Genomic DNA, 144,179 nt, shown 5'->3' with positions numbered 1-144,179 from the left:
ATTCAATTCATTTCGTGTTATATCTGAAAATTAAAAATTTGTAATACATTGACTAAAGGTTCTTACAGGTCTTATTCCCATTTCCTCCAGGAAAAAGATAATTGCTGTGTAAAATGCATAAATATTTTCACGAGACTTATAATAGTGGTATTAGAATTATTATAATGTTTATGTCATATAATGGATCTGTTAATTTCTTTTAAATAATTTTTATAATCACAAAATTTTATAAAAATAAGAAAGTAGCAAATTTTACAATTAAAATATGAATCCCACACTGCAGAAATATATACAAGAATGAAAACACTGTAATATTTGAAATGCATGATTTATTTTTTTAATAAATTAATAATTATATTTTGATTTTCTATGACAGCAGTCTGATTTGCAACTGATTGCTTATACAAGTCACATATTTCACACAGTACATTAATATATTCTTCTGCGGTTCAATTATTTCCTTTTCTGCAGCTGTAATATCATCTCTCTTCCTTTTTTCTCTTCGGTCTCCTGCTTCGAATAGTTGAGCTTCTATCTGAGGGAAAATTTTAAAATATTCATTCAAATTCAAATATTCTTAATTTTTATATTTCATAATGTGATTTTTATAATTAATTAAACAATGAAACTTCTCTAGAAAGGAACAATTCATAATATTGATTTCTTTAACTTTCAATTTTTTTCCCTTTATAATTTTTAAGACTGTTTATAGATCAAGAGGATTTAATGATTATTATTTTAAATTCTTAAAATCTTGTTCTTAATAAAAGACATACTCTGTATATAATGTTCTCAATAAAGAATTGATATAACTCTTTTGTATAAGAAATATTAATTTACATCTGTTATAATTAATTTATACCAGCGATTCTCAGCCGGTAGAACGCAAAGAAACAAAGTATTTTTAACTATTAAATTCAAAAATCTCATAAAGAAAAGAATAGTTAATAGAAATTTCCTTTGATCGAAATCGACTCGAAGATTTGGAAAATGACACACTTGTTAACTTTTGGCTGAACCGAAAAAAAGAATTTAAAGGCATTTCAAATAAAGCTATCAAATTTGTATTGTCCTTTTGCACAACCTGTTTGTGTGAAAAATGATTTTTTCCATGTTAAATTTGAAATATAAATACTCACCAAAATAAAAAGTGGATCCTAATTTACCATTAAATGAAATAAGAGCAGACATAAAGAAATTAAATATTAAAGTATTATAACTGAAATTTTGATAATCAAGTGAATAATTAATTTAATTAAATTTAATTTTGATAATTAAGTAACCATGAGTTTTTAATCTAATAGTTTTTATGTGTACATATTTAATACAAAGAGTGTGCAAATGGCAATATATATAATTTTAACAAACATGTATATACGTAAAAAAAATATATATAATATATATATATATATATTTAATATTTCTATTAAGGAATTGAAAAATAATCATTGTAAAATTAGTGGTGGTATTAATGTTTTTCAGTTTTTGCTTAGATGATACACTATAGTCAAAAGGTTGAAAACAGCTGATTTATACCATTAAAGTTTTTCTGTTGGGAGGAAAAGGAAAAGAAGAATCCAGAAAACATTAGATTTTATGTAATAGATACAAACTTGTCATTCCTAAATCCCATTGCAGATTTCCTCCTGATAAAGGTGTGGAATTTTCTAAAGTAAAAAAGAAAAAAGCATAAAATAAACACAATTTACTCAACAGTCTTGACTGAAATATACATGCTTTCAGAGATAGCATAAAATAAGAAAAGTTTACTCAACAATCTTGATTGAAATATACATGCTTTCAGAGATAGCATAAAAGAAGCACAATTAACCTCAACAATCTTGATTGAATATACATGCTTTCAGAAATAATATACAAAGTGAAGAATAAAATGACGTCTTCTATATACATGACAAACATTTATTTAAACTACTAGAAGACGTTGAACAGCAGAGTAGAAACATGATATTACACAGCGCTTTGCACTTCTCGCTTACATGCAATACTCACCATTGACTTTGGCTGACTACGTATTAACTAAGTATAAGTATTACGCAGTAGAGAACTTGCTTACCATGCGCATGCGCTAGAGGAATCAACGGCGGTTGCCAACACAAAGCATACTGCATAATCAAAGTTATGAGTTTATATACTATGAGATACTATACATGTTTATAATATACCACGTTCCTGTGCACCTAACACCTCATCCACAATTTTCTATACAATTCATTAAAGATAGTTCCTGAAACATAACTGATTTAAGAGAAACATGCATACTTCTAATTTATACACAATAATTTGACAAACATTGATTTCATGTAAAGAGCTACATGTATTATATCAAAGAAAGAATGAATAAGTGTAATTTGCCTTTATCCTACAAATACTTAAAAACATTTACATTAAAAAAATGAATTATACATAATGGTAGCAAATTTTTAATGAAAAACAAAACAAGAGTTGAAAACTTAATGCCGTTTTTATCAATATTTTACTCTCTTAAAATTTATATAAATGTATAGAAACTTGAAATGTATACCGCATTTGGCTGGAAAACTTGTGGTATTGTGCTGCACTCTAGGGAAAGGGAAAAAGAATACAATAAAGCAATCATAAGAATAAAAGGTATTTGCGTATTATTGCAACCACCTTAATAAAAGTTACCAAATTTTCAAAAATGTACCAAACTCTGGCAATGATTATGCATCAAAATTTTTCAGGTAACATGCTCATGACAATTTTTCATTCAAGCAATGTCACCATTTTCATATGTATTCCTTATGTTGTATTTCAAGTTCCAATGGTTTTTAAATACGAATAGTTGTTTTAGATTAATTTCAGATTTAAAATACTGCTTGTGGAGCTTACCATCAAAAGAAGAAGATTATGCAGGAATAGAATATTTTAGTACAAAATTTCTAATGGAAACAACTATGAGATGAATTTGGTACATAGACAAGGCATGCAGTATCAAGTTTATGTAATTCTCTGATTTTTTTTTTTTTTTTTTTTTTTTTTAAGTGAAAACAGATCACTTGGCACAAGCAGTGAAGAACAGTGCTAAAAAATTAGAAAAAAAAAAATTTGTGGAAAATGTTTTTTTAACTATTATATAATTTTTATTTAATAATTCAAATTAGTATTTTAAAATTTGTTAAATGTTTTTTCCTTTGATATGTTGATAACTTTTTGCCAACTTAGATAAATATTGATAGTTTGGTTATGCTAAAAGCAAGCTGCAAAAATAACGTACTTCTCCTGATAAGTATTTTTCTCTTTTCATTTATAAAGACCACCAAACTGATCCAGGTGTTTGTGTTAATACGTAAGTACCAAAAAATATTGAAGAATGCACAATGAAAGATGGCAACCAGTATGGTAAAAGATATAATTAATATATGCAATGAAAGAAATCTTATTAAAAGACGACTTTCATTATCAGCAGAGAAGCATGACACAGTTACAGTAAAGAAATTAAGCTTTTGTTTCTGCACTTGTAGCTTTTAATAGCTAAAAATTGTATTTTGAAATTTTATGAAATAAATAAATCTGAACGTAACTGATATCAAACGAGAATGGGTCCAAACTTCCACTTAAGAAGCAGAAAGTGTACTGTAAATGCACAATATAATGAGCAGAACACAAAGCATAATTTATAAACTAAACCTTTACTCTGGATGTATATATTACATTAATATCACATTAGAATTAGCAATTACTACATTTCAGGGTTTCATATAATTTTTATTTATTGTATTACATTGAAATACCTTTAATTTCATTTTTATATTTTCCCAACGATGTACAATATAAATCTTAAAATTGCTCTTAACTGTTTCATCACATAATGAATGTCTAAGGGAAGGAATGCCTGCATGGAAGACTAAGGAAAACTTAGTATTCATGTTATACATTAAAAAAATGAAGAAAACACTCATGCAGCTAGCTTTTTCACCTGGATTTAAAGAGAGCAGTGTTCAGCAGGCTTATCTGCTTGTACATAGATGGGCTTATTAACTACTATATAATTCAAGAACTAGTTAATTTTCATACGGTAAACATGCCTACTATCACTGAAGAATCATGCATCTGCATTGAACAATAAAAATATAACACAAATTTGAATTTTAAATTAAACTTACTATTAGAAGAATTAAAACCAAATGCTGTAATTTGAAAATGGGAAAAAAATTGTTTATATTAAAAAAAGCAAGTATTTTTGTCTGAAAAGTAAAATACATTTTACACACACCTGTTGCTCCAGATTACTTTGGAGGGAATTTTCTATAGGATAAAGTAAATAAAGTTGTACACATTACATTACATCTTTGTAAATTTCTTTCGTTTTCAAGACTGGAACACTTCGTTACACCACACTACAACGCAGTAAATACTTGAACATAAGCTCAGAGGAATCATGGGAACTGATGTTTTCTGTTTACATCGACACGCAGTCTCATTGGATATTGATGTAGTTTATCGGACAAGTTCTCCTGGCACGAGAGCAAACCAGCTCCCCATTGCAATTTTGACGTCATCAGTTACCAGAGCGGTAAAGCGTTACTTTGATACTTTTGATATGCCTGTTTCAGCAGGAATTATATCCCGCTATTACAGGCACCTCAAATAACCCCGGTTAGAGGAGACATAACATACAGTGCTTCGCAGGAATACCTTGATAAGGGACTGCAGGGAGATTGTGTAGATGTGGCCCAGGCCATTGTAAATGAAGAAGTCATACTTTGAAACTTCAAAAATTGGCTGGCAGAAGTTAGGAGTATTTATGGGGGATTCCGATAAATGTGGGTTGCATAGGGCTTTAAATTGATGTCAATTTCTAGGAGCTCGTACTTAAAATTGTCAGAATAATTTACCTCCGCGTTGGTGATGGCTTTCTTGAAAAAATTATTATTTAATTTATTGATGAATAACGCCAGATTTTGGAGTTTAAAGTCTCTGTGTAGCTGTTCATTGCGAACGAACCAGGGGGCGGTAAACTTGCGTTGCACTTGAATTCGACTTTAGCAGACGATAGTAGGAACGCCTCTTGCGAGCTAACATTTGCAATTTATCAGAGCGTTGCACTTGAATTCGCCCCCAAGTTATTTATTTTTGTGTCGCCTTTCGGGCAGAAAAACGAAATGTGTAAAACAACAACAAAAAAAAAGAAACAGCGAAACTTTGGGTCACGTTGTTAAACGGGACGTTAAATACAGACTTATTCCGTGCTTTCCCCCGTAATAACAGTTCAGCTGCGCATGTGCAAAAATCTAGGGTTACTTTAAATTTGTCGTATTTGGCGCTTTATCGAAAAAAAAAATTCCATTATTTTAGGAAAATAGCAAAGCATTGCCGAGAGAATGAATGATCCGTACTTAACGAAATCGTGACTTGTCGATATGGCTCGTACTAAGCAGACTCCTAAAAGCGAAGCAGTTCCTCCGGATAAAGTCACGGATCCGGCTTCGGACACCTCGAATACGGCGGCCACTGAAATGGACCAGGACAACAATCATGCTCTCACGGATGAAGAAATCGCTACGCTCAGGCAAGAAATCGCGATGTTAGAAGCTAGCATACGATCGAATGTGGATACACTCAAATTCCTATCTGCAGGACGACCTGTTACGGACAGAGATTACCACACTGACTGTATGAGAAAGATCCTTGAAAAACAGAAGAAGAACTTGGATATGCTGAGGGGTAAGCTGACTTTTGCTTTATCTCATGCAAGCACCACCCACCCAAACACTAATCGAAACGCAAACTTGACGATAACTCTGACAGTGAAAAGGACCCGGATGGATTTCAAAAACCACTCAAAGCAGCTAAAGTACCCAAAAATCTACCAACAACTGCAATTCCTACACAAAATAGTTTCAACGCATTATCTCAATCCAGAACATATTCAGACAATAGTAATGACACCACTCAACAACCACAAACAATTAATAGCACACAAACACCCAATGACAGACTTGCAAATTATAATAATCCTACACCAGTCATGGTTAAGCCGGAAGATGGCGCCACACACAACCAATACATCAAAAAGCTCTCTACACTCACAGAAGCCAATTTCTACGGAAAAATCAGCGGCGAATACATTAAATTACTCCCATGCACAACAGGTGATCACAGACAGCTAACTTTAGATTTACAAAAACACAGCATTGAACACTATGTCATAACACCCAAACACAAAAGACCAATCAAAGTCGTTATTAGAGGATTACCCATTACAACAGATACACAAGAAATTACTTCAGAACTCACACACTTAGGCTACACAGTATACAAAGTTGTACAATTAACACGATTCAAAACCAAACAACCTATGCCACTCTTCCAAGTACAACTCATGCAAACAGACAACATAGACAAAATCTACAGTGAAACACACCTAGGCATGTTTATCATCACAGTGGAAAGATACACTAACAAAAACATTACACCACAATGCCACAATTGTCAACGCTTCAACCACTCTTCAGACAATTGCTTCTTCATGCCTAGATGCGTCAAATGTGCCCAAAATCATAAAACAACAGATTGCCCCACACAAGGAAAAATAGATAACCCAGTTTGTGCTAATTTCTGCAAGAACCACCCAGCATCCTATCGCGGTTGCGAGAAATTCCCCCAAAAGACACCCAGAAATACTAACAGTTCACCAAACTACACTTTCACCCCAAAAAATACTACTTCGCAAACACACAAGGGTAAAACTTATGCCCAAGTTACATCCAATAACACTCAAAACACCAGAAACCAGAACAGCAACACTACACCCAGTCCCAACACTTTCACAGATATATTTTTTACATTAAAAGAATTAAACACTATTTTCGGCAACAGTAACATATTTAAATTTTTTACACTTCTCAAACCAAGGAAGTTAGAATAGGAGGGAGGGTTCGCAGTTTCCTCCACTACCGGGGAATGAAACACCGCCGAACAAGCGGCGTCCATGTTTGTGACCTCAAAACATTGCATTACGGCAGTGACATGTACGTCTTTCTAAGCTGTTCCTTGCATTTATTTTCCAGTAAAAATATGTTAAATTTATAATGAAATCAATCGCTATTGTTGAATTTTTGTTTTAAAGTAATAAAGATGATATCCATAATTTACTATGTTATAACGTTGCGCGCCTCCAACTTGCACGCAACCAAGAGGTGACTGTGAAAACTTGTATAAAAGATAGAAGCTTGTGAAGGGTTTAAGTCCCTTTTTATTCAACGTAATAAATTACAATTGCGTTCTCTTGACGCTTACAGACGGTGCCAACTTGGCAGTCAAATAAAAATAATAACCTGAAAAGAAAATAAAGACAAGATTCTAACTACGAGGCTCTCTAAAATAACTAACTCACCGCGTTTTACAATACCGCTGCTAATTCAGCAGACTTGAAGCTCACTGGAACGATGACCACTACTTCCCGCCAAGCACATAGGCCGCAACGCGGGGTTCTTCAATTCTCGCTAACTACCTCCGCGCTCGCTAAGTAAGAGAATCTCTCCGAACTTGTTTCCTTCCTATTTAAATCAGAATACTTCCGCTGATAATTTGAATGCTTGCGCGTTCTACTCAAATTTACATATTCTGGCATTGGCAGTTCCAGGGGAAAGTAAGGCTTGACAGGAAAGATAGTTTAAACTTAAAATAAATGTTAGTTAAAATAAATATAAACCCTACATTTGCCGCTGCCAGAATTTGGAAAACTTGGAAGCAGGTCCTACAAACGATCTGTTGTAAGTTTATCTAATTCTGAACTAACTGGCGAGAACCTCGTTTACACAAAAAAAAAAAAAATCTTATGTAACAATTATACTAAAATTCTGTTGCTCGTTACAAAGCTTTCTTCTTACAGCAACTTTTCCTGGACTTCATCAATCAATCTTGGTCTTTCCTTCCAGCATCTGGAAGGAATAAGTATCAGTATCTTTCTACATACATTATAATTTACACTTTCTTGACACAATAAATTTTTGTTTTTAAACAATTCGTTTTTCTTAGTTATTGCTTACTTCAACAACTATGCCACTCTTCCAAGTACAACTCATGCAAACAGACAACATAGACAAAATCTACAGTGAAACACACCTAGGCATGTTTATCATCACAGTGGAAAGATACACTAACAAAAACATTACACCACAATGCCACAATTGTCAACGCTTCAACCACTCTTCAGACAATTGCTTCTTCATGCCTAGATGCGTCAAATGTGCCCAAAATCATAAAACAACAGATTGCCCCACACAAGGAAAAATAGATAACCCAGTATCTTATGTTAATGAATGCTTGAAAAATTGAATGAATATGCTTACTTCATATTCATTCAATTTTTCAAGCATTAATTTAACTTTACCCTGGCTCTCCACCGTGTGTGGTGTCAAACGGGAATATTCGTGTTTTAGTCTTACAACACTTCCCCTAACCACCATGATTTGTTAGAATTCAACAACCAAATAGACACACCTTACTCGACATTCTACAACTCAATGAGCTACTTTAATAGTCTTAAAAATTCAAATGTAGGTGGAGAACCCTACAAAACACATTCATTCTAACTTCCCCCTCATTCATCTTTAAACATGCAGGCTTTCGCTCTAAAGCATGACTTTATCTACAATTTACTACTTAAATTTTGACTTCATTGCTTTTAAGCATTCACTTTTAGCATCTACAATTTTATGCTTCTAGACTAAATTCTACTTTTACATAACCTTCAAGTATTTACATACATTTACAAAATTTTATACATATGCTTTTTACAATTTACCATAAAATGAATAAGAGAAAATAAATTTTTACTTTACTCATTCTTCGCCAAGCTGGCGGCACTGAAACTAAAATTCTTATTAATACAAGAATACGAAGTTTTTTTTATCTTCGGCCAAATTTTGGCTTTAACATAACAGAATTAGTCTTTCGACCAACAGAAAATGCTTGTTTTTAGCTTTTACACTTAAAGAAAATAATACTTTTGCCTTAGCTAAATAAAGTAAAACAAAACTAAGTCTCAACCGAGACATATTGACTTTCGGCAAAACATAGAACTTCGTACTTATGCATAACATTTCGGAACAAAAGAGAAAAAAATTTATAGAAGGTTTTAACTTATCTTTGAGTTTTCGATGCTTGAAACTCCGTCATCCGTTTTTGGCAAAATTGATCCCAAGTTAGAGGTTTCATGGATGTCAATCTTCTCCTTATTGATCTCCGAGTGTCGTCCACGTTGCTCTTTCTTTTGCGTCCTCTACATGCTGGCCTCTTGACGGAGTAATCGTCTGGTTGTTGGCCTATGCGTTTCTGCCTGGGACGGCTGGTCTTGACGTCCTCCGGTCTGGAGTCCTTCTTGAATTTCTTCTGTTCCTCGTATTTTTGTGCCTCCTGCTGGCGTTTCAGGTTCCGGAACGGCGGCCTTGCTGGCACCTGACTCTGTGGCCGTGTGCGCGTTCTCCTTGATGTGTAATTTCTCCTGCCATCCTTTGTAGGTGGTGTTTTCGTCTTTACCACGGTTTCTTTACCCGGTTCATCTGTATTTTTGTTTTTCTTAAACGCCGGAGTTTGAAAATCATTTTTTCTTTTTGATACCGACGTCCGGGTTGTAGAAGTGCTAGGTCTCTCTTCAGTTCTCCGTTTCTTGGGTGGTGGAATAGTTGTTGCAGTCTCTGGCCCTTCTATTTCGTTTAGACTTGAGTCCTGCAAGAAACTTTTAAGGATTTCAAAATCATTTGGATTATAGTATTTTTTCAACTGGTCGGGACTTGCTTTACAGATTTCCCCTCTGTCGTTCTTAAGATATAATACTACCCCTTTGATTTCCTGAATTACATAGGGGCCTTCAAACTTTGGAGCTAGCTTTGACATAAAATTGTCTGGGGCACTTGATAAAGAAAATTTCCGCTTCAATACTTTATCCCCAAATTTAAAATCTGCTTCACGGCGTTTTCTATCATAATATAACTTTTGTCTATTTCTTGCCGTATCCGAGGTTTTAAGCGCCTGATCAATCAACTTTTGCACATCTTGTTGTTTAAACTCCTGCTCTCTTTGTTGCACAAAGAATAATTTATCTAAAGGCGTAATTAACTTTCTGCCTAAAAATAATTCTGCTGAAGTTTTTCCCGTAGTATCATGATGTGCCGTTCTTAAAGCATAAGCTAATTCATTTATGTAGCCATCCCAGCGCTTGTGATGGTGCTCACGTAACTGCGAATTATTTTTACTATGTTTTTATTAACTCTTTCTGCTATGTTAGCCTGTGGTCTATACGGAACCATTTTGATATGGCGTATGCCAAGTCCATTGCATATGTTTTCAAATATTTGACTAATGAATTGTTTTCCGTTATCGCTAATGACTTTTATCGGTGCACCGTATTTTAAAATGTATCTGTGTAAGAATGCATCTGCGACTGTTTTGGCTGACGCGCGTTTAAGAGGAACAATTTCTATCCATTTTGAAAAATGATCTACTATTACTAAAAGAAAACGATTTTTATTTAACTCGCTCTGGGGGAAGGGACCAAGGAGATCTATTCCTAAAATTTCATTCGGAAATGTAGCGCGAATGCTATTTAAGTACCCGGCCGGGCTGTAATTAATATCATTTATTAACTGACATTGATTGCAGGACCTGACATACGCCGTTACTATTTTGTATAATTGCGGGAAATATACCGCCTCGCGTACCCTTTTTATAGTCTTTCTGACCCCGAGTTGGCCCGCTGTTTTTTTTTTTTTTCGTGCAACTCCCTCAAAATGCTTAATCGAAGCGAGGCTGGGATGACTGGCTTATACTCAAGATTTTCGTTTGTTGTTTTCGTATAGAATAATAAATTATCTATTATTTCATAGTTTTTTGCTCTATTTCTTATCGCATCGATATCTGTGTGCTCAAAGCTTTCGGGGTCTTTCAAATAAGCATAGATATTTCCAAATTCAGGATCAGCTTTCAGTTCAGTAATAACCGTATCTCTATAATCTAAAATTTTTGAAGTCAACACAGCGCATTTAAGTTCATTTCCTTCGTCGTCCAGTTTTATACGAGAAAGTGCGTCAGCTACATTGTTTTCCTTACCCGGTTTATATTTTATTGTGATATTATATTCTTGGAGTTTTAAAGCCCATCTTATTAACCTGGGCGTTAGGTTTTTTTCCCGAGTAAAGTCTACCAACAGCCGCATGATCCGAAAAGACTGTTACTGGCGATTTGCCGAAATAAACTCGAAATTTGTGTACAGCCATTAATACGGCTAATGTTTCTCTTTCTGTAGCTGTATAATTCCTTTGTGTCTGATTCAATGTTTTACTAAAAAATGCCAGCGGATGGTTATTTTGCATAAGAACCGCACCCACCGCATAGTCTGACGCATCTGCCGCAATTTCCAGGTTTTCGTCCCCCTCAGGGAATTTTAAAACAGGGGCATTAATAAGCGCTTCTTTTAATCTTTCAAAAGCTGTGTTAGCTTCCGCTGTCCACGTAAATTTACTCTTTTTTCTTTTGATTACTAAGAGTGGTTCAACAATATTAGCGAAATCTTTTATGAAAGATCGATAGTAAGAACATAATCCAAGGAAAGACGAAAGTTTCTTGGCGGTGTTGGGCGGTGGGAAATTCTTAATAGCTTTTATTTTTGAATCTTGCGTTTCTATACCCTTTTGCGAAATTTTATAACCGAGGTATTTAAGTTCTTTAGTTGCGAACTTGCATTTTGAGGCGTTAATTGTAAGACCGGCCTCTTTTAATAATTTAAAAACTTGTTCGAGGTCATTAATGTGTTGTTCCAACGTACTACTCGTTATAATTATATCATCTAGATAAATTAAAGTTGATTTTCCTAGGACAGGCTTTAGAACAATGTCCATAGCTCTCTGGAATGTTGATGGGGCCCCACACAACCCAAAGGGCATGCGTAAAAATGCATAAGTGCCCGATTTTGTTATAAACGCGGTTTTATGTATATCTTCGGGTCTCATAGCTATTTGATAGTAGCCAGACGTTAAGTCCAAAGTAGACATATATCTTGTCGATTTGATCTGTCTAATGATCTCGTCTATAACCGGCAAAGGGTAAACTGGAAATTTGGTAATACTATTTAGTTTTCTGTAATCAATAGCAAACCTCCAAGCCCTTTTATCCGAAGGAGGAAACTCGTTCTTTTTCCTACATAGTACGACTGGACTCGCGTACTCACTATTTATGGGCGTTATTATTTTATTCTTTAACATCTCCTGAATATGTTCTTCGATGATTAAGTCTTTTTGTTTATCATAGCGATACGGTTTAGTCCTACAAGGTTTTTCGGCATTTAATTGAATCTTGTGAGTCACGATTTGACAGTTTCCTGGTTTTTCTGAAAACAAATGAGAAAAATTACTCACCACTTGCTGTATTGCTTTACTTTCCTGGTCATTCAAATGGCTAAGGTCCAATTCAGGTGTCTCCAGAGGTTCCACCACCCTCTGGTCCATCTCCAGCACCACGGAACTATCTTGAAAATTTAATTTGGCCCTCGCGGCCCTTAAAAAGTCCATACCTAAAATAAGAGAGTGTTGCAGGTGTTTCACCACAAAAATTAATACTTTGAGATTTTCCTCTTTTACCTGTACGTTTAATGATACTTTCCCGATGCAGTGACATGTTTTTCCTTGCGCCGCTATAATTTCCGTATTTCTGGTTTTAAATAGTCGTATCCTATAAAAATTCTTTATATGTGCTGATGTAGCTCATGAAATATCCTTCTGCTCCTGTATCGATGAGGGCTTCTACTGGTACATCGCCAACCAGGACTTGTATAATTGGTAGCTGTGAGTTTTTTACGATGACTGTATTTAAATGTCTATTTGAGGGTTTTTTTAAAACTTCCGGGGTCTGGACCCTCCCTTTCACAGGCCCCTCTAGTCGTTTAAAGCTTTCCTTTCAATCTGTGTCTTCTGGGTACGCGGATGCTTATTTTCAAATTTTCTTTTTGGGCCTTGACCTTCGAGTTTCGATGCGTTAGCTTGATAGTTCTTTCCCCCATATGAGCGATTTCCATTTCTGGTTTCCTCCTTCCTTCGGGTATGTTGAGAATGTTTCCCCTCTCGTTTTTTCCGCTATTCTGCGATTTTGAAACTTCATCGCCAATTCGAAAAGTTCCTGCAATGTGTTTGGGTTTCTAATTTCAAAGTAGTCTTGGACAGCGGGTAACAATCTTGGTAATATTATTTCAATAATCTCCGCATCGGGTTTTTTCCCATACAGCATATCCGTTAGCTTGATTTTTCGTAAAATAAAGTCCGTCAAATCTGCTGTATCCCGTTGATAGAAACTATATAGCTATGCTTCCAGCCGTGCGCGATCTTTCACTATGGGGAAGGCCTTTACTAACGATTTTTTGAAATTTTCAAATGTATACGTCGGGCTTCCAAATTCACCTAGAAGAAATTTGCCTATATTTTTCCACCATAGCGCGGCCTGTCCTCTTAGTGCTGATGTGGCGATGGCAACTTTTTGTCTTTCAGGCACAGGGTAGAGCTGAAAGTGGTTTTCTATACCTTCTAAAAATACGGACACCGAATTTTTTCCGTCGAAATAGACGTTTGGCTTGATTGATGCTCTCAAAGTCTGGACCAGGTATCCAAATCCTTCTAACTGCGTTGTCATTTCTTGGTGTTGTCCAGCGGCTTCCATCCAGTTTTCGGCCATTTCAGTTCGATAAGTGTTCGGGCGCCAATATAACGTTGCGCGCCTCCAACTTGCACGCAACCAAGAGGTGCCTGTGAAACCTTGTATAAAAGATAGAAGCTTGTGAAGGGTTTAAGTCCCTTTTTATTCAACGTAATAAATTACAATTGCGTTCTCTTGACGCTTACAGACGGTGCCAACTTGGCAGTCAAATAAAAATAATAACCTGAAAAGAAAATAAAGACAAGATTCTAACTACGAGGCTCTCTAAAATAACTAACTCACCGCGTTTTACAATACCGCTGCTAATTCAGCAGACTTGAAGCTCACTGGAACGATGACCACTACTTCCCGCCAAGCACATAGGCCACAACGCGGGGTTCTTCAATTCTCGCTAACTACATCCGCGCTCGCTAAGTAAGAGAATCTCTCCGAACTTGTTTCCTTCCTATTTAAATCAGAATACTTCCGCTGATAATTTGAATGCTTGCGCGTTCTACTCAAATTTACATATTCTGGCATTGGCAGTTCCAGGGGAAAGTAAGGCTTGACAGGAAAGATAGTTTAAACTTAAAATAAATGTTAGTTAAAATAAATATAAACCCTACAATGTACAGCAAATTATTAAGAAATAGTTCGAAATCTAAATGCATGCGCATAACATTAAAGCCTTTAAAAAATGATGTTTCTGCATATTTCACGGATTTGCTTAGGTTAGAAAATAAATCTTAATAAAATAAAACAGATTTATGTCAATTCATTGATTTCAGTTTATGCGCATTTCATATTTATTAATCTCAAAGAAACTGCCTTTAATTAAGTTGAATTACAGAAATACACCTATATAAGTTTTTGGATACATCTTTCCACATGTTCAATTGTGTAAATATTTTACTTAATTTTATCACTATACTGCCCAGAAATTTGTAAGTTTATATAAAAAATTTTTAACAACAGAACAGTTTATCTTAACTTAAAAAAATGAATAATAATTAATATATAAAGAAAAGCATTGCTTTATTTAAAACCTTTACAATTAATAAAAATAGTAACAATTGATTTTTTACTTTTCATGAAAGTTATAAAACGTTCAAATTATACAATTTAAATCCTACCATATAGCATTGTATCTTAAGGAACGAAGATACCAGCTATAAACAGAAACATTAAAATGTATTTAATATATTTTGATTATAGTTATATTAAATAACCTATTTTAAGTCCTTTTTTTTTCACATATGGAAAGAAAACCACGACATTGTGATATTTTTTGACATAATAGTCATATTACATAAAAAAAAAGAAAATTAATACTTACGTGTGAAAAATAATGCCCGGAATTTTTTTCGAGAATCTATTTGTGCATCCATATGCAATACAAGCTGACATGTTTCAAAAAGAAAAGAAAAAAAATGTTGCAATGACAGACTTCCTTGCACAAGTCACGGTGATAACAGGAAGATGGCCGCCAAGCTTCACCGTTTGAGTTGAACCTTCCCTCCTTCTATTCTAACCTCCTTGTCTCAAACACAACGTAGACCAGCTCAGAACAGTCGACACACCAATGGAAAAACTACTCATCTTATTCAATATATGTGAGGAAGCCAATATCTTTAATTAATTCATTGGATCATCTGAGATTATGCCTTAACACACTTAAGATCCCAACATTCGAAAGGTGATGCAAGTTCGACAGGGATAGGACACTTCAGTTCGGGCGCCCTTTGAAAGGAACGCAATGTTCACGGATGATACTAAATTTATATGTAGTTTATATAACTTTTTTAATTAATGTTATTTATCCTCATCTTTAGAGCCTTTAATCCAAAAAATTGTCTGAAAATTTCAGGCTGTTTATGTCATAGGACATAAAATTTTGTTTCGGAAAGAAAAATAGTTTAGAAAATTAACAAACATTTGAAGATGCTTATTAATTTATGCTTTTTTCCTCATTATGTGGTAAACTCATATGAGAATAAAGTGAATAATAATAATAAAAAAAAAAGAATCGTTTGCCTGAAAGAAAAAATTACTCACGTGTTTAGTAGTAAACTTGAGAAACCTTTTTTCAATCAAAATTTTGTGTCAGGATGTATGTAACAACAACAACAACAAACTCTTATAACCGCTCCTGCTACTGAAAGCAACTGCGGTGTTTTGTAACTATTCTAATTGTTACAAAACGATTGTTAAAGTGTAACGATTGGAATCCACGTTTCTAACCACTCCGTTATCTCACTCCGGATTAGGCAGGAGGAGACAGGTGCTAACTACCAAAGTCGGCAAAAGCCAATAGGCTAAAACTGGGCAAAGCAACTAAGCAAAAGAGCTTAAAAAAAAAAAAAAAAAAAAAAAAAAAAGCTGCCAAGCGGCTAATAGAGCAGGGGTACCTTTCGGCTAAAAGGAAAGAAACAAAAAGCCAAAAATTAGTCTAAGAAGGGGAGAGTTATTACGGCTAAAAAGAAGGGGAACAGGCGAAATGAAGCAAAGCCTATCGACTAAAAGGGGCTGAGAGGAAAGGCTAAACTTAGAAAAAGCTTTGTAAACTTAAAACAAAAAAAGGGGGAAGTCATGACGGCTAAAACAGGAAGTGAAGGGACAGCCAGTAAAGTTACAATGCTAGCGTAATATAGGAAAAAAAAAATTTACATAAATGAACAATTAATTAAAGCAGAGTAAAATTTAAAATAAACATATATACAAACAAAATAATAATCACAACAGAAAAATAATAAGCATAATCATAACAAATAAATAATAATAATAACAAAAATAAATAATAAATAACAATAATAACAAAATAATAGAAAAATTCAAAGAAACTTATAAACAGATATACAATTTCCTGCAGGTGTATACACTACACCACTACAGTAAACACTACAGTGACTAAATAAATAATAATAAATAGTGATAAATAAATAAATAATAAAGTGACTAAATAAATAAAATATAAACACTACAGTGACTAAATAAATGAGCATTACATTGAAGTGAATGGAAGAAAAATAACAATCAGAATGACATAAACATTGTAGGATTAACGATAAACAATAAAGTCTGAGTCATTTGCATGTATAAGTTGCATAATTGACTTCATGGCATTAAGAGTAGAATTGCATTTTGCCAAAATTTCCAGTGAAGGCAATGGCGATGGAAAAAGAGTTGTTCTTTCTTTTGCTGTTATTGGACAAGACGTGATGTAACGGAGAGCTCCTGCAAGCTCTCCACTTGTCCCGCAGCCACATCTTGCGTTCTTTTTATGAAATCTTTGCATATATTGCGGAAATTTACCATGATTTGTCAAGACTTGATTTAAAATGTGATCTGAATGTATACGAGAGAGAGAAATTTGTGGAAAAAAGGCATAAGTCGAACGTCCTGTAGAGTCCTCATCCCATCTTTGCTGCCATGTTTTAAGCGATTCTTGCAGGATTTGATGTTTCGCCGAAATCTCTGAAAGTGGCACTTCAACATCTATCTGATCTTGTTGTGTTGCTCTTTTTGCTTTGGAATCTGCTCTTTCGTTCCCTGCGATTCCAATGTGAGCTTTAATCCAATTAAGCTCTAGAGAATGGGAATCTAAAAGAGTTTTTATGATTTCCTTTAAGCTAAGAATGCTTCTTTTCGTAATTTTATCACTATTTAAACTTTGAAGGGAACTACGACTATCTGTAAAAATACGAATAGGAATGTTGTCGGTTATTGTGGAACCTATCCAGATGAGTGCCTTTTTTAAAGCAAGAACCTCTGCTTGGAACACGGAAGCCGTATCATTTAATCTATAAATTTCTGAATGAACTTCGTGCCCATTGTTGTACATAACGAAAGCCGCACCTACATGTTTACCAATCTTAGATCCATCTGTAAAGATTTCGATATTTTACTGTGTTGGATTATTTTTATACCAGGGAAGTATGTCTTGATGAGCAGGGTGCGTGTGGAAGTGCGGGACTCTTTCTTCTAAGGTATTGTACCATATAACAAGATTGCTTATTTCCAAGTTTTCCTTATAATGAATTAGTCTAAAGAATATTCTCTCCATCTCAGCTTTTATGTCTAAAGGCATAAGGCCCGAGACAACTTGCAGAGCTGATGTGGGAGATGTTGAATAACACTTGGTAATACATAAAAGAACTGACCTTTGTATTTGTGAAAGTTTTTGCTTTTGGCGTACGGTTCCCGTGAACCATACGGGACACCCATAAAGTAATAATCGCTCGATAGCTCTGAGATAAAGTATTTTAAGTAATTTTCCTTTCTTTCTCCAGTTTTGAGAAATGATCCGATTTAGTTTATGAATTAAATTTTGTGTTTTCTCCTTTAAATGTACTAAGTGTGAATCCATGTGAGTTTCTGATCAAGAATAAAACCCAAATATTTTAATGTAAAACTTCTTGAGATGGTAATGTTGTCCCACTTAATACGTGGAGGCGATCTATGTAATTTAGTGCCTTTAGGAAACAAAATTAATTTGGTTTTATCAATACTAAATTTAAGGTGATATTTATTGCTCCAGTGCTTAAGTTTTTCTAAAGCTCTATGAGCCTTTTCTTCAATTCGCAGTCTGTTGCTACCAGAAATGATGACTAAGAAATCATCAGCATATGCTTGAATTTTTACGCCTGTGTCAAATTCTAAATTTAAAGCTGTATCAGCCAAAATATTCCATAAAGTGGGCCCTAGGTTGGAACAGGATGTATGTAACAGTAAACCAAACAGAAAATATAAAATACATTCAGGAAGTAAATATGCATGATTTGTATGTATAGATTATAAATCAAAATATTTTGCATACATACATTTCTGAATGCAGTCCCAATAACAGGAGAGCACATCTCTGATTTCTATAAACACTGAAATATAGAACTCAAATTCAAAATTAACGTTTCTCAATAAGTTGAACTTTACATTATTTCAATTTTTTAAACACTCTGTTTAGTTTCAGTTCATGAAAAACTGTATTTTTCTGCACAATTAAGCTTTTGATTGCAGATAATTTTGTTTATATAATTTTGATATATGATAATTTTGTTTGTTGAAAATAAATTTTCAACTCAGAGGGTTTTTTTTTTTTTTTTTTTTTTTCCTACAGACAAATTAACAAATTAATATAAGTAGCCACACATATTTCCATAAGATTTTATTCTTTATATATATATGTATTGCATAACATCTGAAAGTACCAAGAATGAGCCCTGTAAAGCAGAGTACATTTTAAAAATTTATAGTTTAAATTAAGGATTCCCAGGCTTTTTCTTCATTAACCCTTTTATATTTTCTCTATAATGTATAGCATACAACGAAATAACAATACAAATAATTGTGCATACATACATAGCTTAAAGATTATAGAACTAGACTAAGAATATGCATAAAAGGTTTGGAAAAAAACAGCTTTTTAGGTTTATACTTTATTATTATTTATATTCTTATTATTTTGAATTTTAGAGATATAAACAAGATCCAAAATCACAGATTTTAATTGCCCCAGAATTTGATTTTAACGAATGTAATGGCTGCACTTGATGTATATTGAAATAATTTTTTAAATATTTGGCATAAAATTGCTTAATTCTTAAATCAACTTGTTTAGAAATATTCAGCATGTTTCTTGATTTCCGTAATAAGTTATTGACTTGACTAAAGCTTCTTTCCAGTGGATAAGAAGAAGAAAAATTCTATAATATTGGTTTGGTAACATCTTTAATTTTGGGATATTTCTCTCGGATCATTTATAAATTCCTAAACTTAGTGCACTCATATGTTAAAATATGACTTGATTTATTTGCATAATAGTGTTTTATATCAATATACAGTTTTTTTTTTTTTTTTTTTTTTTTTTTTTTTTTTTTTACAGTCAGTAGGATTTTGGTTGTGATGATCACTTGTCATTGCATATTTGAATATCGAATCGTTGACCATAGAGACCCTTTAAAAATTCATCAACCCAAATGAGAAACCCTGGTCTAAAGTCTAACTAATAATACTTTTAAACATTTTTAATATTAGAATTCATTTTAAATTGCTAAAAGTTTTGCCCAATATCTTTGCATAAACCATTTTTATAAAAACCTTTTTAGTAATTATTTTATGTAAGATCAGATTGGATTGGATTATGGTAAAGCACTTAAAATTTCTATTGAGAATAAAAGTATTTGTGGAAGACTTTTTAAGCAAAACGTAAAAAATACAAAATTGAGCCAACCCATTTATTTGCCATTTCAAAACTTTACCTATTCCACCATTTACATCAGAAAGTATTGCTAAAGATAAAAGCTTAAAATAATTGCCCATATACTTATCTCAGTATAAAATATGAAGAATGCATAATGAATTAAATTATTTACAGGTCTGGATGTTGTATTCATCAAAGAATGAAAACAGTCTATAGTGCTCATACGACAATACTAATTAATGCATATATTTTTAATTATGTCCAAAGAATACATTTTTTTCTATGGGATATCCATCAATGTTCTGAGGCAATATCAATATTGCATGGTACACTTAGATAAGGACTGAATTCAGTTTGGTCAATTCCTAGAATTAGATGGTGGTGTGGTGTATTTAATTATGGCAAAGCACACAAGGGCTATCTGCCTAAGGGGAGGGATGCCTTCGTGGAAGACTTTCTAAAGGAAACTGGCTCGTATACACATTACACATGGGGAAAACCACGAAAACGCTCAGGCAGCCAGCCCGTTCGCGGGATTCGAACCTCGGACCGAACTACCAGTATTCAGCGACTTTACCGCTCGGCCGTTGGTGGGCCTCCTAGAATTAGAATTTGTACCTTCTGGATTGATTTTCGTTCCTGAATTATGTCTGATTCTTATTCCTATAATTACTAAATGACCTCTGGCAAGGAAAATTCACAATCCTGCAGTTTTTCTGTCATTAAATTTTCTTTGAATCTTCAATCTTACCTTCAGTTCTAGTGTGGGTAGAGATCTGTTGCAGTTACAGGATTTCTTCAATTAACAAATGTTGTCAGATATTACTTACTTCATAGACTGCCTTAGAAAGCTAATTGTTATTATTTATTTGCTTTATTGAAATGTGTTAGAGATTTGAAGAAGTTAACAGATGTAGATTGAGGGAATATATGTTGCAACAATTTTCTTATACGTATATTATTTTTACTTCTTTGTATGAAGTAAAGAACGTATTGTAATCACAAAAAATGTCAGGTATCATATTTCAACAGAAATATCCATATCGACCAATCCATCATTTAGGTAGCAGGCCATCTCACTGTGTCAATACCACCCAGATGGGAAAATGGTTAGTGATGCTGACTGCTGTAACAAAGGATCCAGTTTCAAATCCTAGGAAAAGCATGAATGTTTGTAATCATTTCGAGTGCACCTGCACAGCAAAGGTGCACTCAAAAATACATGGTGAGCTGAACTCTTAGCGAGAGGTTGGTGTTGGAGACCCTCGAACCGCAGCCTAGGATGCTGTCCCTCCGAACTCTATCTGGGACGGAAGTAAGCAATAAGTAATTCTGAAAGAAGGCATGGATGTAGTGCATATAGTACATAAAGCATATAGTGCTTGTGTGGTAAGGAGACACTCAACACACACAAAAAGGATAAATTTTCTCAAGTAGTTTGTGGTAGGGAATGAGGAACGGAAGACCCTCAGAATTCCATTCATGGTGGAGTTCAGCAATTAGCAAGACCACACAACACCTAATATGCCTACTTGGATGCAAAGTGCCAGTCTTGCTTCAACCTGTGTTAAAAAGGTACTGCATTATCTTACTCGAATATGAATTTTCAATTATTTTTTATTTGAGGACACAGTCACAGTTATGATAAATAGTAAAATAAATTTTTCCACCTCAAATTGCTGTGAGAAGCCATCAAAATAAATTATTTGTCTAGACAATTGATTTTATAAGATTAAGAGTTGTAATCTTATGGTTTGGTTTGGTTTATTTAATTATGGCAAAGCACACTAGGGCTATCTGCCTAAGGGGAGGGATGCCTTCGTGGAGGACTTTCTAAGGGAAACTAGCTCGTATACACGTTACACATGGGGAAAACCACGAAAACGCCCATGCAGCCAGCCTGTTCGCAGGATTCGAACCTCGGACCAAGCTACCAGTGTTCAGCGACTTTACTGCTCGGCCGCTGGTGGGCCTTTGTAGTCTTATGTGATAAAATTAATGTATATATATTTTTGGTATGGCAAGAGTTAATCATTTTGTGTATGTATTTATTTATGATACAAGTCATGTATTTTGTGTATATATTTAGTTATGCATGTATTTATATAAGAGATATGTATTTTGTGAATATATTTAGTTACGTATGTATTTCTATGATAAGAGTTATGTATTTTGTGTATAAAATAAAATCTTTCACCTCAAGTTGCTGTGAGAAGCCATCAAAATACAGTACTAGTCCCGGAAGTTGATTTAATAAGATTAAGAACTATAGTTTAAGTGATAAAAGTACTGTATATATTTTTTATTAATACTACACATTAAGCTTTTGTGATAACAGTTATGTATACATTATCCTAGTAAATGAAGAAATCAAGACAAGTATCTCATATACATTTCGTACATTCAGTTTTTTTTATTTAATTAAATTTATAATATTATAAGCAGATTTATATTATTTTTTTAAGTTTCTGAAATTACTGCGAACCCAGAGAAAATTTTACAGTATATTTATTGATGTGCATATATGAAACTAAGCAGTTCAAAGGTTCACTTTTGGAATAATTTATTAATATTTCTTAAATGATTAAAATGTCTTATAGACGATAATATATGCAATAATATAATTAGATACTAATTATCATGATTAATGAAAACTGGCAAAGCGTTCTGAAGAAAATCGGTGTATAGACTTTTTCTTTATCAACCACTGGTCGAACCAGCATCAATAAAAAGAAAATGCATAAATTTATCATAAAGCAGCAGTTAATAGTCTGTTTTCAAATTCTATATTCATTTCATTTAGATGAATAGTAGCCGATTTATTGTAATTTCTAGCTTTGCAAATGCAAAAATACGGTTTACTAGCACGTATTTCTCGTATCAATCACGCTTCACATCACAGATTTTGTTTCATAACGTAATACCAAACTGGCGGGAAAATGAGACTCTTTTGGCGAAATCTACGGCGAAATTTCGTACAAGGGGAAAGCAAGGATCAAGTCTGTATTTAATGTGACCGCGTTGTTAACCGCTGCTCTTTTCGCTCCTCCTACTAAATGGCACCCTCTCATTGGTTATAATGAATGTCAATCACGTATGACGTTCGGATGAAGAGTTTTGGATCCGGGTTACTAGAAGAAGAACTTTATGTTTGTTATAGTAATGCAGAGCAACTCAAGTGTCGCCAATTTGTCGTGATTTTGGCATTTTCGCGCATTTCTTTGTTCTTATCTTTACTGAAATTTTTTGTTCCTTGTTTGTCGTAAATTTTCTATAAGCTAATCACTAATTTTAAGCTTTTACGTGTTAAACGCTATTTTATAAAGAGAAGCATTTATAGTATACTCTGAAATATTTTTTAATCACTTAATACTGTAACAATAATTCGTAGCACTGAAATAATTTTTCAATATTTCCTGAATTAAGTTTTTATCAGGACTATCAAAAGTCATACGATATGAAGCATGGTTTTTTGAACAAATGTAGTTTCAAAATATTAGTCCTAATTCTATTTTCTAACATAGTTAGATTGTTCTTTTATAATTTTGAACTTACGTTATCTTTTCTCAAAATTCGTAAATTGTGAATGATCAGAATAGCTATTACTCTACACCAATTTCAACAGATTTTTATAACACAAAACAAGTATAATAATAAATGTTTAATAATTTTAATTTATCTTAATTTAATCCTGTTTTTATATTGTAATAGGTATGCAACAGCAAAATATCCTTGATTCAACATACTTTGTAAACTTGTCAATTATAAATTCCAATTAATCTCAATTATAAATTGAAAATCTCAATTATAAATTATACTTTATAATTGAGATTTTCATCAAATTTCTATGCACCTCTTACAATTAGTTAATAATAAGTAAATGGGGTATCATGTTATATATGGTTAAACTTTCTAAAGAATTAAGAAATCATACTGCATGGTTTCAAATTTTAAATAAACTGTTTAAATCTCCTTTAATTAGCAAATTAAAATGTTTTGGATCAATTTATGTTACTTTCGTTTTGGATAATTATCGTTTCTTTTAGAATTTTCCGTTCAATAGCTCGTTTTAATAATTAAACATATGTTTGATTTGGATCCCATCAGTGGCCAAGCAGTAAAGTTACAGAATACTAGTAGTTTGACTTGAGTTGGATTCTAATCGAAAGGTTTGGCTACAAGAGCATTTTTGCAAATTTTCCAATGTGTAACTTGGATACCAGCCAGATTCCTTTAGAAAGTCCTCCACGAAAGCACTCCTCCCTTTTGACAAATAGCACTTGCATGCTTTGCTGAAGAATTTTCTGTTGAATCGCTAGCTTCATTTATAAAGCAAACTGAACTATGTTTGATTTGAGATTAATTAAAAAATGAAAGGCAACTAAAAGCTAATTATCATTTATTTTAATTTTTTAATTTTTCTCTTTAATTTAAACAGCAAAATACAACTAATAAGTTGACATAGTATAGAAACTAATACATAATTATCATACTGGATATTTTCTGTTCACTTGATATAAGAAATACAAAAATAAACTCTTGACTGACTCCATAAAAATAAACAGATTTAAAGATTTTATTCCAGTTATTGAAAAATTAGTATATATATTGATTAAATCTGTGCAAATTGAAGATTAAAACTTTAATGTGCAACTGATTTAATAGCAGAGTAGGTAACACTGTGATTTCTTGAATTTATGGGTTCCTGTGCTAGGCAAGGAAATGCTGACATCCTTAGCTATTTATAATTAATTCTAAGGAAGCATTAGATCTCTGTATAGTTAATTTTCTTTTTCAAAAATATACATTAAGATGCTAAATAATGATTTAATGTTTCTACTGGGTTACTAGAACTTGTATTTTAAGGTTATTTTATAATGAAGATCAACACAAATATTACCAGTTTATTCCTGATATATTCTTTGTAGATGTATTCTGTTCCTTTCAAAATGTTTGTCGATCATTTACTTATAAGATAGTTATAAAGTATTTTCTCCTGTCCTTCCACATGTCTTCATGGTGTAATTGAAAACATACTCGATGCATATTCGAGAGGTCCAGGGTTCCTGTGAGAACATTGCACATTTTTCACACCTCCTGCTTCAAAATAATCTAATGACGCCACATAGAACTTAATTTTTCAAAAGCTAGTCAATAATTTTAATGCTTTCGCCATTTTGTAGGGAGAAACATTTATATTATAATGTGAAGTATTTTTATAATCACTTTAAATTATTGAAAATTAGTAATTATATTTGTTATTTAATAACTGATTTAATAACAGAATTGTTAGTGCTGTGATGGTTTCGTTAATTTTGGTTCCATTTCCAGCTGAGGAGATGCTGATGTCCTTTATTATTTATAATTCATTCTAAAAAAGCATTAGATCTGTGTATAATCAAGTTTCTCATTCAAAAATGTACATTAAAATGCTAAATAATGATTTAATGTTTCTGAGTTACATTATAAAAATAATCCAATTTCTTTGTGATGATCTTGCATTTCATTTATTAGCTTAAAATGTATTAGTATGACATGGATATGTATTAGTTTACTACTCACACATTTAAAAAATAAATACCTTAAAACTTTCAAAGACTTTGATATAATTAAAAGTTCAAGATAGTGTGGTATCGTGATATTGTGGTTACATCAAAATTTTAACTAAGCTTTACATATTTGAGCAATATAATCACAAATTAGTTAACTGACCTAAATTTCTGTAACATAAGATTTAATGATTATGAAAAAGCACACGATGACTTAACTATCTAAAGATAAAAATTACCTTTATGGCTAGTATTCTATTTAGGATCCAGAAAAAGCACCTGTACGGCTAGCCCATTTCTAATGATTTCAATGTGTTTTGAACTATTAGTGTGTGGATGGAGAACCTCAACATACTGATTTTTTTTTTACTCAACTCCATATCTAAGAAATTAAAATTTTTCTAAAAGACATATATTTCATACATTAAATATCAATAAATGAAACATTTAAGTTATATATATATATATATATATATATATTAGATTTACCTAAAGCATTTTAATGAACACTATATTTTATATTTAGGTTCAAGTCATAGAATATCTAAATATTAATTCTGATTATTGATTTAGTTTCACATGTAGCCGAGTAGTTAAGACTGCTGAATGCTGGAAGTTTGATCATAGGTGAAGGTACTGGCTGTATGGTTTTTCCTGTGTGTAACGTAAATGTGAGCCATTTTTCCTTAGGGAGGCAGATAGCCCTTGTGTTCTTTGCTGTATTGAAATATCCTAATCTAAACTTTTATTCATTTTTTCCATTTAGTGAATATGGCAGAGATAGTCATAATTCTTATGTATTACAGTGCAAGGATAAATTGTTGGTAATTAAAATAAACTTTACAAATAAGTTTCATCTTCCCTCCCTCATGTGTGTGTGTGCATGCGTAAAATTTTGATTTTTCCATCTAAATTTGTTATTGCGTTTAATTATTAAACTTGAAATGTCAGTTTAATGCCACATATGTATTTCAAGTACACTTTTATCCAACCACAACTTTTTTTTTTTTTTTTTTTTTTTTTTTTTTTTTTTAAACTGCAGTGTATGTACAAAACTTATTTCATTTTACTTTGGATCCACTAAAATTTTTAATTCGATACTGCCATTTTACCTCTGAAAAATGGTTGTTTTCAGAGATAATCAAATCTTGAGCTTATGAGAAAACAAATCACTCGCAGAAGTTCTAAAATATTTTTAGCTTAAGTAACAATGTAATAAAAAACATGAGCATTTCTTAATCTTTGTTTTTCTTGAACCTTCATTCGGCTACATTTTGTTGTTCTATTGAAGTATTTATCATCCTTGCTGCATAATAATTGCCAGTTTTCAGAAGTTATAATTCAGTGTAGTGTAATATTTAATTTATCTTTCACATTAAAACTTCAAAAATAATGAGCATCCTTTTTTATTAAGACACAATAACACGCCGAATAAATACTAATTCAGAAGACAAACAACAAAAATCAGCGTTATATTTACAAAATTTCACAGGACTAGTTTCGATGGTTTTACCGAACCACCATCCTCAGCTGCAAAACCGCAAATGAACAAGATAGGAAAAAATGATTAGATAAGATAAGAAAGCCTGGACAAGAATAAGCAAGTGGCGCCATCTGTTGGTTAAACCAGAACTAAAACATAATTTCTTTAAAGGCCGAAGGCAAATTTGGATTGGAATTAGGATCGTTAACTAGAACAGAAAGATTTTTATGAACAGAAACATTTTTATGAATGTGTAATGCCTCTAGAAAATCCAGTTCTCCAATGGAAGATGTTTTTTGAATAATTTTGCCAGCAGAAAAGTTGAAAGTGTGATTTTCGGACCAACAATGTTGCGCAACAGAAGACTTCTGTGTTTCCTTTTTTCTAACATATGCCTCATGTTCCTTGACGCGAAATTTTAAGGCTCTCTTAGTTTGGCCAATGTAAATTAAACCACACTGGCAAGGAATCCTATAAATACCCAGGGAATTCATATCCGGAATGGGGTCCTGAAGTATGGAACTCGGAATTTTATTGATGGGAGAATAAACATCCCGAAAGTTAAATTTCTGCAAAATATGTGCAACTTTATAGCTAATTGATGGAAAGAAGGGAATGACAACAGAATTTTTATAATCTCCTAAAACAAGAGTGTGCCTTTTAGTGTGTTGAGATGAGAATTTTTTAACTGCTTGATTAATAATGTTGGGTGAAAAGCCCCTGTCGATAGCTATTGCTTTTAAATAATTTAGTTCTTCATCAAGGGCTAGTTTGGAGGGGCAAACTTGAAGAGCACGGGAAACATAGGAATAAAATGAAGCTAACTTTTGTTTAGTCGGATGACATGATTTAAAGTGTGGTGGAAGGCAAACCGATGAAGGTTTACGGTAAAGTGTAGTACTGAAGTTGGATGTGTTACGTGTGACCAGAATGTCGAGAAACGGAAGAGAATTGCAAGTCTCAAGCTCAAAAGTGAACTGAATAGCAGGATCAATAGAATTCATTGTTGAAAGAACTTTATTTAAATCATCTTTATAACCTTCAAACAGGGTAAAAGTATCGTCTACGTAGCGGAAATATGCCGGGAAGCTTAAAGTTTCAAACAATTTTGATTCATAATAATGCATGTAGATATCAGCCAGGATGGGACTGAGGGGGCTTCCCATGGCTAATCCCTCAGTTTGCTTGTAATATTTATTTTGGAAAACAAAATGTGTTTGTTTTAAACAGAGTTGAGTGAGAGAAATTAGCTCATCAATTTCGATGGAAGAGAAATGAAATTCGCGAAGTCTGGTTTCTAGACATCTTAATGCACCCTCCACCGAGCTAAATATTTGGTTTCTAGATTTTCCACTCTCTTAGACAATAACATTTACACCATAAAAATTCAATAGAGTTTGTAAAAAAGGTTAAAAACATTTCTCCTAGTAATTTACTCATGGTTTCTTTTGATGTAAAATCATTATTCACCAATGTCCCGGTGGAGGGTGCATTAAGATGTCTAGAAACCAGACTTCGCGAATTTCATTTCTCTTGCATCGAAATTGATGAGCTAATTTCTCTCACTCAACTCTGTTTGAAACAAACACATTTTGTTTTCCAAAATAAATATTACAAGCAAACTGAGGGATTAGCCATGGGAAGCCCCCTCAGTCCCATCCTGGCTGATATCTACATGCATTATTATGAATCAAAATTGTTTGAAACTTTAAGCTTCCCGGCATGGTTCCGCTACGTAGACGATACTTTTACCCTGTTTGAAGGTAATAAAGATGATTTAAATAAAGTTCTTTCAACAATGAATTCTATTGATCCTGCTATTCAGTTCACTTTTGAACTTGAGACTTGCAATTCTCTTCCGTTTCTCGACATTCTGGTCACACGTAACACATCCAACTTCAGTACTACACTTTACCGTAAACTTCATCGGTTTGCCTTCCACCACACTTTAAATCATGTCATCCAACTAAACAAAAGTTAGCTTCATTTTATTCCTATGTTTCCCGTGCTCTTCAAGTTTGCCCCTCCAAACTAGCTCTTGATGAAGAACTAAATTATTTAAAAGCAATAGCTATCGACAGGGGCTTTTCACCCAACATTATTAATCAAGCAGTTAAAAAATACCGACAGGGGCTTTTCACCCAACATTATTAATCAAGCAGTTAAAAAATTCTCATCTCAACACACTAAAAGGCACACTCTTGTTTTAGGAGATTATAAAAATTCTGTTGTCATTCCCTTCTTTCCATCAATTAGCTATAAAGTTGCACATATTTTGCAGAAATTTAACTTTCGGGTTGTTTATTCTCCCATCAATAAAATTCCGAGTTCCATACTTCAGGACCCCATTCCGGATATGAATTCCCGGGGTATTTATAGGATTCCTTGCCAGTGTGGTTTAATTTACATTGGCCAAACTAAGAGAGCCTTAAAATTTCGCGTCAAGGAACATGAGGCATATGTTAGAAAAAAGGAAACACAGAAGTCTTCTGTTGCGCAACATTGTTGGTCCGAAAATCACACTTTCAACTTTTCTGCTGGCAAAATTATTCAAAAAACATCTTCCATTGGAGAACTGGATTTTCTAGAGGCATTTCACATTCATAAAAATCTTTCTGTTCTAGTTAACGATCCTAATTCCAATCCAAATTTGCCTTCGGCCTTTAATAAAGAAATTATGTTTTAGTTCTGGTTTCACCAATACATGGCGCCACTTGCTTATTCTTGTCCAGGCTTTCTTATCTTATCTAATCATTTTTTCCTATCTTGTTCATTTGCGGTTTTGCAGCTGAGGATGGTGGTTCGGTAAAAACCATCGAAACTAGTCCTGTGAAATTTTGTAAATATAACTTTATTTCATTTTGATAATAATTAAGAGATAGAAGTCTTCAAATGAATATAACTGCAATTTGTTTTAAAATTTATTAAGATCCATAAAGAAGGCAATACAAGAACATGGCATATATGCATAGAAATTTTGGTCCTTGTTCAGTAGCAAGAGGTTTAAAAAAGGAAGAGAACATTTTGACTGACTTCAGTAGATAAAAATTGGGGGTTCTGCCACACGCGGTGTGCGGTGTGGGCGTGGCCAATGGCGTCACACAGAGGGCGGGACCAAAGGCAACGTCATCACACTAGGAGGCGTGGTCACGAGTGGAGTTGAGGTGTTGGTAGATTGCTGATTGAGTTGTAGACCTCCTGCTTTTCATTTAAAGTTAGTTTTTTTATATTGGCAACGGGAAATATTTTCTGCATCTTAATTTTGATGATATAGCGATGCTGCCCTCTCTTGACGAAAAAGTGAATTATATGTTTTAGAAATATATTTTTTAAATCTGGTGTTAAAATTATTCAATGCGCGACTCTGAAAACAATGTAAAAGAAACAAATATAAAAAAGACTTTCCTTTAATGATAGTTCATCATGTCATGAAAATGAAATTACAAGATAATTTGTTTTTATTACTCAATTTTATTCTGATACTTTTATCCTTTCTAGTTTTAAATGAAACTTTAACTTATTTCTTAGGTTTTCTTTTCATAATAACATATTCATTTACTGTCATATTTTTTTAATACTTAACACGTTTCTAATTTGTAATATTTATTTAATTTCCACATACTATTTTTTTTTCATACTTTTCATAAATTTCAGCATACCCTGATTTTTAACTTATATGTTATATTTCAGAAACGTTCCCGCACATGCTGTTTATTTGTTACATTACTTAATTTTAGATGCAATTTAACACTTTTTTTTAACGTTATAATGTTCAATATATTCTGAATTTTAACTTCATTTACTTTTTTTAAACCACTCTAGTATTCTATACACACTTTAATGGTATGAAATTGTATTTAAAAAGAAACGTTTATTTTTCGTGACCTTAGTTCTTTTACTAAATTTTCTACAGAATTTCTAATTTCTTTCACGTGTTTAACAATATCTTCCTTACATTACCGAATATTTTTTAAAAAAAAAACTTAAGTCTATAACTGTTAATTGCTTTTCTTACGTTCATGATTTCCCTTCTGTGTTTATATTTCTTAATTCTAGTTTAACTTATTTATTATAATGTTTTTATTTCTGTCTCATCACTCGTAATTTCAACATTTTATCCCTTTTTATTCATTTTAACGATATGGATTGTTTTCATTTACTCCATATTCAAATATTTCCTTACAATTTTTATAATACTTGTTTTATTCCTCGATCATAATAGATCATCTACAGGTTTTACTCAGAAATTTCCATTCACAACTTTACAATTTAATACCATTTATATCTAAATGTATTTCTTTCTCATATAGTTTTATGGTCTTCAAAGTGTCTAACATCATGTTCAGTTTTAAATCCCGGTTACCTTTAAGTGTGTTGAAAATTTTCATTTCTAATTTTACATCCACGTTCAGTGTTTCATCCACACATACCAAAATATTTCTTACATTTTCTGATTTAGTCTATGTCATATTTCAGTACTTCAAATGAATTTACACTGCTCATACTATTATTTTTTCATGTTTTAGAGACAATGACTATACTAATTTTACTATTTTTCCTACACTAATTGCATCTATGTCAGCACTCATGATAAACTAGCAATTGTTTTGCATCACATGCATAAAGAAATTCTTAAAACCAACTTTTTCAATTTCGTACTAAAATTACTGTTTTCCAGATGGGAAATACCAGTATTCTTTGGTTTTACTCTGTTACATCTTTTTAAATTTTAACATCTTACTTTTAATTCTAACATACATCTTTTGAACAGTTTTTTCTTTTAATGATAGCCTTACCTTATTTGTTCAAATTAATTCTTTCATTCACCTTCTTTACTACCTTTCAGTACCTTCATAATTCACTATGCAAACGCAATGTCTTTCACTGACATTCTGTTTAATAATACCACAATTTTCCTTAATTGACAAAAAGCGAATTATTTCTCATTTCAAAATAGAACTACTATATTTTTGCACAAACATTACCTTTATCCATTCAAGGCACCCCTTAACCTGTAACTGACGTAGCGATAGGAAAGGAGATTCTTATCATATGCTCTTTCGACATTTGAGGTTTCTAGAACTTCTTTGACAAGTATATCAATACCATCAGAAAATATACTTAACACTTTTACCCAGTTTAAAGGCAACATACTGTTATAAGAATGGTTTTAGTTAAATTTATAACACAAATAAACACATTTTGTGCTAAATAGGCATAAACATTTAGATTCAGAATATTTCTTTTTAATCCGATGTAAGACTTGAATTTCATTCATGATACGGATTGTCTCTTGATTTTTTTTGTTTACCTTACACTAATAGAAAATTTTTATTTTACAAGTTCAGCTTTTAACGAAATAGAAATAAAAACTACGATACACCTGGTGTTTTTAAGAAAAGGAACTTTGATATATTTCTGGAAATGTAAATGCTTTTAGAGTTTTTTTCTTTCAATAATGTTGATTTTCATTACTTTACTAATTTCAATAATTCTCTTATTAGCTAATATGAATGAAAGAAGATTGTCAAAAATGTGACACAGTATAATTCTTACGAACATACGTACCTTTACCAGCATACAGATATTACCGATTGAAATGAAGAAAGATACAGATATTTTACTCCAATCTACATTAAATTAAAAAAAAATATTTAATCTTTCATACATTCCAAAGAATAAACGAAAACTCAATAGATATTGTCATGTTTGTATATATGAGATAAAAGTTTTATGAATGGTATTTAAAGTAATGCTTAGAACTTCATAAAAGCAAACATTCACTATGTTAATACACATATCATCAGTTATTTACATAATTCAATGTAATATTAATCATTACATGTACTATATGCATATATATTTAAAGTTTAATTGTCTTACAATTGAATAATTAACTATTGAGAGAAAGAGGTTCATATTTTACACTATTTAATTCACATGGAACAAATTTTTCCATCAACCACATTGAACCGCGTTTATTAAATTCGCCAAAGCTCTTTTATTTCTGCATTTTCACACTCACGACACATTTTAAATGTAACTATTGATTACCATTTCAAACACCGATATCATAACTCAGTATAAAACTACATCATAACTCATTTTTTCCCTACTAACTACAATTTTATATATTCAAGAAGTACATCTAAGACATGATCATTTTCTATGTTCTAGCAAATCGATTCAATTGCGAACATACTATTAAGACTTGCGATTTTAGAAGACTTGCATGTATTAACGATGTCAACGTTTCTTCGTTTTTATAAGATTCACATCAAATCATGTCGCATTCGAATGTGGTGTAAGAGATCACTTTTTCTTTTAAACACTTGTAAACAATGGATGCAATTTATCAGAAGAGAAGTATCATGCTGTTTCAAAACATCATTATCAGCATATTTCTGTTTCTTTTGACACCGGCAACATTTAAAAAAAAAAGTTTCCTGAGATATTCTTCAAATTCTGTTTTACTTGAAAAAATGTCCGAACATCCAATACGATGTAAAGATTCATATTGTTTTAAATTCTTATGCTCACTAAATATTTTTTATCATGATTTACTCTTAAAAGTAACTTTATTAGTTTTCATATCCTTTTTACATGAAAAGAACTTGTGATTATTCACTACAAAATTCTAAGACGAGAAGCTTTGCGACTTTTCAAACTATAAACTTAATTTCTTAGGACATACACTACATCTGATGTTTCTTTCATGAGATTTCAAATATCTCTTCAGATTACTCGTATTCAAGAAACGTCGCAAATATATCACATAAGTTCAGCGAATAATCGCTTCATAAACTCTTAAAATTTCAACACGAGTGAATCACTTGAAGCATATACTGCACTGTAAACATACAATACTTAAAAAAATTGTTATAAAAAATAAAAATACATTCATTTCACCAAGAAGCTTTTCTATTTAAATACATTTATTTATTTCCAAAGAACAAGTTTCTGTATTATACATAAAATATACTTAGAATTTTCTTTCATTGGTTAATATCAAATTAACAACAATATCCATTTACTGATATTTGATATACATGTTTGCTTTAAAATTAAAACTAAAATTTCAATATATTTCTATTAAAAAAACATAAGGAAAAAAAAATACTCATAACATCAACCAAAGATAGAAATTTAAATAGAATAGCTGTACTTATATTAGTGCATTTTTATAATCTTCATAACATTTCGATTCAAAAAACCTACTACAAAATAAATGAAACATTTTTTTCTGCCTTAAAGAATCTCTTATATTTTTAAAATTAATACATAAAAATATATCTTCACCAATATATTTAATTCTATCCTCAACACTTATTATAATGCAATCATGTCTTGTTTGTGAAGGATGATTTACAATGCAACCTTCGCATTTATATAGCTTTTTTATCACTGAATTTAATTCAGTTTTGATAGAGTTTATGAGTTCTTCATCATCACTTACCATATCCGAACAATTGTTTTTACATTTGATTTGCAATGGTAAAATAATTTCAAAAATACTTTTATATAAAGTATTAGATACATCAGGAATAATTTCTTTCAATTTTTTTAAAATATCACAGTTTACTTTTAGGTATGTAGGTTTTAGTTTAAAAGAATTTTCATCTTGTTTAAAAATATGTTGAAAAATACACTCACCTTCTTTGTTGAAAACTACCAACTCATTATTGCAAATGATGCTGGCACTCGTATAGACAAGATTAAATTCATATATTTTTGAGGAAAATTCTTGCCATGTTGCAGGAGTTATAACAACACCGCGTGTAGTAGGGTATAATATTTTATTTTGTTCCACACATTCACGTAGATGAATGTTCATTCTGTTTTCAAACTGATTTATGGACACAAAATATCCCCAACCAAGAGTGCACTGTGCAATCAACTTCGAATTTTCTTTTTTCTTTCTCGATTATTCAAAGACGGATACTTCTGGGGGTCATATGTGGATATCGTACCGTAAGCTATGAGTCTGTTTATGCAATTTCTGGCTTTTCTCCAATTGACATTGCCATTCTTCATTCTATTGCTTATAAGGAAAATATTTCTGCTTCTACTGTCTCTCAGCATGACTGTATTTTACCTCTATCTGATCTCCCTCATCCTTCAGAAAGAAATGCTATTAATTTTATTCAGTTTAGCATTAAAATTGTGGGTGATTCGCCTGTAACTTGCTATACTGATGGCAAGGTTGGTCTCGCATTTGTTGTCTTCAAAAATGGTCTTGAATTTGAGCACTTTCAATTTAGAATCAGAGATGAATGTACCGTTTTCATAGCTGAACTTTTGTGCATAAACTTCGCCGTCAAATGGGTCTCTAAACAAAATAGTGCTGTTTCAGACTATCTCATTTGTACTGATTCCCTTTGATCCTTGGAGATCTTAAAATGTATTTCTTCTTCTAATAATATCATTATCGAGATTCAAAAAGAATTGAAGAATCTAAAGGATAAAAATATTTCGATTTCATTTTCATTTGTTCGTGGTCATACAGGTGTTGTTGGGAACGAACGAGCCGATTTCCTTGCTAAGACTGCGACTAAGCGTGAAATTGACACTTTTGTCAATATCCCTAATTCCTTCTATAAGAAGGTCATGTATGAAAGCATTGTGGAGTCGTGGAATCACGAATTCATTAATTCAAATAAAGGGAGTTTAACTAGGAGATATTTCCCTTCTATTAAAATGAGATTGTCATGTCATCATTTCTTTACAAATTACAAATTAACCCAGTTTCTTACTGGACATGGGAATTTTAAAAGTTATTTGAACAGATTTAAGTTGAGTCCTGAGTCTGTCTGTGACTGTGGCCTCGGCGGCGAGGAGAATGTAGAACATGTGCTTCTTCTATGTCCTAAATACGAGAGCGAAAGAAAAGTCTTGAAACTGGGACTGAAAAATTTTAATATTAACTGGCCTCCAGAGTTTTACCAATTTATTTCCGAGAGAAGTGCTTTTAACATTTTTTATCAATTCATTGTAAAACTTTGTAATCATCCTTGATTTTATTTCAATTTTCTCCTGTTTATTTTGTATTGTGTTTCATACTTACTTCTGTAAGCCCCATGTGATACTATGGGTACATGGGGAACTTGTTGAGTTTCTTTTAATAAAAAAAAATTAAATTAAAAAAAAAAAAAAAACTTGGAGATTTTTTGGCCACCAACTCTCCTACACCAACCCTCTATTTTTTTTCCCGCCTCCATTTTGTCTTCACGAAGTAAAGACATGTTTCTTTTCTTTTTATCTACTGAACACTCCTTCCAACAATCTACTAGCCGAATTACACTTATGCTAGAAATTTTATCTAACAAAACTGCTTAATCATGACAAATATTCACTGCAAAATTGGGAAAAAGTGCACAATACCATACTCCTTACGCGTTTTTCAAAATAACACATACACATAAACAATGTACACGTCGACTTATTTGTACTTAAAAAAACATCCCACAATTACACAAAAATGGCATTGCGCACACTCTTCACCATATCCATGTACACTGCTTTTTTCTCATAAATTAGAAAAATTTCACGAAAATACATGACAATTTTCTGAATCTTTAAACCCGGTAAAAAGAACATATATGAAATTACTTGATCGCGAAAAAGTATATACCCTTTCCAAGGATGAACATTTCCACATATAAAATAAATAAAATATCCAAAAACTTTTACCTCTAAATTATCTTATTATATTATAAACGTCACCAACGAATTCATACCGCAAACATTACAAATACTTAGTGTCAAATATTTAAATTATTTCCATGCACGTTTACTTCAACTAAAACGTATACCAAATTCCTACAAACATAAAATTCATAAATAAACAATAGTCAACTGGCAATCTATTCACCCAATAATAAGAAATCAATAAAATCTCACCCATACTCAAACGACTTTCAGCAAACCACGTACCTTTCCTTACACTCCGTTTCACAAAATGTCCATTTTCACCAGATTTCTTGCACAGCCATTCAAACTTATCAGTAATATCCTTCCTTTCACACAATCTCATTTCATTCCCACATTTCGGACATTCATACTTATCCGCAATTAAACCTACACTCATGCACCATTCAACCAATTATTTTGAATTATCACACAAACGCATTAAAAATCTAGAATTCACTTTAGACAGCGCCATACAATCCCAAAATTATTCAACCCTACTTCACACAACACACAATGAAGCTTAATACAAAATACTGTACAGCCACAGATATTTTTCCAAATTCCCCCTTTTCCGATTAAAGAACCGTAATTCGTCCATTAATATCACATGACATATCCCATGATCTCTCATTTCCCCTACACAAAATAATGCGTAATCGGAACTGAGTACTGCTCACATTATTACCAAAGTCCCAGGTAGTAATCTTTATCGCCTCCAAAATGTAGCCAAACTACCAGTTACCATATTCTAAAGATCAGCCAAGCCGCCATATATGTCATATATGTTTAAAACTATGTCAATGTAAAATTGTTTTTTGAGTAAAAATTCTCTCAGTTAACATGCAGATAAAGAAATGATTAGAAATAAACGTGCATTAAATAAAAAAACTTGCAAATAAAAATAAAAAAAACCCCACGGAACTTTGTTAAAAGAGTAGCACATTTTATCTATTATTTTAAAATTGAGTAAGTATTATTACATTTTTTTAATGGTTCAGTCTAAAATGCATAAAGCAGTAACATTGTCTCTTCCAAATTATAGCTATCTTTCACACACAGCTCATTTCAAACGCTGGTTCAAAAACGCTACTTTTCAAACTGTGAATTGCATCTGCGCGCTCAGTGTCATCATGGCTACGTCATCACTTCTCACTTTCTGCTTCAGGGAGAAAAGCTCTATGAGCTAGCCCTTCTTTTCTAAGTCCTGGCTTTTATATGTGTAAGAATTTTCGTCGTTACTTAAAAAAAAAAAAAAAAAAAAAAAAAAAAATGGAAACAGTAATCTCTACACAAGTCAAATGAAAATGCCGCATTTATCTAAAAACACGGTAATCGGCGAGGAATCTACCAGCACATAAAACAGAAAATGAACATGAAAAAAATACGCATGCAAAAATTACTTTTCATATTTAATAATAAATGAAAGATATAAAGCAAACACTTACCAGAGAAATAAAATACTTGGTTATTTGACGAACAACCTGAAATTTGGTATTGCGCACATCTAAAACAAACAACTTCAAATTAATCAAGCAAAATGTGTAAATTTGGAAAACAAGGTATTAAAAATTGGTAAAATCCTACTATACGGGCAGCCTTGGCGCGATTTTGAAACTTATCGCCAACACCAAAAATGACCCAAAGAACGTTTATGTATATACTATACACTATATACATAGTACTTTTGGAACTTTGGGGTTATACTGGCTTTCAGCAGGAAATTAAAGTCCTGCTCTTGCCAGTTCTTATGTGATCCCATGTGGGGCCTGACAGAGTAGAAACCTGAAAGAAATTTTCTCTCGTGGAGGTAGAAGTGTGCTGGAGAGAGAAAAAGAAGCACTTTGCTCCTGTACTGCTACATCTTGGATGGAATCCGCCAAGCAGGGGCCGGAGAAAGAAACTTCGGATGACCTGTGTAAGATAGCCCGAATACTAACTGTTCATTCGTCGGAGCCAGTCACGTGGGAGGTCACCCTCCCAGAAACTGATTCCGATCGATGCTGCTTGAAAACCAGAAAACTGGAACTTAGAATTCTGAACTCAAGAGGTGGGCGGAGGTTTTTGTCTTCAGCCAGGATTTCATAGATAAGAATGTCCGTGAAATTAGCGGGATTCACATTGATAATATTATTAAAAAAGTTGTTGTTTATTCTGCTGAGGTAGTCCTGAATAGTATCTATTTTCAAGTCGGAGTGGAGAGTCCTATTCCGAACATAGTAAGGAGCTTTTGTGATGATTCTTAGCACCTTATTTTGAAGCACTTGGAGTTTGTTAATTTCGTTTGCTTTGTAGTTTTCCCAGGCTGGGGAAGCATACGTGAGAATGGGTCGGATTACAGTTTCATAAATCCTCTTTTTCAGTCTGAGGGTGAGGTTTTCATTCTTTAGGAGAGGGAAAAACCTGAAAATGATCCCGTGTGCTTTTCCGCTTACTCTAAGCATATGATCCTTCCAATTGTAGTTCTTGTTAAGGGTAACTCCCAGGTAATTAGCTTTATCAACTGTAGGGATGATTTTGCCAAAAAGTTTAACATCAGATCTGACCCGTTTCCTCTGTCTGCGATTTCGAATGAGTAGAATCTTTTCTGGCTTTTCTGGCTGAATGCACGTTTTCCAGCGACTGCACCACCCCTCAATAGCAGGGATTTTGGCCTGAATTCTTGACAAGGCATACTCTGCGTTTAGAGACTTGGTGGCTATCGCTGTATCATCAGCGTAGCTGGCTGCGAGAACATTTGTATCCTCGGAAAAGCAAGGGAAATCGTTGGTATAGATGATGTAAAAAAGCGGGCCTAAAATTGACCCTTGAGGAATACCTGCGTAAATATTTTTGACACATGAAGTTGCATTTCCAACTCCAACGGTGTAAGTTCTATTTTCAAGGAAGGACTTGATAACGAGTATCAGATTTCTGGGGAAACCGAGGTGAATTAGCTTATAGATTAGCCCTGGATGCCAGACGCGGTCAAAAGCCTTTGCCACGTCTAGCATCAGGATAGCAACACTCATTCTGTTGTGCATAGCCGCGCCGATGAACTCCGTGAGCCTGACTAACTGCGTTGTGGTCGAAAGTCCTTTTCGGAAACCGTGCTGGTGATCAACGAGAAAGTCCAAGTTTCCTTGCATTCTATACATAGTACATACTATGTATAACTATATATACTCTTTGAAATAACCCGTTTCCTACTCATCGTATATGTCCCGTTTTTACTGGTCATCATAAAGCCGCCAAATCCCGTGTGCACCGGATACTAGGATTACGGATTCAAAAGACGCCATTCTTCAACCACACTTCCAGAAATAAGAATGAGCCGATGACGCCAAATTACTTGGCGAGAAAGTTATTAGTAGATCTTCATACAACCCAGAGAATCTCGTAACTCCTCCCAATTTTCCCCCTTTTCTCTCGTGAAGAGAACCTGTCAACAACGAATTCCCGAAACTTTTTATTTTGTTGCCGTGCAAATCTTTTTTAAAATGATTCCAAAAGAAGAGTTTTCAACGTATTTTGAAATTTCACGGGCTACTGAAGTTGAAGACTTGCCTGAAAATGCTTGGAAAGTAAGATAATATAGAGCTTTTATAAGTTAGGCTAGACTTGCTACACAATAAGGAAATTACAGTCAAACTTCGTAAAGGAACTGCTTACGATTTTAGCCGATGTGATCTTCTGTAGATGTGTTAAACGCATTGACTGGAATCATAAAAGCAGAGCGAGTTTAAGATTTTCGAACATTAAATTTTTCGGAACAGCTTTAGTATTGGTCCTTTTGGCGATTTTTTGATTTGGCGATAAACTTTGGTCGCTAAGGTAGACCCGGCTTTGAAAATCGGGAAAAAATGGCGGATTGTCAACAAAACCCCAACTAGACTAAATAACAATCTTAAAAAATTAGCTCTTAATTAGAATAAACAGTCTTTCTCAAATTTTCAACATTTCTAGTACTGCTATGATAAGTTCTTGAAACATTACCGTAAATGTATTTATGGCAGTGATTATGTTATGAATAATGAAAGTTACAAAAGGTTAATATTTTAAATTACAAAATATAATATTAATGTATTATATTATTAATTTTAAAGTAATTAGTTAATATTTATATTATATTAGTATATAGCTAATATTTTAAATTTACTAAAGGTTAATTTTTATGTTATGAATAATGAAATTTACAAAAGGTTAATAAATGCATTTCAAACTAGTATATGTTACTATAGTTTCTTAGATTCTGTTATTAAAAGAAAATAAAAAAAAATATTTCAAAGTGAAGGAAATCAAATTAAATTATAACGAGTAAATTTTGTACCAGTGTTAGAAATACTTAATGATTAAATTTTGTAAATGGTAAAAATATTAAGAAGTGTGTATTTTTTAATCACTCAATTTATTATAAGTAATTTATGATTATAATTTAAATGCTAAAATTAAATTATCATAATGAGTAAATTTTGTACCAATGGTAATCATACAAAACAACAATCATCATAACTGATGATTTCTGTGAAAGATTTGAACAGTCATTGGAATCCACTAGAGGTGAAGTGATAAGCCACTGAACAGTGGTAGTTCAGGCTGGCTATATGGGAGTTTTTGTGGTTTTCCTTACATGCAATGTGAATTAGCCAGTTTCTCTTAAAATGTCCTTTATGAAGGCACCCTTCTGCTAGCCAGCATATATATTTATTTTCTATTCATAAATACTGTTCTCTCTTCTTATTTTTAATTCGTACTTCTGAAGTGAAGAAGTGTTGCATCTATAGGTCGAAAAATATGGTCAATATGTTTGCAAAATCCTGTTCAGTTTTGGACAGCATTTAAATAAAATAAATAATTTGTATATGATGCAAACAAAAATGCATTACACTATTTCATGTAGTGAATAATTATCAGGGAACAAAGTATAATGTGACGTTCTTTTATATTGTAACCAGAGTTTTTTTATGTTTGGGATTTTTACTGTCAATTTCCCCATCCGTTCTCCCACCAAAATCCAAATGAAGTTTTTAGTTTGTAAAACAAACCGTGTTTTGAACCAACTTTGCATTAAATTGATTTGTGTAGCCTTTGGCTACAAATTTATTTGAATTTAAATTTTACATTTGAACTTAATTCTTATCATAAGTTATTTTGCCACAAGTGGTTGACTGAGTCGTAAGCACAAAGTGTGCCTTCTGTTCAGTACATTTAAATTTTTTAATAGAATAAGAGCATATCTTAACTTAATAAAAATATATCTAAACTTTATAATAATTAAATTTAAAGACATTGAAATCAGTATCTAATTGCTTGCCATGTAATCAAATGTTTATATGTAAATTGTACTCTTACTTTTATTATAGAATTTTTATTACAAAAAAATTCAGATTTCTGTTAGATTAAATGTTTAAGTAATGTAGAAAATTTGCATAAAATTTAAAATAAAAAGTCGAATGTGATGTCAACATACTATTAATAAAAGTAATAATACTCAGTGAAGGTTATTCATATATAGCTATTAGACTGTGAGATTTATAAAATTTGAGAACTGTAAATTATAAGCAATATATTCCATAATCTAAGCAACATTATACTTTTTATAGTCGGACAAATTATAAAAATGTTATAAAAGCAATAATGAAACCTAATTTTGGTCTATGAATTCATGCAATTACACATCCCTATAGTTCTAATTTAAGAAATGAGACAAAAAAGTATTTTTAGACCATGGTAATTTTGATCATTGCCCATTTTAAGAAACATCTAAAAGTCTAAATTTGCATGTGGTTCCTTAGCAAAGGAAACACCTCATGCTACTAAAAATGTGTTCTTTTTTTTTTGGGGGGGGGGGTGTTTGTGGAATTTATAATATGCAGAGTTGACATATCACATTCAGTTTTAACTATCAAATTTGGCTCTTTGTGCTTTACTAACATGAAAGTAACTAAGAAAAACATGCAATTTATCCCTCCTGCCATCAAAGCTCTGACCAAATTCGTTAAAGTTACGTGGACAGAAATGGCGGAATGTTTTTCAGCTCAGTATTTAGGATTACCATAAATAACAAAGTTATCATAATCTTTCATTTATCGTGACAAAATGTCGCCAAAAATATTTCTCCCCAAAAAGGTGGTGGTGTATTTAATTATGGCAAAGCACACTAGGGCTATCTGCCTAAGGGGAGGGATGCCTTTCGTGGAGGACTTTCTAAGGGAAACTGGCTCGTATACACGTTACACATGGGGAAAACCACGAAAACGCCCATGCAGCCAGCCCGTTCGCGGGATTCGAACCTCGGACCGAACTACCAGTGTTCAGCGTCTCCCCAAAAAGGACTAATACTAAAGCTGTGCCAATTTCTCCGGTTAAAAGATACTTATAAGGTGCCAATTGGCAGCTTTTTTCAGAAATGTCACTAAACAATCGATATTTATCGTAACTCAGCAATCATCATCAACATATCAAAAGAAAAATTTTAAAAATACAATTTAAAAATATAAAAAAAATGGTGAATGAAATACAATTTAAAATATAAAAATGGTGAATGAAATACAATTTGAAATATAAAAATGGTGAATGAAATACAATTAATACCGCAATAGAAATTAAACATGTAATTTAAAATACAAAAATAATACATTAAACGTCATACACACTATATTATAAGATACATTATAGTTGTTCTCCCCATGTACACAGCAATCTGTTTCCGTTAAAAAAAAACAGAAAAATGACAAAAATTCGGCATCACGTGCACATTAAATGTGAACTTTATAAATGTAATATATTATTTGAAGATTAAATGCTTTTTTTTTTCTCATATACACAGTGATTTGTTTTTACTTAAAAAGGAAAAAAAAAAAAAAAAAAAAAAATCAGAGACTTGCACAAACTTGGTATCACAAGCTATGATCAGTTATACTAAATTATTATTAAAAAAATTTACTTCTTTTGAGAAATTTATTTATCCAGGAAAGGATAAACCTTCTTCATGGCCTCTTCAAATGATGCAAAATTTTCTTCAGGATTAGATTTTGAATCTTATGCTATGTACACCCAGAAAGATAATTGATCAGCAAGATAAAAATTTTCTCCTTTTATTGCAAATTCTAAATTTCACCGTTTCACCATGATGCACTCTCAGAACATGGAAGGCAAACTGAATTTTGTTTTCACCATTTAAAAATGCAACATTTGAAAACAGACAACATGTGACTAAGATAGAAATATCCCACAATCCCTTTAATTCCAGTTATATAGAAAAATAAGGTTGTGAAATAAAATCATTGCAAAATGATGAAAAAAGTTAAGATTACTAGATTAAAATCTTTACCTAAAAATGAAATGGGCAAATTTAGTGTGTGTTCCATTTTACACAATTGTCAGATAAATCTGCCTGTTTTAGAATTTTCTGATTATTATTGTTATTTTTATTTATTTATTTTTGTATTTGTCTTCTGCAAAGGCTGTTGTGAGGGAAAATGGCATTAGGGAAATTTTATTGTAAGAAAGCGGGATTTATGATCATATATTATAAGTATGCATCAAAATGAAATTGACTATGGTTAGTAGTAATTTATCAACATCTATATTAAGTTATTTAATATACATTAATTAACATTAAGCTATTTAACACTTATATACAGAAGGAGTTTAACATACATTTCTATATATTATTAATTAAATTAAATAAATTGCAAAATTCTATTTTTTATTTTATTTATTAAAATTTTTTTAGCAACATACCAGGACAATATTTTTTTTTTTTCCTGGTGGCCACAGTTCAGCAACTGCTACTAATACTCTTAAACACATTATCTCAGGACTTGGTGCTTGAATATTGCATTGCCAAATGGTTTCTTTTCAACATATAATTGCATATTATGTTCTGCACATATAATTCAACATATAATTGCATATTAAATTCTGCACTTTACCGAGAAATTTTTCAAAGAAAAGGCATCATTCATTATAGAAAATTATGTTTGAACAACCAACGAGATAAAATTATGCTTTAGTGAACTCGGTAACAAAATAGCAATGCAGGCATCCATTCAGTTATGTTTAGCAATTTTTATATAAATTATAATAATGATCTGGAATAGTTATTTAATCTTATGCTTCCATTCAGTCATGTTTAACCTTTTTTATATAAATTATAATAATAAAAATGTATTATATGAAATTAACCTTTCATCTAAATTAAAACATCAATCTTAGATAGTTATTTACTATTATACTTCCTTTCTTGCATTAGGGTTGGCGCAATTATTTTTAGCAGCACTGGCATCAACAATAGTTTGGCGATTTTTTACAGCCCTCAAAACCGAATAGTACCCAATGGTTATATAAATATTTAAAGTTAATTTTCAGTGATATGAAATATTATCCTAACCTTGACTAACATCCTTTTATTATTTTTCTTTTCTTTCTCTTTGTGAGTGCATAAATTGCTAAGGAGCTTCTTTCCTGACAGGGAAGAGTCGAATAATTACTTTGTGAGAGGTGGAAATACTGTCTCCCTCTCTCACTGCCCATAGAGATGGTTTTGAGCTATGTAAGCAAGATCAAATGAAATTTGGGTGTCGTATGCTTCTTTTCGTCATTCAGCTTTTACGCTATAGTTTTATGAACAAAATATACATAAAATCTTTAAGGGAATTATTCAAATCCATTTTGTTAAAGCAGTTTTCTTTCTTTTTATATATGTGTCTGTAACCTAAACATTAGAGCAGTTTAAAATATTACCAGGAGTTGGAGGAAAGGAGAGAGAAGAGAATATGAGGTGCTACTTTTCTACAAATATAAGCAGGAGGTATCTCAGAAAACTTGTGTTCTAATTTTCAGAAAATGTTTTGTTTGTTTTAATCAAAAGAAGCACCGAAAAGGAGGGTATGTTTTTCTGTGTTTATAACAGAATAATATATGGTGTAAACTACAAAAATTATCAGAAATAGGAACTACTGTCATATATGGACTGGGTTGTCGAGAAACTCTACGAGTTTACTTATCTAAATTTTTTCTTTACATTTCAAACTTAAAGCCTAAAATGTCTGAAGAAACACAGTTATCACATGTATACAATTTACACTAAAAGTTCGAAATAAAAACAAAAAAATTAGATAAGCATGAAGTTTCTTATCAAAAATGTTTGACGACACATTAAAACAAAAATAGCAGTAAATTGCAAACAATTTCAATACAAATAAATAAAAAATAATAATAATAAAAAAAAAATACAAAATCAAAGTAATGCAACAATTAAAACAATAAAAAAGTAAATTCACTTACCATTCAAAATAGTTCCCAAAATATTAATTTCAAACAAAAACATGTAAGGGCAGACATATTACGTATATAATCCAATATACTTTCATTAATAAAAAACTACAGCAATCACACAAAGCATATGAACCAAAATGCCATGATATAGCTATGTCAGACATCTTTCTGTGATTCAAAATTTCAAACATTACAATAAAAATTTCTTCTAAACTCAACTTACTGCAGGAAAACCAGGATCCAAACCTCAAACTTCGTTGAGAACCACATTCTGTACCCTCAACAGTTTTCCTGCAAATCCACACAAAAACACAATTTTTCTTCTAAATCTTCATATCAGACCCACACTTCTCACATGTCAAGTTCGGCTTCAAAAATCCTGTTTTCCATAAAAACTGCAAAAATACACTTCTGCCAGCATGAAGACAACCATGAACAAATGCTTCATTAATATTTCCAAGAACATATATTCTCGAACTAAATGTAGCTTGAATACACTCTAAAACATGTGGCTGATATATCGATACAACTTCCTTCATGGAACTATATGCCATTATTCAACACGTAACCAAAAAACACTACGAGGAAATACAACCACATTCCTTACAAAACTTTCCACGTAGAAAGGGTTGCCATGCAAACAAAATCTCAATTAAACCATCCAACACAAAATATCACCACATTTGGCAATCACATGTATCCCATGCCATATATGACATTTGAGCCTTAGAAATATTTTGATGTTTTTATTATGCTTGTATTATGATGAATTTTCATAGAAAATCTGATGCAAAAATAATTTTGAATAGGAAACACACTCTTTTACAAAAAAATCGAAGCGCCATGAAGGAAGTGGTTGTTTTTGATGAAATCGAATATGTGTATAGCTCATATACAGATAATAAAATGATTAAAAAAATCAAGGTCATAGTACCTGTTCATGGCTCACAGTCAGCCATTGAGTGTTCAAATTAGTGAACCGTCCCTGGCAGCAATGCATGCTTGAATTCGTCGAGGCAAGGAGTGGTAGAGGTTCCTAATGTCATCTTGCAACACATTCTGCCAGGCATTCATCAGTTGTCGCTTTAGATCTGTGATATTTTGTGGTGCCCGAATCTGGCGGCCTACCATGCCCCAGACATGCTCGATTGGTGAAAAGTCTGGTGACCTTGCTGGCCAAGGAAGAGTATCAACCACACGGAGACAGTTCAGATTTATGCGAGCGGTATGTGACCTGGCATTATCTTGTTGGAAAATGGCCCCAGGATGACGTGCCATGAAGGGTAATGCAACCGGCCGTAGGATGGTCTCAACATATCGTTGAGCTGTTAAAGATGTACGGAAGGTGACTAAAGATGACCTGCTGTCATAAGAAATAGCACCCCACACCATCTCAGCAGGGATCTCAGTTGTATGCCTTTGTAAAAAAAAAAAAAGGCTGATTCGGACCACTGGCCCCATCCTCTCTAGACGAGCACAGTGGTCATCTGCTTCAAGAGGGAAGCAGGATTCATTGCTGAACACTGTACCATGCCAGTCTGATGACAGCCATGATTATCGGCTGCGACACCATTCCAGACGACTCTGCTAATGTTGTGGGGTCAAAGGCAAATGTCTTAAAAGCTTCTGTGAGCATAACTCCGTCTCAGACAAATGTCGTGAGATGGTAGACGGTACCACTGGAGGTATAGACGTGGCTGTAGTGCGTTGAATAGTCGACAATGATACTGTTGGGGCGCTTCAGGCCTGGTGAACAATCAAGCCATCTTGCCTCGCATTCGTGCTCCTTGGCCTTCCAGAGCCCAGATTGTTAGCAATTTCCTTGTAGCAACTATTGCTGCCAACATCTTTGCACAGCAGTGTGTGTGTACGTTGCAGGTGGCGGCCTAATGTTTGGTATGACCACCCAGCTTCACGCAACCCTACAATGTGACCATGTTCAAAGTCGTTTAGTTGTCTGTAAAGTCTTCAATATCATCGTAAAGGCATCTTTAGTTCCTTCTTTACAGAATTACAATGGTAGCAACAAAAAAAGATAAATTTTTCCGCCTCTGTTACTGGTTTTATACTTTACGAATTGCGCACTAGAAATGCACGCTATGATCGCAATTCCTGTTCATTTGCCTTGAAACTTTGACCATTTGCATGTTCGATTGAGATGTTTTTGCTAACTGAATTTCATAATACTTCTAGTTCTAGTAATACGTAGTTCTAGTTCTAGTACATAATACTTCTAGTTCTAGTAATAAATACTTTGAGTTCCCAGAAAGGGAGGTACACTCCCAAGACAACCAAAAATAACTTTGATTAATCATCGACTTTGAATTGTAAAAGAACTGTAATACCTAGGAATAGTATTTGATATCAAACTAAATTGGATACCACATATTACGGAACTGAAGAAGAAGACGCTGGGAATAGCTCAGCAACTCAAGTTCATGAAAGGCCACGAATGGGGCCTTAACCCGTATGTACAGAAGGTATTGTATAAAACAGTAATTGAAAAACTATCTAGTAACTAGTAATTGAACACTGTGACTATCTTTGTATAGTCACAGTGTTCAAACTATTACGAGGTGTGAGGTAACAGGCTGTGACACTGTAGAAGCAATAATTCATTTTCTTATGCATCTACGTGACATTACAATAATCATAATTTCATGGCCAGTATTAAGGGATTTTAACGATCTGCTTTGTGTCTGTCACCAAAGTCTCTCGATTTCAGGGAGGCTGGTGGACCAATGATCCTGTAGCTCCTCTGATATTTTTCCAACTATAGCAAATCAGGATTTAAAGTACAACAAAAATATAAAGAGGTTGTGAGTAATTCAGTCTGCAAACTGTTGTAGACAAGCAAAAACTGAGAATGCTTCTAAACTCTTGACTAGAGAGAGAGAGAGAGAGACTTACCGCTAACAAGATCCTCATGTAACGAGGACAATAACTTACAGCAATTTCTTCCTTGCCTTTAGTGTTGTTATGTATTGAGAACAGAACTCCTCTTAGATTTATATTAAATGTATTATAATTCTACATGCATTGAGTAATATACAATCTTAGCAAATGCAACCAACATCCGTTACCACATGGAGTTGCGCCATCAGAATAGCACATTGTAGTAACCCCAGTGGTGAGCGATGATTGATTTCTGTGTTAACAAACTAAATTATCAACAACTATTCCAACAACTAAATGACAGTTTGCTGCAAAACTTCAATAACTTCAGACTCACCTACATCATAAAATAATTGCTGAGTCACTTGAATCTTCAACTACATAGCGATAAAAACCCTTGCTACTCAGAAATGCCTTTAATACAGCCTGTTGTAAGGCAGTGGATAATAAAGGACGTCCAAAGTAGGGGTCAAATCCATCTTTTCCAACTAGCTCTTGGACGGACTCAGGACTAAAGAGAAGGGCTAGCTCATAGAGCGTTTCCCCCTGAAACATGCAGTGAGGAGTGATGACGTAGCAATGATGCCACCGAGCGCGGAAATGCAATTGACAACATAGAAATTAGCATTTTAAATTTGAAGAACCAGCGTTTAAAATGAGCTGTGTGTGAAAGATAGTTATAATTTGGAAGAGACAATGTTACTGCAGTATGCATTTTACACTGAACATTACAAAATTTAATAGTACTTACTCAATTTTAAAATAAGAGATAAAGTGCGCTACTCTTAACATAAAGTTCCTGTTTTTATTTGCAGGGATTTTTTTTCTTTAAATGCCTGTTTGTTTCTAATCATTTCTTTATCTGCATGTTAACTAAGAGAACTGTACTACTGCTTCTAAGATAACTATAATAACAGCTATTTAAAATTAATCAAAAAACAACCTTAAATTGGCATAGTTTTAAACATGTATGGTTATATATGGCAAAATTTCTGCTAATCTAAGTTTGAGTTTCAGCCTAATTGTAAATTTTACATTGGCATATTTTTATCCCGATTCAATATAATAACATATATTTTTTTAAAATAATTTTGTAACTTAGGCTTACATCAATATTTCATTTAAATAAATACATGTAAGATTCTTATCTTAATTTAGACAAAACAACTTTACTCACAGTACGTAAAATAATTATTTAATTTTTCAAAAGTGGGGGTTAGAGGGCAGGTCTTCTTAAGCCAATTACTTTAATATCATACTTTATATATATTTTATCTAGAATGCTAAGCTAACACAAAATCGAATCAATAATAACAGAGGATACAATAAAAGCTGGAGCGACTTTTTGTCTCTCGTTTCCCTTGACCATTAAATAATTTGGTTTTAGTTTGTGACACAATTTAATTTCTCCTGAATCTTTATTTAAAACCTCTTTAATAATATCAACATTTAAAACAGTTCCATCTTCTAAAACAAATCCTTTACTAAAAAGTGGTTTCTCAGAGTGATTTTGAATTTGAGGCAGTGCGCTAAATCTGCAAAAACCCATATTTTTTTCGTTTGGAATACTGGATTTGGAAAATGAGAACAATTAATCGAAATCTGTAACTCTTTCCACAAAGTAGTAGATCCTCCTAAATCAGACACTATTGCTTTCACTTCTACTCCAGATGATTGAATATGTCTTATGAGTGAAAAAAGAAGTTCTTTCTTCATTGGAGTGTTAAAATAAAAAAATACTGGTTGTTTCCACTGCGAAATGAGACCTCTGATTAAAACAAACTGCACTTTTTGAAAAGGACCGAGAATTTGGTCCAGTTTAGAGTCATGGCAGAGTTTAGAATCTATGTGCATTTCATCGAAACTGAGAACGCATATTTTTTCTACAGAATTCAAATATTGGCATCTTTCCTTCATTACAGCTAGAACATCACTCTGAATTCCTGGACTACATGAAAATTTAGTGCACCATCTCTTTAATGTGCTAGTGCTAGGTAAAGGAATTCCCATTTTTTTCTTTCCAAAAATCGTAGCTTTTAGATGACAGAGCTCTTATGACAATGCAATGTGAAATATCTTCACTAGTCCACTGATTTTTTCCTTCTTTTCTAGCAATGCGTTAATCTGCGTCTTTGTAAAAATATGCTTTAGACGTTTTTCCAAATTCTACGATCTGTTCTGTTTTTTCCTAAATTTCGCTGTTTGGGATTTTAATTTCTGAATTTCCGATACAAATTTCTTTCTAGATGTCGTCCACCTTCTTTGTTGCTGAGCAAACATTCTAAAATTTTTCTTTTCTCTATTTTTCAATATTTTATTACAATTTTCTAAGGATATTATTTTGTTCTTCAAATTATCAATACATTCTTGTTTACACTTAGGGCACTCAGGGATATTGTCACATAGGGCATTGTCACTTGTGAGTTTTATTTCAAAATCATTCACATTTGATTTATTATTGTCAGCTTCAATTTCGTTCTCGGCCTCAAAATAAATTTTCTTTGGGCTTAATTCGTGTAGTCTTTCAAAAGCACTCTGCATTAGTTTTCTTTTCAAATGTCTCCGATTTCTTTGTGTTATTTCGTTTACTGCACACGATAAATTTACTTTCGGCACAGCATTGCATTTCAACAGTTTCTTTTGCGGCAATCCAAGCAAGCGATTTCTCACGTCATCTTCATAATCACTGCACAGAAAATGTTCGCTGCAAATTCTTGCGTTTTTCACATTAATAGAATCTTGTCTTCGACATTTATGTATCCATTCTTTCGTCAAAAGCAAATTATCCTTTGGGAAAGAATGAAATACAATATCTCGTTCTTTCGTATTTCTATAAGTGTTACGGCACGTTGCTACAGCACAAGAAGCCATATTACATAAAGGATACTTTAAATATAGAATTTAAAAGGAAAACTGACTAAAACTATATATATATATATATGCACACACAAATTATTTTAAATATTTGCATTATTAGAAAACAAATATGTATGATTAACATTAATTTGGGATATGCGATCTCCAGAAAATCGTCTCGCAAATGAATGAAACTACAGTTTTAAAGGCGCGAAATCAGAGCAGGTGCAACAGAGGCACGTCAGATTACTTCTGGTTCCCCCCCTCCATGAGGCTCACGTCGGCGAGGAGTCGAACAAAGGAATGACCTAGCCCTTCTATTTATCCCTGGGACGGACTACTGAAAATCCTTCATGCTGAATCAACGTCACTTCAGTCTTCCCTAGATAAGCTGACAAAGGCATCCATTTTGCTAAAAGTGACCTACAATACAGCATCTTAATTCTCAAATGGCATTTAATTCTTACTCCTGGCAATGTTGCAGTTCTGTGACAACAGTGGGATTATGTTAACAGTAGTGAGTACTCAGTGCATACATTATTGTTTGCACTGAATGAAATACATACAGTTGTAAGAACTTTGTGCTTAACCTTGTGCTTTATATTCAACTGTGCAACTTTAAAAATTTTCTGCGAGTGTCCGCTGTTTAAAAGTTCGAAACAGATGACAAAAAGAACAAGGAGGTATATTTATTTCTTTGCTTCCCTTCATTTTGTCTTGATTATAAGTTAATGCTTTCATGCAGCTGATCGGTTGACTATTGACTATTTTCCCTCAAGGTTGAAATAAAACACTCTCGTGAATTTCTCTCCTTTTTTCTTTCGGAGGAAATTGGAATATAATGGAACTACAATGGGAAGAAATTGTGACACATCAGATTCGTAGAGTAACCTTCAAAATGCCTCCCATTTAGAAATCAAATATCGAATTATGGCTGATGTAATGTGAAATTCAGTTTGATCTAGTTAGCATTGCTAGTGATAAGACAAATCTTTTTCACAATGCTACAAATTTAGTACTTTAAAACATCAACTTTAACATGTCTCACATTATCTTAACACCGCCTGAAAATGACATGTAGATAACTTTAAAAAACAAATTAATCGTGTAGTTTCAGGATTTCCAAATACAGCAAATCTGTCAACTTTTATCGGATTTACAATTAGGTGACCAAAAAAAAAAAAAAAAAAAAAAATCTAGTTTCCTTTTGAAACAAATGAAAGAATTAGCATCAAACAAAGTACATGATGATTTCCTAAAAAACTTGTGGATACAATGACTTTCATCCAATATGCAAGCAATTTTATCAGCTTCTGGTGCAGATTTAACTCATGTAGCTCAAATAGTAGATAAAGTTTCAAAAGTTACCAATGACACACAACCATTTTTACAGCTTCAAATACTGAGCAAATTACGGTTATCTTCAACATCAAGCTTAATGAACAAACAAATAGAGAATCTCACTAAGCAAATTGAATGCTTGTCTCAAACAAATACAATAAAAATCTAAGATACCGTGATAACCGTAATCGTTCAAAAAGTAGGCAAATGTTTCCAACTTCAGTCAGAAAGCTAAATTTGGCTACTATTCCGAAACAAGTCATCGATACTGGAATAAGAGCAAACACTTCTAACAGATTGCACATATACAACAAACATGACATTTTTTGTTGACACAGGTAGTGACATTTCGTACATTTCTGTACCATGAGGAAAAGATATCAGTGCTACTGCTGTAAAGCTATTTGCTGCAGATAATACTAAAATTAAAACATATAATATTAAGCCACTAACTTTAACTTTTGACCTCAGGCAAAATTTTAAATGGGATTCCATAATAGCTGATGTTTCTATTCACATAATAGAGCTAATTTTATCACCTATTTTGGATTATTAGTTGATTTACCAAAAAAAAAAGGAATCTTTGACACATTAATGACTCTTGCTACTAGTGGCAAATTAGAGTACAGCACTCAAATTAATGTGAAGACTGATTCAGAATGCTCTCAATGTCACAAAATTCTTATGCAATTTCTTGAAATAACTAATCATTCTATACATAGCAAAATAATGAAACCTGACACAGTTCATTATTTCAAAACTAAAGTACAACCAATTTGCTCCAAAGCAAGATATCTTCAACCCAAAATTTATGATGTAGCAAAAAAGGAGTTCAGGTATGTCTTAGAACAGGGAATTTGTCAACTCTCTAAAAGTAATTGGTCATTACCTTTACACCTAATATATAAAAAGCTTACTGGCATTAGACCAGTTGAGATTGCAGAGTAGTTGCAGTTTTAGTTGCAGTTTTTGATTCATGTCCTGTTTCACATAATACAAGATTTTACTTAATCTCATCACAGAACAAAAGTGTTTTCTAAATTAAATATTGCATGGACTAATTATCATATACCTATCTATGAAAAGTACATATCTAAAACAGTGACAGTTAACCCTTTTGGTCTTTTTAGGTTTTCTTACTTAAATTTTGGACTAAAAGATGCTGCTCAAACCTTCCAGCATTTCATGCATGAAGTATTACAAGGGCTAGATTTTTATTACATGTATTTATATGACATTCTAGTATTCTCAGAAAGTAAAGCATTCCATAAACAGTACATTTCAAAAGTTTTATACAAACTAAGCGAATGGGGACTGTGCTTCCAAATATGTTTTCAGTGTTGCTAAAATAGAATTCTTAGGCCATTTAATAACACAGAATGGGAGTAAAACTTTACATGGAACTATTACCTTTCAAAAAACCGGAAACTGTTAAAAATTTTTAGTTTTTAGGGTTACTAGATTTTTTTCCATGGATATCTGCCACATGCAGCTCATAACCAAGCACCACTCAGCGGATATTTAAAAAGTTAAAAAAAGAACGGCAGATGCAGAGTTCACTGGTCTGTTCAAACAAGTGAAGCTTTTAAAAATGCTAAACAACAGTTAGCAAATGCTTCATTATCCTTAGCCAAATGCGTCTTAATTCTTTAAGTCTATACATCTGATTATGCTACTGGCTGATCTCTGAATCAAGCTACTAAGTGTGGACTCGAACCTTTAGCATTTTTTCTAGAAAGCTCACAACCACTGAGACAAAATATAGTGTATATGATGGGGAACTATTAGCAATCTTCACATCCATTTGGAAGTTTAGATGCATAGTAGAGGGCTACAAATTTATTGTGTTTACTGATCTTGAACCACTAATATTTGCTTTCAAACAAAACCTTGAAAAATGCTCCCCACATCAAAATTGTCATGTAGACTTTATTTCATAATTCATAACTCATATCCAATGCATAAAAGTAACCAATAATATTGTTGTTGATAAATTATTTTGCATGCATGAAATTAAAATTATTGGTCTTATTGATAATGAAGAAATTGCTAAGGGGCAACAACAACTGACGATGAGGTAAAAGAAATATTAAATACTAACAATTCTTTACAAAGAAAAAAAGTTAAGCTTCCAAATTCAGAAATAGAATTATAATGTGTTATATCTATTGGCACAGCAAGGTCTTATTATTTTCAGTGCATTCCGAAAATTGTTTTTTTAATTGCATACATTATTTAGCTCATCCAGCCATTGGAACAAGGTCAAAATTAGCTCATATCCAATATGTGTGGCCAGATATCAAGAATGATTTTCCGAACTGGACAAGATAGTGTATTCTGTGTCAAAATGCTAAAATATGCACACACACAATTCAGCTTCTTCACAATCTACATGATATCAACATATTCATTTAGATCTCATCAGCACACTTCCACCTTCTAATGAATTTGCATATTGTCTAACGGCTATCGATGAATTCACTTGATAGACAGAAACTATCCCCATCATCGATATTCAAGCTACAACAGTATCAGTGCCTTTTTATGCAATCTAGATCTCTCGGTTTGGTATTCCAGCTATTATTACAACCACTCAAGGGTGTCAATTCAAGTCTTTTTTTGTTTAAGGCTCTAACAAAACTCTTAAGCATACAACGGATACGCAGAACTGCTTATCATCCTCAAAGCGATGGCTTAATTGAGGAATTTCACCATCCCTTAAAATCTGTGTTAATGTGTCATGAAATTCTAAAGTGGTAGAAATTTTCCCATCTGTGCTACTTGAACTGAAAACAGCACTCAAAGAAAGCATCAGTTGCACTTCCTCAGAGCTTGTGTATGAAATTACAGTTAAACTTCTGGGTGATTTTTTTCGACCCATCGAATGCTGAAACTGATCCTATTGGAGACATTGAACAGCCTCAAAGCTGCATGCAGCAGCTTAAAGTAAAACCAACTACAGTCAAATGTCTTTAATCCGGACTCGTTGGGACTTCGGCGATTCTGGATTATCAGTTTTTCTGGATTATAGATCATCAATTTAAATCTGGTAAGATGGCATGCAGAAATTATAAAATTAAAAATATGAAACCGTAATTTATGAAATAAAGAGCAGTTATGATCTAAAGGGTATCAAAATTTACAAAAATATTTATTTGTTTACTTTATTAAACATTTCTTTCAACGCGTGCATGCGTAAAGCATACATTACGCATAGTCGAAATTAGAAAATTGCAACCAGAAAACGATTTGATGTGTATTCGTGATATTTATGATGACGAGGAATTTGATTTCAATCGTATCAAAGATGGAGTACATTGTGATGAAATACTACATTTAGTAAGGAAAGTGCTGATAGATCAACTTTCAGTACATTGCATGCTGCGACATCCCCCCCCCCCCGCAGAGCAGCGTGAAATTGATAAACAGATTTCGGAATGGTTAGAGAAACAAAGAATATGCCTTTATCCATTTTTTGCAGCAATTCCACTTTTTGTTTGATGGACATCAAAACATGCTTTCGCTTTGTAGATCCTTTGACAGCTCCAGAAATAGAAATTCTTTTTGACATAATTGAAAGTTCAAGCTTACTTTTATAAAATTGCTCTAACGGTCTGCAAAAAATAATAAGTTGGATCCAATTCGAAGATTAAGGCAATCAGCAACATTAACTGAAATAGATAAGTAGATAATTTTAGCTTAGCTTATACCATCCGTTATACATTAAACGTGCATGCGTAAAAGTATTACGTGCATGCGTAAATGCGTATGCACATGCGTAAACGCTATGCATGCACAGAAAGTTTGTAGCTTTAAGGTCCAGATTATAGATCATTCCGGATTATGGACGTCCGGATTAAAGACTTTTGACTGTAGATCACATGCAACAGAAGCAATGTTGAGTCACAAAGATTTAAAAACGTGTTCGCATGTGTTTGTGCAATGTCATGCAGTACAACAGACACTACAGCAACCTTATGACAACCCTTTTAAAGTGCTCAAATATAGTGCAAAAGTTTTCAAATCATCTGTGCACAGAAAAATAGTTTCAGTTTTACTTGGTCGTGTGAAACCAGTATTTATGTCTAATATGGACTTGGATACTTGCGTTCCTAATATTGTACAGCGTAGATCTGCAAATCATGCTAAAACAAATATTCATCAAGCTCATTCTGGGCAACATGTGCATTTCCCTGATTTTTATGCGTCATCATGTTGAGGAGTATGTGACAGACCACACAAAGCTAAGAAATTCATGTATGCAGTTTCCCACCGGTCGTAGTGGTCAAGCTGTTACTAAGTGTGAGACAGCAGGCTCCAGCATTGCAAAATCAACAATTCATTCAGTTATGACTTCACTTGACATTACAAGAATCGTAAGTTCACATCCAGTGTCAAGAGATTTTTAGTGATCTGTCACCTATTTCAGGGAGTCTGAGGGACAATTGATCCTGTTGCTCTTCAGATATTGTTCCAACTATACCAAATCAGGGGACATAAAATACAGCCAAAAAATTAAGGGTGTATGACTAATTCAGTCATCAAACTGTTGTAGACAAGGTAAGAACTTAGAATGCTTCTAAACTCTTGACTAGAGAAAGGCTTACCACTAGCAAGATCCTCACGTAAGGAGGACTATAATTTGCGATAATTGCTTCTTTGCTTTTAGTATTGTTATGTACTGGGAAGAGCTTCTCATAGATTTCCATTAAATGAATTTTATTTCTATATGCATTAAGTAATAAGTATCCTTAAGTGATAAGTATCACCACATGATGTTGTGCCATCTAAGTTGCATCCAGAACTGCCAAGCCTCTTAATAAAAATGGGTACTCCCACTTTTCCAGAAGTTCTGGGTTCCTGGTAAATCTTTAAATACTCCAGTTTATAATTTGTCTGAATCATCTCTTGGAAATGTTAAATGAGAAAAAAATTTATAATTAACTATCAAAGGAAGAGGAAATGTACAAAGAAAAGTTTGATAACAAATTAAAAAAAAAAAAAAAAAAAGGGCAGTCATATTTCCTTTTAATGAAACTGAAGTTATGCAAATTCCTCTTTTTCCAAGTGATTTTAGAATAATATTATATTTAACTGATTTGCAAAGCATTTTATGAAAATTTAATTAACATTTAATAAGTACAAATTTGTATTAAATCTTCATTAAAATTTTTAAATGGTATAATGCTAATTTTATTTGCAAGGTTATATGCACATTAGTTCATAATTTTATTTTTAAAAATATAATAGTAGAAAGAAAAATATAAAATTAAATAAAATTAGATGGAAACTGTAGTTTAATTAATTTATTCTAAATTTTATCAAAATTAACATTAAAATCATGTTGTAACTAGTTTAACAACCTAAATTATTTAACTTTTAGCAAATTTCCGTGTTTGGAATCTTTTTGAATTTGAGATATCACTTAGTATTTCAAAGTTGGGAGTTTTAGCATTTTGATAGAAGCAAATGAAGAAAAAGACAGCAAATGCATAGCTCTTAAAATGAAATGTCATATATGATTTTCTGTTAGTTTGCTATTTTTATAATTGTTAAAAAAGGAAATTTGTATCTTATCTTAATTTTCCTCTTTTTAATTTTGTTATCTCCCATAGAATTAGTCTTAATAATATTACATTATTCAGTTTTGATCTAAAGTGCTTTGATAATTATTTTCTGAGTACTGCATCTCCATAAAAGAATATTAATCATTGAAAATTTATGATATTCTTGTTCCCTGTGGAAAAGGAGTAGTTTTAGTAATTTTTAATCCAAGTTAAAATCGTATCTGCTAATTAATTTAGTGCTTAACATATTTACAGCTACAAGTATACTTGTAATTAGTATATGAGTCTCAAAAGTCAACTGTGAATGCACTCATACATTAATTTACCAATTTTTTATACTGAGCATGAATTAACAAGTAGCATATGCACCTTAATTTGCATTCTTAAATTATGAATAAAGCGGAGAGTACACCTGGGCTTGTAACAAGGAAAATAATTTAAGGGGAAAAAAGTATATTTTAAAAGATGTTGTGTAAATTGTATATACGTTGATAAGATGTTGTGTTAATCGTATATTACTGCAAGTAAAACAACTTTTTGTGTTTTATTAACATTTTAATAAATTTATATTTATATAGCATATATATCATGCACAAATAATTAAAAGCAATTCAAAGTTTTAGTGGAATACAGCACTAACTACTGATACATCACTGTACTCTAAAACATGAAAGCGGAAAGAGTCAACTTTCATATGAATCAAAATATGAATGATTCACTTTGAATCTATTTTACATGCACAGCGGTGGTTTTTGAACTTTTAATTTTCATAAATCTAGTCTTTAAATTTAACGGAGACTTAATTGAAAAACTCAAAAGAAATTAAGCCATCAACATAGTTTAATTAAATTTATACTTGAGAATTTATTGTAGATATTTTTGCTTCTTGCATTGGAACTTACTGTTCAAATATTGGTTTTGAAATTAAAAGACAGAGTTGCCTTTTAATTTTCCTTTTTCCATTTTGAGTTGCTTCTTCTATCAAAGGTTTTACTTGCTTGTTTTTTGTTTTCATTTGACCATATTAAGGCATATTTTCATAAACCAAGATATGAAAGCAAAATTTTTCTGGAAATGTGTATATGAAGAAATCAAGGTAGCTTACCATTCTAGCTATAATTTGTGTATAATGTTGTAGTTGTTATTTATTATTATCATTATCATTTGGTTAATTTAGTAGAGAAACTTGCTGGTTTCTCTTACAATCTGATACAGCAGATAGAATTCAAAAGCTCTAAAAGAATCCTTTGATGCAAAGTGTTTTCATGTTTTAAATAAAACTGCAACATTTAGTGAAATACATTTATTCTCTACCATACAATAACCAACATTTCACGTATGTATAGAAGAAAAGTACATTCACTTGTGGCTCTGTAATGGAATGTTGCAACTGCTTTATTGTAATATTTATTTCCCAGATATCTCGCTCATTTTGTAAAATTGTTTAGTCAGACTATTTTCGGAATAAAGTTTACATTAAATAAAACATGGTATGAGCTAGAATTTATCTTTATATGTTTCTTCTTTTTATGCCTTTTTAATAATAATAAGAAGTAAAAACTGCATTAAAAACAGCAAAATTGTACTTGTTTAATAACTGTTTTTCTTGTTTTTTTTTGTTTATTGATTATTATCTTCAATTTCCATTACTATTGTGAAAATGCAAGTAAGTATTACCATAAATATGTAATCATAAGTGAAGATTCAATTCAATGATCTAATAATTTGATATTGTAAAAATTATGAACTGTACTTCTTTATTAGGTTCGCCCTTGTGAATGGTATAAAGAAGAATTTAAAGATTGTAGGAGTAAGTAAATTTATTGCTAATGTATTGGCATTTTACAGATTCTAGCTATAACAATATTAATCTAGAAATTTTTTAATTAAATGACTTTTATTTTATGTATTTATTTTCTAAATTCTTGTTTCCATTTTTTTGGAGATTAAATGACACATGTAGGTTTGTAATAAAAAGGAATAAATAATTGGATTCATGCTGTATGACTGCATAGGAGTGTTCCATAAAATTTTGCTGATCTCCTTAAATATAGTTATATTGTATGAATTTATTTATTTAATCTGACTTGTATTTTTCATTTTAGTTACTCTAAATATATTGCCTGACTTTGTTCATAATGTATACATATCTATATCTATACAGATATGCACTCCACATTAGGAGTTTTAGTCCTAAACTGGGTTTTATTTGAAAGTGTTTATCTCTCATATAGCTGTTGGCTAGTTTTTCTAAACCTTTCCATATTTTTTGCTCATGTATTTGAAATCTAAAATTGTTTTTCTGTGTTATAAGGACTTTACCAAATTGAGAATTACTCACTTTGAAGTTTTGTTATATACTTTAAAAATTTTGGTACCATTTGAAATAACAGTGGAATTTAAAAAAAAATTAATTTTAATTAAATATAATGAAAGAGCTACGTTTAGTGCTTTATATTCATTTCTGAAAATTTGAGTGTTCTGTGTAAATTTTAGCATTACTAAATAAATGTTTCATAATTCTGTATTTGAATGGATCCAGGTTATGCTAATTCCCATAAAACAGTTAAAGATATAGGTCCTTTTCCTTAATCGTTAGAATTGGTTTTAATGATTGAGATTTGATTACAAAAATAGGAACTGAATTTATAAATTAGACTTAGCATTTTCGTAAAGGTACAATTTAAAAACAACTTGTTAGTAGAGCTACAAGATGACTTTGCTAAGCAATCCTGTTAATGGGTGGCAGTATACATTATATAACAAATTTAGTTTGTTTTTTTAAATATAAAAAAATATTATGAGCTTTATAAGGTTATTTTCTTCCTCCTTTCTGTATGCCTTTGTGGTGCAATTGGAAGCATGCTCGACATGGATTCAGGAGGTCCAGAATTTGACTCCTAGTGAGGGCATTGCGCATTTTTCACATCTCCTGCTTTTTTTTTTTTTTTTTTTTTTTAATTTTATTGTGTTAAACTCTTGATTGTTTTGTTGTAGAAATCAGTTGGTAAATACTTCATACATATATTTCCAATTACAAAGATTTTAAATTAAGATGCAATGTTTTAAAAAGTAATCTTTGTTTTATGAATAAGGAAGGCTCACCAAAAGCTGAATGGTAAAGTTGCTGAATATTGGTTCAAATGCTGGTGAACAGGCTGGCTGCATAGACATTTTCTTGGTTTCACCATATGTAAGGTGTACACAAGATAGTTTCCCTCAGAAAATCCTCCACGAAAGCATCCCTCCCCTCTGGCAGATAACCCTTGTGTTATTTGCTATAATCAACAAAATCAAGCAATGAATTAGGAAGTTTTCATAAAAATATTGACATTTTTCATGGTCTTGCAGAAGCATAGCACATCTTTTTTATTGGTGAAGAACTGTCTTAAACAAACAGTAAGATTTAGTTTTGTCATTTGATATTTTTACAATTCAAAACATGCAAAAGAAATGGTTAAGGAAATGTGCAAATGTGCAGCAGTAATCGTAGTTTTTCAACATTCCACTTCCATCCGTACTTTTGAAAAAAAAAAAAAAAAATTGTTTTTTAACATTCCCTGACACTGTCTTTTTCATGAGACTGGAAGTTGAATGTTGACCGACTGATCCTGAATTTAGCCCAAACAAGAAAGGAAAACTCCAAAGGAATCGTAAGAACTTATAATGGTCCCTCAAAAAAAAAAAAAAAAAAAAAAAAAAAAAAAAAAAAAAAAAAGTGCTTTTAGTCAGAAGTGTGTTATCTATGTTTTGTTCTCCACCTCTTCCTCAAGGAAAGAACTTTCCAGAGAGAAAAGTTCTGGATTATTTGATAGTGCATGAAATGAAACAAAAGTTTTTCTTTTACTCTTTAAAACGGCTAGCATTCACATTTTTTCCAAAGCAGAAAAATTAATTTTGAGAAGAAAAATAAAATTTAATTTTAAAATTTTAAGCATATATTTTTATATAACTATTAATTATAAAGGAAAATGATAAAGGCCAGATTAACATCATTTCAGCATATGCTAAATAACATTATAAAAAAATAAAAATAAAAAATAAAACAAATTAATACATTACTAGATTCTACTCAAATGTTCTACATTTTTGTGTAAGGATCCGTCATGATGAATCACGTTAACATTATAAGGATGTAATGTAAGTGCCCAGCACATCAATCTAGAATTACATCTGACATTAGACTGTAGCTAGATCAAAGGGTTACGATGAGTTTGGTTAAAAAATTCTTGCTAACCATCAAGATAAAAATGCCTTTTTTTAAAAATAGATTATGTCTGTGCACTTCTTTTATGTAGTGCAGTAGTTTTTTCAAATTTAGTAAATCTTTCACTTATGCAAAACAGGGTGCTGATTTTGATTATAATTTGATTAAAATAAAAATATTTTACATTTTGATAATGCAGATTATCCAAATGTAAAATTATTAAAACATGTAATATTCTACATTTTGATAGTAATTTGATTAAAATAATAATATGCCCATGCCATTGACTGAGGCAGCTGTTTATCTAATAAATTGTCTATTAAAGCAAGAACAGTTTTGTTACGTAATAATTTCTAAGCATTGCAGCTTCCTTTTTTTGTTACCCCATTCCAGAGTATTGGTTAGGGGTGAAGCAATTTTGGAAAATATTAGTATGTATTGATGATAATTCTCTACTATTCCTAAATAAGCAGATACTTTTATTTTGGTCTTATGTGCAGGATTATTCTTCATAGCCAAGAAATTTATTTTATTTGGAATTCATAGTCTATGTCCAAAAATATGACCTAGATATTTCACTTGCTTTTGAGAAAATTTACATTTGGATGGTTTCACTCTTAAATTTGCTTTCTGTATTCTGTCTAGAACAAATGTTAAGTTTTTAATGTGATTGTTCCAGTTTTTTGAGTAAATAGCAATGTGATCCAGGTATCTTGCTGCATATTCTGTGCATCCAACAAGAATTTTGTTCATGACTGTACTAAAAAAAAAAAAATATGGAGCATTTTTTAACTTGAAATGCATATGTAAATGCCTAAAATTTCCAAAAAATGTTTATTTAAAATAGATTCTAAGGCTGTTACCATGTTTCTCTATTTTCGATCGTAGCATGCTGTCATCAATGCACAGCTTTTGTTCTCTGCCTCAATTAAGACTGCATTTCATGGTTGGCTTTTATTGATGCACTTTTCATAAAGCAGAACACTCTAAACAGAAATGGAGCAGGGGGAAAAAAATTAGGCAACTCAAACCATCTCCTGCAGCTGTTGTTCCTGTGGTTAATGGTGCAAGTTGGGTGTCAGAAAATTACCTTTAAGTTCCTGTCATAAAGTAGCAGATTCTAATGCCAAATCTTGCTTATGTTTGGGGTTTTTTTTGTTAATGGAATTTGCCAGTAACCTCTAGAGAAGTCTAACAGCATATATATTTTGCTTTTGACATTTTTTCAATGTGTTGGTAAATATCAGGTAAAGTATTCAGTTGAGTAAAGACATTTAATATATGATAATGCATACAAAGACGAGAATATTTTAATGCAGTTTGTATTAACCATTTATGCCTAAAAATTGAAATTTTAAACAAGAAGTGAATATTTTATGTTTTATTGATATAAAATAATGCAAATAAATAAATAAAATAAAAATAAATGAGTAATTCCTGTTAAAATTTGAGAAGCAGATTCTGAGTACAAGCCGACCTATATGTAGGTCGCTAGTTGTTTAAGCTAGTATGGTTTTTTAAGTAGTTTATCAGGACTAGTGTTTCTTTTGACATGCTTTGGGAACATGACTGGTCCTGAATAAGAACAGGGAGCTTACTCAAGCTATGTTCAAGAATGTGTGAAGTAGACAATACAAGCAGGAAGTGTATACGAAACCCTTTATTTTCTATACTTTGCAGGAATTTCCAAAATTTCGAAATACAGATACCAACCACTTGTGGTCTGAACGTAAGAATATAAAAACTACTAACTAAAACTCTAACTAAAACTAACTTTGAATTAGTATACAAGTGCCTAACACTAAGATTGGCCTTTATTTAAAGAAAGGTACGTATGTAGTATGTTGAGCTGCTAAAACTACGATACGTCTGCAATTATCAAGAGGGCTAAACCTCTGGTCTTGAAGGCAACCAGCAACAGAGTGAAAACTCGTAAAGCTACAGTGGCAAGCTGCTTGCTTCCAATAACTCCTTCCTCTCTCTTGCTTGGCAAAAAGCCACAACTTAAGTACTTGGCATTAGCAAGACAATTTGCATAAATAAGTTAAGGCGTTTAATTCTGGCCGGAAGTAGAAAATAAGAAGTGATAGTACAGTTTTAAAATAAAATAAACGTTAGTAAAACTTAGGATCCTTACATACTTCCCACCAGAGTTAATTAGTTTGAAACTGAGGTCTAAAACGACCTTGTTGAAAACTTTTAGCTTTAGAATCTAATGCGAGGCCAATCTTTTATAAACATTTCTCACTAGAAACTATCTAATCTAGAAATTAAAAGTCATTTTTACATGATCAACTCCATGGACAATTACTTTTCATCTGTACTGCATCTAAAAACAGGAGTTTCTTAGTTGAATCTGGTTCCTTCCAGAGATCTGAAAGGAAAACTAGTTTAATGAACTGTTAAACTATTAAATGGCAAGTAACATGAATACTTATATTTCTTTTAAAATTCTTATTTCATTCATGCCATTATTTAATTATCTCCCTGTGGCGTTCCGACAGATACTTCAACTTCTATTCATGAGATGGCGCCACGTGTAAAATCCAGTTCTTAATCGGAGCAGCAAAGCGACATCTTTACTCTCTCAGACTTCTCGTCACACAACGGTACGCGAAGGTAGCATGAACTGTGTTCCGAGCTCTGTGTTGATCTCTGCAATGTAATTTAAATTGTAATTTAGTACTTAATATATTCTTTTGTTATAGGAGATTGTCTACTCTTATTTTCTTTAATTATATCATGCATTAAGCACACACGACCACCAAAAGTGGTGACCTTTTGACTGAGCACGCTACTGACAATGGATTTTCAACGACCCTAAGCCACGTGCATCCAAGGCATTCTGAAGAACTGACTAAAAATAGCAACGAATATGGACATTAAACGTATGCTACAACGTACCCCTTCAATTATTTCTAGATGTATTGATATATATTGCTTGTGTTTTTTTCAAAGTCGTGCATATCATCGCAAGGAGCTTCAGCAAATCATCAATGTGATCTGTTCCGTTCCGCTGACTTCGCCAGTCGTGCAATAATTCTTCGATCATTCAACGACAAATGTGCTACAACAGTGATTTTCGCTAAATGTGCTACATCAGTAATTTTTCTGCAACGTGCTACGGCAAAATTCTTCCCTCAGTGTTCGGAAGTAGTGAATTTTTTTCCCATGTGCTACAGGAGTGATTTCCTTTTTCCTTCGAAAGTGCCTTAGCAGTGTGAAGTGGTGATTTTGTGCGTGCGCAATACAAAATGAACGCATCATTTTTTTTTCTCAAATAAGGGTTTCTTTTCAAATGCATTTCGGTAAAATATTATTTGTGTGTGTAATTGCTGACCCTGTCTTATTTGTGTGTGTATCGTTACGTAAATTTTTTCTGCATGGTTAAAATATTTATTGTTATCATGGTAAAATATCAATAGTGTATCTTCATGCTACAATATTTGTGCTGTTAAGTGTTTATTATTTAAAGTGAAAATTATCTATCAGTATGCCCGACGATATTCCACCAGAGCCACAAATCACACGCGTTGCGGTGAAGCCACCGCCTTTCTGGAAAAATAATCCTTCATTGTGGTTCGCTCAGATCGAAGCACAATTTTCTATAGCTCGCATTAGTGAGGATTCTACAAAATTCAACCATGTAGTTCTCAAACCACCTGATTGTGATAAATACTCCAAACTGAAACAGCGGCTCATTGAAATCTATTCAGAAAGTGAATCTTCAAAAATACGTACTTTACTACAAGGACTTGAACTTGAAGATCAGCGACCTTCATACTTGCTGTCACGAATGCGTGATCTGGCAGGAAGCCATTTTAGTGACAACTTGTTGAAGTCACTATGGCTTTCGCGTCTCCCTAATAACATACAAATAATTCTTGCTGCTTCCAATGAAGATCTAACCCGTTTAGCAGCAATGGCTGACAAAATTAATGAACTTGTTACTCCAGCTTATGTCAGTGCTGCTAATGCTGCACCTTCCAGTTCATCCCTCGAACAACAAGTGGCTGAATTGACCAAAAAAGTATCTGAACTCTCTACAAGTCTTCATGCTTCACGGAGATACAATCGATCAAATCAGGGCCCACGTAATAAATTTCGTGCCCGAAGCAGGAGTCAATCTCGTCATAATACTCGAACGCAGTATGTTACGAAGAACACAGAAAATATATAAATCAAATATATTTAAAACAGTTCGTTCAGTTGCGGGCCTGCCTCTACCCGAGGCTGGGTGCATTATGAATAAAGACAAAAAAATTCTTAATAAATCATTCTTTATTTCCATCAAAACAGTATCACTCTTCCGAGCTCAGCTTTCGTTCGTCTACAAGCAAAACATTCGAAAACAAACTCAGCACGCAGGCTGACGTCACAAGCAGCAGCGCCTCGCGCCGGTTATTACTTCAGTTCATTTCACAACATCCTCCCCCCCCTTGAGACTCAGGTTGAGTCTCAAACTCATAACAAACATTATTTAAAAGATCAAGTCTTTTTGGAACTTTTACAAGTCGTCCAGAGGAGGAATATTGTTGCATCACCATTTTATCAGGTGCAATACTCTTTTTTAACGTACACCCAGCACTAGAATTAGATTCCTCTGCACCCAGTTTCTTATCAGGAATTATGTTTCTATCATTGGACTGTATCTCCAGAGGAAAGATGCGTTGTATTGGTCGTATAACTATTCCATGCCGGGTCTTAAGTTTAACCGTACGAATCTTTCCATCACGTCCAGGGATCAATTCTGTAATTCGGGCTAAAGGCCAAAATAAACGTTTTCTGTTATCATCCCCCATCAGTACTATTTCTCCTACAACAGGTTCCCGAGATCGCTTTTCATTATGCTTTTGAACCAGTTGACTAAGGTATTCTTTTCTAAATCGTTGTCTCAGATCATTTAACAATTTAGTTCTATACTTTAATCTCTTATTAAGACTTGACGAATTTAATTCATCAAGATCTTCAACATTGGAATTTCTGTTCTCGATAAGAAACATGGCGGGTGTCAGAGGTACTAATTCTTGCGGATCTTCAGAAACATAAGTTAAGGGTCTAGAATTAATTATAGTTTCACAATCACAAATAATAGTACAAAGTTCTTCAGATGATAACACTGTTTTACCTAAAGTACGTTTTAACAATTCTTTTACTGTACGAACCAACCTCTCCCACCAGCCACCCCACCAAGCTGCAGTAGGTGGAATAAATTTCCAGATTATACTTTCAGTTCCCGTTTCCTTTACTACTTTAGTCCAATTTAGTTTTGATAAATCATTAGACGCACCCCGAAAATTTGTCCCGTTATCACTATAGATTATTCTAGGGCGTCCGCGCCTAGCAACAAATCGTCGAAGCGCCAGGAGAAACGCATCAGTAGAAAGAGAATTTACGAGTTCAAGGTGAATGGCACGGTACACAGCGCAGGTGAACAGCGCGATCCACACCTTTCCTCCATTTTTTAAAAACAGCGGTCCGGCCAAATCAATCCCTATGATTTCAAATGGCGCACAATCCGTAACTCGGTCTGGCGGCAGAGGTGTCGGTTCGCTTGACATGGCCTTAGTTTTAAATCTTTTACAAACGATACAGTTAAAGAGGACATTTTTAATGGCCTTTCTAGCTCTGACTATCCAAAATCTTTCTCGTAATATGCATTGCATCATCTGAAGACCAGCATGACAGTTCTTATTATGCACATTTCTGATTAATAACTTAGTAAAATCACATTTTTCTGGTAACAGTATTGGATACAGAAAAGATTCATAGTCATCTCTATTTAGTATTCTCGTTTTAACTCTTAGAATACCATCATCATCAATGAGCGTTTCAATAAAATTATAAGATTTCTTATCAGTCAGATAATAATTTTGAACCAAACGAATTAAATTTTTCTCAGAATTTTCAATTTCATACTGTGAAAGTTCAATCTTTCCATTCTTTTCAGAACCACCTTTACAATTATTTACAAATCTAAATATCCATGCAAATACTCTAATCATTTTATCATAATTGGATACACTGATTCGATGCCAAGGGGGTGCGTCTTTTGATAGATCAATATTCACTCTTTTTATCTTTTTCCTCTCCAATTCTACTTCTTCATGCAAATAAATAATCTCACCAGTGGGCCAGTTTTCAGGGCTTTCTCGTAACCACAAGGGGCCTTCCCACCATCTAGACCGAAGCATTTGCTTCGCAAAACATCCGCGCGACAACAAGTCGGCAATATTTAGTTTCCCTGGGATATGTCTCCATGAATGACCTCGCGTCAACTCTCGAATCTCTTTAACCCTATTTTCGACGAAAACGGACCAATTTCCTTGCTCTGTTATCCACCAAAGGGCAGTGGTTGAATCAGACCAGAAGGTAACTTTTAAATCGGGCAAACTGAGAGCTTTGATAATAGAATTTGCAAGTCTAGAACCTATACAACAGGCCATTAATTCTAAGCGAGGAATGCTTAAAGATTTCAAAGGCGATACTCTAGACTTCGCCCGTACGAGATTTATTTTTACTTCAGAATTAAATATTGATCGAACAAAGACGCACGCTGCATACGCCCCCTTGCAAGCATCCACAAATACATGTAGTTCAGACGTGTCATTGATAAACAAGTATCGAGGCAAAGTAACATCTTTCAAAACATTAAGTTCTTTAAACCAGTTCAAAAATATATTTACATCATTCGGAGACAATTCATCATCCCATGCAATTTTCACTTTCCACAATTTTTGCAACAACAGTTTTGGAAGCAATGTAGTTGGCGTTATTAAACCAATAGGATCAAAAATTGTCTGCACAATTGCCAAAATTGTCCTCTTTGTGATTTTTGTATCACAGGTCAATGTATCTGTGTCTGTGCAGCACCTCAGCGTATCATTATCCAAATTCCAAATTACCCCCAAAACGGAAGTATCCCCTGAATGTTTGTCAACATTTGTACCAGCCACATTGCCTTCAAAACCGCGCAAGTTAAAACATCCATTTGACATGATTAATTTGGAATGTTCAATAAACATAAACTGTTCATCAATACTAAAAACACTAGATAAACAATTATCCACATAAAATGACGATTTCAATTTTTGAGCAACTTCACTATATTGACGTGGACAGTTTTCTAATAGATGCATTATAGATGCGTTCAACAAGTAGGGGCTCGAAGAAACTCCAAACACAACTCTGCAATGCCTATAAATTAATTTCTCTTCATTGCATGGGAAAAAAAATCTGAGAAAATCTCTATCTTTAGATGCGACGGATAACATTAAAAAAGCCTTTTCAATATCGGCACTAATACCAATCGGATACATTCTAAAACGATCTATAATATCAGGTATTAATTCAATAAGATTTATTCCTTTACACAAACATTCGTTCAAAGAGAGTCTCCCTTTCTCAGATGCAGAAGCGTCAAAAACAGGACGAATTTTCGTGGTTTCACTTCCTAATTTGATTACAGGCCTATGCGGCAAATAATGACATTCATTATTCAATTCGTTTTCTGGTACGCGTTCAATAATATTCAACCTTTCCCATTCTTTGAACACATTTTGATAATCATCGAAAAATTTACTACATCTGAGTTTATAGATCATCTTTTGATACCTTTTCCAGGATAATTCTTTATTATCGGTTAAATGTGTCGTATCACATTTCCACGGAAGTTCTACTTCATATCTTCCATTTGGAAGAATTTTCATTTTGTTCTCAAATTCAGATAAATTAAAACTTTCATTCATTTTAACAGTTTCGTTTGGAGCGCATATTCCTATTTTTTCAAGTTCCCATAACTCATTCAGAGGAATTCTCCTGACATGCATTGAAAATGTTTTCAAAATATTATCCTTTTCACCCGAATTTCGTTTGCCAAATACCGTCCACCCAAGTTTCGTTTCGACAGCCGTTACCCCGGACTGTAATTCAATAGAATTTCCCGTCAATAACTTTCCTATAACATCTGCTCCGATTAAAAGGTTAATTTCAATTTCCTTTCGCAATGGATCCGAAAATTCGATTTCTTTTTCTTTTAATTCATTCAAAATCTCTTTATCCTTAACCTTAGGAATAAAACCGCAAATCTTTTTTTCCGATAATGCCTCAAAACTACATGCGAATGTTCCTTTTAAATTGCTGACCTCGACCGAAAACACTTCATGTTGTTTAGGTTTCGTTTCGTCCCCCCCAAACAGTGCATGTATAACTGTCTCCTCCCGAAGTGGAGATGCTTTAAGCTGACTCATCATATTTTCACTAACGTAGCTACTTTGGCTTCCACTATCAATTATGCAGCGAATAATTTTCTCGCGACCTTGACACCGAATTCGAACGCAAAGCGTTTGCAAAAATACAGTTTCGCTTCTGCTACAGTTAGAAAGAGAACTCTCTTTTGAAACATTTATCTGATCATTATTTTTTAGCTTTTGATTACACATTACATCAAAATGATTACAACTTTTGCAAATAGAACAACTTAACTTACCTTTGAAAGGACAAAATTTACTAATATGACTCGCTCTTTTCAGACAAGAAAAACAAGCACCTTTTTTCAACAACAATTGTTGTTTTTCAGCTAAAGTCATTTTTTTTGCAGAGTAACATTTTTCACTAAAATGTTTCTTTTCACAAAAATTACAGTTCGGAACACTCTTACCTGAATTCTCAAGACTTACTAGAGCTGATGCTGTTACGGGATCATTTTGCTTTACCTGTTCGTGGTTATAATCTTTCTTTCGATGGTTCTGTTGGGAAGCGAAACCAGTTCTTGCGAGGAGAACCATCTCTTCCCCCTTAACTTCCTGTTTTAAGAAATTCATTAAATATTTCAAAGATCGATTCCCTTTAGTTTCAATGGAGTCGTGATTTCTGCTTCTTTCCCATGCCATCAGTACTTCTTCTGGTAAGCAACTTTCCACTAAGGGGGTCAAAAAATCCCCATATTTTTCTTGGGTTCTTCCCAAACTTTCCAACGCTCGCAATTTTCCTTCTAGTTCATCATACAGGGAGGGTAGATCCGTTTTTGCTCTTCCGGTTACAGCGTTCTTCATCACTAGGCTTAACAAGTCTCTCACATAGATTTGCACAAGTAAATCTTCGCGTCCAAAGCGCTCTTTTAGTTGTTCGATGGCTTTAGGATAATTAGCTGCCGTTGCCGGGAAGCTAAGGACTAGGCGTTCTGCTTTCGATTTGGGTTCCATGGCCTGCAATAAATACTGCATTTTATCTTCATCGGCGATACTTTTGTCATCGTGGATTTTCTGGAACTGACTCCAAAAAGTCAGGTAATCTTTAGCTTCACCACTGAATTTTTTAAGCTCAATTTTAGGCAATTTAAATTTCCTAGATTCGGAATTATTTGAAGGAGAAGAGGCTTGTATTTCCGCATCTATTTGAGCACACTGTTCTAGAAACTTGTCTCGATAATTCTCCGCTTCTTGAAAATCATCACTAAATAATTTTTCTCCATCTTCAGTCTGCAGAATTTGCTGCGATATAGCACTCTGGCATACGTCAAGTCTCTGGAATTTATCACAAAGTTGACACTTCAAAATCGAAAGTATTTTCAAATCTCTTACTTCTTTAGTTAATTCACTTTCGGTTTTCCTTGAGGTTTGCGAAAACGCAATTCTAAGTCCTTTTCTTTGAGCCTTTAAAGCGATCAAATCCATCTTCAAAGTATATTCAAAATCGAAATTCAATAACAAAAGTTCAATCGGAAAATTCTAATTCAAAGCACCCGGTCCCGCCGAGGGTACCACTATGTTACGAAGAACACAGAAAATATATAAATCAAATATATTTAAAACAGTTCGTTCAGTTGCGGGCCTGCCTCTACCCGAGGCTGGGTGCATTATGAATAAAGACAAAAAAATTCTTAATAAATCATTCTTTATTTCCATCAAAACAGTATCACTCTTCCGAGCTCAGCTTTCGTTCGTCTACAAGCAAAACATTCGAAAACAAACTCAGCACGCAGGCTGACGTCACAAGCAGCAGCGCCTCGCGCCGGTTATTACTTCAGTTCATTTCACAACACAGTACAAAGAACCCACAAGTGGCATATGTTTTTATCATATGCATTTTGGCTCTCAAGCTCGCAAGTGTGCCCCTCCATGCACTTTTGTACAAGCGGGAAACTAAATGGGCGGTCTTCTGCTGGCCAACAGAATGTCCGCCACATCGACAGAATAGTACTGGCTGATCGTTCAACTCAGTTATGTTTTCTAGTAGATACTGGAGCTGACATATCAGTGCTCCCGAGAACTAAAACAAATGCTCACCAACTTAATAAACTTGTACTGTATGCAGCCAATGGTACCCAAATTGCAATCTACGGCACCAAACTATTGACACTTGATTTAAACTTGCGCCGGACTTTCAACTGGCCTTTTATTATTGCGGATGTAACTCAAGCAATTATTGGTGTCGACTTCTTGACACATTTCCACCTTCTAGTGGATGTCAAGAATAATTGCTTAATTGATGCTACAACTCAGCTGACATCACAGGGCCAAGCTTCTCACGTATCAAACGTACCTACCAACATAAGTGTTTTATCGGGCAGCACACGGTTTCATCGGTTATTAGCAGAATTCCCTGACATTTTAAACCCATCCAAATCAGGGCAGCATACTCATCAGCCAGAAGTGTATCATCACATTGAAACACATGGCCCACCTGTATTTTCCAAGCCTCGTCGTCTTTCTCCAGAGATGCTAAAAGCTGCTCGCAAAGAATTTGAATTCATGCTAGCACAGGGAACCATTCGCCCATCTAAAAGTCCATGGGCCAGTCCACTTCACATGGTTAAAAAGTCTAATGGTGACTGGCGGCCTTGTGGAGATTATCGTCGACTTAATGCCATCACAGTCCCTGACAGATATCCAGTCCCACATATCCAAGACTGTACCCATCTTTTTCATGGAACAAATATTTTCTACCCTCGATCTTGCCAGAGCATATCATCAGATCCCAGTGCATGCTGAAGATGTGCCCAAGACCGCAGTGACTACACCATTTGGCCTCTTTGAGTACTTATATATGCCATTTGGCCTTCGCAATGCTGGCCAAACATTTCAGCGTTTCATACACCAAGTACTGTCTGGTCTCGATTTCTGCATCCCATATTTTGATGATATCCTGGTTGCATCTACAGATGCGGAAGAACATTTTAAACATCTGCGTCAGATTTTCACTCGCCTTAAAGATCATGGATTAAAACTAAATCCATCCAAATGTGTACTTGGTCAACCCTCAGTTTCCTTTCTTGGATGTCTTATTACCCAGAATGGAGTCAAACCTTTACCAGAAAGAGTCAAAGCAATTAACGACCTACCCCAGCCCAAAACCATCTCTGAACTGAAGCGTTTTCTAGCAATGTTAAATTTCTACCGACGCTTTCTGCCAAATGCCGCAAAAACACAAGCCTGCCTACATGAGTTTCTGAAGAATAGCAAAAAAAAAAAAAAAAATGATCAACGAGCTGTCCCTTGGACTGAATCTGCATCTGCAGCATTCGTGCAATGCAAACACGATCTGGCAAATGCAGCCACACTTTCTTATCACTCACCTAGTGATCAGCTCTCTATAATGGTAGATGCATCTGACACGGCCATAGGAGCAGTGCTTCAAGCCCATACCACTAAAGGACTTTCCCCAATGGCATTCTTTTCCAGAAAACTTACTACTGCAGAAAGGAAATACAGCACATATGACAGAGAGCTACTTGCTGTGTACTGTGCTGTTAAATACTTCCGGCACAACTTGGAAGGACACGACTTCATCATTTTCACCGATCATCGACCATTAACCTTCGCTTTTAGGAAAAACTCTGACTCATGTTCTCCTCGTCAGCTTCGACATCTGGATTTCATCGCCCAGTTTAGTACAGATATCAGATATGTCTCTGGTACTGATAATTGTGTCACTGATGCCTTGTCTCGGGTAAACAATATCAACCTCACTACCCCAGATTTCTCTGAAATTGCAAAAGCTCAATTGCATGATGAGGAACTCAAGAACCTAATCTCAAATCCACAAACCTCCCTTCAGTTACAACCGCTGCACATTGATCCAACGCTTAAAATTTACTGTGACATAGAGAACAATAGAATACGTCCCTATATTCCTGTCAATTTTAGACGTGAAGTGTTTAATGCCTTGCACAATTTGGCACATCTTGGAATCCGTGCCACCAAAAAGCTGATCGCAGACAGATTTGTCTGGCCAGCAATGAATCAAGACATCACAGAATGGACTCGTTCATGTATTAGATGTCAACGGTGTAAAGTATCCCATCACACTCACAGCCCCATTCAACAATTTAACCTTCCAGCAAGACGCTTTGATCATGTGCACTTAGACTTGGTTGGCCCATTGCCTCCTTCAAATGGTTACACTTACCTCCTCACTTGTATTGATCGGTACACAAGATGGCCTGAAGCCATTCCTATTGAAAATATATCCGCTGAAACTGTAGCTCGAGCATTCATCTCCCAGTGGCTTTCAAGATTTGGCATGCCTACCACCATCACTACTGACCAAGGCCGACAATTTCAATGTCACTTGTTCGCATCCCTCACCTCTCTTCCTGGCATTCGCCATATTCGCACAACACCATACCATCCATCTGGAAATGGGATGGTGGAACGCTTTCACCGATCTCTCAAACAAGGTCTGAAGTGCCACAGTAGCACACACTGGACAGAAGCCTTACCCCTAGTCTTGCTTGGTCTTCGCGCAGCATTCAAAGAAGACATTGGTAGCACTTGTGCTGAAATGTTATATGGTGCAACCCTCCGTCTGCCAGGTGAATTCTTTCACCCAGAATCTACTCCAGTTATCGACCCTCCAACATTCCTTCAACGTTTACGTGAGACCATGAGCAATATCTCGCCAACCCCAGCATCTTCGCATAACCAGCCAAGCTATTTTGTACATCCTGCGCTTGAGACATCTTCGCACGTATTCGTGCGCAACGATGCAATTAAGCCAACTTTAACACCTTCATATGATGGTCCATTCAAAGTTGTCAAACGAACACCGAAACATTTCACTATCATCTGCAATGGCAAACAATCAGTGATTGGAATCGATCGTCTCAAACCAGCATTTCTAATGCAAGATCCAACAACTTCCTCATCAACATCACTCCCGGAAGAAAGCTTACATCCCGTTAAAGAGCCACCTAAAACTACCAGATCTGGAAGAAAGGTTAAATTTAACCCAAAGTACTTATAACGTACCGATGGTACTTGGGGGGGGGAGTACTGTGGTGTTCCGACAGATACTTCAACTTCTCTTCATGAGATGGCGCCACGTGTAAAATCCAGTTCTTAATCGGAGCAGCAAAGCAACATCTTTACTCTCTCAGACTTCTCGTCACACAGTGGTACGCGAAGGAACACAGTAAGCATGAACTGTGTTCCGAGCTCTGTGTTGATCTCTGCAATGTAATTTAAATTGTAATTTAGTACTTAATATATTCTTTTGTTATAGGAGATTGTCTACTCTTATTTTCTTTAATTATATCATGCATTAAGCACATACGACCACCAAATCCCCATGCTCTCTGACATGTGTTGTAAAGAAAAACACCAAACATGTGCGTGTCTGTACAAGTGTTCAACACTACCGCCTGCAATCAAAACACTAACGTGTTACAATTTAACATAACCAGACCTCAGGACACACCTTATATTCATCTCTGAACCCTGAGGTACTATTCTCAAAAGTGGCTAACTCTGAAGTGTAGCGTCAGGGAGCCTAACTACATTCATTCAACCTTTAGCACATATTCACAATAATTTGCTCTTTTTACAGTCATACGAATAAGTTAAAATTTTGGCATTACTCTAACATTTTCACTTTTAACATATCACAGTATTTCTTAACTTTTAAGATAACAGTTCACATTGTACATAAGGACATATTAACATGCCGTTAATTTTACGCATTTTAAAACATACATTAGTAGTACAATGTTTGTTAACTTTTATTTCTTTCCAAGGAAGTGCTAATTCTTCTACATTGAAATACTATATTTCAAAAGTCCTTCAGACTAAAACTTTTTTTCCTTGACAGAATCTTTTAAATAAAATTTTATACAATAATTTTACAATTTTCTTAAAGTACCTTTCTCAAAGATTACCAATGCTTTTACAATATTCAAGTATTTACACATTCCTATTATACAATAATTTTAGTTTTACTCGCGAGTAATTGAAAAACATAATTCTCGCCTTTTTTGGCGATAAAGGTAGGCCTCATATGAGGTAAAACTTGTTAAATTCTGCCACTTGCAGTAAGAACGAAAAATTAACTTAAAGTTTCAAAGTAACATAAAGTTTTACTTATCTTTGTGATATTCAGACATTCTTTTTGCTGCCCAGTCCTGGAAGGTGGCAAAGACTACCGTCTGGTTTATCCTCCGTTTTGTGTGGGTTAGCCCTTCGGTTCCTTCCTCCGTGAGCTTTCTTTTTTTTCCAGTACGGTCACCCTTGAAGAACTTCTTTTTAACATCTGCTTGTACTCCCGGCCGTTTGATGGCAGCTGATCTTGGCGGAACCGGGACAACACTGTCTCGTTGTTACCTGGATCTCGTTGCTGGCTGTTCAAATTTTTTTGCTTCCTTGCATCTGCAGCTGGTTTTCCTTCGTCAGTTCGTTGACATTTGCTGTGTAGACTCCTTTCCGATGGGTAGATTTTCCGTTTTGGAGCCGTGTTATGGTTGCTGTCATTTCTCCTGGCTCTCTTTGCATTAGTCGAACTTTTCCCTTCTTCATTCTGGGGGTGGTCGTGCCCTCTCTTTTCTGGTTGGTGGAACGGCTTCTTTTTCTTGTTACCTTCAGTTTTCCAACAGGGAAACTTTCTTTTCAATTGCACCTGTCTACTCATCGCTTGCCCTTGTGATTGTCGTTGTGCCACCTCTGAAGATTGTGCCTGCGGTGCCAGTAACTCTGTTGCTCATGAAAGTAAGTGTGGTGATTTTCTAACCTAAGCAAGAGAAATCATAGAATCAGACTAAAATAATTACATTTTCTATTTGACATTCAATGAAGATGTCACTTTATTCATCAAACTGGATAATAGCAGGCAACCTGACAGTTCCAATCTAGGAATTGATAAGGATTTTATAGGTGCAACTCGTGACTTGCTACACAAAAGTCGAGCGGTTTGCAATCCCGAAATTGGTAAAGCTTGAACATAGATTGCAGCTCCGTATGCCAAAGAGGATGCATCTGCAAACCCATGGAGCACTATGTGAACTTCCTGGAACACAAATCTAGGAATCTTAAGATTACTTAGTTCAGAGAGTGTGGATACGAAATTAATCCACTCCTTGGCCATAGCATCTGGCAATGTGTCATTCCAATCAAGTTTAGCAAGCCAGAGCCTTTGTGACCACTGGTCCAATTAAGACAAGTGGATCGAACATTATCGAAATTAGTGACAGAACATCTCGTTTACTATAACTGTTAGAGAGAGGAATGGTCATTGTAAACAAAAAACAGCCAATCTGAGGATTCCATAGGACACCAAGAATTCTAACGGACAAAGATTCTTGTTGCTCTTCAAAAGTGTATTCTGAATGAGCGATAACCTTATTTTCAGACACAAGCGGATCTGGATGATTTGCATGCCATTTATGCAATTCCATTTTACCTAATTTCAACAGTTATATTAATTGGGACTGTAAAATTCTAGCCTTTTCGAGTGATGATTCTCAGGAAAGTATGTCTTTGACATAGAAATCAGTAAGAGCGACGGATGATGCTAGAGGCAAGGTTTGGCTTTCTGTTAAGCTAACTGTTTAAGAGCTCGAGTTGCTAGATACGGAGCGTTTGACATCCCATATGTTACGGTGTTGAACTTATAAGTTTGCACTGGTGCATCAACACTGTCCTTCCATAGAATTCTGAGGAAGCCTCTATGTGGAGGATTTACTAGAATCTGTCGATACATTTTTTGTACATCTGCTGTGAAGGTGTAGCGGTGTTTTCTAGATCTAACCATTATAGAAAATAATTCCTGCTGTCGAATTCTTCTTTTCAATAAAATATCATTTAATGACAATCCCGATGTCGTGGCAGTCAAGGCATTAAAAACCACTCTTAATAAATGTATACTACTTTTGTCTGCTCTGTAAACCCCATGGCGAGGCAGGTAGTATGAATCATTTATGGGTTCAGATCCCTCAGCTAGTTCCATATGCTTTAAATCCTTGTATTCTTGCATGAATTCTAGAGTACAATTGTTGCAAATTCGAGTCCCAACCAAATCGCTTCCAAACTTAATTCTTTTCTCTGCTAAATTTCTAAACTCGCCCAACAATTCAGAGTCCTTCATGGGCATGCATACGATGTACTGACCTTCAGAGGTTCGTTAATGAGTCTCATTAAAATGTTTTTTGAAATGTTTCTGTTCAGTATTAAGTGCTGAATCCCGAAAATTAATATTTTCTACCTTTCAAAATTTTTGCAATGTTTCTTCAATTTTTCATTTTGCATAAGTAGACCACAGTATTGTGATTCAAGTGGTGAATTATGCACAATACCACTAAGTACGAATCCAAAAACCGTTTCATGGAACAATAAGCCTTTTGTCGCACTGCGAATCCGACCCAATTTTAATAAGTCAAAGAAACATTCTGCACCCAATAATAAATCAATTTTCTCAGGTATGTTAAATCTGTAATCAGCTAAGGAAATATCCTTGGGGATGTCAATATTTTCAATAGATATGGGGGTAAGTGGAGTATTTTCTGTGTTTTTGGGAACAATAAAAAAATCAAGTTCTCTAGAGAATGTTTTTTCCCTATTGGCAATTGAAGTCCTCACTTTATAATTTAAACTAATATCAGTTCCATTTAATCCTGAAATCAGAGCGAAAATCTTTGTTTTTTTAATCCCTAATTGTTTTGCAAAATGATCAGACATGCAGTTAATCTGTGAGCAGCTGTCAAGAAAAGCTTTTCCTTTGATGAATGTCCCCTTCGAAGTTTTTATCATAACAGTCGCAGATGGCAGGATAACACTTTTATTCGTAGCTAATAAACAATCAATGGCATCATAACACTTTTATTCGTAGCTAATAAACAATCAATCGCCTTCCCATTAGGCACCAGAGGAATATTCTTCCTGACAGCTGCCTTCTGCTCTATCGTCTGTGGATGTTTATTTGAAACAGAATCCGAATTCGATGACTCATCCTTATGAAGCAATGTATATTGTTTTGAATGGCAAATATTGCAAAAATAATTCGATCTGTATTGCGAGGCAATGTGCTTTTTTCCCAAACAGTTCAGACACAAGTTATTTGTCTTTACTAGTGTAAATCTTACACCAAAATTCATATCAAGGAATTTTCTACATTTAAAAAGAGAATGTGGTGAATTACATATAACGCAATTTCTTTCCGAATTATTTGAATGAACAAGAAGGTGTTTTTTTGCTTTTATTGCATTCGTTTGTTTTGATTTTATTGTGTTTTTGTGGATATTTTCCAAAGTTTGACTTCTTCTTCCTAAGAACGTCATCAAGTTATCAAAATTAGGAACATCTGAAGCGTTTACAGATAATTAGAATTGTTTTCGAGTTTCCTTGTCTATTTTGTCTAAAATGTCAGTAGTAATTAAAATATCAGAGAATTTGTTTCGTTCGAAACTCAAATTATTTAAAGCTCTAATGTTTTTATTCACAGCATCTACTCGATGCCTTAATTCTTTCGATGATTCATGAATAATTTTTTCGAATTCTAAGATAGCTTTAATGTGAATATAAATGAGAATTCTCTTGTTTTCAAAGCAATTTTATAAAGCCCTAAATGATGATTCAAAAGTATCTTCTTGAGTTTGCAACAATTTTGCTTCTCCCTTAAGAGTGGCATGCAGATAATGTAGCTTTTGTGCATCTGTTAATTGAGTATTTGAGGTAACAATATTATTAAATTCAATTTTAAACATGCTCCATTCTTCATACTTTCCGCTAAATTGCGGAAGTGGAATTTCAGGTAACTTTATTTTACAACTACTCTTTGCGATATCAACCTTATTAATACTAGCAACATTATCAATTAACATTTGATTGAAACTTACCTCTAGATCGTCGATTCTTGCTTCTAGATCTAATAATTCCTCTTCTATTTCAGAAGTATCATCCTTTTCAGGCACAGCAATATAATACTCTGATCGAAGTGTATCCAATGCAACAGACATCTTTTTCAAGGCCTTGAGCTTGGCATCTAGTTTGGTTTTAGTCCATGTGCTTGAACTATCCGCTGTGACAGTCTCTATTCTGGTTAGCTGGGCTTTTAGAGATCCCTTCTTTCGATTTAAAGCAACTATAGTGGCCATTGTAAACTAATACGAACTCCATTAACACAAATCCGGGAGTGGACTAAATTTTTGTTAGGTAATAAATGCAAGCGATGAATTATGAAAGATAATGGCACTGGTTCCAAAATAAAATTTACTAAGTTAGGCCACAGAAATATTTAATTACTTACATAATCTACAAGGTTACAAGTTAAGTGCTCTATTAGCACAAAGTGGAACAAGCAAATGCACCATAGGTCCGCTGCATACATTCTTCAACAACCAACTAATTTAAATTTGGGTCCTCTCACAAGAGGGCGCTGATCCTGGAGGGCACTATATAAAACCGAACAAATGTGCTGTATTCATATTTCTTAGATTTAAACTTAAAAGTAAAAATTTGCCCTCCCTTGAAATTAAGTCTAGCTCTGATATTGACAAAGCAGTTTATCAATTAAAAAAACCGTTACTGATACCTTTAAAGAGGTATCCAAACCCACCCTTAGAGCATGAAAAGAACAAGATACGGAGACTTTGGCAAAGACATAGGAGTCCTGGCTTAAAATTACAACTTCGTGCCCTCCAGAATGAAGTCAACGTGTCTTGTGACCAATTATTCCAAACACAATATTCTGAATACATTCAGTCCTTAACGACCAATGATAACAGCCTTTGGCGTGCATGCCAGGCTACGTAAGCCTAAAACTCACATTCTGTCTTTTATCAAAAGACGCAGTGATGGCTCACACAGACATGGAGAAAGCAGAACTAATTGCTGATAGTCTCCAAATTCAATTTACACCACATAATGAAGGAATTTTTGCTAACACCGCAAATTCCTTCCAACAGGATGTTGAGCATTTCCTTTCCTCTCCCTTTCAGAGAAACATACAATACACAACCATGAGCGAAGTTAGCGAATATATCGCTAAGCTCAAACCTAAAAAGGCTCCAGGGTTGGATTCTATTTCTAATCGCATGATTAAATTTTTACCCACCAATTATCTATTTTTCTTAGTGATGCTTATAAATTATATGATCCTGCATTGCTATTTTCCTTAAAGCTGGAAGCGCACACTTATAGTGCCTATTCCAAAACCTGGCCAGGGCCACTCAAATCCTCAAAATTACAGACCTATGAGCCTCCTATCTTTATTATCTAAGATTTATGAATTTGTGCTGCTTAAACACCTGAATGATTTTCTCTGGAACCCAAAAGTCCTTATTGACGAACAATTTGGATTACGAGCAAAACACTGCTCTACGCACTAGCTGCTGAGGACAGTGGAGTTCATTCATGAAGGGTTTCATAGCAAAATGCTTATAGGCACCCTTTTTCTTGACATTGCCAAAGCATTTGATGCAATATTGGTATTATTATCAAGCTCATGCGACTTGATCTTTTTTTCTCATTTCATTCACATAATTAATTCGTCTTTAATAGATCTTTCTCTGTATGAGTTAATTATATCATTTCAACTCCCCATCCATTCCTTAGTGGTGTAGCCCAAGGTAGTCTTTTAGTACCAACTTTGTTCAATTTATTTATTAATGACATACCAAATCACCCAGTGTTACCCTAGCTCTCTATGCGGATGACACAGCCATCCTAGCAAGACACAAACACCTGGACAGATTGGCTCATAATATTCAGAGTTATCCCTCAAGACTTGAGCACTGGCTCATTACTTGGAAAATAAAAATTAATGTTGCTAAATGTGCTGCTATGATTTTTAAACGAGCTCCCCTCCCATACCCTACCATTAACTTAAAGTTCTTTAAAGATTATGTTCCCTGGACTAATTCTTACAAGTATCTTGGTGTTATACTTGATTCCAAATTAATCTAGCACCTTCAAATTGATAACCTGATCAAAAAAGCAATGGGAGTCGAATCCTAACTTTACCCACTTTTAGCTCGTAACAGCCAACTGTCAGTCAAAAACAAAACTCTTCTCTACACATCTATTTTAAGACCTATACACATGCACTATTTGGGGCACTGCGGCTAAGACTCACGCAAAAAAAAAAAAACTTTTCAAAGTAAATCCCCTACGTATGATTCTAAATGCACCCTGGTACGTCCGTTTGGGTGTGGTTCACTCGGATCTTAGAATTAAATCCATTCATGTTGAAATTAAAAAACTTAATCAAAATTTATTTCTCAAAATTGAACAGATTGATAATTGTGTACTTCAACAACTGCTTGCCTATGATCCTGCGATTCGCAGCTCACAGAAGCGTCCTCACTCTATTATTGACCGGGAATACAACATCTTTCCACCAGCTAAAAGGTAGTGGAAACTATGAAAAAAAATTAATTAATAAAAAAAAATCTTAAAATATAAAACTACAAAAAAGTTTAAAATTTTGAAAAATGATTATAAAAACTGAAATTTTATTTTATTAATTGTTTATATTGATCTCTATCCCTAACCTTTCTTGAGCATATGTGGCTCCCTTTAGCTTACATCAAGTAAACCAGCTTATGCAATTTTCTTATTTCTGCTCACTTTATTTAATTCTGATAAGGATGTAAATGGTTTTAAACCACTCCATAATTTGAACTCATTGGCATTGGTATTCATATTTGTAGATATCTGAAACTGATACAGCAAGTGTATCATTTGTTTAATAATGTCACTTGTATCTATTTATTAAATTTATTTAGTGAATATTATTTTACTTTTTATGTTAAGTTTTATGTTACTATTAGGTCATTTTAGTTATGCAAAAGATATTGATTTCTTATATTCTGTTTCTTGCTATGTAATTTTGTGTTCTCTTTAATAAGAATGCAATTGGGGAGTGCTGTGGAAAAAGTCATGGAGGGCATTGCGCTGCCTGTGTATAATTAATAAAACGTTTCAATTCTGAGTTCAACTAAGTATTAATGTGTTTATGTAAATATAAATTGTTTCATAAAGTATTAAAAGAAAAGTGTGTTTATTTGAGTTCAGTAGGATATGAGGAACCACTGATGTTATAGATTCAACAAATTCTCAGTCACAAAGTTTAAAGCAGTTCATCTTTAGCACATTTTACCAGTTTTAACTGAACATAACAATTATAACAGAAGAGTACCAAATTTCTAATTACTGCAATCTTGCTCTAATAAAACAGCACAGGGCTAATCTTATGCTCAAGTTTAGTGATTTTTGGCAAAATACTAATTTGGTTACAATATTAAATTAATGTTTAACTGAAAATGTTAACTAGATTCAATGTTGAATATTGAATCTGTTGCTTATGTTAGAAAATCCCCAAAATTTCAAACCTTAGTAAGGCATCTAAAAGGCTGCATGGCAGGTGATGATGGATTTTATGTTGATAAATTTTCAGTTTTGTGCTGTATTAGTTATTTAATTATTATGTTAGACGAACTGTGTAGGTACACTTTCATAATTTTGTTTTGGAACATTCTTCACAAGAATACTTGAGTATAAACTGCTTACAGTGCTTGTAATAAACATTTTTCTTTAAATTGAAATTTGTTCTGTAATTACATTTTTGCTCTTACTAATTTTTTTTTCATGTTAATGATGAAGCCTTACCAGCAGCATTTTTTCTCCACAAACTAGTTTCTTATTTACCAGTAGTTTTAATAAGTAACCAAATCAGCATATTTCTTTGTGTAGTCAGTCTGTCTGGGTTCAAGTGGCTAAATCTGCTGAACACTTGTAGTTCAACTTGACTTCTCTTCACAGGGACTAAAAATGTTGTATGGTATTTTCATAGTTTACTCAGATAAATATGAGCAAGTTTTCTTGAAAAATCTTAAAAAAAAAAAAAAAAAAAAAAAAAAAAAAAAAAATAACACCATGCTAGATTAGTTAATGAATTAAATAAAATATTATCTGTGAATTAAATAAACTTCTAAATTAGAGCTTAAGTGAAGTTATGTTCATTCAGTGTTTTTATGGCAAAATCATATATGTTCAGATTATACTTTTTAAACATTAATAGTACGTGCATTCATAGAACACAATCTGTTTCAGGCATTAGAGCTCGTATGCACCAGTATTTTGTTTATGGCGAAAGTATAGATTGTTCACAGTGGAAGACTGATTATCAAAACTGTATGTTGTTTAGGAATAAGAAAGACATAAAGGCCTTGGTAAGTGTATTTTTTATATTTCTGTCTTTTTTTTTTTCGCGCTTACATGTAATGGAGAGATAATAATAATTAAGTCACAAATTAAACCAAAAAAGCAATCATTCTTTCAGTCGGAAGTACACATATGAAAACCGAAATGAAAGCAATTCAATAAAATAGTAAAATACAATTAATACAATGCACAATAAAATAAAGAATGTTCAGAATTCTTCGTCTTTTCAAGGAACAACTGAAGAATTTTCAACACAGTCACACTTCAGAATTATATCTGGATGATTGTGAATTCATAAATTAAAAGAAAGTTGTAAAAAAAAATATTAAAGTTGTTCAAGAATACAATAAAGTGAAAATTAAAAAAAGTGAAAATGTGAAACTTCTTAAATGTAATTAAGCATCAAGATATAATCTGCTCTGATGTGCCCCTAAAATTGAATAAGAATTTTCAAGTAAGACACCAGAATAACTATTGGGTAAATTAAAAGCAAGATGTTAAACAAATATTAAATAAATTTCAAACCAAAGAAAAAGAATTACTAAAAAAATTTTTACAAATCAAATCAACTATTGTAAAACAAAAGTAAAAATATTTCAAGTCAAAATTTGAGGAAAAAGAATAAAAAAAGTATAAATTAAAAATAATAATTAATGCAGAAAAATTCCAAATTGAGGAAAATTGAAAAAAAAAAAAAAAAAAAAAAAAAAAAAAAAACTATATAAAAATGGAAGGCTTGTAGTCTAAGATGTAAAAGGAAATAAAATAAAAATTAGGAAGGCAATATAACTTGAAATGGGAAAACATAAATAAAATTAATTAATTCAATTATATTAATTTGAATTGAATAGGAAAAGGGAAAAAAAAGCTGAATGAAGCAAAAAATCCACATGGCTAGTTTCTGTGTAACCCTTGAAAAATTTTTTCAGAAAAAAGCTGTGTTGTTGGAGGGTAACTTGGTAAAATAAAAGAATGAAAAGTAAGAATGGAGTTAGGGTATAAATATGTAGCTCGTAAAATTGAAAGCAATGGAAATGGTAAACTAAATTTGAATTAATTACATAATATTAAAATTAATCACATAAAAATGATTAATTTAAAAAATATTTTTTAAAGTTCCATAAATTGTGGAAAAATAGTTTTTTAATTTAATTTTATAACTTCTTGTAATCTCGGGTAACATAAAATGTACGAAACATTTAAGACTTAGAAGTGAATTATCATTATGTAAGTACCACAGAGACAGGGAAAAGGGTTTGTAAGACTCTTTTATTTGATTCGAATAAAATTTAACAGATTTCGCTTGTGCTTGCAGAAGCCAGCAATTTAACTATAGGTAAATAAAAGGTAAATTAGCCTAACGGCTATGCAAATAAAGCAACACATAAGTTGGCTGTGACCTAAAGTCGGCATGAAAAGCCTAATGGCAAGAAATAAACCGTAAAGATCAATCAGTGTCTTTTGTGTAAGTTGGACAACTCTGCCACCTAACCCAGAATGTACATGTTAGAAATTTGGACTCACTAGACAAAAACACCTTACCTTCAAAACTGCAGCTAATATGTTAACTAACAAGAGTGTGTTTTAAACTTTAGTGTTGCCTTTAGAGCCTAACCTTAAATGCATGCATACAGCTAACTTGTTTTCATTTATTCAAAATTTTTCTTAAATTTGCTAACTTGCATTTAAATGTCTCATTCATATTAGACAAATTTAATTTCTACTACTATGCAAGTTTTAATTTGTTTTAACACATATATTTAAGAGTAATTTGAACATTTGCAACATAAAACAGTAGACATACTACATTAAATGAAATATTTACAATACATTAAATTAGAAAATTCAGCTTTCACTTTACATCATGGCACACAAGTTGCTTAGGATTTCTTTATATTTTAATATTTTCTTAGAATTTCATTAATATTTCCTCACATCAGTCTCTCAGACTAAAATAGAGTTCTTGTTTCTAAACTAAATTAGAGCAAGAATGAATAATTATGTATAAACTTCCTAAATTCTTGCTACTTAAACAACTGAAGTAACCTCAGTTGAAGCAAAATTCAAAAATAGTCTAGTAATTCCTATACTTTTAGGCATAAAACTGAATCTTAGTAAGTAGAAATTAAATTTCTACATATCCTTTTTTTTTGGCACTTCTCCATTTTTTTATTCATGAACTCCTGCCAAGTGAGGTAGATGCTTAATTGTCATATATGGAATCTTCGTGAAGGCTGAGTCTCCTTCTCCATTGAGGCTTTCCTTTTCTTTTCGTCATTTCAGACTCTAAGCACCTTTCCCTGATGTGTATATTCCATGTTTGCTAATCGCATCTTTGGCCTTGAATTTCCCACTAGGCTTTTCTGCAGCACTTTTGAGTAGACCAGAATGCTGGAATTTTTGTGGTCTTATCTGCATTGTTGAAGATTGCTGAGCTGGCCGTTTATTGCATAGAAACTTTGGTGTCAGTTCCTCAATGTACTTGGTCCCAGGTGGTGGGACTTTTTCGTGAACTCTAAGCTTGCACTGATCCTTTGGTTAATCAAAATCGCAATATCAACCTTGTATTTAGCGTACATATATTAAAACACTCAATTGATTTCGAGGGCAGCTAAAGGTCCCTCCTCATCAGGAGAACGAAATTACTAGAAAGGGAAAAAAAAGAAGAAAAATAAAGCATTGGCAAAGGAGTGTCAGAAACATGTGGTCGTTATTAGCACTGCACGTGGTCGTAACCGGATTTTGAATCAGAGTTACACTGACCGCCTACTTTTACTGAGCTAGGCTGTCTAATCAAACATATAACACATAGACTAAAATGCAAAAAAATTAGCGAAGTCAAAAATAGGGAGCGAGGGGCAACTGCACCTTCACGCACCAAGTCTGAACTAAGTTCCTAATTTCCCCATCTTTTCCTCCCCAGGACGTGTACTTTAGAAGTCAGTTGTCCTCTGCTAACATAGACATTCTTTGGTTAGGGTTTTTGTTTCTATGTATTCTGTTTTAACTTCCATGTATGGTACCCACGGGATTTGGTGACATTATGATGAGCAGTAAATGTGTTATTTTGGTATTGGCGACAATTTTCAAAATCGTGCAAAGGCCTTAGTGTATACTAGGATTTTATCACATAATCTTTTAAACCTTTTTTTTTTCTTTTCAATGTACGATTTGGCAATGTTACGATGAGCAGCAAACAGGTCGTTTTGGTGTTGGCGACAATTTTTCAAAATCGTGCCAAGGCCTTACCGTATATTAAGATTTTACCACAAAATCTTTTAAACTTTTTTTTCTTTTTAATAAATGCCTTATTTGTCATTTTGCAATAAAATAAAAAATACTAATCTAGGCTAACCATTAAATATAACTAACTATATTCGCTAAAATATCGTTGATTATTGTAATTCAATTTTTAATTATTTTTATGTTTTTCGTATCATTTGATGTTGCTTCTTCCCTCTAAATTTGTTTATTATTAGTAAATAATACTTTCAAATTTCAGGAAATTTTCTCTGGCATAATCCTGAAATTAATTCTAGCACTAGTAGCATACCATCACAAAATTTAATGCACATATTTTTTGCTTATGTATGCTGCTAAATAAATGTAAAATATCTGAATTTATTTAAAAATATCATCAAATATATTTCTTTCATTTAGTTGCAAAATGTCTGCAAAAAATTATTTATTTAAATCCAGATTGGGCAGATTCTAATTTCAATCTTCAGTGGAGAAAACAATTCCTTTTATAGTTAAAATAGTAATCCTTTGGGGATTAATTATAAGTCATATGTAATTGACGAATTTTTGTGTTTTCAAGTAATACCATAATTAATTTACCTCTTAGCACAGCCAAAATGCATTATGCAGATAAACTGGAATATTCTTAAAATACACCTGGAAAACCTGGAAAAGTCAGGGAATTTCAATCTCCTGTTTGAGTGGCAACCCTTTTTGAACTACTGTTCTTAATTCTTTAAATTTCCTGTGGTCTTGAAATTATGGACAAAATTTTACCTATCCTGTCTTTCTCATATGAGAATGAATGCTTTACCTAGAGCATTTGATCTCCCACCTTATAATTAATTTCTCGCCTTTTTCTGTCATAATACAGCTTCTGTTTTCCCCTTGCCATATCCATATTTTTTGCAGCTTCATTTAGTATTTTCTGTACGTCTGCCATTTTGAACTCTTGTGCCCTCTTCTGCCTAAAGAATGATTTATCCAGGTTTTTAATTAGCTTTGGGCCTAAGAATAGTTCTACTGGAGTGTTCCTCATGTGTCATGCTTAGCTGTTTTTAAGGCAAATGCTAACTTGTTGATCCTGCTATCCCAGCTCTGTGATAATTTTTCACATAGTAACACATAATTTTAACTGCACTGAAGTGCTATTGAATTAGGGAGAGCAAGTCAATAACAAGTTTGCCTCCTGTGGCCTTAATAATGTCTGATGTGCTACACAATGAGGCATAGATTCAATAATTTTGTGGAAGCATTCTATGGAAATGGCTTGCGAAGCATCGGATAGAGTTGTCCATACTTCAGGAAGGGTTGCTAGTGTTGTGTGATGTGGTTTCACACCTTTCTTTAAAACATCTGAAAGGTGTTCCATATCCAAAATTCACTGCCCTTGAACAAAAGTCTTGGTCTAGAACGGAGAATGCAGTTAACCGTCACAAAAACACCCTTGCAGTTAAATTCGAAAAACTTCTTTTACAGTCTTCCAGTTCAAGTAGTTCAAAAAATCTTCCCATTGTAAACATCAAGCCAATAGTTAATATTTCTAATGTTAGTCTTTCAGAAGAACAAGAGAGAATTCTAAAATATAATTTTAACTTCTCACAAACCTGTAAACCCTCGATTCCAAAGATTTTGGCTCCTATCGAAAAAGCTTTCAAGTTCAGTAAAGTTTCAGATTCACAGAAAGAAATGATTAGGCATCTTATCGCTCATAATGTGAAATTCAATAATAAACCTTTGAAACCAAATCTAACTGCGAGAGAAAGAGCTACAATGCGCGAAATTCATTCTAACCCGGATATTATCATTTCAAAGGCGGCCAGATAGTCGTCATGGATAAGAACACTTACATCGATGGTGTCACTAAACTCTTAAACGAAGGACCATATAATCCGATCCCTAAAGATCCTTCACCTTCGGACTTATCCAAAATAAAAACTGCGATCAAATCTTCGCAAATCATTTCAAGCAACTTAAAACATTCGCTTATCCCATCTGTTGCGAATTGTGCCAGATTATATGCTCTTCCCAAAATTCATAAAAGTGGTATTCCTTTCCGCCCTATTGTATCAAATTTAGGTACTGCCTCGTATCCTTTAGCTAAATATTTAGTTTCTAGATTTTCCACTCTATTAGACAATAACATTTACACCATAAAAAATTCAATAGAGTTTGTAAAAAAGGTTAAAAACATTTCTCCTAGTAATTTACTCATGGTTTCTTTTGATGTAAAATCTTTATTCACCAATGTCCCAGTGGAGGGTGCATTAAGATGTCTAGAAACCAGACTTCGCGAATTTCATTTCTCTTGCATCAAAATTGAGGAGCTAATTTCTCTCACTCAACTCTGTTTGAAACAAACACATTTTGTTTTCCAAAATAAATATTACAAACAAACTGAGGGATTAGCCATGGGAAGCCCCCTCAGTCCCATCCTGGCTGATATCTACATGCATTATTATGAATCAAAATTGTTTGAAACTTTAAACTTCCCGGCATGGTTCCGCTACGTAGACGATACTTTTACCCTGTTTGAAGGTAATAAAGATGATTTAAATAAAGTTCTTTCAACAATGAATTCTATTGATCCTGCTATTCAGTTCACTTTTGAACTAGAGACTTGCAATTCTCTTCCGTTTCTCGACATTCTGGTCACACGTAACACATCCAACTTCAGTACTACAGTTTACCGTAAACCTTCATCGGTTTGCCTTCCACCACACTTTAAATCATGTCATCCGACTAAACAAAAGTTAGCTTCATTTTATTCCTATGTTTTCCGTGCTCTTCAAGTTTGCTCCTCCAAATTAGCCCTTGATAAAGAACTAAATTATTTAAAAGCAATAGCTATTGACAGGGGCTTTTCACCCAACATTATTAATCAAGCAGTTAAAAAATTCTCATCTCAACACACTAAAAGGCACACTCTTGTTTTAGGAGATTATAAAAATTCTGTTGTCATTCCCTTCTTTCCATCAATTAGCTATAAAGTTGCACATATTTTGCAGAAATTTAACTTTCGGGTTGTTTATTCTCCCATCAATAAAATTCCGAGTTCCATACTTCAGGACCCCATTCCGGATATGAATTCCCTGGGTATTTATAGGATTCCTTGCCAGTGTGGTTGAATTTACATTGGCCAAACTAAGAGAGCCTTAAAATTTCACGTCAAGGAACATGAGGCATATGTTAGAAAAAAGGAAACACAGAAGTCTTCTGTTGCGCAACATTGTTGGTCCGAAAATCACACTTTCAATTTTTCTGCTGCCAAAATTATTCAAAAAACATCTTCCATTGGAGAACTGGATTTTCTAGAGGCATTTCACATTCATAAAAATCTTTCTGTTCTAGTTAACGATCCTAATTCCAATCCAAATTTGCCTTCGGCCTTTAATAAAGAAATTATGTTTTAGTTCTGGTTTCACCAATACATGACGCCACTTGCTTATTCTTGTCCAGGCTTTCTTATCTTATCTAATCATTATTTCCTATCTTGTTCATTTGCGGTTTTGCAGCTGAAGATGATGGTTCGGTAAAACCATCGAAACTAGTCCTGTGAAAATTTTGTAGGTATAACGCTGATTTTTGTTGTTTGACTTCTGAATTAGTATTTATTCGGCGTGTTATTGTGTCTTAATCTGAAAGGTGCTCAAGAGGATTTAAATCAGGGCTTCTAGGTAGCCAATTTGTGACAGAGAAGTAAGAGAAATGCTCATCCATTGAGGCAGTAGCCAATGAGACCTGTGAGAGGTGCTGTTATCGTGCTGGAATACTCCATTTCTATGTGAATGACAACACAATATAAATGGATGGAGATAATCGCAGCAGCTCTATGCACCGAATCATATCAAGAGAGGTTGGTACAAGTACCAAAGATCTCACACACTGCGCAGAGAAAACATCCCAGACCATGATTGAGTTCCCATAGCCTTGTACAACTCCTATTTGGCATGCAGGATCCATGGCTTCATAAGCCTGATTCCATATTCTCATCCTCCATTGATATTAAGCAGTTGGAATCGCGACTCATCAATCATCACTGTATGCTACCCATTTCCAGTCCTCTAGAGTCCATTCTTTGTATTCTCTTGCCCAAATAAGACATACAGCTCAATAGCATGCATTGAGCAATTGCACTCTTGTGGGTCTATGGCTGCCAAAGGCCATATGGTGAAGTGAATGCTGCATGAACTGTTTACTGACTATATGACTGGCACCCTGATTCAGGTGGGTGGCAATTTGAGTTTATATTTAGCTTTGCTGGAGAGGTACAATATGTTTGAGCAGTCACACACCACTCTGATTCAAGGCTAATTGTCCTTTTCAGTTTGCCTGATTTTATTCCACCCAACCATCCATGTATTCTTGCTATACTCTTGACACTATCAACCTTGAAAATTCTAGCCACCTGCCAATTTCAGAAATTGAATGGCCCATGCTTTGAGCACCTACTATCTGTCTGCTGTCAAAGATGTTTAAATCAGAAGTTTTATATATACTGGCAATTGCAGTGACTGATTAAAAACAACCGTACTACTAACTATATATGCAGCTACCACAATGTCCTCAGGTGAGCATAAATGCAACACAGGGCTACAAAATTTACATAGCCATGTATATGGTTAAGTGGCACTTCAGTGTAAGTTCTTATTAACCTGCTCCTCTATGTTTGACTGTGGCCTATAAGGAACCATTTTTAGATGTTCTATGCCAAGTCCTGTGCATAGTTCTTGAAATATTTGGGTAGTAATAATTGGCTTTTCCATTATCAGAGATTACTTTTAAAGGAGCTCACTATTTAAAAATATATTTATACCTGTATAAGAAAGAATCTGCAACTATTTTAGCCAAAGCCTTTCATAGGGAGACTATTTTTACCTACGTAGAGAAATGGTCCATAATAATGAACAAATATTGATTTGTATTGACTTCACTTCATGGGTATGGGCCTAATAAATCTATTCCAAATAATTCATTTGGAAGCATTGCTTTTATACTATTTCACTACCCAGCTGGGCTATAATTAACATCATTATGTGACTGACGAGTATGGCACTACCAGACATATGTAGTACAAACTTATGTGGCTGTGGAAAATTTTCTGCCTCTTGAACCCATTGTACTGTTTTTCTTATTCCCAGGTGGCCACAAATGGACAAGTTGTATAACTCACATAGAATGTCTTACGTTAAACTTGCTTGGATAACTGTCTAAGCTCCTAATTTTGATTTGTGCTTTTTGAGTAAAATAAAAGTTTATCAGTGAGTTCATAGTTCCTCGCCTCTCTTTCTGATGGTCTAATGGTGCTTTAATGACAGTCTTTATTGAAAGTTCTATAATATGAACACATGCCTGAGAATGAAGATAATTTCTTTGCTGTGTTTTATTAGACTGCATTATTAAATAGGCGTAAATGCTGACCTTTGTAATAAATGTGATTTTTGTGGAAATGTGGAAATATCCAGATGTTAGATTTAACATTGTCATGAATTATGTTGATTTAATTTTCTGAATAATCTCTTTAGTTATGGGGAGGGGATAGACAGGATACTTAGTTATATTATTAAGTCTTCAATAACCAATGGCGAAAAGTCATGCTTTAATTGGTAGGTGGGAGATCATTTTTCTTTTTAAACCAGCAGCACTGGACTACCATAAGGACTGCTAATTTGTGCTATAATTTAATTTATTAATATGTCCTTGATATGCTTCTCTATTATTTTCTTTATTTTATCATAGCAATAAGGTTTTGACTTCACAGGGTTTTGAATTCACTGACTTCAGTTATCTGTACCATTATTTATAATATGTGTGTAGCCTAGACAATCATCAGACAAATTTGAAAACTGACTGACCAGTTCTTTAAATTTTTCTTTTTCATCCGGCCTCGAGTGATTCAACTCAATCTCCAGTGGCTGCTTTCCTCCAGCTTATTATCTTCAGCTGTAAAATAGAATCTTGAAAATTTAATTGAACCCCTCCTGTTTTTAAAAAAAATTATCCCTAAAATTAGGGGATCTTGTAGATTTTTTGTGGCAAGAAAGACCACCTTTAGTTGTTCGTTTTTAATGTGTACATGCAATAATATTTTGCCTATGCATGTGTACTGATTGCCTTGGGTGGTAATAACTTATGCCATTCCTATATTAAAGAGTCTATATTTAAAAAAAAATGATTTTGAAATAAAGCTACATTGTGCTCCAGTGTTGATCAATGCGTCTGTAGGGATATTATTATTATTACGTAACACCTGCACAACTTGCAATGCCAAATTTTTAACTACTAGGCTATTTAATTGAAATTATGAGAGATTTTCTTGACTCCAAGGTAATTGTACCCTCTTATCTTCAGTACCCCTTCCTAGTTTAAATTTTTCATATTACTTTGCCCATTTTTTCTTTTGTCCTTCTTTTGGTGACTGCCACTCATGGTTGAATCCTTTTCTCTTTTAATCCAGCTCTTGTCTTTTCTGGCCAAACTGTGGCCTTTGCTAAGGTGCTGGCGTGAAACTTTGCCAATTCAGCCTCTGACTGTAACCCTGTCATGTGTGTTTTTCCACCAAGCATTGATTTTAAAACTTAGTTGTCAACTTGAATAGATTTTGTTGGATAGCAGAGCTTGCAATAATCTTGTATTTGTGGCAGTAACCTAGTCAAAATAATTTGAAAAATTTCTTCATCCGGCCTTTTGCCGTACAAAAAATAAAAAAATGTTAACTTTTCATAAAATAAAGGTCTGTTAAGTTGTGAACTTTAAACTGGAATTTGCTAAATATTTCTGACTTGACCTTGTCTTTTGCAATGGGGAACACTTAAATGAGAGCATTCTTAAACAACTGAAATGTGTAGGTATCGCTTGAAGGCTTACTCAGTACAAATTTTCCAATGCATTTGTGCCACGTGAAAGCCTGGCCTGTAAGTGCGTCAGCTGCAGTAGTAACTTTTTGTGCATCTGACACTGGATATAATAGGAAATGGGAATTTAACCACTTGAGAAAGTTAATTACTGATTTTTTCCAGTCAAAGGTGACTAAGTTTCGTGGCAGTCCTTATGGTATCAGTGATAAATTCAAGTCCCTCCATGAGATTAACTGTAGCTGGCAGAACTTTCTACATTGAGGGGGCCAAATTAAACATTGAAGTTTCTTGTAATGTGGTTCTATTCCAAGTTTGGGTGCCATTATAATGTCTCATTTTCTTGGGTAACATAAAATGTATGAAACATTTTTAGACTGAGAAGTGAATTATCACTGTGTCTTGTGAGTATCATAGAGACAGGAAAATGATGGAAAGGACCCTTTTATTTGTCTCAAATAAAATTTAACAGAAAGCACCAATTATGCTTACAGAAGCCGTCATTTATGACTTAAAGATAATGAATTTGACCAAGTAAAATATAAGTCAACCTAATGGTTATGCAAATAAAGTAATGCACAAGATCGGTGAGATCTAAAGTTAATGTGACAAATCAAGAGAAATAACACAATGCTGCAGAATACTAGCTTCACAAGAGAATCAAGTTAGCAATGTGGTCTTCAGCAGGCAGAACACTGTAATTCTACCCTCTAAAACCTTCCTTTGAATACTATATCCTTTCTACCCCATTTGAATATCATGTGAGCTAGAAACTTAACATTCTGGCAGAAAAATGGAAAATGAGAACAGAAAAGTGAATTAACATAAAATAACTGGCTAAAGAACTAAACAAGACCTTACAATTTAAATTCATGGAAGTGAATTTCTTAAAATGTAAGTAGAAAAGAACTTTGAGTAATATGGATAATAGAGAGTTGAAAAAGTTTGGAAAGGCAAAGGGTAGAAGAACTATTTACAAATTTTTTATGAGTATATTTATATATTTACTGTATACCTTTAATTATATACTACTATCAAATAGCCATTTCTAATCCAGTCATACTGTAGGCCAAATAGGTGAAGACTGTTACTCGCCTTTTATATAGGGAAAAAAAAAAAAAGTAATGTGTATCAAAGTAAAGCAGTAGTCTCCTAAACTATTTTAATTTGGGTTTTACCCTTTTCCGTTTTAAAAATAGTAACTCCTTGCAATCAGGCCCAACATATGTTATTATTCTTATGTGTGGGAAAAAGGTATGGTGTTTTCAGGGAAAGATATGTACACTGAAACACCAAAATGTTATGACCACCTACTCAATAACGTGTTGTGCACCCTTTGGTGTGCAAAACAGCTGCAACTCACCTTGGTGTGGATGTCACAAGTTCTTGGTAGATGAGCAAAGACAGGTTGTACCAAATGTCTAAGCAGCGGTCACGCAAAATCGAGATATTCCAACATGGTGGTGTTTGAGCCCTGAGCTGCTGCTCCATGACATCCCAAATGTGCTGTATCAGGTTAAGATCCGGAGAGTTAGGTGGCCAGAACATTAATTGGAATTCATCCTTATACTTCTCCAACCATTCCAATACAATGTGAGCCTTGTGACATGGGGTGTTGTCCTGCTGGAAGATTCTATTTCTACTTGGCAAGACAGATGCCATGTGAGGGTGCAAGTGATCTGCAGTTTAAGTTCAGATAGTTCACAGCCTTCATGGTATGGTCTACCACAACTAAGGGTCCCAGACCTAGCCATGAAAACACTCCCCAAAGCATAATACTGCCAGAACCTGTATGACTTTCTGTAGAGGGGGACAGACAACTGTTTGTCTGGAAGATGGTGTACTGAGATGACCATCGACGTGGTGAATGAGAAATCATGATTCACCTGACCAGGCAACTCTCTTCCACTTATCCATGTCCAGTTTCAATGTTCTTGGGCCCATTGTAGGCATAGTTGACAATGATGCTTTGTCAACAGAGACACACAAGTGCTGCTGCACAGTCCCATACCGAACAGGGTCCATTGAACTGGGTATTCTGAAACACTTGCATTTGGACCTGCACTGTATTGGGCTGTCAGCTGAGCCATTGTCTGTAAATGAGTTTGGTGTACCATGTGGAACAGTCTCTAATGTCCTTTTCCTTTGATGATACTTGGATGCCTATCGCCTTGCCATCTACTGCTGGTTTCACCTTTATGCACTTTGCATAAGCACTAACAATGGCAGATTGTGAACAACCTAGCAGTCATGCAGTTTCGAAGATACTTATTCTGAATTTTCACGCCATTACAATCTGTTATCTCTCAATTTTGCTTAGATCAGCAACCTTTCCTATCACTCACAAAAGTAAGTGCAAGAATTATTCCTTACTTTCTGCAGCAGCAGTTAAATACCAGTCCTACTTAATCACGGGCCCTTCCCATCATCCAGATGAGTTCATTAAAAAATGTGGGGATGGTTATAATGTTTTGGCTTGTCAGTTTATATGTTACTGTAAAAGCCCGAAGTCTAGTAAATCCTAGGTTTTACTGGCAAAACCTAGCTTTTACTAAAGTGGCTTGGTATGCTTTAATATGATTCCATTTTGGGCTTTGATCAAGCATTTGCGGTAAATCCTAGGAGTAACAAATGCCTTCTAGTGAAAAATCCGAAACGAGGGATTACTTATGATAGGATTGTCTATTCACAGGTATATTGCATACAGTATGTCATGAAAAGGTTAAAACACATTTTAATTTTTTAATTTATAATATGAATTGTAAATGCAATCAAAATAAGGTATGATTGAAGATTATGCAGATGGGATTGTCTTGCTGTTATTTTTCAAAGAGTTACAAGAAATAAAAATTAAAAAAAATGCGATACTTATGCCATTTCACAAATAAAAAAGATCCCGCTGAACTAATGCACAACTCTCTCGATAACTACTGAAGAGATTTCAATAATTTTTAAAAAAAAATTTTGACAGTAGTTAAAAAATTAAATTGATAGCTCAGAAAAAAATAAAACTATGAAATTTAAAAAATAAGAAAAATGTAGTAAATTTTCTTTAATACTTCTTACTACCTGTTACAACAAGGTTGACTGTTATGGCATTTTGAGTTACAAAGTAGATCAGCTGATTTGCACAAACACTTCTTCATAGTTCTCTTCCTTGTAAGTTGCATTTTTTGAGTCCTTGTCTCTCATTTAGAGAAAGTCCTTTTACTACTTCACATACACTTTTCTTCTGTATCAAATTCTTTGATGTTTAAAAATTTTTCTTTGGCAGAAGGTAAACTGGTTTCTTCTGTATAGCGACTTTAATTTTCCAACATTAGTACCAAGAACATAAAACTTGTTATCTTTGATATGTGTAATAACGGATATTACTGATTTTGGATCCATTTTTGAACTATCAATATCAGGTACTTTTATTTTAATATTTTGTCTGAGAGTAGGTTTCGAAAAGTTTTTAGTAGACACAGTCTTCATCTTCTTTGTTTGCTTCTCAAGTCCTTCCTTAGCTGTCTCCTGAAACACTTTCAAATTTTGAACTTTGTTGATAATTGCATCCATTGTGCCAGAGCATATATCAGGTTCTTTTTCAATTTTTTTTTTCAATTTGAACTTCAGTATCTACGGCCGTCATTATGCATGATTCATTTTCACATGTATTATTACTAACTTGCGATTCTAAATTGGCTGTTGATTCGAGATTAGTACCTTCATCTTATGTATTAACCATGCAATCATTATTAATATTTATAATTTCTTCTAAGTCCTCTTCAGTGTCCTCTTCAGTTACTAATCAAATTACATGGCAAAACCGAGTTAACAAGTCCCAGTTTCATAGGACAACCAAATCAAGCTTCTTAAGATGAACATTTAATTCTCTTGTGATATGCTTTGTTTTTCATTGCTTGAATGGATTTTAATCTTTACAACCACTTTTCTGTCTTGTTTCCATCCATGTTGCCAGCATATTCTCAATGTCCTGTTTCACCTGTTCAACAGAACCTTGCAACTGACTGTGTCTTGGTTTACCGTAAACTATTTTTATATCACTTCACATTTCCCATAAACTGTTTATGATTTGGTTGCAATATTCCATTCCATTGTCAGAATGGAGAATGGGCTCCAAAAGTTATGAAAATATCCAGAAGATGATAGGGTACTGTGTAAACTTCGATTAAGATGAATTTTGTAGATGATCTTGATACACTAAAATGAATTTTATATCATGATTAGGATTGAACTGCATATCTGTTAGGTTGATTTGGCATCGAGAATTCATTTTGCTATGCACAATGGGTTTAATTACAATATTCTTTTTCACAGTTTTTTTTCTGGCGGGGTTCACAAGTCTCAAGTATGTGATGATGGATTCTACTGTTATGTTCTTGTACTTGTGATTCAGTTCTTTAATCACATGGGTTCTTCCACTATGGCCAACTCCGAAATGAGTATCGTGTCTGATGTAGAAGATTTCATCAGTGCCGGTGCAAGGTTGTCCACAAAATAGCTAAAGTCACACCCCACCTTTTATTAAAATTTTATATAGGAGAATTAAGTTTTGAAGAAAGCATTTTTTAACAGTTTATCTATAATAATTTAGTAGTATTCTCAATATTATCTTAAAGTTCGGAAAGCATAAATTGTTTGACACAATTAAGTTCAGAGTATCGAATGGGTCATTCGTACCGGCTGTAAAAAAGCCTTTCAAAGCTGCTATTTCGTCATAAAGGTGTTCTGCGTTAATATCTTTTTGTCCTCCTACTGTAATAATTTTTATAATTTACTGCATTTTATTTTCAAATTTGCATTATCGATTTCTGATAACTTACTCAGGAAACTAAAATTATCGCAATGATTTTTCATTGCATCAAATCTTTCATTTAATGATGTCCAAGCAATATCCAAAATTCATTCATATTCAAAAAGACATTTGCCGTAAACTTCTCTTCTGGAGATTGAGGGGACTCGTCACCATGTTCGTAATTGAAGTGACATTTCTTTTCCCTTCGTCGGACTTCTTCAACAGTTTTAAATTGTAGTTCTCCATCAACTTCTTCACTAAGTTCTTTGGCCTTTCTCAAGAATACTTCTGTAATTGATGTCACTTCTATATTCTTCAATGAATGTTTTTTTAAGTTACTTATTGCCTTTAAGGTTAGTGTAACACTCAAACCCTTTTCTTGCAGTTTTTTTCTGAAGGATTAATTCTGTTAAGCAAATCATGCCGAAGTATCAAAGGACGAATAAATTTATAATCCTTGATTTTGGCACACAGACTTTGTGCTTCATGTTGCACTTCTTCTGAAAAGCATTCACCTTTGGATATTTCAAAAAGAACGTCTCCTAGTTGATATCTTAAAGGTCAAATGGCTTCAGTTTTGCTTTCCCATTGAAAATTTGAGAGGGGGTTAAACAGGAAATGTTTTTCAAAAGAACTGACCATCACTTAGGAGAAGAAGAAAATGCATTGTATAATTCTTGAATTGGGGGGGGGGAAGCAGTATCTGCATTCACCTTTGCTGCATCAATAATCATTACAGTATTTAAACTATGAGCGGCACAAGGAACGTAAAATGCGTGAGGATTTTTATTTTATGATATTATGATAATTTTTCTTCCCTTTCATATTTGTGTTGTTGTCGTATCTCTGTCCTCTCATATCATGAAGGGGAATGTTCTACATTTTCAACATTTCCGCTACTGTCTCCTGTTACTGTTACTGTTTAAGCTGTTACCTGCAGAATCACCAACTTTAATAAAGCCTAAAAAATGCTCGTTGATTTCTGCCATTCCATCATTGCAGAGGACAAAACGTATGAAGACATTCATCTGTTCAGTTTTGCTAATATCAGAAGTACAATCTAAAATTATAGAATAATACTTGACTTTTTGAAAAGCTAGTAAGATTTTTCTCTCTTACACTACTGCCAATAATTTGCATCATTTCATTTTGACTCTCTTTGCTTGGATAATGACTTTGCTGCTGCTACCTTTAGGTCTTAATACTCTTTTTATGCGAAATTCCATAACTGGGTTGAACTTTGCAAACATTTCCATTAAGTTTCTGTTGTATTTTTGGTACAGCTCATCAGGTGAGCTTTGAAAGATTAAATTCTGGCTGCCAAGAAATTTTGTGAGCTCAATCAGTCTTCCTAATACATTTGACCAATGTTTTTGTTTTATTTTAAAATCTCTTGTGTTTGTTAATCAATAGTTTTATTTTTCAAATTTTTTCAAACTCTTTCCATTTTAAGAAGCATTTCATATTTGCTCTACTAGTCTCATGCCTATGCAAGGCTTTAGATATATTTGTCCAAGCATTATAGCTTTTTACGAAGCTGCTACTGTCCGTTGGTAAAATATCTTGCAACAGAAGCAAAAAAACAGAATTTTTACTAATTAATATAATAGCCATGTACAGGGAACTAATTCTCCCTTTTCCTGTTGTAATATGTGTCACTAAATTTGTCTGTTATTACTTTTCGAATACATTAAACATTTCTTTTGAATAGGCCCCCATTTCAGACGAAGTCATTTTCACTTTGTGGCTAAGAGTTGGTCACTTTGCAGGATCATCAAAATCAATATGAAGAAAGAAATTTTCATTTATGCCAGTCTCTTCCATCGAATTATCTGGATAATCTTTAACTTCCGATTAATTCAATTCCATGCTTGGATCATCATTCCCTTCCTTTGGAGTTTCATCAATCTTTTCAATATCTTCATTGTAGCTGATATTCTCTGCCTGGATGATGTCTGTTCTTTTGTAATCGTTTCTGATGCTGATTCAATGTGAACATCATTTATGTCCAAAGTAGTCTTCATCTTCTTTATGAAATGAGACATTGTGTCTGCCTGCTTAAGGGCAACATCTTTCTCAGCTTTGCATTTATTATTCTGCGCACAGGATGGTTTCTTTTTTGTTTCCATATTATCAAAATTTCGCACTCAAATTTAAATTAAAAAATTCAAGTCTAAATATTAAATATCTAATCTTTCTTTTAAAATAAACCATGACATCTGCTAAATATAGCATAAAGATGAAATTTAAAAGAAAAAAAAATTAAAGCTAATGAACAACTAAAAAAATATAACCTTTATCATAACTTTTTCAAGCAGCTGGTGAAAAATTAGCATCTTTCTAACAAACAATAAGGAAATGTTTAACAGTGTGATGAGTCAAACTTAAATGCTTGCCAAAGGCTCTGTGTACTATGACCCCGAAATCTTTCTCTCCCCCAAAACCAGCTAAGTCTTACCTCAATCCATTTGTACACCACCACGACAGCACAGAAAATAAAACAAACACATACCAGCTCACGGCGAGCGTTAACCACATAATAATGCCCCTGCAAATATTCCCCAGCACATTCAACACTTTTACGGGAAGATGTTGTTCCCCTGTACCATATCTTTTTTTTTATCTCACTCTATATAGTATTGTATTACCTTTTGTAATTGAACTATTGTAAAATTCTAATGTTGATTTTTGTTTATTACTATCCTCAATCTTGTAAATGCTTTCAGCGTTTTATTGTATTGTTGTTATTTGTTTTAATATATTACTTGTCAACAAAAGCCAGATTTGTAAAAGGCATCACAGACAAAAACGCTGATGTTTGGATATGTAATTCATAGACAATATCTAAAAGTGATTGTTCACAATCAATCTTTACTTCTCCAAAATTCTCATCAAGATCAAATCAACAGATGTTGTCATGGAAGAGTGGCAACAAACGGTTTGATTTCCACGATGGAGGAATACAACCTCTAAAGCCTTAGCAACAGATTTTCTATGTAAATACCATTCATACATTTTGAAGAAACAACCATTAAAAATACCCCTAAAATTGAATTCAACATCTGAAATTCCTTCTAGTTGAGCGGATTCACATTTTCTCCAAAGAACGAGAAGGAGGGGGACAATGCATACCAGGCATGTAATCGGAAAATTTCAGAGGATGAAAGTACAAAATATTTTGCTAATATACAAAAAATATATGTTTACAACCGACATGAATTCTACTGTGTGTTGTAAACCCAAGCTTAACACGTTGACGCCGGCATGACCCACCAGTGGCCCATGCTTGTCTGTTCCATAAGGTGGCCTGATCCACCATGCTAGATTGTTCCATGGGGCGGCATGCATCACCAATGGGCCACATTTGTATATAAAAAAATATGTAGTTCAAAATGTAATTTTATTGATTTAACATTATACATTAACATTTCTACCTTATAATCAAGCATTTAACACAAAATACATAACTTATAATTTAATCAATACACCAAGTATAACAAAATATAAGTACTTATGTTACCGATGCAATTTTTTAAAACATTTTAAACAAAGTGCCGGCTTATCTGGACAACTGCTACAAAAGGTCATTACGTATGGTCATTAATCGGAGTTTATGTAACCGATCCTCAGTTCTAGCCGTTTCATTATCGGAAAAGTGCAAGTATTTCAATATTGCTAAGAATTGATCATGTTTCATTGCTTTCTCTATACGCGCATTCGCATACATCCCCTTTTTGGACCAATATAGTCGAATTTCGGGTACCTGCACTGCACCCATAATAAGCAAGATACCAATAAAGGTATTCAGTTCACTTTATGTAATGAAGTTCCATGCTTGTTGAAGTTTTCTCCTGCCATATGCCGCATTCACTCTGCACTGTTCAGCGAACCTATTCGTCTCATCAACGATGATCTCCAATATCTCGTCCATGAAGAATAATTTATATATTGCAACAGGATCGTCGCAGTCCGTCTCTTCGATCAGTAGCTCTTCTTCTTCCAAATACTCTTCCTCTGATGCATATTTTTCTAATATTTTCCGCCATTCCACATCATCATCTTGGTCAAATACATCAGACTCCCAAACTTCCTTCTCCATGGTATTTTTATCAGTTGCCTTGTCCAATGATGATGAAAGTATTCTATTTCTTCGTCTCTTTCGCATACTCTTTCAGACATAGATTCATCAGACGAATCACTGAATTCCATATCCATTGTATCTAATAGTATTTAGATGGGCAAAAATTAAAAATGAAAAATGCTAACCGCCTTTTTAGAAGGAAAGGAACTTTATACTACCGTTACACTTACCGGAACAAATGTGTGCTCAGATAATCCGTTATGTCAAAACTCTACTGACCTCGTACCTCACAGGCACTTCACACAGAATACTTGCACACTAACAGTACTCTTTCGCTCTTGCCGTCAACTCTAAACTTAGTAAAACTTACGTCGTCATGTAAAAGTTTGATAATGGTCTCTCATTACTAGGTCACCCACTATATATTCAAAAAGTGTCGACTGGAGCGTATTCATTTCCCAAAAAGCCAGAGATTTTCTCCACTATGTGTGGGTGGCCCTGTACTTCTAATTGCAGCAGGTCAATGTTCGCCCAACTAAAGCCCACTTCGAGGCCCGCGATTTTCCAAAGGAAAAACAAACTGATCTCTGGAAAACCATGCGATAGTCCTCAACCACTTAGCCCGGCAATATATATCTTTTGTCAGCAGCCCAGGAAACCAAACAGTATTGGGGGCCTTGAGTGCCTGGCCGCCTGGAAATCGTCAGTCGTAGGTTCGACGAAATCGCCGCTCGCACTCAACATAATTTATGACAAACGCACGACTATTTCTTTTTCCTAGCATGACATTGACCATATGCATCATTTGCCCGTCCACCGGGCTTATGACCATAAAAAACGAATTAGGGTTTTTCCCAATTTATGCAACTGGCCACTGTAGGTCCAGCAGGCCAGACTACGCACAGGCCACGTGAAAATTTTGGAAATTCGATCTATTCGAATCAGCTAGTGGGTATTAGCGTGAAAGCATTAAACAGTATAATTTGGTGCCACGCCGCCCCATGGGGTGGACCGCTAGTTGAAGCGCCACCACACGGAACGGACCGCAAATATCCGAGCCAGTGTCAATGTGTTAAATGACCAACATAGACAATTCTTAAGACACAATAACATGCCGTACAAATACTAATTCAGAAGTCAAACAACAAACATCAGCGTTATATTTTCAAATTATCACAGGACTAGTTTCGATGGTTTTACCGAACCACCATCTTCAGCTACAAAAGCGCAAATGAACGCGATAGGATATAATGATTAGATAAGATAAGAAAGCCGGGACAAAAATAAGCAAGTGGCGCCATCTGTTGATGAAACCAGAACTAAAACATAATTTCTTTAAAGGCCGAAGGCAAAGATGGATTGGAATTAGGATCGTTAACTAGAACAGAAAATTTCTTTGAATGTAAAATGCCTCTAGAAAATCCAGTTCTCCAATGGAAGATGTTTTTTGAATAATTTTGGCAGCAGAAAAATTGAAAGTGTGATTTTCGGACCAGCAATGTTGGGCAACAGAAGACTTCTGTGTTTCCTTTTTTCTAACATATGCCTCATGTTCCTTGACACGAAATTTTAAGGCTCTCGTAGTTTGGCCAATGTAAATTAAACCACACTGGCAAGGAATCCTATAAATACCCCAGGAATTCATATCCAGAATGGGGTCCTTGAGTATGGAACTCGGAATTTTATTGATGGGAGAATAAATGACCCATCAACAGATGGTGCCACTTGCTTATTCTTGTCCAGGCTGTCTTATCTTACCTAATCATTATATCCTATCTCGTTCATTTGCGCTTTTGCAGCCGAAGATGGTGGTTCGGTAAAACCATCGAAACTAGTCTCGTGAAAATTTGAAAATATAATGCTGATGTTTGTTGTTTGACTTCTGATTTAATAGACAATTCTGTTTTTAGCTCGAGGGAATTAATCAAATTTTGAAATTTCAACCGTTAACGAGAAGGACAGAATTTCCCAGCAGGGTACAGGCGAAGCTCCAAAAGCCAACTTGATATTAAAACTCTAATAAAGATTCTCAATGTTTTACGAAAATAGCTGAATATAAAACTTCAGTTCTTTACCTCAGACCCCCCACCTACATGCCTAATGGGTAAGCTCCTCAAGCAGCTTTTTATATCCCTTTTGTCTTTATGTACAAACACGCGCACGAACACACCAAGATGTTTAATTGGGGAGTCTTGTCATTAAATAAATTGTATAAACGTTGAGAATTGGGACTTGCAATCCGCTTCTCCACGAAAGAGGAAAATAAATCCTCTATGACTTTGAATTTTCATCCATGCAATTTTTGCCCCTTCTCCAACTCCAGTGAAGAAAATGAAAAGTTGGCACCTGTGTTCATTCTTACATATGGAAAAATGACAAATTTCCCCCATAGAAAGGTCTATTCAGTTCCCTTCCTTCCCATCCTCAGGAAAATTTTCTAGAACAAAAAAGCTGTATTTCACTGTACACCTTTTAAATAAAAATATAATAAAATCAATTAAATAAGGATAAATAGAAATTGTTTTAAATAAAATAAAAGCAGTACGTACTTCATCAAATAGATTTTTCTTATATAAAATGACTACTATATGGTACTAGGTGCTCAGAAGGGTTATTTTGAGTAGTGCACAACGTTTGCGGGTGTAGTCGGTGTACCTAGATTAAACTTGCTCACAGCTTGGATTCCCACGGCTTTTGGAATTTGAACTTCTTTGTGTGACACTATACCTAACAGCTGATAGATGGGTGGCAAGGTATTTGTGTGGGCTGAAGAGGAAAGGTGAGAGGCGCAAACGCCCATGGTAACTGTCCTGTGTAGCATTCAAGGTACAATTATTTTTCTTCCCTGGTAAGTGCACATTCTTTTGCATTAAAACAAAACAAAACAAAAAAAAAAAAAAAAAAAGAACTCTGTGTCATCGGCTGGTCGGCACCCACCTACGAAGAAGGCCTTGCAGGCCCGCTTCTGCTGGCCCTGGATTTCATCAGTTGTAACATAATACAGGATTTCTGCTTTCTCTACAGACAGTGGTGCTATAAGTTTGTCCTCTCCTCCAATATTTAGAATAACCACAGCATTTCAATCTTCTGTAAAGAACTGTTTGTTTTTCCTTCACACATTTTGCTTCTTTCACTTCATTTATTAATGAAGTGTATTTCTCATTTGTTAAATAAAAGCTGTTATCGTGCTTATTTTTTTATAGATTCAGACAAAATGTCGTAAAACGTTTACCGCATAATATCACTCATTTCCTTTTAGCAAAATAAAAAACTCAATTTGTTATAATGGAAATAAACTGCTTGTATTTTAGCCACTCACACTTGTTTGCGATTGCTCGAACCTAGACTGCAAATGGTGTGAATAGAGGGGTAGGAACAGGAAAGTATCGCCACAGAAATTGTGTGCGTAGACTTATTGAAGGTTGATTTAAATCCCTTGTCAGCCTTTTACTGGAGGGCATTGGCAACTCCTAGGATTTACCACAGAGGCTTGGTAAAAATCCAAAATAGTATCATATTAAAGCATACTTCGGACTTTTACCAAGCACTTTGGTAAAACCTAGAATTTACCAGACTTTCGGCTTTTACAGTAACATATATATGTATAATAGGAAAGGAAGTGGATATGAAAACTATATACAAATGAAAGTTTATTATTTTAAAGTTGCTTATTTGGAAGATATAAAACTAATACTACAGTGGAGCATCATTTATATGTCTTTCAAGGGACTGCTCACAAATGACATGTAAATGAGAAAGATATACAGGATGTTTTATAGATCATGGAACAAACTTGGAGGGGTGGTGGAATGTACTAAAACATGCATTTTTTGTACAGGAATGTAGTGTCTAAAGTGACGGATTAAGGCAGGAACGCAAAAAAAAAGACACGAGAGGAAAATGTGTTTATGTACAAAATCAATGCAAAGTGCTTCTTTGCAGCAATACAGTATTCACAATAAATGTTCAAAAAAGAGAACACTAACAGTAATAGGAACTACAGCTGTGATTGGCTGGCAGTGTAGCAGTAGAGGGCGGTAGTGAGCCAGACAAACCATGATCTGATGCATCAGAGGATCATTCGCAACTCTGATGTCGAGCATAATAGGTGAGTTTATGCACAGGGAAAAAGTTGACATGCATCTCATGTATGGTGCTGCTAATGGGAACGGCAGAGCAGCGCTACGGTTGTACCAGGAACAGTTTCCTAACAGGTGGATGTGAAGCATACAATGTTCGAGAGGTTGCATCGGTCTCTGTGTGAAAACGGGTCATTTGAAGCCACCTCTGACACTAGGAGTGGAAGAAGTGCACGACAACCTCACATTGAAGAATCCATCTTGAACATTGTGCATGAATCACCTCATCACAATTACAAGAGCTATTGCACCTCATCTGCATCTGAGTCATTCCACTGTTTGGAGAGTATTGCATGAAAATGGTTTGCACCTATACCATTTGCAGAGAGTCCAAGCCTTGCAAGAGACAGATTACCCTCTTCGAGTTCATTTCTGTCATTTAAGAAGTGTGTGGCGCAAGCGGATTTGCCATTGGATGTGCTATTCACGGACGAGGCAACTTTTTCACAGGACGGCATCTTAAATAGCCACAACATGCACGTGTGGGCAACTCATAATCCACACAGTACATGTCCACATGCATTCCAAACCCGCTTCTTCATGAATGTGTGGGTGAGTATTGTTAACGACTACCTCATATGCCCATACCTCTTACCTGCACGTACAAATGGCTTATGTTATCATATTTTTCTGCAAGAGGTGCTACTGGAATTGCTGCAGGATGTTCCGGCTGTCGTTTGGGATTGCATGTGGTTCCAGCATGATGGTGCACCAGCCTATAACCAGGTGCGGGTGTGCAATTACACTCTTAGACCCCCCCCAAAAAAAAGACACACCGAGAAGATATAAAGCAAATTGGACACAGATTGATATGCATACAGGTTTCGACGGAAAATGCAAAATTTTACATTTTGGCTGCCAATGAATGAACAGTTGTCGCTACAATGCATCTGATCTAAGAGGAAAAATTACAATTCCAGGTCATAAATTCTTCACGAATTTCATTCCGTGTACTCTGGTAGACCTCGCATACAGGTATGCCTCGCATACAGGTGCGCGAATGATATACGCAGATGTCAGAATTTGAGAGAGGTCGTGTAGTTGGCCTCAAAGAAGCCGGTTGGTCTTATCGGTGAATAGCTCGACATTTGAGCAGGAGCGATGTCACTATTAGAGGATGATGCAAAAGGATGCAAGAGGATGATGCAGAGCAAAAGTCTTGTCTGATGTATCTTTTGATTCTGAATCTTAAGCAACGTCTTATAAACCGAATTAAGTTCATCAATGTTTTCTTGCTTGTATTATGTATTATACGCAAAGAAATTTCTGTTTGTGTCAGTGCCGTAGCCAGTGTTTTGAAAAGATTATTATTGGGATTATTTTTTTCAATTTCTTCTTCATGCCCACTACTGAAATGTTCATTTGAATTGATTATGATGTCTGAATTTAGTAGTTTCCATTCTCCATTTATAATTACAATTTCATTATCATGTTCATTGTCAGCATTTTCAGCTGGCTCTGGGTTCAAAAATCTCCCTTTTACAAAGCGATTTTTAATTATTTATCGTTTTACTTGAGTCCAGGCAAGTGAAATCATATTCATAGTCTCAATAATGTTAAAATTTTTCTGTGCATTTCCTGTAATTATAATTTTAAGGGTTACTTGAAGGAAATTTGCCTGTAGAAAATTTTCAAATTCACAATGACACCTAGAATAAGGATTAAAAGAGGTGCTATAGGTGGTACTATACTACAGTACAAAGGTGGCGCTATACTACAGTACAAAGTCCAAAATCCAGACATCCATTATCCGGAATGATCTAAAATCCAGAGCTCAAAGCCACAAACTTTTTTTTTTTTTTTTGGTATGCTTTACACGTGCGCATTTGATTTTTCCTTCCATAATAAAAATGTCTGGAGATTTTTACTTAAAAATTCTGATTCTTAATTTCACTTAGGCACTAAATAAAATACACCATTATAAAAAAAATAATGTAAACATAAATTTATGAGATTACTAATTTGGCTCCATAGCTGAGTTTCTGCTTGGCATCACATCTCAAACCAAAACATTCGCCTATTATATATCCCTGGCGCCGACCTGGCGAGTTATTATTTATTATATTTTGCTTTCAATGCCGCATGTTTATGAATACATGACAGCTTCAATAATAATTCATGCAGTGATGTCTAAACTTTTTTTTTATATTAGTAATTGAATAACAAGAGTAAGGCAACCTTTTCTGCTAACATGACGCTTGGCGATGATTATAGATTTTTTTTTAAAATGCTCTAAGAAATGTTTATGAGGAAAAATTAAGCAAAAATGTCTTTTCATATGTAAAAATAAATTTTGTTAATGAAACTCAAAGGCTAAAAGATTACATTTAGTGCTATTTTAATTAAGAATAATGATATGTTATTCACCATAAATCCAGAAGCGGCAGCAGAATTTAGGGAAGACACAATTTTTGGAATTTGAGGAAGCACCAAGCGGCAAAGAGGTTTTTTATAATTTATGCGGGGAGGGGGGGAGCACTGGAATCCAAAGTTTAGGTGCGGCAAAAATTTAGAACTTAAAAAGGCGCTTTGTAGCAGAATTTAGAGATTTCATCAGGCGGTATCTAGCGCTGGCCCTAGATAAAGCCTTAAGTATATGTGGGAGTTTATTTATTCAGGACTCAGATTCATTTTAAGCATGTGCAAGAAATAAACGTAGGTATAGTAAATAACTAATACAATTCAGGCTTAATTCAGTACACAATAGGAGCAAGCCAAAATTTAGCGGAACAACTTGGCTTTCGTCGCCAATCTTGTAATACATAGCCAATGCTATAACGGACGCTATTAAGCTAGGCTAAAATTATCGTAACTGATTCTAAGGCATTTCAGTTAACCCTTTGACGCACGGTAGTCGAACCCTGAAACCACCATTTTCCAATTTTTTTTTCTCCTCTTTTTTCCGAAATTTTTGAGTGAAAATGAATTGATTACTGATCTTTTACATCTTAATAACACAAAATGACTGTAGAATCATATATGTTTTAGGTATCAATTTTCAAATCGGATGCCTTTTAAAACTCGTTTTCGATGAGACAAAATAACTTTTTTTTATTAATATAAACAACTTTAAATTTCAATAGTTAGTCATCGCACATCATGATTTCTATCATAAACAATAAAAAATTGCAGTAATTAAATTGCATATATAAAAAAAAAACCTCTACATCTATGGCATTTGCTATGTGGTTTCAGGACGCGACCACTGCGCCACTGCTTACAATCCTCTAGAGCAGTGGCGCGCAAACTTTTTTCGACTGCGACCCCTTTTGTAAAGAGAAAATTTTTGGCGACCCCTAGAGATAAATGTTCACAAATACGATGTATATTTCGCGCATTTCTTTCGTTTCATTGAATAAAAGCATTATCATATCCGACTCATATTAATTTTATTTATAATTTTAAGAAAATACTTTTTGTATAACACAAACATCAGTAAATTGCATATCATCTTCAGGGTTTAAACGGGAGCGGTATTTAAGTTTTATTGAAACTAGTTTGCTAAATCCAGTTTTACATAAATACGTTGATGCAAATTGTATTAACACTCTGATGGCATTTTTGCATAAAACGGGATATTGTTTTTCCACAGATAGCCAAAATGTTTGGCAAGGCTGAGTCTTAAATTGATTTCAAAGAGTATAATCACTAATTAGATCTATCAATTGCTCTTTCTCACTAATTTGAAGAGCTGAACTGCATATGTCAAAGGAAAATGGATCACGAATCCAACCAAGATCGTTTTCAGGAAAATTCTCGAATCTTCTCGAAAAATTTTTCTTTAACTTTTCAATGTGATTGGAAATGATGTTTTTAAATGTAAATATATCTATATTATTTTTCTTGATAAAATCGTTAAATCAAGGGAACATGTCATTGTTGTTTTTATTCAGTTTAGTTTGCCAGAGACTAAGCTTATTCTTAAAAGCTCGAATTTTACTGGCTGAAGTTATGACAGTTGAATTCTCACCCTGCAAGCTCAAGTCGTTAAGTTTTTCGAAAATATCAACTAAATAGCTCAGCTTCCCTAGCCAAACTTCATTGATATAATAACTTGCCAATCTATGTTTCTTTTCGATTAAAAACATGTACACTTCATTTCTCAAATCAAATATCCGTCGTAGTATTTTCCCACGTGAAAGCCATCTGACTGCGGTGTGTAACAGTAATCTCTCATACGTTGAGCCCATCTCATTACAAAGTATTGAAAAGAGACGGCTGTTGTGGCTGTTGCATTTAATGTAGTTAATTGAACTAACAGTGTCTTATAATATGTTGTGCAACTCTTCATCCCTATCTTTTGCAACAAGAGCTTGCCGATGAAACATACAGTGATTAAATACCATATGAGGCGCCACCTTCTGAATTAAGCCTCTGAGCCCTTTATTCGAACCTGTTAATGCTGCAGCACCATCAGTACAAACCGCAACACAGTTTGCCCAGGTAAAGGACTTTGTTTCAAAATATTCATTTATTACTTCGAATATTGTTTTTCCTTCCAAACTTTTGCAACATAAAAACGTTTCTGTTATATCTTCATTAAAAATAAACCTAATGTAAATAATTAGTTGTGACATTTTAGTAATATCGGTAGTCTCGTCCAGTTGTAAAGCAAATACAGATGAATTTTGTATGCGTTTTATGACTTCTGACTCGATATTTCGTGACATTTCGGAAATCCACCGAGACACGGTATCTCTTGATAATGGTATTGTTTTTAGTTCATTTCCATATTTATCGCCATGTATAATTGATGTCATCTTAGTTACTGCAGGAAGGATAAGGGATTCTCCAATTGTATGCGGTTTCATTTTCCTATTAGATAAGAAACTTCTAAAGAAGCTCGTAATGCTTTCTGAGGTATTGTTGTAAATTTCTTTAAATGTGCACTTTGAATTTTCAGATTTTCAGCTCGTCTTTGAAAAAATCGGCATGTTTATTTTGAAGTTCTTCATGTTTAATTTCCAGGTGCCTTTTTAATTTAGCTGGTTTCATGCTCTCATTTGCTAATTTTTCGTTGCAAGTGACACATATCGGGCATTCTTCATCATCAACAACACAAAATGTAAAACCATACTTAAATTAACCATTGTATTTTCTTATTTTTTTAGATCGGGCATTTAGTTCAGTGTTTTGCGACTCCTCATCAGTATTTGTTCGTTTGTTAGCTGAAGATGTACCTGGTGTACGTATTACCCATTTATCCATTTTGAAGATAGGGGTTAAATTATTTAAACTAAAATAAATAATATATAAACTTTTATAATTTTTTTTCGAGAAATTCAATAAAATTAACAGAGATCTTTCTCTAATGATAGTACATACCTGATAACAAAGAGTAGCAAACCCCGATAAAAATATAAAAAATCATAATTACACAATGTCACATGATAAAACTCGAGGATAAACTAAAACAATTGCAGGCCAACTGGCTACATGCTACAACTTCATGCGAACACTTCACGTCTTTACTCTATCAGATACACCGAGTACCTCGCCATCTGATTGGGTGATCACGGAAGCGAATTTTTCCCCTTTCCCTGCGGTTAACGTCTAGTCAAATAGGCGCTTTAGAGTAAAACTGGCAAATTACCGCAAAGAGGGCGCTATCTACTGGAGTGAAAATCTTGCATCTTCACACTTTACATACATTACGCATTACGGTCAAAGAAAGAGCGGACAGCATGAAATTGCAATTAAACAGTGAGTGACGGTGCTTCACTATTTATATGTGCACTGTATGGTATGCAGCATGCAGGCATAATGCATTTCATAAAAATTTGGCAACCCCAAAAAAACTTCTGGCGACCCCTAGTTTGCGCACCACTGCTCTAGAGCCTCGGTGGTCCCACCTTGAAACCACTGGCGTTTGCTTCTCAGTGGCATTCACTTGCTTTTCAAATAGGCATGTTTATTTTTACTCAAATATAGATAGAGGACTTTGAAACCACAGAGTTATTTTATTACTAAACAATACATGCACCTGCCTAGTAAAAAGGTCTTTTTTTTCCAAATACTTTTCTCTGATATCAACACACTTGCTCCCCAAGCTAGTATTATGATTTTATAAATTATTTCTTGTGGTTTAAATTTAATGTAAATATACTTTGCTATACTTAAAAATAGAAATTGTGTAAAAGTTTTATTTAAATTAAAAATATTTTCTGAATATTTTGGGACGAAATACGAATAAGTATGAATGGAAAACAAATGATCTGTACAAAGCCAAAAAGACCAAGCCCCCCCCCCCATTAACATAAAAAACCACAAATTTCATGTGCCAGATGAAAAGAAACTAAATAATGCTGGACATATACCAGTGAAATTTAATTCCAGGCAGTGTACATTTTGTAGCACAAGGAAGAAACCTCATAGAACAAGATGTATGTGCGAAACGTGCAATGTGGGTCTCTGCATGTACCAAAGAGACAAAACATGCTTTGAACAGTGTCACACACACACACACACACACAAAAAAAAAAAAAAAAAAAAAGTTCTTTGAAATAAAAAAAAAATATTGTTCTTTGAAATAAAAAAAAAACCACTGAGTTCTTTTTTATCCTTATTTTATTGAGTTTTTTAATCCATTTATCCAAATGTCCTTATCATGTAGGTACTTATATTTTCACTGCTGTAGAAAAATTACATAAATGTTTATTTTTTAATTTTTTCTGACGATTTACTTTGTAAAATAATGAAAAAAATTAATGTAATTCTTACATACATTTTTTTAAAATCCGTAAATTTCGTCATTTATTGGAAACGCACGCGGAAAATTGTAAGTTTTTTTCCTACTACTGTAAGTTTCAAAGTCCTAGACGTGCAGTGGTTTCACAGTGCGACCACCACCCACAGAACAGTGGGCAAGAGTAGATTTTTTTAAATTCATATTTGTCTCTAGGATCATAATATTCAATTTCTGGAGTTTTTAGTTAAAATTATAAAAATAATATCGTGCGCATCAAAGGTTAATGTAGCAGACTGCGCTGCTCCTTAATCTTCTAATTTGATCCATCTTATTATTTTTTGCAGACTGTTATTATTACAGCAATTTTATAAAAATTAAGCTTGAACTTTCGATTATATCGAAAAGAGTTTCCAGTTCTGGAGCTGCCAAAGGATCTATAAAGCAAAACCATGTTTCAATGTCCATTAAATAAAAAGTGGAATTGCTGCAAAAAATGGATAAAGGCATATCCATCTCAAAATTATGCGAGGAGTATGGCATTGGAAAGTCAACTGTATATGACTTAAAAAAAAGGAACTGTTAGAATTTTTTATGGAAGCAACTTAAACAACCTACATTGAAAGAAATGTTTAATAAAGCAAACAAATAAATATTAAGCTTTTTTTGTAAATTTTGATAATTTTTAGATAATTATTGTTCTCTATTTCATAAATTACGATTTCATATTTTTAATTGTATAATTTCTGCATGCCATCTTACCAGATTTAAATTGATGATCTATTCAGAAAAATCCCAAATCCGGAATCGCTAAAGTCCCGACGAGTCCAGATTTCGGACTTTGTACTGTATATAATTTGTTGTAAAGAAAGCAATTTTCATGTTTTGCTAGAAGTCTGTTGTTTGAGGATGGACAGTCGATTGACCCATAAAAAGTAAAATTTTGCAGTCTTGTCGCCTCATAATGTTGTCTATTTTCCCGAGCCCATTCTGTAAAAATGTCCATAGTCATCCCTGCTTTCTTGGTTGCTTTATATTCTAATGGAAAAGTTTTAACATGTTTGAAATACTTTGATTTTTGTAAATTTCCTGTAACTAAAGAATTACTTTTTTCCATACCATTATCATTTGCACAAAAGTGAAACAGTAAGATGTTTGTTATTTCATGATACTGGAAATACCTTCTTAAACAGAAGCCTCCCTTGAAGGCTGGAAATTTAGTGATGCCACAAACTGTTGGCTATCTCGATGAGGTGTGAAAGATATTATAGGAAAGATATCTCCTGTGGTCAAACCAAGTCCATCCTGATGACGTCATCCAGATGGCAGTAGCAAGTTAGGGGAATTTTGTCCTTGGTTATGACAGGACACACTAGTGATCCACAGTGTTGTTTTAGTAGGTTAAGTAATAGTGTGTCTGTATGTTTAATTTAACCTCTATTTTTTTTTGTCAATTTTCGTTATACCTTTAAAGTGATGTGTGCTGTTATGCCGAGAAAATTATAACGACGGCCCTAAAATGTTAGTAGTACAGATTTTGCTAAACAACCAGATTTATTGAAGAAATGGTTAAAATCGATGCTGCGAGAAAATTTTACCACTTTGAAGTATTCTAGGATAACTAAAGTCTAATTTGAAATTTAAATTTATTAAGGTATTTACTTTTGTATTTAAAAGAATGGATACATTAACCCTCTCAGTTATATGGATGTAAAATTCTATATTTAACAGTGGCTTTCATATTCATTACATATGAAAATTTCTGCCAGCATTTATTATATTCAGTTTCGGGTTGGATGTATATTGGAAGAAAAGGAATCAAGGTACAAAGTGAGAGAGGTGATTTTTGATTATAATCAAGAAAATACAATTTATTTATGACATTTTGAGGAACTTTGAAATTTCAGGTTAAACCCATAATGCTTGGAGGGTTAATATTATGGATTTTTATTTCTATAGTATGCATTATGTATAATATTATGTAGAGTAATCATGTATCAGTTAATATAGTTATGTATCTAATTGCATGATTGCTAATTATTTACTAGGTTTTTAAAGTCTCCCATATTTGCCTTTTTGATTAATTTTATAGCTTGAAACTTTTAAGTTTGTGTGTATATAGCAGAAAATAGAAGTATATAATATTTAATATATTTTTTTACTAGAAGTTTTTATAAAGAAACCATAAAGGCAATGAATGTGCTCATAGTGTTTTAAAATTGTAATATAAAGGGAATAGTTTTGCATTAAATAAGAAATAAATTCCTAATGAATGAAATTCATTCATTCATTTAAGTTTATTTTGTTAAAAGAAAGTAAAGTTTATTTTGTTAAAAGAAACACTTTAAAATTCTGGAACTTTCCACAGAAATACTCCTACAGGTAGAATAGAAGAGAAACACGCCAATGTGACAATTAAAATCGCAATAACAACCTTGTATTTAGTGTACATATATTAAAACACTCAATCGATTTCGAGGGCAGCTAAAGGTCTCTCCTCATCAGGAGAACGAAATTACTAGAAAGGGGAAAAAAAGAAGAAAAATGAAGCATTGGCAAAGGAGTGTCAGAAACATGTGGTCGTTATTAGCACTGCACGTCGTCGTAACCGGATTTTGAATCAGATTTACACTGGCCGCCTACTTTTACTGAGCCAGGCTATCTGATCAAACATATAAAACATAGACTAAAAAGCAAACAAATCAGGGAAGTCAAAAAATAGGGAGCGAGTGGCAACTGCACCTTCACACACCAAGTTGCGCACTCAAAGTTTGCTCCTCAGAATCTTTGCTTACCAATGAACTTAATTATTTGAGAGCAGTTGCTATTGATCGAGGATTTTCTCCCGTGATCATTGATAAAGCCGTTAAAAAATTTTCAGATTCCCATCAAAGAAGACATTCCACTGTTAGAAATAATATTAATGACCTTGTTGTGCTTCCATTTTATCTTTCTGTTAGTTATAAAGTTACACGGATTCTCCAGAAATTCAATTTTCAAGTCATATACTCCCCTATTAATAAAATTCACAGTTCGATTCTAAAAGATTGCGTTTCTGACTTTAATTCTTGGAGAATTTATAATATATCGTGTCAGTGTGACTTGAGATATATTGGCCAAACAAAAAGAGGGTTAAAGTTTCGTATCAAGGAACATGAATTTTATGTCCAAAAAGGTGAAATTAACAAGTCTTCAATAGCGTATCATAGTTGGAAATTTAATCATAATTTTGATTTTGGTTTTGCAAAAATTATCCAAAAGGCTTCTTCCGTTGGTGAATTGGATTTTCTTGAGGCACTTCATATTTACAAGAATTTAACATGTTTAGTGAATGATTTTAAGTCCAATCCAGTCCTTCCTAATGCCTTTAAAATTCTATTATCATAATTCTTTATTATTTTTGCCGATAGATGGCGTTGCCTCCTCATGTTTGGTACTACCGGAAGGTATAAAATGCCGTTACAGAGGTTGCTTTCCCTATAGAAAAAATTATCGTTCTTTTAATGAACGAGTGTTCGTCAATTCCAAAAGGTAAGCGTTATTTGTTGTACTTTTTGTGCATTCTGAGTAATAATATTAACGAAGTGCGAGAAAGTTCTTTTGATGTTTATTTGAGTTTCATAATATGAACGATAATATATTGATTGCTCTACTTTGGATCCGATCATCTTGAATTCTGGTGAGTATTCTGTCATCTAGCATTTGCTTGGTTTAATCTGTGGTTCCCAACATGGAGGAAAATGTCTCGGATTTATTCAAGACTCCTTTACCGTCCACTGAGGCCATTAGGAAAAGGATCTATGATTTAAAAATGGATCACTTCACTAAGTTCACAAGTGCATTTAGAACTAGGGATGATTCCGAAGAGAGTCTTCGTGAAAAAGCAAATCTCGAAAAAGAAATTGAATATTTTGAAATTTTACTAAAAGAACGTGAAAAGAAAAGTAAAAACATAAATGAATCTTCTAAATCCATCGCTGAAAATAGTAAGGATGAAAAAGATGATAAAAATATTCCCTCAACTTCAAAAACATCAAAAACTAAGAAAAAACGTCCAATTATGGACAACTCTCCAAAAGAAGCCCCTCAAGCTAACAAATTCTCCACTTTAAATAATGATGACCAAACGGAAGAAAAACTCCAGACACTCAGATTTTTCAAATTAAAAAACAACATGTTCCTCCTATTGTTCTCGATAATTTCACCGGGAACTGGGATAAGCTAAAAGCCAAAATCGGAAGTCACGGTATCACCCATTACTTAGGTGTGTGGTGTGTATTTAATTATGGCAAAGCACACTAGGGCTATCTGCCTAAGGGGAGGGGTGCCTTCGTGGAGGACTTTCTAAGGGAAACTGGCTCGTATACACGTTACACATGGGGAAAACCACGAAAACACCCATGCAGCCAGCCCGTTCGCGGGATTCGAACCTCGGACCGAACTACCAGTGTTCAGCGACTTTACCGCTCGGCCGCTGGTGGGCCTCCCATTACTTAGGAAATATGAAAGGAGAAACTTTAACTATTAGAGTCTATGACTCTGATCACTTTAGATTTATCACAAGCTTACTGCAACAGCATGGAATCCAATACCACAGTTTTAAACCAAATCATGAAAAACCATTAAAAGTGGTTATCAAAAAACTTCCCAAAAATTCAAATACTGAATTAATCAAGCAGGAACTGCATCAAAATGGAATTCCTGTCCTTAAAGTTCGACAACTCGCCACAGTAAAAGACAGCAATACATTGAAACTTCCACTTTTTCAAGTTGAATGCAAACGAAGTATTGAAGGCAAAAAAAGTCTATGATATTAAGAAATTAAGAGGATTAGACATTTTTATCGCCTCTTACAAATCAAAAAAGGGCCCCATACAATGTCATAAATGCCAACGTTATGGCCATACGAGCGAATTATGTCATTATACAGCGAGGTGCATGAAATGTGCAAAGCCTCACGAAACTTACACCTGTACTTAAAAGAAAGAGGACAACAAACCTGCATGCTGTGCCCTTTGTGGAGAAAACCATGTCTTGATTTATAAAGGTTGTGTAAAACACCCTAATAACATTCAAAAAGCCATTGCTGCAGCAAAAGCCAAAAAAGCAGCAGAAGAACACAATAGATTTCAATATAAAGCTACCCCACCCTTTCAAATGAACCAACTAAATCAGCTTGGACAACAAATAACTTAAGCACCAATAGTGAAAACGAAACTTCAGTCTTTTCATGGATTAAAACTCACATAAACGAGGCTAAAGAATTCATACAAAAATTCAAAACAGCAAAATCATTGATGAGTAAAATAGAAGTAGGCATAGCCACTTTTGACTATTTTACGAATATTGATTTGGAATTATAGTTTGATTAACTACAATTCCACAACTGCAACTTAATGGTTTCACTCATTTAATCATCATCTTGTATATAGTGCACTTCAACTTGTAGTTAGTACATACTTTATTTACTCGAGAATTTTCCACTCTGGTGGTTTTTCACTTCTGGTGTTTTTCTGTTTCGTACTCGTGAGTACCACATTGGTTCTCAGAAGCCACGCCTACAAGTTTAAGTTTTTCTTTTTTCATTTAAATATTATTGTGTAAAGTCATCTTGTCTCATTTGTGTCATTGTGTAAATAGTGTCAATCTCATCACTATGGACTATGTTTTAAAGGAATATACATAAATTTATTACATATTGTTTTTATCGTTAAATTAAGAACTTTTAATGAACTTTGCTGATTTCGATGTTGACCAAGCAGGTGCCTTCTCAAGCTCACAAGACTTCTCCTCTGACTGCCTCCACGCCAGCGTAGCACAAGACGAAGAACATCTTTCGTTCTTATTTTACATACTTATGAACTCTCATTTTGAACTTTCGCCTTGTGCGACGATGTACTAAAAGTACATCTTTGATTACTTTTAAAACCAAGCAAATGTTTAAATGGTTATAATTTTCAGGATACTGGTTAGAACTCTTTGTAGTTAATGCCAGCTGTAAAGATGAGATCCAAGATTTCCCTATATTCGAGCTTCAGCCTTGGTGTGTTAAGGTGCAGTTGCCCCTCGCTCCCTATATTTTGACTTCGCTGATTTGTTTTCTTTTTAATCTATGTTTTATATGTTTGATCAGATAGCCTGGCTCAGTAAAAGTAGGCGGTCAGTCTAAATCTGATTCAAAATCTGTTTACGACCACTTGTTTCTGAGATTCCTTTGCCAATGCTTTATTTTTCTCCTTTTTCCTTTTATAGTAATTTCATTCTCTTGATGAGGAGGGACCTTTAGCTGCCCTCGAAATCGATTGAGTGTTTTAATATATGTACGCTAAATACAAGGTTGTTATTGCGATTTTAACTCCACAGTATCACAGAGTACAGTCAGTAGTTACACTTCATACTAACAAGAATGTTAAACACAATGAAATGCAAAGTGCATCTAAAGAGAAAAGCTAATTCAGAGATATCTCAGTATTCTGAACTCACAGCTAACAATTCTCTGGTCTTATATAGTGTTCATCCGGCCACCAAGAAAAGACTAGTACAGTCAAGTACTAGACTAGTAGAGACTAGTACAGATTAAAGACTAGTAAGTCTTTAATCTGGACTCATCCGGACTTCGCCAATTCCGTATTATCGGTTTTTCTGGATTATAGATCATCAGTTTAAATCTGGTAAGATGGCGTGCAGAAATCATCAAATTAAAAATATGAAACCACAATTATGATCTAAAAGGTATCAAAATTTACAAAAAAAAAAGCTTAATATTTATTTGTTTACTTTAATAAACACTTCTTTCAACACGCGCATGCGTAGAGCATACATTGCGCATAGTCGAAATTAGAAAATTGCAACCAGAAAACTATTTGATGTGTAATTTTGATATTTATAATGACAAGGAAATTGATTTAAATTATATCGGAGTACATCGAGATGAAACATTACATTTAGTGAGGAATTATAAGTCGAATAAAATAAAAACATCTGCCCTGAAGATGAGGATAGTGCTGACAGATCAACTTCCAGTTCATTGCGCGCCGCGACGTCCCCCCTCCCCCGCAGAGCAGCGTGAAATTGATAAACAGATTTCGGAATAGTTAGAGAAACAAATCACCATGCCTTTATCCATTTTTTGCAGCAATTCCACTTTTTGTTCAATGGACATTGAAACATGCTTTTGCTTTGTAGATCCTTTGGCAACTCCAGAATTGGAAATTGGAAACTCTTTTTGATATAATCGAAAGTTCAAGCTTACTTTTTATAAAATTTCTCTAAGTCTGCAAAAAATAATAAGCTGGATCCATTTCGAAGATTAAGGAACAACGCAATCTGCAACATTAACTGAAATAGATAATTTGATAATTTTAGCTTAGCTTATACCGTCCGTTATACATTAAACATGCATGCGTAAACGTATTATGCGCATGCGTAAAGGTATTATGTGCATGCGTAAACGCATTATGCATTTACACATGCGCAGAAAGTTTGTAGCTTTGAGGTCCGGATTATAGATCATTCCGGATTGTGGACATCCAGATTAAAGACTTTTGACTGTACTTTTCAAAATTACTGGAAGGAATATGAGGGCCACATATGGTTACAGTTACACAGAACATCAAGAACAGTTATTCAGTTACTATACCTATTATGGTGATATAAGGACCAAACCAAAATGTCGCCTCATGGTCACCAAGTTTGGTGACTTTTGGCAATTTCTCTCTAAATTAGCAAGATACCCATTTATTCAGTTACTGGTTACTTATTCAGTTACTGGTTAAATAGACTTGTCCCTGTATTTTTACTTATGAGGTAGAGCATTGTCCCTCTAAATTTTCATACAGAAAAATACAACAATTTTCTGAAACAATTGTGTTAATAACGTTGATTATTTTAGCAACATGGAGTCATGTCTTGTAGGAACTAACACCAAGTCACATCCACAACTCTTTACAGTGGTGACCTATCTGGTGACCAGACAAAAGCCCACTGCACAAAAGCACATGCAACAAAAGCCCGCAAAAAAAGCTCCACTGGGATAATTGCCCACTTGACTAATACCCGCATGATAAAAGTGCACATTGATAAAAGCCCACACAGATAAAAGCCCACATTGATAAAAGCTCACATAGACATAAGCGCACACTGATAAAAGCCCACACTGACAAAAACCCACACCGATATATATGCTACGTTAAAATTAATATTTTTTCTCTTTTTTCTTCAGCTTCACAAAGCAGATTCATGAATAAAGATAAAATAAATCAATGACAAATAATTGAACAATAAATTTATAAGTAGCAGAACATGTTTCATTTTGGGCTCCAGCTGAATTAAAATCCTATATGTATATAGAACAGAGAGTCAATCAAAATAATGTAATTAAAAACATATACATGTATGTGTAATTTTGTTTTTATATTTACGCGACAAATGGAAGTGCCCTCATATAAGTCCGACAAAGGGAGGTGAAAGGGAATACTGGCCACACTGCTTCTTTTAATTCTACAAAATTATAAGGAGTATAAAATGTATGTAAATTTTCATCATATAGAGAGAATAATTTATGAATAATTTAACTTTGCAAAAAATTTTGCATATAATGAATTTAATATGGAGAATTAAAGCCAAACTTTTATTTCAACGAAAAAAATAAAAGTACCGCATTCTATTATGTTTAGGAAAACATTTTGTGTGCGCTATCACAGACACTGTTTTAATGGTGAATTAAAAGCACGGTTTCAAATAATCTAATTAAATTTTGACAAGTTGGATTTTACATAAATTAATTTCATTCCCACTTGAAATTTCATTTTTAATCATAATAATTATTGCTCGTAAAATTTTTCAGGGAGTCATAGCTATTTAGGATTTCCTGAAAATGTGTGCTGTTTTTAAGTGGGCATTCGTCTTGTGGGCTTTTGTCATGCAGTTTTCTAACTGGCCGCTGGCTATTCAGGCGGGAAACCATTGCATTCCTTTTCTTTTGCCCCCAGCTGTGTGAAAAAGCAGTTAAAGAGATGACAGCCTTGTTTAATTGCTTTGTCCCCTATCGAACATGAGGTGCCAAAGAATGGCCTCAGAAGGGAGGGGGTGGCAAGAGAGCAATTAAAGGTTGGTCAGGAATAAATTAAAGAGTATTTTGAATGTTTTTTGTTAGTTACTAGAAAATAACAATATCTGAAATTCCGCTTGTAACTGAAGTTAACCCCTTTCCTGCATTTCTTTAGTCCAGCTCTTGAATAACTTTTTATCTAAGGATTTAGTTAGAATTTCAATTATTTTAAAAATTTCACTAACTGGAAAGCGAAAGGAATTAACTATTTCTTAACCATTTTTAAAGGGATAATTCACTGTTTTTGCAGTAAAACTGCAGAGTGGAAAAATATGCTAATTCCTGATTTGATAGTGTCTCTACCAACTTTTTGATGAACTAATTAAACATGTCTGTTAAATCGAAGCAATGCCATTGTTTAAAAGTAAAACTACTGAACTATTTCTAAAAAAATTAAATTATTACATACATTAATATTTATGCAAAAAGTAATATTTTTCATTTTAACTTTCATATGGTTGAAAACGCTACCATATGAAAGTTAAAATGAAAATTATGAAACCATATAAAAGTTGAACTATTCGAATAATTTTAATAACAAAGGTTTCTGAACTCAAGAACAAGAGGATTTAAGAGCCATGAGACCAGTGTTGTAAGAAAAATAATCTTGCACATTAAAAATAATTTTTATTTCAATAAAAATATTATGTTGCTCAATTAACTGTAAATGCTTGAAAAAGAGTTCATTTTAATTTACCATAATTTTTTTATATACAAAAACTTTTAATGAAGCAAATTTAAACAGCATTTAGAAACTGAATTTCACTGAAACTTTTGTGGGTTTTATGCTGTTATTACATGTTAAATATTATTTTGCATAGATTAAGAAAAAGAAACACAAAACATGTAAAAATTTATTATTTAGAAAAACTATCAAATTAAGGTCATTTTCTTCACCTCGAAATGCATTACGAATTTCAAATTCTGAAAACACAGAAATAGTGGCCACATAGCCTGTAGGAGATATTTCTTATAAACCTTGTGTATTGGCGATCAAGTAGAAAAAATGCTTAATTATGGAGCTATGTTTTGAAACATTTTTTTCCCTTATTGAATGAGTTCAAAAGTTTCTAATATCTTGTTTTCTAGCATAAATGTTTCATCAGTTTTTAAGGTTCTTTCCTAAGAATAATTCATTAAGCAGAAGTTAGTAAGAACAAGTAAGGTATACTTCAAATTTCTTAGGTTTATTAGGTCTGGCTACCAAATAAACGTTTTTGAATTCAACATCAAATTTTAAACATAATTTTTTTTTAATTTGTGTCTTAACTTTTATTTTCAAAAAACATGCACGTAATCTGAAGTTTTATATAGCAAAAGTTAGTATAAGAGAATTGTGACAAATTTAATTATCTGTACATTCAGTCACTATTAAAAACTAATTCTGTCTAGACTATGGGTCCTCAATTAGGAGGAACAGCCCTAAGGGGAAGTTAACAGTTTCAGAGAGTAATTTAGTCAACCTTTTCTTTATGTATTGAGTATTTAGATATAGTTTATGAATATAAAAAAGCACTTTTATTCAAATTTTGGTATCTACCAACATGTTTTATACTTGTTTAATTTACATTAAAAATAATCCATATTTAAACAAATGCATATGTACTTTTCAAGTTTTGGGAAGGAGAGGTTGAATGATCGTTTAGCAATGGTGAAAAGGGCACATGATGGAAAAACTGTTGAGAATCACTGGTCTAGACTGAGCCAAGTTGAATTAAATATAGAATTTTATACTTTACGGATCTTTAGTTCTTACTGTAAAGTTATTAGGTTTCTAAAATATATTTTTTGAATGAATGGTCTTTTTCTTAATCTGTCTCAAATGAACAATATTTAATATCATTATCAAAATATAAAACTATTATCAAGCGATTATGGAACAGTTATTGATTTTCTTAACAATTTTTCATTATGCTGTTTTCTACTTTTGGAAGGATACCTTTTTGGTTCACAGAAAAATGTGTTCTTCAATGCGGGAGACATGAAAAATAAGCGGTGCCTTCTTCGAGACTTGAGCCTGGATCTCTTGAATATGAGCCGATTGTACTAACCGTTACACCACGAAGGCATTCTGGAAGGAAGGAGAAAAATACCTTATATACTCCCCCTTTTAAAGACGACTGGGTATTAGGGGACCCAGTTGTCAAATCTTGTTGGAGAAGAATCATCATCCACCACCTTTTTTTTTTAGTTCAGGCGTCATGCTGGAGACGTGAAAAATGAGCAATGTGCTCGCTGGGACTCTTGAACCTCTCGAATATGCACCGGGTGTGCTAACCGTTACACCACAAAAGCATGCTGGAAGGAGGGAGAAAATACTATCCTGTTATGTATTATTTCAGCCTGTACTGTCAATTCTACTTTCCGCTTCCTCACCCAAATTTAAATAAGTGAGTAAGTAAACAAGTTTAGGATGCAAATGAGTTAAGAGTATTTAAGGCGAAGCTTTTGCGATTGAAAGGGAATGCGAGAATTGGCTACATCAACTTCTGCTGTCAGGGTTTAGCCATTTGCGGCCGTTGCATAAGTGCGCCAGTAAGTTAATTGTCTGAGAAAGCGTGTTAGGCTAATCTTGAATTCCTCTGTAAGAATTATGTTAATTTTATTAATACTGAGATAAAGTTCTTTTCCTATCGATTCTTAACTTCAACTTAATACTTCCGGCCAGAACGTAGTTTTAGAATCACATCTGAATACATAATAAGGAAGAGCGGTATTTAACCGCGAAGTACTTCGGTCTTAGTGAGAGAGATACCGAGTATTCTGGCTACACGCGTCCACCTTTTTAGGCTACTCTCTCATAAGCTACGAGGGCTATCCAGAAAGTAGATTACGTTTTGGAATAAAAAAATAAACAAAGTATAGGAAACAAATTTTATTATATACAGATGAAAGCCACACTCAAATACTACTTTTCTACATAGTCACCATACAAATTAAGGCATTTATCGTAGCGATGTACGAGCTTGGAAATTCCTTCGTCGAAAAATTCGGCCGCCTGCGCCTTCAACCACTTCGTTACCTCTTCTTGCAGCTGTGCGTCGTCATCAAAACGCTGCATAGCCAGCCACTTCTTCATTGCTGGGAATAGGTGGAAGTCGCTCGGTGCCAGGTCGGGACTGTACGGCGGATGAGGAAACAACTCCCACTTAAAAGATTCAAGAACTTTACGAGTGACATTTGCCGTGTGGGGCCGGGCGTTGTCGTGAATCAACAAGATCTTAGAGCTCAACATTCCTCTGCGCTTGTTTTGAATTGCTCTTCTGAGTTTTTGGAGAGTTTGGCAATACCTTTGAGAGTTTATTGTAGTGCCTCTTTCCAGGAAGTCCACCAAAATTACACCTTTTCTGTCCCAAAAAACAGTCGCCATCATCTTCCTTGCCGACATTGTTTGCATGCATTTCTTGGGTTTTTGGGGAGAACTTGTGTGCCCCCACTGCATTGATTGCAATTTCGTTTCACAGTTCACATGTTTCACCCATGTTTCGTCACCAGTAACGATGCGATCGAGTAAAGAGTCACCATCCTTATGGTAAGTGTCCAAAAAGTTCAACGCTGCAGCCATTCGCTGATTTTTGTGGTCCTCTGTCAAGATTTTTGGAATCCATCTTGCACAAAACTTGTGGTAACCAAGCTTTTCGCTGATGATTTCGTGCAACAAACTTCGCGAAATTTGTGGAAAACTCAAAGAAAGTTCCGTTATTGTGAAATTTCGATTTTCACGGACTTTAGCATCGACTTTTTCGAGAAGTTCGGCGGTCACTATGCTGGGTCTCCCACTTCGATCTTCGTCGTGAACATTGGTTCGGCCATTTTGAAATCTTATGACCCACTGACGCACTCCACCTTCAGTGATAATGTTGTCCCCATACACTTCACGAAGCTGCCGATAGATTTCTATTGGTTTACAGTTTTTTGCAGTCAGAAACCTTATTACTGAGCACACCTCGCAGCTCGCGGGATTTTCAATTAACGCAGACATTTCAAACCGTCACAGTATCTGAACGGAGCACAGCACGAACCTCTCACTAGCACGGCTAGATGCAGACTGAGCTGCGCAACGCTCTGACCCCAAGATGGCCGCGCTAGCCCCGCCCCTAGCGGACACAGACGGAAACGTAATCTACTTCCTGGATGGCCCTCGTATTATCACGCTCGGCCATACTTTAGGCCCTTGATAGCTTCGCAGTCTATTAATGTTAAGGGGCCAACTCTGTTACAATTTTGATAGCTTCGGCCATACCTCTTTAGTTTAGATTAGTTTACTATTATTCTTAATCTCTTAAGTTCAAAGCCCAAGTGTCGGCTTTATTGTACACTCCAAGACGGAGTTTTGCTAAATTTTACTTGGAATAATAAAGGGTTAGTTTACCCTTCTATCTTACTCAAGAGATTACTCGCTTATCAGTTCTTAAGATTCTTCAATTCCAACAGTTACTTAGAATTACACAGTGAGTAACTCTACACCTCTGTTTAATTTATTACCTTGAAATGTTAAGTTTATTAGTTGTGCTGATACTTTAGCAACTCAATATTTTGTCGATTGAGTTGTTAAAATATCAACACAACAATTTAAGTATTGTTGTATGGTTGCACTGATACTTTAGGAACTCATTCGTCAATACTGAGTAGCTAAAGTGTCAGCACATCTATACAACAATATTTAAATGTGAGCAGTAAGCATAAATATGCAGAATGAAGTAAGCTTTGTAAACAATTTTATAGTGCTAACTTAATTTTGATAGTAAACACTGATGTAAACAGATCATGTTTGCAAATATGCCTTGAAAGAACATCATCTACATTACGCCTTTATCATCTTCATCACGCTTTTATCTACTGCAATATGTAATGTTCTGAAACATGATGCCCGTTCCCATTACAATAAATAATGCCATAAAACATGCACCTGTACAACTATGTATCGCTATATATATCATGTAATGTAATGCATTTTACAGTTCTTTTCCATGTTTCTACATCAATCATCGAGTTATTATGGACTGTACTCATCAAACGTATATCCTTCTTGTCTTTCCAATTCATAACCTCATTTTTTCTCTTTTTCTGCTGAGTAGATGAAGCCATCTCTCACTGTCTTCTATCTTATGTAAAATGGCACAAATATTCATAAAACCTGGTGCAAATTCAATTAGAAATAGAATGCCTGATTAGTGCTACCCTCTAGGAGGTATCAGAACAAACAAAAATAAAAACTCAAACAAGTAAACATTTAGAAAACATTTTAAATGTTTAAAAGTTTTAAAATGTAGAAGAGTGCTTGAGTCGCATTACGGCCGCCCTGCGGAAGTTTCACTTGAACGTACTAGACGCGTTAGGGATGACGAAGAGGTTATTCATTTATTTTCAATTCGCAGAACTTTCTAGACATTGTTCCTTTGAAAATAAATCTGAGAAAAAGTTCAATATCGGAAGAAATAAATAATTAGTTAGATGAATAAAAATTAATAAAAAATGGAATAAAAGCTGTACATTAAGAAAGCGTCAGTCATCCATTTCTTAAGCTTTTCATGTAGGCACAAGGCTCACTAGCGGCCAAGCGGTAAAAAACGCTGAACACTGGTAGCTCGGTCCGGGGTTCAAATCCCAATGGAAAGGCTGATTGCATGGGCACTTTCATTGTTTTCCCCTTGCGTAACATGTATACGAGCGAGTTTCCTTTAAAATGTCCTCCACGAAGGCAGGCCTTTCCTTGGCTTAGTGCCATTTTGTCCATTCTCTTTTCATGCCGAGTTCGAAATGGTGTCGTTTGTCCGCTGCCGTTCGCACTTATTCTGTCTTTCCCGTTTCATTCGCTGTTCGAAAAGTCACTTTATGATTAAGAAAAGATATATTCAGACGAAATGACCCAAACTACTTTGACCTGACTTAGCCTTTGAGTTCTAATATTTATTAAACATTTACTTTAGATTAATTTATTCCAAGCAGAATAATGAATTTCAGACATGTTCAAGAGGTGTGTTTTTAAATCTAATTCCATTTTTGTCATATAATGTCCATTTTTTTTAATTTCACATGCTTCTAAAGAAATAGAACAACTGTTCCTATGCTTTGGCAGATAATCAAAATGTAGCAAGTGTATAATGAAGATGTACTTATTTTATTAAAAATATAGTGAGCCCTCTATAAATGCAACCATTCACGTTTTTAAAGGATTTTGGTTGTAGATATGGTGGTCTTAGAAACATGATATTCACTGGCAATGTGTGTTTATGTTCACCAAAAATACAGGTCTCTTTCAAAAGGCGACCTCTTAGAAATGTCGTCAATAGATATAATTCAGTATAATTATTTTCTAATGAATAATGGAATTAATTTAATCTAATGTCAATTGGAAAACGGCTAGTTACAATAGGGATATTTAAAAGGACTATAACTGCAATTAAGAGCACTGTAATTTTTCTTTCACAATCAGCTGTTATATAAGATTAGCTGCTTTCTGTGTATTTTTCATGTTGTATAACTGATATCCATACGTCTTGAATAAACATACAGCAAATGCAAGACAGATTATTAAAAAATTAGAATTTGAAACATTAATACTAATTTTCTATTACTATACATAATACTGTTAATGAATGATGAATTTATATAATATGTATACTTAGAATCTAAAAACAATGAACTTTGAACCTGATGACTCTATAAATATATAGTACAAAATTTTATATGTTATTATATGCATAGTTCTTTCTAATCTTTACTTATAATAAAATGCTACATATTTATTACTATAGTTTGAGGTGATTGTACTTAAATTTTAGATATGTTGACTTCTAAGAGTTGTTCCATCCCCCCCAAATAAATAAATAAATAAATAAAATGAAAATTAAAAACACTATTCCAAATTTCTGTAGTTGAAAGATTAAAAGGTTACATTTGGAATTCATTTTCTGACAGTTTTAATTTATTCAGAAATCTAAAAGAAAATATCTCTAGAAAATTGCCAAATTATAATTGTTACATTCAAAACAGCTTTCAATGAGAAATGTGTTTAAACTTTGATAATAAGCTAAGTCTAAATTAAAGAATAAAATATCTCTTAGCCAAGTTTTCATTGTGCTTAACTGTTTTAATATTCCTAAACTAAAAAGGAACTAAAAGAAACTAAAAAGAAATAAAATTCAAGTGTTTTTTTAAATTAAAAAGTTAATACTTTTAATAATGAAACATAATTATATTTAATCTGAGCTATATTACCTTAAAAATAGCATGTGAGAAATTCCACAATGATATTTTTCATTTTCGCATACACATACCAAAGTTAAATATGTAAATAAATAATAAAATGCAATTTCAGATTTATCATCGAAACATTATAGCTAATCACTTAATCAGAGAGTAGAAAGTTTGTTTTCAACCTAATCAATTAAACAAATAAAGTAGTGATAAAATATACAAACTTGAGACATTAAAATTCAGATCTGAATACTCCATTTATTATAATTAAAATTATAAATACACGGTTTAGTAATAAAAAAGCATAAGTCCCTTTTGATTATGTGCACTTTTATCAGTGTGGTCTTTTATCAGCGAGGGCTTATATCTATGTGGTCTTTTATCAACATGGGCTTTCATCGTTGTGGGTATTTGTTGCGTGGGCAAGTATCATAGTGGGCTTTTTTTTTTGGGTGTGCTTCTGTCGCGTGCACTTTCGTCCAGTGGGCTTTTGTCTGGGACCTATTTACATACATGAAGTTTCAAATTTAACTCAAAGCTTGGCTATTTCTAGACTTCGTTTTCTTTGCTTCAAACACTACCATAGAGGAAACGACAGCAGTAAAGATACCGATTTACAGTCCTCTTGATCCTGCATTGTGGTTTGCTATGTGTGAATCAACTTTTGCTTTAGCCATACCAAAGCACGTTACAGATCCCTAGATGCTCGGTTGTTGTCATATCCATATTACATGGAAATAATAGTTGCCAGAGCCTATTCCAAAGAGAGGTTGGACTTTTAATTTTCCACCCCAATTTTGAGGGAGAGCACCCCAGGGGGCGAAATTGCCAATCTGATATTGGAAGTTGCATCTGCTCAGGTAAGCACAGTTTCTTCCTGTATTAGGTAATGTGTCTAATAATTCTAAATTGGATTCCCTGCCAGATGAGGTCTGCAAATTGCATGGTGAGGTATTGTCTCTATGATGATCATGCGTCACAAAATGCTATCAGATTGTATCAAATTTAGGTACTGCCTCGTATCCATTAGCTAAATATTTAGTTTCTAGATTTTCAACTCTATTAGACAATAACATTTACACCATAAAAAATTCAATAGAGTTTGTAAAAAAAGTTAAAAACATTTCTCCTAGTAATTTACTCATGGTTTCTTTTGATGTAAAATCATTATTCACCAGTGTCCCAGTGGAGGGTGCATTAAGATGTCTAGAAACCAGACTTCGCGAATTTCATTTCTCTTGCATCGAAATTGATGAGCTAATTTCTCTCACTCAACTCTGTTTGAAACAAACACATTTTGTTTTCCAAAATAAATATTACAAGCAAACTGAGGGATTAGCCATGGGAAGCCCCCTCAGTCCCATCCTGGCTGATATCTACATGCATTATTATGAATCAAAGTTGTTTGAAACTTTAAACTTCCCGGCATGGTTCTGCTACATAGACGATACTTTTACTCTGTTTGAAGGTAATAAAGATGATTTAAATAAAGTTCTTTCAACAATGAATTCTATTGATCCTGCTATTCAGTTCACTTTTGAACTTGAGACTTGCAATTCTCTTCCGTTTCTCGACATTCTGGTCACACGTAACACATCCAACTTCAGTACTGCGGTTTACCATAAACCTTCATCGGTTTGCCTTCCACCACACTTTAAATCATGTCATCCGACTAAACAAAAGTTAGCTTCATTTTATTCCTATGTTTTCCGTGCTCTTCAAGTTTGCTCCTCCAAACTATCCCTTGATGAAGAACTAAAATATTTAAAAGCAATAGCTATTGACAGGGGCTTTTCATCCAACATTATTAATCAAACAGTTAAAAAATTCTCATCTCAAAACACTAAAAGGCACACTCTTGTTTTAGGAGATTATAAAAATTCTGTTGTCATTCTCTTCTTTCCGTCAATTAGCTATAAAGTTTCACATATTTTGCAGAAATTTAACTTTCGGGTCGTTTATTCTCCCATCAATAAAATTCCGAGTTCCATACTCTTATATATTTCAGTTAGAGTTTTGAGTTATATTATTACTATTGTATAGTATCTTGTATTTTATTTTATATGCACATTTTAATGAATAACTTTTATTGAAAATGTGTATATGTTTAATTGGAATCTTGTAATCAACCCCTCTTGTTTCGTGACTGTGTCATGGGAGGATACTCTGTGATTGTCTTATATTCAGCTGCGAGTGTCTCCAGCTGAAATTACATTGTTTCATAATAGCTGGCCATGCCACCAGCTGACACATTGATTTTACCATCAGTCCTGCGAAGTTTGAATATGGTGTAGTAGCTACTGTGTTTTTATGAAACAGCTGTGTTAATAAAGTTGATTGTTTTAACAGCATGGAACTGTCTTGTATTAGGAAACACTGAGTCACATCCACAACTCTTACAATGGCATGGATTGTTAAATGTCTAAACTGATGTTTAGGAACAAATAAATTCTTGGGATTTTTTCCAAGATCTTTCAGGTTATAAGTTGGACATCTTATACCACCCATGAATTTGATAAATAACAGTTCATATAAAATCTCCTTTATTTAGTTATTTATTTACTTTTTAAATGAAAATACTTATTTTTAGAAATAGATCCACAAATTAGCAGAAATCAGTCATTCTGGTTATATTTTATGTTATGATATAATGCAACAATTTAGTTTGCTCTTTAACTGCTGTCCATAAAATTATTTGCAGTTTTTATGGGTTAAAATATGTAAAGATTTTATATTTATGGAAATTGAATAGCTAATTGAAGTATAAAACATTTAAAAATGAATCTTTAAATTTGTTCAATCAATAATTATAATTACTCTATTTCAATTTGAATTGCAGTAGGTTACCTCAGCTCATCTTGAAAATATTGTTATTCAGTTAGTTTGAAAACTCATATGGTAATTTACATGATAAAACAATTATCTTTTCCTAACAGCCAATTATTGTGTAATTAAAATTTTAAATAAGCAACTGGGCAATAAAGCAACTACAAAATGGCAACATGTTAATTCACTCTTGCCTTTGAAGTTGACTTCTGTTTTTCTTTTTAAAGATTATGCTTCATGAGAATTTGTAGTTATCATGAAAATATTCTACTTTTCATGTCATAATTCAGATTTTTAATTTCTGATTTTTGTTTTGTAAAAAATTATCCATGCTAACCAATAAGATTTTGGCAAAAGTAGAATTTTTCTGTGCATTAAAATGCAAAAATTACACTGTGAGGTCATTTCAAGTAATTTATTTAGTGCTGATATAATTATTAACTGTATGATGTATTACTCATGTATTCCTATTTTGTCATTTTACTTTCTATTTTTACTCTTAATTTTTTTTTTTTTTTTTTTTTTACGTAGGCGAATTAAGTGCAGTATTTTGTCAGTTTTCTTCAACATGTATATAAATTGTGCATTTTATCTCTGTTGTAAAGGTGATAATACCGTTTTTCTCTGAAATTTTGTAGCAGTCTGTTATAGAGAGTGAAGATGAAAGACTCAAAAAAAGAAAAGAGTTAATAAAAGAAAATGATGTGTGGACTTACCGTTCTGAACCACCTGAAAACTGGAATTCTGCTATGCCGGATTGGATGGCAGAAAATAAAAAAAATTCTCTTTTAATTGAAACTCAGAGTATTCTTAACAAAGGCCTTACACCAAGCCCCATTTTTCCAGGGTTCAGTTGTTCAATATTATAAGCCTTTAAAAATAATAAATTTGCCATAAAATAATATATTAAATATGCTGTTGAATGTATATGTTTAGTAATAGCTCACTGAAATAAATTTTTTCCCATTGTTGCAAATTTGTTTTTATTTAAATGCTCATACATAAGTAGTCATATTTGCTATGTATTTTTAAAATTTTTAATATTGAAACTTTTCATCTCTAAAAAATAAAATCAGCTATGATTTACAGAAGTGACTTTTTCCCTTTTTAATCTTGAGAGAGGTAAGAAAAGGCTAGATATAATATTTATTGAAGCAAGATATAAGATTTATTGAATTTCTCAGTATGCAAATCTTTTATAATAATGTATCATTTCTTTTAAAATGTTATGAAATTCAACATTTTACTAGCTTCAAAATTAGTATGTAACCAATATGCACCATGACCACCAAGTCTTTATGTGGAACTTTATTTTTGCAGCTGTTGGTTCCAGACATATACTTCTAATTACAAAAATGTTTTAAATAACATCAAGATTTGTGATTCGAGATTTTAGAATTTAAAGAAGTTAATTCTCTAGAAGATATGAAATTTAACTTTTTATATAGTCTTATGGTCCCTACTCTTATAATTTAGGAAATTTTTATACATATAAAAATAAAACATAAAAAGTTTGGTTCTGATATGACAAATTTTGATTGAGATACTTATTATTAAAGTTGCACATTTTATTCAGGGGCCATACACAAATGGAAGAGCAAAATGTTTGCATTTGTACATAACTAAAAATAAAATTAACAGTTTAGAAAAAGGTTGCTGATGTTAAAAGATTAAGTGTTAAGCATTTCTATGCAGTTTATTGTGAAAAGTGTTAATCAGTATAATTTTTTTTGAAAACGGAGATCTTATTCCCAGAATCTCATGGAAATGCTCTAGAAAATACTTCCAGGCTTCATTATTGGCACATGGAAAATTTGTACAATTATTCCGAGTAAATAAAAATGAAAAATATTTGTAGCGTAATGAATTTCCTTATGCCTATTAGATTATGATTTTGAAGTATTAAAACTTCATGAGAATATTAACAATATATTTTTAGACTTTGAAAACATATAAATTACTTGTGTGAAAATTCTTTCAGCATACTAAATGTAACAAAACTGTAAATTAAGGACACTGGTAAATCAAAAAGAACATCAGTGGATGGCGTTTAAGGGGGGGGGAAAACCGACCCCTCAATGCAAATAAAAAAATGGCATTAGGGATGGCAGATTTTGAAATTATATACCTTGGTCAATTTTGCTCATATGAAATTAAAACTTTTATTTTTTATAAAGAGTACATCTTCCTAAAAGTAAGTATAGAGACCGAAGGAGTATATAAAAAGTTACATTTCATAATTTTTACAAAACTGATTTCTTAAAATTTAGAAATATCAAAACATGAATCTTTACATTATTTATTACTGGAATTATGGGAACGGTCATTTTGACTGTATGTTCATTTTAATTGGATGTAACTTTTTTAATTCTTTAGTTATAACTCTGATATTTTTTTACTTCTAAAAAACTTACGAATATTACGTGTTTTTTTTTTTTTTTTTGTTCATTTTAAGTAATTATTTTTGACAGTATTATTGTATATACCTAGAATTACGGCTTTCGATTATTTTGATCGTATCCAGAAAATTATAGAATTCTCAATATTTTTATGACTTTTTTAGCTATTTCCGTTTTGCTGATAGATAAACAAGTGTATTTTTGGTTAGAAAGATTGCATATTGCACATAAGTGAGTAGGAAGGGGAGAACTGTTTGGGATTTTTGCTCAATACATGTCTGCGCATTTCGCTTTCGTTAGAAAGTTTATTTTTTAGTAGACACAAATGTATTTTACTTCATTTGGTTAGTTTTGTTCTGATCTGTTTATCATGTCGTTTAGAAGCGTTGGTAGAAAATATCTAATGAAGGAAGGGATGCTGAAAGTTTTTGAAAGTCTTTCTGATGATAGTTCTGCATCAGAAACTGAACTTGATGAAGAATTTCATTCCGAAACTACATCCAGTTTATCCGACTAGGACTGACTTATTACTACTGAAACAAGTGAATTTGATTCGTCTGATGGAGAACCTGTTCACGAATCAGAAAAGGAAAGTAAAAATTTAGATCAGGATATCAAAGACTGAAAACTGACCCATTTGCCCTTGTTCCGGATATCTGGAATGTTTTTATAGAAAACTGCTTGATATTTATAATCCGGGCGAAAATATAAGTGAATAAACAATTATTTCCCATGAAGATCCAATGACGATGTATTCAGTAACGCCGGACAAATTCGACATTAAATTTTGCCTTGCTATTGATGTGCAGTCAAAATATGTACTTAGCGGATTTTCCTATTTGAGAAAAGAAAAAACAAGACCAGCTGGAGAAACATTTGGTGAACATTCAGCTTTTCGCTTGATGGAACCGCTGAAATTATTAAAAGGAATGAGGAATTCAGAGATAATTTGCGTTGGCACAATAAATCGTTCAAAAAGAAATACCTTATTCTTTCAAAAATATGAGGAATGAGCTCTGTTCTAGTAAGATTGCTAAACATGGCAATACAACGCTTGCGCCTTATCAAGGGGGGGGGCAAACAAAAAAAACAAGGACGTCCTTACACTTGAGTACCATGCACTTAACATTGGAAATCGCATCTGATGAAAAAAATACACCGGAAGTTGTGAATTTTTACATTCGACGAAATATGGAGTTGATGTTTTGGACCCTATGGCCAGGAAATACCCAGTAAAGTCCTTATGTAGCCGTTGGCCAGTTCAAGTTTTTTTTTTTTTTTTTTTTTTAATCTTGATTTGGCCGTGTAAATGCATGGATAATTTAGAAGTAAACAACTGAATATAAGAATATCAGCCGTCGTGATTTTATTTTGAATACGACTGAGGAGCTTCGAAAGATGTACACTGCTAAAAAATATGTATGCTTTATCAGCATATGAGAAACATATTGATAAAGTTAAATTCAAGATTCGAGAAATATAGTATATACATTATTAAACTCTATTTGTTCTTTTTAATAAATAACATATGTACACTGCTAAAAACAATGGGACAGTGCTATATCTCCCGTTCTACTGCGCCGATGGACAAAATTCAAACTGCGTTTTTCATGTCTCGAAAGCGCGACTTAGGATATGCATTAGATTTACACTGAAGTGACAAAAGTCATGGGATAGCAATATGCAAATATACAGATGGCAGTGGTATCGCGTAGAAAATGTATAAATGCGAAGTGCTTTGGCAGGGCTTTCATTTGTGTTCAAGTTATTCATGTGAAGAGGCTTTGACGTGATTATGGCCGCACGACGAGAATTAACAGACTTTGAACGCGGAATGGTAGTTGGAGCTAGACGCATGGGTCATTCCATTTCGGATATCGTTAGGGAATTCAACATTCCGAGATCCACAGTGCCGAGAGTATCTAATTTCAGGCATAACATCCCACCGTGGACAGCGCAGTGCCCGACCACCTACACTTAACGACCGAGACCAACGACGTCTGCGTACAGTTGTCAATGTTCACAGACAAGCAACACTGGACGTTATGAATGGATATATATGGGACGTACGAGTCATATGGGACGTGTCCGATAGGACAGTGCGGCGAAATTTGTCTTCCTTGGGCTATGCCAGCAGAAGACCGACTCGAGTGCCTTTACTGACAGCACGACATCGCCTGCAGCGACTCTCGTGGGCTCGTGAGCATATCGGTTGGTCCCTGTAGTGTCGCTTCAGTTCCGTCAAGTTTCTAATTAGATTTAGTTAAAGCGGAATGGCAACACTTTCTAGTCTCTGCGAAGAACGAAGTAAACAAACTTCGGGTTTCTGTCACGCGATTATACGTGCATGTAAAATGTAAATAAATCTTATGAATAAGAATCTACAACTTCGTAAGGAATAAAATATTAGTTCCATTGGAGTCAGAGAAGTGTTATTTTCTTACATTTGCATACCAGACACTTCACTGGTGTATCACGGCGTGATCGAATTCTACAATAGCTGACGAAGACGAAACCGAAATTAAAGCCACAACTGCATCTGTCGCCAAGGTAAGCGTTAAAATTCCTCCTTTTTGGAAGGCAGATCCTAAAATATGGTTTATTTAACTAGAAGCACAATTTAGAAATGCAAAAATTAGTGCAGATCAAACAAAATATGATTATAAGTTCCATTGAACCCGATATTTTGTCACAGGTATCTGATATTTTGCTAAGTCCACCACAAGGAAATAAAGATGAGGCAATGAAAAATAGACTAATTTCATTATATGCTGATTCAGAGACTCAAAAAACCCCAAAATTACTGAGTGAATTAGAACTGGGTGACAAAAAGCCATCTCAATTGCTGTGTGAGATGCGTAATTTGGCGGGCGATAAAGTAACAGATACTTTCCTAAAAACATTGTGGCTACAACGTTTACCCGTTAATATGCGTAGAATTATATCTGTTAGTAGTGAAGATTTGTCAAAAGTGGCTACAATGGCCGATAAGATTTGGGAATTAAACCCTGTTACTCCCAAAATAGCTGCTGCATCATCCATAACGGTAAAAACGGAAGTGATTGAAAGTTTACAAAAACAGGTTAGTGAACTTAGCTTACAAGTTTCTGCTTTAAACAAGCAACGCCACAGTCGTCCCTATTGTCGTAACCAATCAAAATTAAGAGATAGCAGTTACAGTGGTAACAGATCTAGTGATATTTGTTACTATCATGAAAAATTCGGTGATAAGTCATTTAAATGTAAACAACCCTGCAACTACTCATTAACATCACAGACAAATAGTCCAGAAAACTAGCTCCCCGTCTCTCATTGACGACGGAGGGACAAGGTGTGCAGCTGAGTCGTCTTTCCATCAGCGACAAAGAACCGGCTACCCAATTTTTAATAGATACTGGGGCAGAAATTTCTGTCATTCCTCCCTTACCTGCAGATAAAAAAAACATCTGAAAATTAGAACTCTTTGCTGCAAATGGTACGAAAATTAAAACATATGGCCAAAAATTACTCAAGCTTGATCTTGGACTCAGACGATCATTCACATGGCCTTTTGTAATTGCGGAGGTAAACAAACCGATAATAGGCATGGATTTTCTTGCAAATTTTAACCTTTTGGTAGATTCTAAAAATCGCAAGTTGATTGATGGTACTACATTCTTAACAACCAATGGAACTCCTTGTTTTCAAAATAACAATAATAATATCCCGATTTTAAATGCCGTAAACGATCCATATAAACGTATCATTAACGATTTTCGGGATTTGTTAAAACTGAATGTAGTTGATAATAAAGTTAAAAATCATAACATCGAATATTATATCGAAACCAGAGGTCCACCAGTTTTCACTAAAGCCAGGAGACTATCAGCTGAGAAACTCAAAGCGGCTAAAAAGGAGTTTGAATTTATGCTCCAAATGGGTTTATGCAGGCCATCCAAAAGTAACTGGTCGAGCCCATTACATCTCACTATGAAGAAATCAGATGATTGGAGACCATGTGGAGACTATCGAGCGTTAAACAACGTCAGAATTTCTGATAGATACCCTCTCCCATTTTTAACAGATTGCAGTTCCATTTTAGCTGGAAAAAGAGTTTTCTCATCCATAGACCTCATTAGAGCGTACCAACAAATTCCAGTTCGCGAAGAAAATATACCGAAAACGGCCATTCTCACTCCCTTTGGCTTATTCGAGATCCCATTCATGACGTTCGGCCTACGAAATGCGGCCCAAACGTTCCAACGTTTCATGAACAGTGTGTTGAATGGACTAGAATTCGTGTTTTGCTATTTGGATGACATTCTAATAACCTCTCCAGATGAAGAAACTCATCGAAAACATATACGAGCAGTCCTAGAGAGACTAAACGAATATGGCCTCTGTATTAATGCGGCAAAGTGTAAATTTGGTCAAGTAAAACTTGCATTCCTGGGCTACGAAGTGTCAGCTGAAGGACTTAAACCTCTTTCAACGAAAGTTGATGCCATCAAAAATTTCCCAGAACCAGTCATTTACTAGTTTAAGACGATTTTTAGGTATGGTGAATTTTTATCACAGATTCATACCAAATTGTGCGAAATTGCAACAACCTTTAACAACATTTCTCAGCGGTATTAAAAAGAACTGTAGAAAAGAAATAACCTGGACTGCAGAAACAAGAAACGCCTTCCAGATCTTAAAAGATGCACTTATTCATGCCACAAACTTAACTCACCCATCCGAAAAAGGCTGAAATATCGCTAACAACTGATGCTTCCGATATTGCCATTGGAGCCATTTTACTTCAGATTGTGAACAACGAAAAACAACCCTTAAGTTTCTTTTCCCGAAATTTGACACCAGCACAACAAAAATATAGTGCTTACGACAGAGAACTCTTAGCCATCTATACAGTAAAACATTTGAAATATATCTTAGAAGGGCGAACTTTTGCAATATACACGGATCACAAACCATTAACATTTGCCTTCCAACAAAATTTGGAAAAAGCTTCGCTACGACAAGCTAGGCAACTATCATATATTGGCCAGTTCTCAACCGATATCCGATTCATACAAGGACATGAAAATACCGTCGCTGACGCTCTCTCTCGCATAGACACAATTTCTGTACCATCTGCAATAGACTTACAAACTATAGTAGACTGTCAAGAAGATGAAGACTTGGAGATACTTAAAAACAACCCAAACTTAAAAATCGTACAAATCCCTATACCGGACAGCGACAAGCAAATTTACTGTGATACTTCTACAAATTATAATCTACTATATATCCCTGCAAAGTTTCGGCAGAAAATATTTTCTTCAATCCATAATTTATCTCATCCTGGAATAAGATCCACGATAAAATTGATAACATATGGCCCAATATGAATAAAGACTGCCAACTATGGGCTAGAGCATGTTTATCTTGCCAAAGATCTAAAGTTCACAGACATACACAGTCATCTTTGGGAGAATTCAAAGTACCTCCACATAGATTCCAGCATTTAAACATAGATCTGGTGGGTTCGCTACCTCCTTGCAAAGGATTCAAATATCTTCTAACCATCATCGATCGTTATACACGATGGATCGAAGCGGTACCGTTAGAAGATCAATCAGCAGAATCTATTGCTAAAGTTTTGATTTATACTTGGTTTTCATGCTTTGGAATTCCGAATCGCATAACATCTGACCATGGTCGGCAATTTGATAGCCAACTCTTTCAAGCTTTAAGAAAATATCTTGGTTTTCATACAAACACTACAACTGCGTACCATTCACAGGCAAATGGCCTGATCGAAAGACAACACCGAACTTTGAAAGCAAGTCTCAAATGTCATCTACTCGAATCAAAATCATGGCCGGAAGCATTGCCTTTTGTTCTTTTAGGCATAAGATCTGCCATCAAGGAAGACTTAGGTTGCTCATCCGAGAACGTGTATACGGAACACCTTTAGCATTACCTGGTGAATTTTTTCAACAGTACCTCATATGAAACAGACTGAATTTTCTCAAAACCTTCAGAAAATAAGAGCTATGAAGCCAAGTTCTACCACCACCCATGGAAATGGAACAGTCTTTGTTTCTAAATATCTTTCCAACTGTTCTCTCGTATTCCTATACAACAACATTAATAATTCGTCGCTACAGCCTGTCTATCTTGGACCGTATCCTGTAAGAGCAAGAAAGGATAAGTACTTCGATATTGAAATCCAAGAAAAAGTTAAAAGAGTTTCAATAGACAGACTAAAGCCATGTTTCGTAGTGCAAGATTCTGATATTCCTTTTCAAAACTCCCATTCCAAGAAAGCGGAACTTGGGGAAACACCTGCACTCAAGAACACTGAAGAAAATTCAGAAACTCATCATGAAACCAAGACTACTAGAACCGGCAGACATGTGAAGTTCCCCAGTCACTTTAAAGACTATCTTCCATAATCGCTGTCACTAGGAAGGGGGTGTGTAGTGTCGCTTCAGTTCCGTCAAGTTTCTAATTAAATTTAGTTAAAGCGGAATGGCAACACTTTCTAGTCTCCGCGAAGAACGAAGTAAACAAACTTCGGGTTTCTGTCACGCGATTCTACGTGCATGTAAAATGTAAATAAATCTTATGAATAAAAATCTATAACTTCGTAAGGAATAAAATATTAGTTCCATTGGAGTCAGAGAAGTGTTATTTTCCTTCATTTGCATACCAGACACTTCAGTCCTTAAACGAATGGAAAACCGTGGCTTTGTCAGATGAGTCACGATTTCAGTTGGTAAGAGCGGATGGTAGGCTTCGAGTGTGGCGCAGACCTCACGAAGCCATGGATCCAACTTGTCAACAAGGCACTGTTCAAGCTGGTGATGGTTCCATAATGGTCTGGGCTGTTTTTACATGGCATGGACTCGGCCTTCTGGTGCAACTGAACCGATCATTGACTGGAAATGGATACCTTCAGCTACTTGGAGATCACTTACAGCCATTCATGGACTTCACGTACTCAAACAACGATGGGATTTTTATGGATGACAATGCGCCATGTCACCGGGCCACAATTGTTCGCGATTTGTTAGAAGAACATTCTGGACAATTCCAGCGAATGATCTGGCCACCTAGATCGCCCGACATGAATACCATCGAACATTTATGGGACATTATCGAGAGGTCAGTTCGTACCCAAAACCCTGCACCGTCAACACTTTCATAATTTTGGACGTCTATATAGGCAGCATGGCTGAATATTCCTGCAGGGGACTTCCAACGACTTGTTGAGCCCATGCCACGTCGAGTTGCTGCACTTATCCGGGCAAAAGGAGGACCGAAAAAATATTAGGAGGTATCCCATGACTTTTATCACTTCAGTGTATATATAGCACTATTCTAACATAGGTATTTTGACACAAAATAGGACTTTTTTTGAAATAACATACCAATTTTTTTCTATATTTCGATTCTACGATTCAAATTATGCCAAAATGCCAAGTTTTGTACAAATCGTACGAGTAGTTTTTAAAATATTAGCTTTCAAAATTTTAGCTCCCCAAAGTTAATTGAATTTGGCAAATATTTATTAATATCTCACTTTTTATTAAACTTTTTTGATTTTTCCTATCACATTTCGAAATTTAGGTTCATTCCAAATAAAATTTACCCGTTTTTCGTGTTTTATTTTTTAAATTTCTATTTTTAAATAATTTTTATAAATTTTTCCAAAAAATTTTTTAATTATAACCTATAAAAG

The 144,179-nt window shown here is 33.8% G+C and overlaps 1 protein-coding gene across 1 annotated transcript; it reads left to right on the top strand.

The window, feature by feature from the left end:
- The first annotated feature begins 39,922 nt into the window (after nucleotides 1-39,922).
- On the top strand, nucleotides 39,923-135,045 carry LOC118187477 (synaptic plasticity regulator PANTS). Its single transcript, XM_085809995.1, has 4 exons — nucleotides 39,923-40,143; nucleotides 60,265-60,310; nucleotides 85,024-85,142; nucleotides 134,708-135,045. The coding sequence occupies exons 1-4, from the start codon at nucleotides 40,060-40,062 to the stop codon at nucleotides 134,936-134,938; spliced, it is 480 nt and encodes a 159-aa protein (XP_085666121.1). The 5' UTR covers nucleotides 39,923-40,059; the 3' UTR covers nucleotides 134,939-135,045.
- The last annotated feature ends 9,134 nt before the right edge of the window (nucleotides 135,046-144,179 follow it).

This window comes from Stegodyphus dumicola, chromosome X2 (assembly GCF_044657685.1).
Source record: "Stegodyphus dumicola isolate Sdum_Otavi_A_Nest chromosome X2, ASM4465768v1".
NCBI lineage: Eukaryota > Metazoa > Arthropoda > Arachnida > Araneae > Eresidae > Stegodyphus > Stegodyphus dumicola.
This window is presented reverse-complemented; position numbering and strand designations above follow the sequence as displayed.

Bases quoted from the DNA above. Each gene is read 5' to 3' on its own strand.
- LOC118187477 (XM_085809995.1), top strand. From the start codon at position 40,060: ATGATTCCAAAAGAAGAGTTTTCAACGTATTTTGAAATTTCACGGGCT. The intron at 40,144-60,264 runs GTAAGATAATAT...CTTCTTTATTAG, and splicing joins TGCCTGAAAATGCTTGGAAA to GTTCGCCCTTGTGAATGGTA. The intron at 60,311-85,023 runs GTAAGTAAATTT...AATCTGTTTCAG, and splicing joins AGAATTTAAAGATTGTAGGA to GCATTAGAGCTCGTATGCAC.